Genomic DNA, 143,260 nt, shown 5'->3' with positions numbered 1-143,260 from the left:
AATGTGACCCAGAGGTTCCCAGGTGTCTAAGATGGAAAGGAATTACTGGTACAAAAGTGCCTTAAGAAACACATCCTATCCATCTTGGGTTTGTAAGTTTTTGTCACCAGGGAAGTGTGGACGTGCAAAGAGAAAAGATGGTCACTTTTGAAACTGCACTAAAGACGACTCCAAAGAGCTCCCCACCCCCGCCCCAATGTTTACTCTGTCAAATAGCTATTTATAGCTCTAATAATCTGTGTGGAGATAAAACATTTGTGGGCCCAAATGCTTTCCATCTCTGGGGAATTTCATTCCACAACTATATCCCAGCTACTTCCCAAAGAAAACTCCCTCCCACACTGCTTAACCAGATTTTTTTAAAAAATTGTGTGTCTAAGATGATGATGATGATTATTATTATTATTGTCACCTAATACAAGCAGTCTCTAGGCAACTTATTATTACCAATAGTATTATTAATTTGATTTTGAAGACTATAAAGGAGAGAACTTTTAACATTTATCTGCCACAAAACATGTTTCTCAAATTTCAGTGTTCATCATTCGTATCTGGAAGATATGACACTGAATTGTGTTTGTTCTGAAAAAAATTGTTCTACTTGATTTCACTTCACACTTTAAAATCAAAGACCCCATAAAGCACGTTGGTATAACATTTGCTGTAATAGCACAACTGTAAGGCGATATATTTTTTATGTGCTCTTTTTATGTTTTGTCTTAATATCTCACCCAATGGTGTTGAGCACTGGATAATATCCTTTTGCTTTTAAAATAAAACATGAAATAATAATTCCGAAATATACACTATTCGGTACTGATAGAGTCACAGAACTGTGGGGTTGGAAGGGATCCAACCTTCTGCAATGCAGGCTCACTGCATATTTTACTAGCCAGGGCTTGTATTCAATGCTACTAGTGTTGAGATCAGCATCTTAAAAAGCAGAGACATCACCTTGCCAACAAAGGTCCGGGTAGTTAAAGCTATGGTTTTCCCAGTAGTGATGTATGGAAGTGAGAGCTGGACCATAAAGAAGCTAAATATAAATGGTTCACAGAAATATAGCAAGAGGGCAGTAGAAATTAGGCGGATCTAGGTAAAATAGATCTAGGTAAAATAGTTTGAAAAGCAATGACAAACTTAGACAGCATCTTAAAAAGTAGAGACATCACCCTGCCAACAAAGGTCCGTATAGTAAAAGCTATGGTTTTCCCAGTAGTGATGTATGGAAGTGAAAGCTGGACCATAAAGAAGGCTGATTGCCAAAGAATTGATGCTTTTGAATTATGGTGCTGGAGGAGACTCTTGAGAGTCCCATGGACTGCAAGAAGATCAAACCTATCCAGGAAATCAGCCCTGAGTGCTCACTGGAAGGACAGATCGTGAAGCTGAGGCTCCAATACTTTGGCCACCTCATGAGAAGAGAAGACTCCCTGGAAAAGACCCTGATGTTGGGAAAGATGGAGGGCACAAGGAGAAGGGGACGACAGAGGACGAGATGGTTGGACAGTGTTCTCGAAGCTACCAGCATGAGTTTGACCAAACTGCAGGAGGCAGTGGAAGACAGGAGTGCCTGGCGTGCTCTGGTCCATGGGGTCACGAAGAGTCGGACACGACTAAACAACTAAACAACAACAACAACAACTGAACTTATTTAAAAATCATGTGTAATGCTGATTACCGAGTGGAATAACTTACCTCTGATATTTTTAAATCTTAATTAAATGACGTAAAACAGTGTTGGAACACTTACATTTCACATACTTTTTTAGTTGGCTGTGCTAAAAACACACCTACTCTCGTCAAACACCAACGGCTAACCAGCAGGCTGTGCAGTCGCAACCGTTGTACTCACACATGTATAGACACATGTCAGAGCTGCCTCCAGGTCCCAGCTCACAGAGGACCAACGCTAGGCTGTAGTTATGTACAAAAGTCTTTATTGAGGTTCAGTTTCCATTTTAAAGCCGCAGTGCGCAGCTCTACGTCTCGACCTTAGACCGGCGAAGTCCCGTCTGAGTCTCCGCCCCTTCCACACCAGTTTAAGACTCTCGCTTTGCTCCACCTCTTCCTAAGTTCCTTTCTCCTCTGGGCCCTCCTGCCCGCTAGGGTTTCATCCTTCCTGGACTCCTCTGACGCTGACCCTGATGATTCTTCCCCCTCCTTCCGGCGGGCTTTAGGACCTGGTTCCCTATCTGGGCTACCTTCTGTGCCGCTCGCCTGTACATTTGAACTTGGCGCGCGCGCCCAGCCTGCAACTTTCCTCTTGACCGTTCCCTCGCTCTCCGATGGAGGCGTGGCCAACCCTGACTCATCTTCTCTCGCTGGTGGTGCATATGTGGGCTCTGATACCTGGGACTCCTCCCCCCCACTACGCTCTGGTGGGGAAGCTGGTCCTGATTTCCAACTGCTGCTCTGGGAGTCCCCGCTGGCCCCTTGCTTCTGGGGTGTCCCCCTTGGGTCCCCCCTTGCCCTGCCCATCGGCGCCCCCTTCTGTGAATCTTCCGATTCGCTGGAGAGGCTCATGGAATCTATCGGGCTGCTGTCATCTTCTCCTACGCTGGCCTCGGATTGCTCCCCCTCGCTCTCCATCTCCTCTCCTCCCTGCGCTCCCGCTGAGTCCCTGACAACACATTTTAGGGATGTCGCAACACGAATAACATTTATCGATATTGAAATATTGTTGGTGTATCAATGTGCCCCGTGCATCAATGTGCCCCGCTTCCCCCTTACCTCCAGTATCTGGTTGGGTCTCCTGTTCTTGCAGTGGCCAACCAGGTGTCTATGGGAAGCCCAGAAGAAGGCCCAGCAACACTCTCCCACGGTTGTTCCCCAATGACTGGTGTTCAGGGCATCCTGTCTATTCACTCAGTTTGGAGAGATCCTGCCAGAGTGCCTCGCAATCATTTTTTCTTTTCACTACCCTGAACAGTCTGGTGTTATCAGCAAACTTGGGATTCAGCTATACAGCTGCAAATAAAGCATTTTAAGTGCAATATACAATGTGACTCTAGATGGCAATGGTGAGCCTTGTGGAAAATTCAATGTATTTTTAAAAAACGCTTTTAAAAAAGCATTTTCAGAATGGTTATTATATGTGTGTAGATTCCACCTATGTCATCTTGAGGCATCTAATCATAAGCCTGCATTTTTATCAAAGCTTATATTTTTGATTAAGGCCTGTATCTTAAAAAGAGCTTAAAGATTTTCAAATGTTTATGCCAGGCAGAAGACCAGCTGCCTAAGAACCTTGGCAATGTTTATTCTCCTGGACAAGGGGCCCCCCTGATTTATAGCAGAAAACAATTCTCAAAGTCGTAAAAAGGGAATTACAGGCTGAGAGCGAGGACACTGACCTTGCATGTTGCAAAGTACAATTAAGCTGTAAGAGTGGTTAAATTAAGAGTTGGTAAATAGTAAAATAAAACCATGTGCCTCCCATTAAACTTGAGCCATATTTTCCTAAGGTTAAAAGGCCAAGAGCATCTGGCTGGCAGAAAGGAAGAGAGTATTTTGGGAAGTCTTTTTCTAAAGTTGTTTCTTTCTTAAACTGAGATCCTTTTAAGATTTCTTTTCCTTTTAAAAGGTTATTTATGTTATGTATTAAATATATTGGCTTAAATGTAATTATGCAAAGGATTTAGAAACTAAGAAATGTTAAATCCTTATGCTAGATTCTTATTTCATATAGTTGAAAGAGATCACAGGGGCCATCAGCCATCAGCCCAGCCCCCCTGCCAAGCGCAGGAAACATCATTAGAGCACACATATGGTTGTCAGGCCTTTGTTTAAAGACCTCCAAGAGAAGGAGATCTTTCAATGATGATGTGAACTCAAGAGCCTTGACATCTGTTTAAGATAAAAATTTAAGATTAACCATTTGTTTTGGAGGGCAATAGGGCAAGGAGGGCAAGAGGTGAGCTGGTAATTAAGGTTCCTTGTTGAGACACGTGTAAGATATATTACTACTTATTTGTCATTTATAGATAGAAGAATATATAGCTTTTTGTTTCCCATAAAAGGGCAAAAGGAAATGGGTGTATCTTTTGTGATTGGTTCTAGCAAACAGCCAATAGGAATTTCAACCAGGCTGATTGGACAGAGGCAGCCACAGGAGGAGCAAGGGGGCTGGATTAAGGAAATATAAGTGCTGGCCAGAATGGCAGGAGGGCAGGCCAGAGCTTGGTAACCATATACCACTGTGCCTCTCATTTATTTGTCTGACAAATAAATTATTATTTTAATTTCTCTATTGCTGCGTTGAATATTTCATTCCAGCTAAGCGTTAACCACAAGCAGGGTGCTACAATCTCATTATTCATTTCTAGCTCCAGTTCATTCAACATGAACAAGTTAAAAAGCACATGGCCAAATACAGAGCTTCCAGGCTGAGTGGGGATTTGAATCCTCTCACTAACCACTACGTGGAATTGGCAAGTAGTAACAGTGACAAGATACATAAAACAGATCCACAAGCTGAAATGCAGACATGAGCCAGTCTGAATTTTTCTGCAGTGTACTTAGAAGCATTTCTGGAACTTTTGGCTTGGAACCAAGCCAGTTTTGGGTAAACAAGCCCAACCGCAAGAGAAATACTTCATGTTGATATTGTGGTCAGGAATGTTTGACTGCTAAATTGTTCTGGATTTAGGTTTTGATTTTAATCACTAAGTAAGAGGGATAAGAGAGTAGAGGGCGAGGAATGAGAGAGTCCCCAGATGTTGTTGAACTACAACTCCCATCATCCCTAACTAGCAAGGCCAGAGCTCAGGGATGATGGGAGTTGTAGTCCGACAACATATGGGGACCCAAAGTTGAGAAACACCAAGTTAAATGATTCCCCCTCATCTTAACAAAGTTAACAAATTTAGCAAAAATCATGGGAAGAGATGTGACTCCTAAGGAGAGCATGTGAAACTATTTCATGGGGGCGGGGGGGAGAAGCATCCTCTTTGCAAAAATATAAACAACTCAAAGAAGTGCTGCATATTAAGTGCTTCCAAACATTCCTTCAAAAATCTGGAATCTAAAATGTCAGTTGTGATGCCGAGGACAGCGTACATGATTAAATTATTTACAGGGGCAGGGTGACTATTAACTGTTTAATTGGTTCTGTTTGGAAAGATTAGAGCGATCTGAAAAGCAAATGAAAGACCAGCATTGTCAAAGATAAAATGGCCATTGTACTGTAGTTATTTAAAACCCGATGCTAGTTCTACGTTTGTTGTAAACTGGCATAAGTGCAGCCCATGTCATGTATTGCCTCTACACATACATATTACTTAAGTGGCGATGCAAAATTTGGAGAATTTTGAAAGATGGCTTTGTTTTAATTCTTCTATTGTTTCACAAAGTATGAACTAGTTTTTAAATGTGAAATGAATTGAATTTTCCTTCTGTCGCTAATTAGGATTCTCATGAAAGAGTTTTGAATATACCGTGCTTTAATTAGGGTTGCCATATTTCTAGAAGGAAACACAAAAGTTTTTGAGCTTTTTGGCAGGAAATCACCTAAAACGTTGTTGAGATGGTTATTTTTAAAATATCCCCCGGATACTATTTTCACCATTTGAATCTTAGGACGTATGGCAACCCTATTTTAATGCAAAAAGATATTATGAACGAATATAGATCTAAAAGCACTAACAGGAGGAATTTCAAAGCTTTGATTTTTGCATCTTCCCTTCATTCTACAATTGACTGTGGATTGGAGCTCAGTTCATTCTGTCGAATAGGAATTCCTGTCTGACAAGCTATTTATCACAGGCTTCGTAGATTGGGATAACCTTCTGGCATATTCTGGTTCTTTTCCCACAACAGTCAGAAAGCTGATTTCACCCTTATCTCTTTTCAAACACGTGCAGCTGGAGATGATGCAGAACAGAAGCAGGATGCCTTGTGTTGTTGGGAAAGAGCCATTAGAAGGTTCTCTGATGATGTTATCTTTGGAGGCATTTCCTCCAAGCAATTGACAGAACAGCTCTTTCACCTTTCCAAGCATGCTGTTCATCAGGACTAAGGTGGAAATCTTATGCACACTTCTCTGGAAGTAAGCTCCATTGAACACATTAATACTTACTGTACTGTAATTTGATAACCATAGTATCTACCATTTAGCTAGGACATGAGTGAACTTCATATCAAATCATATCTGATTGCATTTATTAAACCATTTGGATTTTTTTCTTTTTCTTTATGAATCCATGTCACTTTGTTATGAAAATCCCAGCCCATACTTCTTTTTAATATTTCATTTGGATTTTTTCCTCACTACAGAAAATGCAGTAAGTAAAAATAACCCATTTTCTATCAGTAGTCACTGCTGGGTGGAAGCTCTTTAGATGTCAAGGCAATAAACAACTATTTTGTTTTTAAAAGACAACTGTAGGCAGCCCTCTTTAGGGAAGTTTTTAATGTCTGGTGCTGTATTGTTTTTAATATTCAGTTTGAAGCCGCCCAGAGTGGCTGGGGAAACCCAGCCAGATGGGCGGGGTATAAATAATAAATTGTTGTTGTTGTTGTTAGTGCTCTATGAATGTGCGGTTTTTCACATGTCAGTGGGTGGCCTCTTAACACCATTCGTCTACTTCCCACTTTTTAAAAGAATAGGACTTTTTGTGGTTTGCAAAGTGATGGGAAAATGCACCGGAAAGCGTGGGATGAACAAATGGCTAATGGTAAGCGAATAATTGTTATATAGCTGCCTCACAAATGATTCAGAACGAATGTTCAATAGAGACTGGATATAATCTAACCTGCATAGGCTTTGTGCAAGCAAATCAGGATGAATGCTCAATAACCAGGTCATCTGGAGGGACCCTAAACACCAGTTGATGGGGAGCACAAATGGGAAACAGTGCTTTCGCACCCAGGTCCTAATTTCTGGGCTTCCCAGAGGCATGTGGTTAGTCACTGTGGTAACAGGATGCTGGACTAGATGGGCCTTAATAGATAGATCATTCAAGGTGTTTCTTATGACTGCAAATAGTTTAACGAAAGCAACAATGAACACCCCCCTTTTCTAAAGCAGGTTGCATGATACGAAGGGTGTTTAAGGGAGAAAAGAAGAGTGGATTTTTGTCTTAAACGCCATTCTGGGGCTGAAAACTATTTTCTCAGCTTGAACATGTTCTTTAGAGGCACACTGTTCTTTAACTGGGTATCCCCCATACACCATGAGCCACTATTTAGCATCTGGCAGGGATGGTTGGATCTCAGGACTCTCAACATATTATGTACAAGCAATAACAGAAAGGAGATTGTAACTAAGGAGTGTAACCACACACAAAAAAGTGTTGACTTCCTTTTGGTCTAAGATCTTTAACAGTACTGGAGACCTACAGGACCAATTCTCCTGATATGTCCCACGGAGGACCTTATGTGCTTGCAAATAACAACATCTGAAGATTCCGGATCCCAGGGAGATTAGACTGGCCTCGATCAGAGCCAGGGCCTTTTCGGCCGTGGCCCCAGCCTGGTGGAACGCTCTCTCACAAGAGACCAGGGCCCTGCGAAATTTGACATCCTTCTGCAGGGACTGCACGACGGAGCTGTTCCGCCAGGCCTTTGGTCAGGGTTCAGTCTGACTCATTTTCTCTTTGTATAAGAACAAGCACGAAGGAGGTTTCTCAGCCCGCTCACAGGTCCTTATAATATGAGTGGAAACAGTTGGTCCTGGCGAGTATTAATTGTTATGTATTGAAGTTCTGACCCTGGCCACCAGGAGCATCGTGCATATAGTTTTTACTCAAGTCCACATCAGTTACTTTAGGTGGGAAACCCTGGGTTGTTGTTGCTACAATGGTGACAGCCAGCTGCCTATAAAAGCAGGCTGGCTGAGCTGCTTGCTGTTCAGTTCAGTTCAGTTCTGTCCTGTGAATAAACAAGAGCTGTTTGAAGAATCGCTGTGTCATCTGATATGTTCACCCATAACTTAACATTAATCACTTTCAATTTTAACCTGAGGATTGTCATTTGTCCCGTTTTAACTTTAACTTTAATTTATTTTGTGGGACGCAGGTGGCGCTGTGGGTTAAAGCCTCAGCGCCTAGGGCTTGCCGATCGAAAGGTCGGCGGTTCGAATCCCTGCGGCGGGGTGCGCTCCCGCTGTTCGGTCCCAGCGCCTGCCAACCTAGCAGTTCGAAAGCACCACTCTGAGCCCAGCTCCGGCTGAGGAGGGAAGGGTACAAATAAATTATTATTATTATTATTATTATTATTATTATTATTATTATTATTACTGAGCTGCACATATTTCTGAATTACATTCCAGTCATATGGCAGGTATCTGGTGAACAGTACAAATGGCTGCTGCAAGCTTATGATGGCATAAAGGGTACTTACTGGCAAATGAATGTTTATTATGGAATCGCCACTGTTCCTGCATGTAAAGGTGTTTGTTTGTTTGTTTGTTTGTTTGTTGCAGCACCCACACGTTTTGCTAGCCCAAACTTCTCCAACCAGATTGAATCCGGATTTACCATTTCTGTGGGAAATCCAAAAAGGAAAACTGTTGCCAGAGACCAGCATGCAATATCTTAACAAACTGCTTGCAAATTGAGGCCACTATTTTAGTGGCTTATGAAACATTTGACAACACAAACACACTTTTATATCATAAAAGTTGTTAACAAATTTTGGACACACTTTGGGCGGAGATCAGTTCAAAGGTTTCTGTACCTCCAGGGGAACAAGCCACCGGGCGTCGCATTACAAGTGAGCAGAAATGTGAAAGCAACTTTTTATCTATCTATCTATCTATTTTAAATTTTATTTATTTGGTTTTCCAGATTAAAATTTTACTTTGCTTTTGAGCAACACTGGCTGAAGCTAAGGAGCAACTGCAGAAATAACATTAAGCCTTGTTAACAGAGAAATCTGAGGGCTCCATTGGACAAAAAACAAGGCACCAGCCAGGAATACCAGAGCAAAACAGCAGCCAGTAGGCTTGGTCTTTATTGAAGACTATCATGACAGGACTCCCACCTGCCACAAGGTGGAACAAGATGGAAGCCCCGAACAAAAGAGCACCCAAACTCTATTGGCTGCTAATCCCCATATTACACCCCCCCAAACTACATCATGGTTACATCTTGAAAGGAGAGGTCTGGTGGCAGTAATCTGAGCATCCTGGACCCTGCCCCAGGGTTCTCCTTGCCCTCCACCAAGCACCCATCAAGTGTAACAAAAGAGATATTTACATTTCCCTGTTTCCCAGCCAAGTTAATCACACCCTTTTGTCTTCATCTGGGTTTGTTATTTCTGGAATGGCTACCTGTCTGGCACTCAAGTATCAGGATGCCAGGAATTATCCCTCAGGCAGAGGGGCTGCTGAGTAGCTGAGCTCACATGTCTATATGAATTTCTGAGGTTTTCCCAGTGAGCCAGTACATAGATACATTCATCAGTGAATTCTTGCATTTAGTATTGTGCAGCAAAGGCCCTTTGAGTAGATAGGAAGAAACTGTGATGAAGTGTTTTGTGGGGACAAATCACAAGTCACAAAAGTGATTGTGCTGATTTTTGTAGCATGTGCATGATATCTGCTGGAGGGGCAGCCCCCCCCCCATTCATAAATTCCTGCAACAGTCTGCAGAGCAAGGCAGATGCCTGGTCCTGGGTAACGCCATCCTTCAGGCGCAGCCCATCCACCAAGCAAGCTCTAAAGAGGCTGTTGCCAAGGGAACCGTTCCAACCAACGACGGCTAGTCCCATTGAAGATAGGCGAGGGGGGAAGGACCCTTCTCCTCCGTCCCACCCCCTCGAAGAGACCAAGATCTCTAATAGGCCAACCGCTGACAATAAACGCTTGTCCTTTAAAAAACCTTATAGCCAATCAGCGTCGCTCATGGTCACTGCGTCACCGCCAACCCTGCTGCACATCCCTCCTCTCTTGTTTTTTCTTTTCTGTTTCTGTTTTTTTCCCTTTTCCGGCCTCGCGACAGGCTTGGCCTCGCCTCTCCATTGGTCGGCTGCTCAGACCCCACCCCCGATGATCGGGCCTGCGGCGCCCGGCCAATCAGCGCGGCCCGGAAGGGTGGCGGCGGCGGCGACCACAGAGCCAACAACAACAACGGCGGCGGCGGCGGCGGGCGGCAGAAGGGGCTGAGGCGGCACCAGGCCCGGGGAGGAAGGCGACGGAGTGAGGCGGAAGCGTCCACGCGGGGGGAAGCAGAGAGCGGAGGGGCTGCGTTGCCGCCATGGGGGCCGTGCTAGGGGTTTGTTCCTTGGCCAGCTGGGTAAGTACCTGAGGGGAGAAGGTCGGGTAGGCCCCGCCGGGAGGCGGCTTCCGGACTGAGGGAAGTAGGCCGCGTCGTTCCCCATCCCCTGTTTCCGAGCTCCAGTGGGTGTCGGGGTTGCCGCCGTTTCCCACAGAGGCTGAGGGGGCGGCCTCGACAGACGTTCCCAGGTGCCTTTTGCGGCTCTGGGGTTCAAAGCGAAACCTCCATGTCTAGGAACACTATATCTCTATAAATACCGCGACAAATAACTCGTTGTCCAGGTTTGGGGCCTTGCAAGAGCCCTTGCCTGATGGCTGCTGGACCTAAACGGACCTTGATGCCACATTCCGAAGCCCGTTTTACTCGCGAGTAAGCCCACTCAAGCTCACCGAGGCTTGCTTCTGTGTAGATATGCTTTCGTTTCGCCCGAACCAGGCCAATCCAGTTTCGTTTGTATAATCGTGCCTTTCTTCGCTTCAGATTTATTTATTTGAATTTGTATACCACTCTTGCTCCAAAGGGATGCGGGTGGCGCTGTGAGTTAAACCACAGAGCCTAGGACTTGCCGACCTTTTGGCGGTTCGAATCCCCACGACGGGGTGAGGTCCCGTTGCTCGGTCCTTGCTCCTGCCAACCTAGCAGTTCAAAAGCACGTCAAGGTGCAAGTAGATAAATAGGTACCACTCCGGTGGGAAGGTGAACGGCGTTTCCGTGTGCTGCTCTGGTTCGCCAGAAGCGGCTTAGTCATGCTGGCCACATGACCTGGAAGTTGTCTGTGGACAAACGCCGGCTCCCCCGGCCAATAAAGCAAGATGAGCGCCGCAACCCCAGAGTTGTCCGCGACTGGACCTAATGGTCAGGGGTCCCTTTACCTTTAAGCCCCACTCAAGCTCACTGAGTCTTGCTTCTGTGTAGATATGCTTTCGTTTCTCCCTGTTAGGACGATCCAGTTTCGTTTGTATAATCATTCCTTTCTTCACTTCAGGTTTATTTATTTATTTGGATTTGTATACCACTCTTCCTCCAAAGATGGTAGTTCGCAACATAAAGATACAAAGTTCAGCACACAAAATACATAATAATAAGAAAAACAAACCAGTAACACTTCCCCCTCCCACCAACACATTTATAAGGCCATGTAGAATGTTGGTCAGCCTAAAGATATCGTGAAGGCGCCAGACAAGCCTCCCTTCAGAGAGTATTCCATAAAGGGAGGGGGGAGCCATCCTATTCTTATATTGCCACGCTCCAGAACTCTTGTGGTGAAAAAAGGCCTCAGATGATGATCACAGGATCCAGGGCGTTTTGCAATACTGGGCTTCCCCAGTATTACAAAAATGAATGAAAACTAGTAATGGCAGGTTAACATCAAATTGGAAACAGGATGGGGTATTTGGATCTTCACTCTTGTAATATGGCAGTGGTTCTCAAACTTCTTTTTTGTGGGATACTTTAGAATTGCTTTTTTGGCATATGTTTAATATTTCTTATCTATAGCTTTAAAAAGAATAATTCTGGAAGTGGTTGCTGTCCTAAACATCTGATTTTTTTGGGGGGGGCTGTGTTTTTTAAAATTATTTTTGCCTACTGTTTGTCTTTATGGCAAGGAAGGAGAGTTCATTTGGACTGTGGTTCTCTTTCCTCTCTTCGCCAAGTCCTGTGATTTCATCTCTAGGAATGATGTTAGTTCCTAATCCAGGAAGTGCTGGCTGAGTCATAGCCTTCTCAGCACATTGACAGCTAACATTTATCCATGAGCTTTTTCCTGTGTAAGCAGGTATTACAAATCCAGTATTAGGTGACTGTCCTTTTTTTATCAACTTTCTTGGTCTGGCCCCATTTGGCTGTTTTGGATGGGTTTAGTAGATCAGCCTAAATTTTTATTAGTTTTTTTGGGGGGGAAACTAGGATCTCTACAAGCACAACTGTGGTATGTTCGAATACAGAAGGTGTGTTCATCTGCAGTAGCACTGAGGCAATTAGAATAAGCAAGCTTAATTCAGATTAAGTGATGGTAAATAGGCAGCATCTCTTTAAATAAGGGAGAGCTGTCATAGCAAATTGAACAAGGGATGATTTCATATTTTTTGTCATTAGAGAGGGCATGAAGCTTAACATTGCAGCTATAACTCCCTCCAAAGTGCATCCAAATATTAAGACTTTTTATTACATAAAAGTAAGCTTTTTTGTGCTGCCAAGTTATCAAACGTTTCATAATTCACTGAAATGATGGCATCCATTTGCAAAGCAGTTCCTTGCGCTTGAAAGAACAGAAAGTTGTATGGAGATATTCCTCTCAGAGTAGTGTAGAAATGAGTTACCCTCGCCACCACCAGTTTGAGTTGCCTATTTTTCTTTTTCCAGTAGTAGTTTGGAGTTAGTCCCTATCAAGAGAGAGTAATGTGCATATGTGCAAGGTATTGTGTTCCTTTGTTTTCAGGCATGAGTAAATGGAGTGTGCAGTGTGTGTGTGCATGAACCTGAGGCATGAGTCGTGGGCATGTGCAACTAACAATAAACATGCAGTACAATAGTTTTACAGCATCCACTTCATTGATTCTTAAAGTGGCTGCTGGGATATTCCAATGTACCTGTGAGAACTGATAACATGCCACTAGAAATAAGTTTACTCAAAAGCTGCTGTAAGACGAAGGCACTCATCTGTTCAGGTAGCAACCCATAGTGTATCTGCATGGTTCACTGGTCTGCCTTTGCTTATTTCCAGCCAGCTTTCCACTAGGAGTAGAATTAGCAATAAAATATACGTTAAGCAGCACATTCAAGAATAAAACAAGATGGATAAACTATAATCAACAATTTAAATTGGAACTAGCTGTTGCTTTTTTCCTCTTAAATCAGCCAAAAAGGCTGCCAGACATTGACTGTTCTTTTTACGAAACATGAGGCTTAAAGCGCTTGTTTGTGGATGTACCAGTTTGAGTTTTCTTTATTTTCTTGTGACTGCACAGATATATAACTTGTTATAAAATATTTTAAAATATTTCAATTTTATTTTTGTATGGCTCTAAGTTTTCTACAAATCATCTAGTTAGGGGTGCTCCTTGATCCAGTGTGCAGATGGGGTCAGTAGCAAAGGGCACCATTTTTTTAGCTCTGGCTGGTTCCCCAACTACAACGCTATCTGACAAAGCTACAGTTTGAAAAGCCATTTTAAATTTAGAGAATCGTTTATCCGTAGAGAAATAGCACAAACCATTCTGAAAATCTGTCAGCCATTAAGGAACATGTTGTGGTTTATGATTATTTTACGTACACAATTTGGACATAGTGCTAAACCATATACTCTTTCTCTTTCTAAAAACTAACTAGACTGGTTTATAAGGTGGTGATAGATTCATGGTATTGATAGATTTAGTGGGACGCAGGTGGCTCTGTGGTCTAAACCACCAAACCTCTTGGACTTAGGATCGGAAAGTCGGCAGTTCAAATCCCCATGACAGGGTGAACTACCTTTGCTCTGTCCCAGCTCCTGCCAACCTAGCAGTTTGAAAGCACTTCAGTGCAAGTATATAAATAGGTACCACTGTGGTGGGAAGGTAAGTGGCATTTCCGTTGCGCCAGAAGCGGTTTCGTCATGCTAGCCACATGACCCGGAAAGCTGTCTGTGGTCAAACACCGGCTCCCTGGGCCTGAAAGCAAGATGAGGGCCACAACCCCATAGTTGCCTTTAACTGGGCTTAACTGTCCATGGGTCCTTTACCTTTTAGATTCATGTGACTCTATACACAGTATGTACTTCATATGTAGGAGTTAATACTTAAGATAATATTTTCATTTCCATTCTACAGATACCATGTTTGTGCAGCGGTGCATCATGTTTGCTGTGTCGCTGTTGTCCCAACAGCAAGAACTCCACGGTGACTCGACTTATTTATGCCTTCTTGCTTCTACTAAGTACTATTGTTGCCTGTATCATGCTGGCACCAGGAATGGAAATGCAGCTGAAAAAGGTACTGAGACTTTTTGTGGTGTGTGTTTGTAACACAAGTCATGGTGCACAGATTCACCTACATATCATATGGCATGCAACAGAGACTGAAATAAGAGATGATAGTATTTTCATTAGACTCTTGCTGTAAGAAGGGAAGGGCAAGTGGATTGTTTGACTGGACTCATATTCCAGTGTCCTATCTCAGCTAATATCGGAAGAATGTTCCATGTATAAGCTGAAGATCTTTAGATTTATTTTGCTAAGCTTCAGTTAGCCGCCTTATGCAATCTCTCTTCAAATGCTATTTCACTAGGATTCTCTGGTTTGCTGCAATAGTAGTCTTTCCCTGCTTAGGTGTGTACCTCTTTTGCATGTTGGTGGTTGGGGCTCTGGGGCCTTCAGCTGATCCTACTTTATTCTGTTCAATTAAAGATGAGTTTGTGTTATGTCACTGCATTAAAATCATACGAGTTGGAATGGTCACCTAGTCCAACACCTTGCAATGCAGGAATCCCAACTAAAGCATCCATGACTTATGGACATCCAACCTCTGCTTTAAAACCTTCAATGAAGGAGAGTCCACAACCTCCTGAGGGGTTATGAAACTTCTAGTCTGTCTGCCATAACACAGGGTGATTTAAGTATAGTTTGTGGGCTTTATGAAGCCCCAAAATACTATAAAGTGGGCCACCCATTTGGTAGTGCAAAGAGAACATCAGCTTTCATTTTTCATCAGCATTTCAAATCTTGTTGAGCAATGGAAGCATATGCCAAAAGTTCAGTAAAATGGTGTGTTGTTATTATTTTGTAAGGTGCCTTCAAGGTCTGCTTCAGCTGAGAAAAATCTTGGGATTTGTTGCTCTCTTCTTTCAGGTGCCTGGATTTTGTGATAAGGTGGTTCACTGTGAAGAATTGGTTGGATACAGAGCAGTCTACCGAGTCAGTTTTGCCATGGCGGTGTTTTTCTTTCTCTTCTCACTAATCATGATACAAGTGAAATCAAGTAAAGATCCAAGGGCTTCTGTACATAATGGGTAGGTTGGGAATGTGGACTTGTCTCTTCTTTCCTCTGCCCAGAGCATTAAACTCATAAGCACAGAAAATGGCCAAGTGAATATGTTCATGTTTTACTGAGTGGGAGCTAGTGCCCCCGTGAGGCAAAATAGAGGTATAACCAGTAGCTTCTACTTTAAAAAAAAGATACTCATAGACTAACAGCAAAGTCCAGTTAAATATATTCTAGCATTTGTGGGGCAGGGTGGGCTTTATGTTCACTGGATACTAGGCATTAAGTGGGCAGCTTTGATGGGGCTTCCCTTTGAGATGTTAACCTAACACTTCCATTTGGGGCTCATCAGTCCTTGGCTCCTGGGTGCTTCCCCATTCTCTTGTGAGATGGAGCAGGCAGGCCTTGGTTCTCACCCCTAGGTTAGGGTCTCTAGGAAGGGATCACCAGGGGGTTATTTACCAGGAGCAGGTGAAACGTACAGTGTCTAAAAAGACAATATGTCATGAATATCTTGAAGTAGACATGGGGCTTCCTTTTAGCTAAGTGAGATTAAGATTGCAACCCAAGTAACTATGCAGGCATATACGTGACCACCTATCTTTATAATACTTTGGCACACCCCTTAAAGGTGCTTGACTTTGTTAGCTTAAGAGAAATTATTCTAATCAGTGTTCTGTTTTTTAAAAAACAGGTTTTGGTTCTTCAAAATAGCTGCCATTGTTGGCATCATGGTTGGAGCATTTTACATTCCAGAAGGACCTTTCACAACAGGCAAGCATTGATGGATGAGGAAATAGAATTTCCCTTAGCTGTTGCTATTAAGTGAAGCATTTGGTATTCAATAAAGTGTCTTATTAAGTGTTGATTCAGTTGTGCTCATGCCTCGGGGGGGGAGGGGTGACATATGAATTCCTTAGAGTAGTCGCAACTATGGTGGCAGCTCGTATTTTACTGAACTGTTCTTTTTAAAAGAATTGGATTCATGAAGAGCTGGAGCTTATTAAATGCAAAAGTTTTTAGGAGCATATACGTTTGCCCACTCACTTAGCAGATAAAGGGCTGGATTCACCTAATGAGCTCTGTAAGCCGAAGTTTACACAACAGGACTTTCCTCCTTTTGCCCTGTGTACCCCTGTTACCCAAAAGTGACTCGGGGGGGGGGGGGGGTCAGGAGAACACCAAGAATAGTGTACAGAGGACAGAAAGCGGGGATGGTTCTGTCTGGTAAGCTGAAATGCTTGTGGGGAGGAAACATTCATCATAGCAAGATGCGAATTCCACCCAAAGGCTCTATAACTTCCTTTAAATATATTTAGCCAGAGGTTGTCAAAAGTTAAGAGGCTGATTATAACATTCTCCTTTTCTTTCTAGCATTGTTTGCTATTGGCACTTGTGGCGCCTTCTGCTTCATTTTAATCCAGCTGGTACTGCTTGTTGATTTTGCGCACTCTTGGAATGAATCCTGGGTTGAACGAATGGAAGAAGGAAACTCAAAATGCTGGTATGCTGGTAAGTGCCGTTTAACTAGTGAGTAGCAAAAATCAGCAAGAGGCAAGAAGTTTAGTATGAAACTGTGTTTATTGGCCAGCGTGTCAGCATTGTTGATAAAAGAATTTCGGGCCCAGTGAAAGAAATGGGATCCACACAACATCTGCTAAACATTGTTGCTTAAATGCTATCACTGTAGCAAGGTGTGTGTTGGGTGTTGCATAAGAAGTTGTGACATTCGGAATGAAGGATATGTCATTTAAATCTTAACTTTGCCAACGTCTTGCCTGCCTCTGAGCAAATAAGGTAACTGCTCTTCTTTCATTATGGAGGAAATATGTGAGATGTTGGTGTGATTGTATAGCACTTTTGAATACTAAATGTGTTGTGAAGGCAGCCATATAAGCTAAGAAAATGCTTTATAACTAATTTGTGGTATTATATTATGCAAGCCCTGCGGAATGTCAGTATTTCCCATGGAGGAGAGGGATAATATTTTCCTATTTGAAACAGAGTCTTAATCGGTGTTCTGATAATCTTTTGAAAAACTGCATTGTAATTTAACAATTGAACATTGAAATGTGCTTTTCCTTTAGCTCTGTTGGCATGTACTGGCCTTTTCTACACCCTGTCCTTTATTGCCGTTGTGCTCTTCTATGTCTTCTACACAAAACCTGATGCCTGTACTGAGAACAAGTTTTTCATCAGTTTTAATATGCTTGTCTGCATTGCTGTGTCAATCACATCAGTTCTTCCAAAAGTCCAGGTATGATGAATTCTGCATTGGATTATTCTGAGGGATATAGGTTAGGATGACTTATTCGGGCTTGTATAAATATCCTTAGTTAGATGTGGTTTTTATCTTGCAAACACTCAGGAGGAGTAGGTGAGTGTGTGGAGCAAAACAGACTATAAACCCTTTGGTAAAGCTGTATAACACTTGCTGATATTGCTGGAGGGAATGGTGGTCATGTAATGTACTCTTTTGGTGCCACTGAACTACAACTAGTTGAGGATCAGTATAATGTTTAGCTGATTGCATTGAGACGCAACATGACAGCAGACATTTTATTCGAGGGCTGGGGAACACAACTAGCAAGATTGCATAGTCATTCATAGAAGAGTTGCTTGCAAGAAGCAGTTTTGGATATTGAAAGAATAGTCTGGAGGCTGTACTAAAATACATGAAATAATATATGTGGGTAGGGGTGGCATGAGAAAAGTAACTCTTGCCCATGGAAACTGAAATATTTCTCATCAGTTTCCCAAGTAGTTCTTGTGCCTCTACTCATGCTTCATATTCCCCTCTGTACAGAAGCCTTAAGTTGTAGTGAAAGTGAAATCTTTCCAGTCAAGGCTAACCAACATGGAGTTAAACAAAAAAGCGATCTACATGGTTCAGGTACAGTTCAGTTATATAAAATTTGCTTGTCTCAAACAGGAACACCAGCCTCGTTCTGGCCTTCTCCAGTCTTCTATCATTACTCTCTACACGATGTACCTCACTTGGTCAGCCATGTCCAATGAACCTGGTAAGCTTTCATAAGTGCAGATAATTGTGCCTTCAAAACAATAATGGTAGTGGAGACAGTTGCGAAGGAATAAAAATATACTGAATCTTTGAGTGTATTAGGAATTGGAACCCTGCAGGCTTCTAAGAGATGCACAGTTTGGTTAAGTATGAAGGCAATAAATAATCTCTTGTCCGGCTACTTCACATCTGGAAATTTTATATACTTTGTGAGTTCATGATGGGGGAAGAATTAGATCGAATTCCAAGTTTTTTGTAGAGCATTTTCACTATGACAGGCAAAGAGATTCTGGGTTTATTACCAGGCTATAAACTCTCCTGAGAGTGAGCACTATTTTATAAATCTGTGGAATTTATTTTCCAGAACGCATCTGTAACCCAAGTCTTCTGAACATCATCAGCCAGATAGCTGCTCCTACTTCCATCCCAGCAAATGTAACTGCTGTTGTACCTGTTGTTCCTACACCTGGACCACAAAAGCTGCAGTGGTGGGATGCACAGAGCGTTGTTGGACTTACAGTCTTCGTACTTTGTCTCTTGTATTCCAGGTAACATTTGATCTCTGTAGTTTCAAAACTTCAGGCAGATTTTTGAGAATCGCATCTTAGGTTTAGGCGTAATGAACAGGTAGCTGCTGTGTTTTGAATCAAGGTAAACATTAACTAGACTTCAACTGTAACGGAATTCCATGAATTTTTATCTCTTCCCAGCATGGCTGGTGGTCAAGAAAGTTGGGAGTTGTAGTCCATCCATTTCTAAAGGGCCATAGTTTTCCCACCTGTTCTAAGGATTTTTAATGTATTTTTTACACTTGTAATTCATTCCTCCTCCCAGAGTTGAAAGCAGCGGTCTCGTTTCCAATCAGCTTACGTAGCCAGGTCTACTTAGCATCTGCGGTAGAATTGCATTACATACTTATAGACTCAGGTGTTCTTGGGCTAAACAATTTACTGGTAGATTTCAATTTTCTTATTCAATCTGAAACATTGAACACCCTCTTCCTTGAACTGTTTTGCAGTATCCGATCTTCCAACAATAGTCAAGTGAACAAACTGACTCTGTCGACAAGTGACAGCGTCATTTTGGATGATACTACCGGAACTGGTAGCGATGTAGAAGATGGAGAAATTCGCCGGGTCCCGGATAATGAAAAGGATGGTGTCCAGTACAGTTATGCCTTCTTCCACTTCATGCTGTTCCTTGCCTCCCTGTATATCATGATGACTCTTACTAATTGGTACAGGTAAGAATAGCCTAGTGGAGATTTAATCAGATAGTATAATATTTTTGCTGACAAGTACAGTGAGATTACCATAATCTCAAATATTAACTACTATTTTTAAATTTACTTTCTTAAAAAATGGGAACCTAGGAATCTGCCTTATACCAAGTTGGACATTAGTCCATGTTGCTCAGTATTGTGCACACTGACTGGCAGCATCTTGCCAGGCTTTCAGATTGTCTTTCCCAGCCTTGCCTAGAGATGCAAGGGAAACTCTCTGATCTTCCACAATTACTGAATAATAGTATTCTTTGACTGCTTTAATGCCGAGAGCTTTACATGCATTCTCTGTAATCTTGCGACAGCTTTATAATGAAAGTCAGTTACTTCCATGTGTGTCTGGCTTACCTAAAGTCACCCTGTGAGTAAAGCCAGAAGCTTCCAGCTCTCAATGTGATTTAATATGCTGCTCCTAATTATGTATCAAAATTGTAGGACTTGCGTCTCTATAAAGTAGGATGGGTACTTGGTGTATCTGAGCCCTTTTTATTGTTCATAGTTAAAGATGGTTATCTGACTGTAATGAATTCTTACGTATCTAATGAAGTATATTAGTAGTCTCGTTTCCCAGCCTTGCTGATTGAATTAAAAGAATTATCACTGTCTCTAGAATGCCTGAGTGTACAATAAATATGCGCATAGCCAAATTAAGTTTGAAATCAAGGTAGTGGCATAGTACCTGCTTCAGTCTGTATGACATATCGTCATACAGCTGAATCTCTTTTTGTTTTTCCTGTTAATATTCCAGCTCTATTAACTCATTAAGCCAGATAGTTCTCTTATGCTTCAAACTGCATGACATCTCATCAACTGCTATCCCACTCGGGCATTGACAGGAAGAAACAGTTGCTTTCATGGGACTTACTTCTGAGTAGACATTGTTACAATGCTCCTGTTAGTCACCCTAACCCCTAGTTTCTTGCATGAATAAAATAGGCTCTAAGTTATGGCTTAATTCATTTTTACCATTTATTCATTCCACAGCCCTGATGCCGAATTCAAAACTCTGACAAGCAAGTGGCCAGCTGTCTGGGTGAAGATCTCCTCCAGCTGGGTTTGTCTCCTCCTCTATCTGTGGACCTTAGTGGCACCTCTTGTCCTTCCTAATCGGGACTTCAATTAAACGATAATTTCTCTGAAAGCATAGAAACATGAAGTTCCTCTCTGCTGAAAGCCAAATGGTCTGTATTGCTTCTTGGAGCCAAGGCTCCAGCCATTTCTCCTGCAACATATACAGATGAATAGAAAGCTGCTAACTTGTATAATGCTTGATACAAAAAGCTAAGCTCTGTACATTTTGATATGTTTAAATGAAAGCTAGCTTTACCATTAGTCTACTACAGCTGTGCTGTTCGATACCGTAAAAAAGCCAGTAGTATAAACAACCGAGTTGAAAGAAAAATTGCTTGAGCTTAAAGTAATATATTTTAAAGTTATTCTAATGCTTCAATATATGGAAGTGAAAGCCATACTGCAGGTGTACATTCCACTTCAAGAAAACATGTTTAAATGGCATTTTAACATACAGAATCTGTTTTTCTCAATGGAGCAGCATGCTATGTAGTATGGGAAGTTCAAATAAGCAATTTTTGGATCACTGTAGAAGACCAATTTTATAGAAAAGTTCTACTGAACTTTAGTATTTGTCAGTTAATTCCAAATGAAGTATCTACTGTGCTTTAATTAAATTATATTAAAATAATTTGAAGTGCTTTTTTCTCTAATATTTGTGATGTGAGTAAAAGCCAGTGCATCATTTTGTCAATCTTGGCATTTGCACTATAAACATGTTTGATTAAAATTACCTGTTCAGTGTCTCTTTATTTTGGGCAGAGGTATGAAAAATCCTGTGTATCTTTGCAAACCACAGTTCAGAGAAATCAATTCATGTCTGGAAATTGGGGTAATGAGCACCACAGAATGGAAGATCAGTTGTTCTCTCCCTGAGCCGCTTTTTAAAAAATTAATCCAAACCTCCCCCCCCCCCCCACTTCACATACCTTGATGGCTTTAGAAGGCAGTCAAATCCCATTGTGTTACTGATACACTTGGAATTTACAATGGACTTAACAAGGAAGCAAATATTGTCTTGAAATAATGATGAAAATAATGAAATATTGTCTTAAGGTAGATGGTTTAATATCCACTCATGCATAAAGTTACAATTAAACTATTCCTTTTATAAAATGCAATATAAAAATAAATTCTCACAGGTGTATACTGTAACCAAACACCTGACTTCTACATACAGCAAAAGGCAAAACAAATACTGAAACAATTTACTTAGCAAAATGCCAAAACTGGCTGACGGAACAGTAGAAATAAAGCACCTCAACTACTATTCTGGAAAAAACCTCAAAAATTTTAATAGTGCCTGTCAAGCCCACTGTATAAATTCAAGTATCTTTCATTTTCTGTTAGACTTAAAGGCAATTTGACAGTTGTGGTAGGTTACCAATGTCTCTTTCTTAAGGCCTGGTACTGTTTCAATACAACCAAATAATTTATTAAATAATGGTCGAGGATACATTAGATATATTAGCTGCTAATATCTCTACTTGAAAAATTAGTGCATTAGTATAAACATAATACCTGAACTTTCTGTAACACTATACTAGCTGTTTAATTTGCCCCAAACTTAGAGGGACAGTTTAAATTAAAAGATGAGTTTAGATCTTTTTCTGCACAATAATGAACTTCATCATTCAGTATCACATGTTTTCACACTTCTTACATGCACAGGAGCTACCTGTGACTGCCAGAAGAAATATTTACATCTAGTATATCCATTTCAGAACACTTGTAAAAAGCCTTGAGTAATAATAATAAAACCTGTTTCAAATGCCTATGATGGCCTATTTTGATAACATACCACATAGTATAATCAATGGGGCCTCTAGTTCAAGCACACAAAATTGCTTCATCTTTTGGCAATACAGAGGCAGATGGTTATGCCTTTTTTTTTTTTTTAATGTGAGGGGAAATACAAGTTTGGCACTGACAATACAAAAAGTCCACCAGCTGAAAACCTTATATTTACAATCAGCACCAGTTTCTGGTCTGTAGTTGGCACTTAGTAAAAGCCTCCGCAAATAGCTCCAACCATCTAGTTGAAAGTGCTAAAAGATGAGGTGGTAATAAGTGTTGACCTGCCTCCCTCTAAACATGAAACAGTCAATTCAATCTCTACAAAGGTTTCAGGCTGAAGTGCTGGATGTCACAAATATCTAAGTTAATCCACAACTCAAGACTATGAAAGAAGAGGAAGTTGCGTACATAACTCCAAGACCAAACACACACGAGATAAGCCACGAATAAAAGGAAGACATAAAGCACTAATGCACATTAACAAGGACAACCATGAAGGACGGACGGAAAGTGACCTTTGTAAAAGGAAGCCAATTTAGCACTGAGGTCCAACTGATAACATCCCCCCCCTCCACACACACACTGAACGGAAAATAGTTACATTTACAAAACAGAAATTGTGCTTGTAAAATACCCTGTCCATTTGGTTTACAGAGACTCGGAAATAAACACGTCTAAACACGCACCCTTGCTTTGCTGAACAGACATCTACAACTATGACAGTTTCTGTATTACACCCCCCCAAGACCTATGGTAATAGAATTCTATAACTAAGGCAGGGTATTAACTGGCAGCTAAGCTAATAAGCAGAATTACCTGTCCCTTTCAGTTGGTCCTGGTACAAATTCAAGTATGGGCATAAAAACGGTGTACAGATTCTTTAATGCTTTCTATTAGGCAGAGTGAACATGTGCTTTCATTGATTTCAGTGGTTTTAAGGATACCCACTGCATTTGCAAACCCTGTCTGCAAGATTCAAGTCTAAGGTTTGCATCTCAGTGGCAACACACCCCCTACAAGAGAAGAGAATATGTTTATATGTGGAAATAACTGAATAACGACAGCGATAATCAGAGCATGTCAAACCAAAGTGTATCAGAATGGCAGCCCGACATTTACTCCTAGAAACTAGCCTGCCGTAAAACAACTACCATTATATCACACAACCAATATAATTTCTTGCTTCTCTAGGGAAAGTCAGTATAATGCATTATGACACTTCCGCTTTGTCAAAACTGTTGGCCATTTTAGCTCTTTTCAGCCTGAGAAAGTCTAGCACTTTGACCCTAAACTTGCTCATTTGGAAGCAGGTCTCATTAATTTCAGAGCAGCTTACTTCCAAATAATTGTGCTTAAAACCTTGGCATTGGCAACGTTCCTTAAGTCACATGACACATTTAATCGTAGGAGATGCGGCTGTTTGCAAAGGGTCAAGAAACCACAACGTTTACGGTGCCTCAAAACTGCACCCTTCTCCTGGATTGCGGTAGAACTTCACCTAGCTCCATAGCTTCCCCTTTTTAATTTGCTTTGGTTCCAATGTAAAATGCCTCCCTCAGCTGTCTCTACCCCTAGGCTACAGTCTACCTAAGAACAAGGCAGAGTTCAGAATCCCTTTGTAAACAGGAAGGTGACCTTTTGGAAGCTTTAACTGCTATGTTAATAGCAGGAATAGAGTTGCGTTTTCAAGCTTCGCAAAGAGTCATCACATTGCTTCTCATCAATCTCCCCAGTCAATAGTGGGTCAAGAGGAGAAGAGTCATTGGAGGGAGCCAGAAGAGAAGCATCATACAGGAAGTCATCCTCTGAGGCCAGCAGCAGCTCATTCCAGGCAGAGATATCCAGTTTCCCTGCAGTGCCCCCATATTCTTCAGGTAGGATCCATGGTGGAAGGTTGTGGTGAAGAGAGCGCAAGTCTGACCCATGAAGAAAAAACTGAAAAAGAAAAACCCAGAAGTTTCAACAATACGGGTTCACTATTCTTGAAATAATAATGTAACACTCTGATATAGTATTCTTGAAATAATAATGTGATACCTCAATTTCAAGAAATTCAGAGTATAATTCACATTGTGTATCCAAATAACTGTGGCAACAAGAGACCAGGCTGATCCTAATATTAAATTGTGACCCACCCTGCTGGTGAATGGCAGGAAACAAATTTACCATATTGAGCTCCCGTTACTCAGTCCCTGCTCCTGCCCACCTAGCAGTTTGAAAGCCCGTCAAAGTGCAAGTAGATAAATAGGTACTGCTCCGGTGGGAAGGTAAATGGTGTTTCTCTGGTGCGTAACCCCAGAGTCGTCCACGACTGGACCTAACAGTCAGGGGTACCTTTACCTTTACCCACCTGGTTGCAACAGCCACTACTCCTCTGCCATTGTAAGCTGTGCAAGGTGGGAGAAGATAAGAGGAGGCCCCTTCCAGCTATGCCAAGTAGAATTCCATTGGTCACAATTACACTACAGATATATGCAACTTGCTAGTCTGACCTCTATGAATGAACAACAGCCTGTCTGCAACATTAGCCACTTTCGTTGCGTCTTTTGGACTGTAAGCCTTTGGGGCAAGGGTTGTCTTGTGTTTACTGATGTTATGTAAGCTGCTCTGGCAGCATTTTCAGCTGACAAGCAAGATTAAAATGCTTTAAATGAATGAATGAATAAAAATAGCCACTTACCCGATTTGCTATTTTCTCTTTCAGAAAGGGTTTGATGATGGCAAAAATGCCCTTGAATATTCGAGGTTCATTTATAATATTGACAGCTTTTATTCTAATAGGAAAGCCATCCTAAAAAAACAACAACACAATACCAGTCAGGTTTATAAATACTGGTTACTTTATGAATAGCTTTTACCAGTTTTCAAAAACACACACTTAATTTACTGATGTATGAACTCACAATGGAACAAAAATAGCTCCTTACAAAAGATCTGTAGGCAGCAGGCACATTTGTGAAGATTCAATTTTTTTATTTTTATATATCTTTGTGAAGATTATAGAACAAATGTGTGCTGTTCATTCTTCCCACCACAAGGTAACACTTTAAAGTACACACACGTCTTATCCAAGGTGAAATATAATATTTTAAGATAAGATACCGATTACTCGAACCTTCATAAGGATCTCTTATAATTAAAATCCAGGTTTCTTTCAATTGAAAATGAAGACTGTTTCAAAGCTAAACTATGCTCACAAAGATATTCCACTCCTTTGTTGAAACCCACCCATTTCCATAAGCACCTGTGTCAAATGAAATGGCTTTTAATATTTGTTGGTTATATAATTATTTTTTCCCCTTTATAGATTCAGATCTTACCTGAAGAATTCCGATCACTTTTTTGCCTATAAATGGACCAAAATGAGATGCCTTAGACAAGCTGACTCCTTTGTAGTCTGCAAGGATAACAATTCCATTCACCTGGGTCTCTTCAGACTGAATGAGCTTTTCTAATGTTAAGTATATGGCACGAATATTTTCAGTAATTGGGTAGTTACTTGGGATCCATCTGTCTATGGTTATAAGACAGAGATGATAAGTTGCAAAGCTGAATAAACCAACAGTACATTTCAAAACTGAATTTTCTATTTGTCTTATAATGGTTAATCATCCTTTAAAAGTCTCTGTCCTAATTCACATTAGTTCTTCATTAAATAAAACCTGCAGATGCTTCAAGAAGCTGATCTTTTTGTATGCTTTGTGCTTGGACTTCTGGAGCAAAACAGGACATATATTTAAGGACAGGTGATGTTCATTTTCCTTGGGGGAAAATGATGTATTATTCAGTATGGGGAAAGGTAGAACAGTATGGGTAGAACAAAATCTCAAGGATGTGTAACAATAAAGATTTTAATGCTCCAACCTATTTCAAAATACAGTTGTTGATTATTCAGTTGGTTATACAGCAGCCTCAAGAACAAAACTTTGCGCTTTTTTAAGTGCCTCTCTTAAAGAACTGTGTTTCAAAACACCATGTGATAATAAAATATTTATGTTTGTGTATCCTCATGATTTCATCTCTCTCCCACCCACCCAATTACCATTAATGGTATTTTTTGATTTCTCAAATTCCATGCAAACAATTTTAAAATAAAAATGTAATACTGAGTGAATATAGATACTGGAGCAAGACAAACTTAATATATATATACCCACTACTAACTTTTGTTGATATCTAATTATATCCCTCTCAGTACTAAAGGAGAAAGGTGAGTTTGAGCCATGAGGCAAGGGGGTAGGACATTTTATTATTTATATCATTTGTTTATTGCATAAAGTTTATACACAGCTTGCGTGTAAAAAAACCAAAAAACCTCAAAACAGTTTACAAAAGGATAAATCAATAAAATCAAGAACAATTCACAACAATAATTTAAAACATACCAAAGTTAAAATACTTAAACAGATTAAAATTATTTCACCTAGCTAGGTTTATCAAAACAATAATGCTTTTTTGCAGGCACCCAAAAGAGCACAGTGATCTCAACAAGCCGGGAGTTCCAAAATTGCTTGCCTGGTTTTCTCTCTCTGGGCTGTCACCATGCATGGTGTTGGCCAAAGGTCAGGACAAGATGACTGGAGGTTTAAATTACTAAGAGGCCAAATTGTCAGCCTCGATCCATAAAACTGTCGCCACCACATCTTTTCTCCAATGTCAATGAATTGGACCCAAAACATAACAGCAGTAGATTAACCAATCAGGGACAAATAAATCCCAGCTACTTTCTTCAGCAGTACACTGTCCAAACCATTCCATTAGAGATCAAAAATATCATACTCCTTTATGGTCTGTTTAAGGCAGGCCTACTCAAAATCGAGTTTCTTTCAAAGATATGTCTGCACCAGTGTTTTAGCTCACAACTGTAATTTGAAATATTTTTGGTGATTTCCTCAATGATAATATATGCCTGAAAATACTATATGTATGTATTGAGGGTGTTTGTTTTTGTTAGCTGATATATTATGTTACAACATACTATATTAGCATTGAAAACATATTCTGTCTCCTATGTACAATTCAGATTTAAGTAACAATTTAAAGTGTTATTTTAAAAGACTGGTGTAACAAGAAGAAAAAGTAAATATTTATGGAAAGCCAGGAAGGAACAAAAGGAAATGTAGGATTTTAGCCTTCTAGAAATTATATAAGTACAACAAATAACAACAACAACATCCCATCTCCTCATACAGAAATTACAGATTAAAAAATGTGTTCTGAAAACTGAACTCCCTGAAGTACGTGAATTAATGATACAGTTCTCAAGTCATTAACTGCATTTCACTGGATTATGCAGTAATATTAGTAATAGGGGAAAGAAAGCATAAGCATCAAATGAAATATTTGTATCTTTTTTAAAAATACTAATTTGGTAGCAAGTCACAAGAAGCAATCCTAAACAGTTAACCAAAGGCAGGGGGGAGAAGTATTAAAAAAAATACCTGGGCGAATGCAAACAACATGGCGTCCTTCAGTATCTAAGTGAGAAAGCACAGTGACAAAACCAGACTCTAAGGCAGGCTTTATAGCAGACGGTTTCAGGTTAGTAAAAACCTCAGGCCAACTCCTCCTACAGCAGTGATAGTTCACAAGGAGCTGAAGTGCCCGATCATAATCAAACTTCCGGGCTCTAAGGAACCTGAGCAAGAAAGCGTCGTCTAAACATGTTCCCAGGTTAGGATAGTCTTTGCACACCATGTCTCTGAGGGCTTGAACATCTCGAAGCCGCCACTCAGGTTTTTCCTGCAGCTCTTCACGTGCCTTGGCGACAAGCTCAGCGGACAATGAGCACACATACTTTGGCTGATCTGGCAGGACCTCAATCTCTGACAGAGATCCCACAGAGGGACTTGGAATGGTGCCATCACCATTTCCTGACATTGGTTTCCTGCAAGGAAGATAAAAAACAACAAGACAATACTATGAACAAACAGCATCTAGGAAAAGTGGTCAGAAGCGTCTACCTAGTCTTCCATATAAGTCTTAAGAATTCCAAAATAAAACACCTATTTATTGGTTCTATTTGGGCTTAAGAATCACTCTGAAAGATTCTTTATAGTCAGCTCTGATTCAGAGCAATGTTTGTACAGGAATAGCTCCACCTACCCCATTGCTTATTACAAGATACTGTTAGATATCACCTACCACTTAAATTTGCATATAAGATTTCATTTCAACTTCAAGGGGAAGGGTGCTTTTCCACTAAGAAATGCAATATTCAGAAAGAGATGCAAAACTCAATTTGCACGAATGGTAAGCCAAACTACTGCTTAATGCAAACACATGAGAATGTGAACTCTTGGAGAGGAGACTGTGGCCTCAAGTCTCTTCCTCAAGAGTGTTATAGGAACCTAAGCTCATAGTTTGTCTCGTTCAGACAAAGGATGAACTGTAATCTTGTTCTTGGTTTACAATTTATAAGAACACAAGAAGAGCCTGCTGGATGAGGCCATCTAGTCCTGTTTTCACAGTAACCGACCAGATGCCTATGGGAAGCCCACAAGGAGGACCTGAGCACAGCATAACAGCATTCTTCTCATGGTTCATCTGGAGCGAGACAAAATATGAGCCTGGGTTTAGACAACACATTAAACCAAACATCCCTGATGCAAGAGAGAAAGGGAAAGCATGTGCTATTTAAGAGCAGTATCCAATGGCTACCTATGAGTATCATGCCAAAATTTATGGACAAATCTATTGTTATTGTGCTGGGGATCAAAGCTGTAACTATTCCTTGATAATGTGAAGTGTTAAAACTTGTCAAACCTAAGGTTATGAGCTGACAGGGTGGGAGGAAGACAGGTGAGGACAAAGGCAGAATTACAACTGCATGTTACAACAGTCCCTCATAAAAACACAAGACAAGCCCTGCCGGACGAAACCAAAGGTCCATGAAGTCCATTATCCGGTTTTTCATAGTAGCCAATCAGACATTTCCTGGAAGCCCACAAGCAAGGGCATGCAGGCAGCGACCCTCCAACACTGAATCCCAGAATCCAGGAGTCAAACAGAGCTATGCTTCCGCCGAGCATTTAGGTGCCATATACCTACCATAACTCACAGCCAATGACAGGTGTTTTCCTGCCCATTAATCTGACTAGCCACATATATCTAAAGAACTTGCACCTTAAAGAATCTGGGAACTGTAGCTCTCTGAGGGGTAAAAAACTACAGCCCCCGATATTCTTTTTCTTGGGGTGGGTAGGTGTTGCTGCTTTAGATGCATGGCACATCACTCCTCCCAATTTCGTACACATCAGGATAGAACCAGACCAGGGCCAGATTTAGGTTTGATGAGGCCCTAAGCTATTGAAGGTAATGGGGCCCTTTATATGTCCAGCTGTCCTTTGTCAACAACAAATTATTGTGGTTTTTTTGTGTTGAATATATGTTATATGGTAATTTATGGACCTAATAGGTCCATACACAACACAAAACACTGTTGCTGTATGTAGGTTTTACTTTGTTTTTTATCTTCTATTTTGGAAATGTACATCCAGGTTTTTCCCCTTTAATTTTTTTGGGGGCCCCCAAGAGAGTGGAGCCCTAAGCTATAGCTTGTTTAGCTTGTATGTAAATCCCGCACTGTTTAGATGTACGACGTGCCCACCGCCACCTTCTCTGAAAGCACATCTCTCCTCGCAATTTCGTACACATCAGGCTGGATCCAGGCCATGCCAGCCGCACTTCCAACCCCACCGAAGGCAAAATGAAGCGAAGAGCGACTCCCAAGCCCCATATGCATAGCTGTCAATGTTTCTCTTTTTTAAAGGGAAAATCCCTTATTCCGTTTCCCACCCCCCAATACATTTTATTGCTTTTTTGTAAAAACAACAAATAAAATAAATACTCTTACATTAAAAAAATTTTACGTCTTCTTATTTACCCTGCGCCTTATTGCGCCCGGACTTCCTTCCATCCCTTCAACGGTTTTCATGTCTCAAATCTTTTCTTACAGTTTATTTACACTCCATCCACATCACAAGATTTCCATTAATCCTGCTACAGTTTTTAAATTCTTACAATTACTCCGTATACATTCAACAAATTTACTCCAATCCTTTCGGAACTTTGCTTCTTTTTGGCTCCGAATCTTAGAAGTCAATTTCGCCAATTCTATGTATTCAAACATTTTTGTCTGCCACTCCATTAAAGTTGGGATTTCTTGGAAAATCCCTTATTCCGAACAGGATTCCGCGCAAGAAAAGGGAGAAGTTGGCACCTATGCCCATATGTTTTAATGGAACTAACGAACGTGACCCAGGTAATTGGCTGAATCGGGGCTAGTTACTCGTCTTGAATCGCCTGCCAGTTTCGTAGAGCGGCCCTTTCCCCGCTCCCACCCGAGGGAAGAAAAACTCTCCCTCCTCGCGAGTAGCCTTTGGAAGCCTCCAGTTCCCTGACGTCCAGGAGGCAGCCCAAGTCCTCGGCTGGAGCCCCGCCACCGCCCGCCAGGCCTCCCCGGGCTCCCACCTCAGGAGGGGCAGCCGGAAAGCAGACGCCGACACCTCCCTCCCTCCCGCCCTCCGGTCTCCCCGTCCCCTCACCGCAGCTCCAGCTCCACTGGAAACTGAAGGGACACTTTCCAGGAAGAAAACCCGCTCGCGACCCGGAAGCACTCGCGTGACGTCACAAACCTCGGCCCGCCTTGAATGAACCTAAGAACGCGCGGGTGGGCGGAGGGTAAATTAGGTGTGTGACTGGGCATGCGCGGAATTCCTGGAAGGCGGCGCAGTTGCGGAGCAAAGGGCCGCAGTCTGTTGGTTCGGAGCCGTAATTCCGGTTCCCGATGTATGTCAGGGCTTAGAATCCACCTTGCGCGGGGTCAGGGAGGGTAGAGGAAAGGACGGGAATCCAAGCTCTAATAAGGTAGAGTTAAAGAAGAGGTAGGGTTTTGTCTTTTTTTTTAAAAAAAGGATCGCAATTGCTTTGAAATGACCCTGCTTTCTATCTATTTATCATTTTATTTTATTTATTTTTATTTTATTCATTCTTATTTATTTTTATTTTTAAAAAAGCAGAAAAAGAAACTGGCCAAAGGGCAATTCAGGAAAGACTCCTCCAGGGCACTTTTAGTGTGTTTGCTCGTCTTTGTACTTCGCACCTTTAAAAAGTTAATTTAAGGGCAGGGTTGGATATGTTGTCCGGATTCTGCCGCAGGGCTTTGAAACATGACCTAAGGCTTTTATGTAACCGTGCAATATGCTTGGACTCAATAGGTGTTATGCAAAAGGAAGCTTCTCTTGTTACATTAAGGCTCAGTGCTTGTTTTCATTACCCCTTAAAGCATTTTTCTCCACCCCAGTTGTTTTGGACCACAACTCCAGAACATCTGGTCCATCAGATTGTGGGGTGAAACATCTGAAGTCAGTGGAAGACCTACAATTTTGGGTCCCTGAAGCTTGGGCGTAGCCAGTATTTATGTTGGGGTGGGGGCAGAACCTCAATTAGTTAAGTATTTTTATTTATTTATTTACTTGACCCACTTGGCAACGCCCATGCCCTGAAGCTTGAACTGTTATGGGGGGGGGGGCCCTTCGCAACCAGCAACAAGGTCTGAGTAGCCACTACAAAATAAAAAAATTCCTTCCAGTAGCACCTTAAAGACCAACTAAGTTAGTTCTTGGTATGAGCTTTCGTGTGCATGCACACTTCTTCAGATACACTGAAACAGAAGTCACCAGACCCTTCTATATAGTGAGAAAGTGGGGAGGGGTATTACTCAGAAGGGTGGTGGGATTCTTCAATGGGGCCGCCCCATGTCAGGTCACCACAATTTATTTCTTTTTTAAATTAACTACTACATTTCAGATTGTATTGGATTACCTCATATTACATGAAGCACATTTTAGAAAATACTCTTTTTCTGGTTTTTCCTAGCAACATATTCAAGTACAGTTTCATCATATGAGAGCTTTCCTGTGATGTCATTTTCTAGAGACAATATACATAAAGAATTTAAGCACTCTTTAGCAGAACAGCCAACTTACCGTGACATCCCACCTTTGCAACATCTGTGCTACTGACTCTCAAACGTCGGGGTTGTTGAATTATATACAACCAAAAAATAATCAGTTTGATTTTGTTAAGTGATGTGGACAGTGGATTAAGGGCCTTGAAGCTTAAGCTTCCTTAGATAGGGCTGCCATGCATCCGAAATTTCCCGGACATAGATGGTATTTTGCTGCCGGAAACAGTGTCTGGGCGGAAATTGTAGAAAATGTCTGGGAAAATCCAGACGTGTTGTAAGTGTAGAATTTGCTCTCCCGCTCCCCCCCCCAAAAGAAGAAGCAGCTCAACAATTCCCCCCCCCAAAGGGGGAAAAAATCTCAACAACTTTTGTATCTGGGTTTTCACTTTTTGAAATATGGCAATCCTACCATATAGTCATACCTTGGGTTGCTAATGTGATCCATGCAGGAGGCATGTTCGCAACCCGCAGTGTTCAAAACCTGCACTGCTGCATCTGCTCATGTGCATGACGCAATTCGGCACTTCTGCACATGCGCGTGACGTCATTTTGTGTTTCTGCGCATGCTCGAGCGCTGAAACCCAAAAGTAACCCATTCTGATACTTCCAGGTTTGGCGTGGTCCTCAACCCAAAAATGCGCAACCTGCAGCGTTTGCAGTCCGAGGTATGATGGTAGTAGATTCAGCCCTGTCTGGAGAGCATCATGGGTGGCAACGCTAGCTGTAATCTGTTCCAGTTAGTTCACTTAAAACATTTGACCAGCAGAGGGTGCCAAATGCATGTCACAAATTGAAGCAGAGCTGCAAATGTGTACAATTCTCATACAGTATACAGTGGTACCTCAGGTTAAGTACTTAATTTGTTCCGGAGGTCCGTTCTTAACCTGAAACTGTTCTTAACCTGAAGCACCACTTTAGCTAATGGGGCCTCCTGCTGCCACCACACGATTTCTATTCTCATCCTGAAGCAAAGTTCTTAATCCAAGGTACTATTTCTGGGTTAGCGGAGTCTGTAACCTGAAGCATATGCAACCTGAAGCGTATGTAACCCGAGGTACCACTGTAGACTTACTTCTTCCTGTAGGATAGATTTAAATTCGCTTTTAGGCTCATCCCAAAATACTGAATGAATGACACCATAATGGCAGGCCTAGAAGTAACCTAGAGGCCTGAAGAGCATAACGTAAAAATGGTGTTTAGTAGAGCTGGCCGATCCTCCGTTTCATTGTCTGTAACCGGTATGGCGTTCACATCACGATAACCGGTTTCAGACTTTTTGAGCTGCCGATACATTGCGGCTCCCCAGCTGCTGCCAGCTCAGCTCACTTCCTTCTCGCTGCCTGCGCTGTGATGGCGGCAGGCAGGGAGCTGCAATGTATCGGCAGCTCAATTCACCTTCGTCCAAGCAGGCAGGCTGCATCTTTCCTCTTGGGGCAGTCGGCCACTCCAGGAGGAAAGAAGCAGCCCACCAAACAGATGCATGGAGAACATGCTTTTCAGGCTCTGTGGCTTGACTGTCGCCTGCTTGCCTTCACCCGGGAGGAAAGACTGCATCTTTCCGCCCAGAGCACCTGAAAGTTGAAGCCTGCCTGCTTAGGCAAAGGCAGACACCTTTGAGGGAGGCCTAATGCATTTCCAGCTGGACGGGCGTCAAAGCATCCTTGAAACACTCAGCTGAGGAGAGGGAAGCCTCTCGCCCCCCAGCTGAGCGAAGTTCTGGTGCTGTGCTCCCCTGCATTCACTGTGGCAGGGAATCATAGAATGGCAGAACTGGAAAGGACCACGAGAGCAATTTAGTCCAACAATGCAGGAATATTTTTTTGCTCAGTGTGGGGCTCGAACCCAGAACCATGAGAATAAGAGCCCTGTGCTCTACCAGCTGAGCTATAGAAGATATTTGATGGGAGGGGGAAAACTGGCGAGATCCAGATTGATTGTTGTGGGGGTACTTTGTGGTTTTTAAAAGGAGGACTCTCAGATACACACAAACACACACATGCACTTTGCGAGGCATGCTACAGGAGAGGGGTCTTAACTGTGTTTGATGAATGCAGTGGTTACGGAATACAGCGGTACCTCAGGTTACATATACTTAAGGTAACAGACTCCGCTAACCCAGAAATAGTGCTTCAGGTTAAGAACTTTGCTTCAGGATGAGAACAGAAATTGTGCTCCAGTGGCGCGGCGACAGCAGGAGGCCTCATTAGCTAAAGTGGTGCTTCAGGTTAAGAACAATTTCAGGTTAAGTACGGACCTCCAGAATGAATTAAGTACTTAACCTGAGGTACCACTATATAGAGGGCAGAAATGCGATTGTGTGTATGTGATGGCAAACTTTTTTTTGTGGCAGCAGGTCAGCAGCACTGAGCGCTGGGGGACAGAGTCCTTTTTGGGAGTTCTCCTGATGTTCCCCGAAGGAGCAATGTGCATGATGGTCGTCTGCTAATCACACATTGACTTGTGGACCTTCTGAGTCAGCAGCCAGCAGCTCTGCTTAGTGTGGTGTGGCAAATGGTGTCCTTGAGGTCTTCTGATGCTGCCCTGGAAACCAGACAGGATCCTAAACGTTTCCAAAACATGGCAGCAGCACTCTGCAGTTTCAGACTCCTTCACTGACCGCCAAAAAGTAATCATAAACACCAGGACAGAACTGAAGCCTGACTCCGCAGAAGCGCCACCGCCTCCTCTTAAATAAACAGGAGCATTAATGGGGTTTGGCTGAGTTGCTTTGATTAATTTTTGAACTCAGGCAGACGATTTGGACTTTTTCCTTGGGTGAAATTTTATCACCAAGGTCAGCTTTCTTATATATAAAAAAACCCCTCAAAATATACTTGTAAATACATTCAAATGATCTTCTGTCTGGTTCCAAAGTAATCACATTTCATTCCATCAGTAAAGACATCCTGTTAAAACATCCATAAAACGTTCAATTACTTTAAACAGATTTGTTTTCTTTTTCCCTGCCACCAAGGTAAATTCAAGCATCTGAACACAATCCATTTAAATCCATGGGGCTTGAAAACCTGGGTGTGCACATTTTAGGAGAGGCAAGCCAGTCGTTGGTGTGTTCAGCATCATAATTTGCATACCTGATACCCACAAATCACATACAGAATGTGCCAGTCCCCTTGCCAGTTCCCATTTATTGATTATTAACATTAAATCTGCTGTCAGTCCTTTCACCTACAGCTCTCAGGTCAGCTTACAACAATTTAAAATTCAGAATCAAAAAGCATTTAAAACAGATTAGTCACAGAAATGGAGTGGCCCTTTTTATTTATCATGGTTGTTTATTTCATTTATGGATTGCCTGCAATAAGGCATCCCAAAGTGATTTACGATACAATAAAAGTGTGCAGGTCACAATTGCACGTACAAAACCGCTGGGCAATCTCCAATGCACTTGTGCCGTTCGCTTGAGGATTTATACTTGTGCAACAGAACTTCCCCTCACCACTCTCCTCCCTTTGTGCCTGCCCCAAATCTGCTCTGGAGGAGGGGGGAAGCCCAGAACAGATTTATGGGATGTATCGTATGTGGAGACCAGGGAAAGCTCCTGTGAGCAAGCGTGACTTCTTCCACTAACAGAAAGAATAATAGATTTAAAGTCTCGTGCTCTACCAATTGAGCTATTCCAACTGACCAAGGGTTACCTAGCGCTCCATTGTTTACAACCCAATTAGAATATTTGCATAAATAAGTGTCTGTGTGTGTATCTGTAGCGCATTTACAACACCACCACACATATAAAATCAATTTAGTTCCAATACAAATGACGACTAGAACAATTCCTAGTTTCTTTTATTGGGCTAAGAATTGGCTATTTCTCTCTCTCATTCCATCTGACAAAGTTTCATGAATTCAAAAGTCCATGTGCCACTTCATTTACCTGAGCCACCAGGCAGTACCATCCTATGGATGCTATGATGATCTTAAATACAGAGCAAGGCTATAGACACGCCACATGTTTAAAGTGCATTCTTCCACCCAAAGTATCATGGGAAATGTCATTTGTTAAGGGTGTTTGGAATTGTAGCTCTGTGGGTAAACTACAGTTTCCAGGATTTAGGGAGGTGCCTCAAAAGTATGGAATATTCAATACGAAATATTATAACGAGAATTATCTTAGTTACAGAAAACCCTGGAAGGCTGCCACCAAACTCAAGCCAATTCTGAGCCTCGACCTGCCCACCTTAGGAAACAAGAATTCAGGATTGGCCCCTTCGCTCTCTGCAATGCATGCTGATTATCTTTATTGCTGGACTTGTTATGTTTGTTCAGTTTTGAGATTAAATATCTTCCCCAGGCTTTCTCTGTTTGAAGATATGCCCAGCTTTCAAATCAACCACCTCCCTATGGTCGTAAAAGGTTTTATTGCTAATGGTGGAGAAGCTTTTGTTTTGTTTTTTAATGAAGAAATGAAAACCGAAGATAGTTTTCCCAGGCTGAGAACCTGACGTGAGTCAAGAAGTGAAGACCATTACATGGAGCCCATTAAATATAAACCAACTCTGGCTGCCCTTCGTTTACAGCGCCATTCATCCATATGTCCCAGGGCTGATGTACAGCTCAGAATGGTGAGCTATATTTTATAAAGGCCTGGCAACAGAACATGAGCGGGAAAGATTTAGAGTGGGAAGCTCCCAGAATCACATCCATCCTGGCAGGTCATAAAACAGTGCTTTCAGCCCTAGCAAATGAATTTGGCACAACTGGAAAGATGGTTGTAGCTCAGTGGTGGAGCACAAGTTCTGCATCCAAAAGGTCCTGGGGTTCAGTCCCTGGTCTTTCCATTTGAGGCTGGGGGAAATGGATGCCTGAAATGGAGGTAAGCCATTGCAAGTGAGTGTCAACAATGCTCGGACTTGCTTTGCACACCAAGTGATCCATGCAGGGTGCAAGTGCCGGGAACTATAAAGGCCCATAGACAAAGGGGCTATAATGAGCCATAGACAAGAGCATGGATTAAATAAGGCCACAACTTTATTGGTAACAGGTTAGGTGTGGCCCAGAGCAAGGATCCATCAATCAGGCGATTCGCCTGGTGGGATAACTGGAGGAATTGGCAGCACCTTCTGGGGCTGAAAACGAAGTGTCCATCAACAGTAGCACTTCAGTTGGGTGTACACGAAACGTTGCCTGTGTTTCCTGCAGTCTGAAGCAGTGCTAGATATGAAAGCTAGGAGCTAAATCAATGGCACCTTAAACCTAAGTTATGGGTGCAGCAATGGAATGTCTAGGCACGCTTTTTTATATATAGCAAGAATTCAAAGCTGAAAATGAATAAACTGCAGCTAAAATATTATGTCTATTTTTTACATGGTCTAGTCCAGGGCCGGATTTAGGTTTGATGAGTCCCAAGCTACTGAAGGTAATGGGGCCCTTTATATGTCCAGCTGTCTTTTGTCAACAAAAAAGTGTTGCTGTTTTTTGTGTGTTGAATATATGGTAATTTATGGACCTAATAGGTATCTAAAGCCATTTACATGTAACAAAATAATGTATTTTATCAAAATAATTGTAGAACTGAAATACAATTAAGAAGGAAGTATATTAATAGTGGAAAATTTTGGGGGCCCCCAAGAGAGTGGCACCCTAAACTATAGCTTGTTTAGCTTATATGTAAATCCGGCACTGGACCTACCCCTGCCCACCTCCCAAATATTTTAAGAGGGTCTCTTGTCCAGTCTCCAGAGAGTAGCTGGAAGTGGGGAGGCAGAAAAAAGGCCCTCCTTTCCTTCCACTCTGCAGTTTTAATCTGAAATTTTTGGCGCAGGACTGTGCCCAGAGCTCAGAAATTGCTCGCACTAACGAATTTCCCTGTCGCAAAATGCGCCTAGAACAATGGGAGTTTCGAACACTGGACTGAAGTGATACAATTTCTTCTACCTCATTCTGTTCCATTCTGTTCCACAGCCACAGTAAGGCTGTGTAGACACAATACATTTAAAACACATTCAAAGTACACACACACACACAAAAAATTCCTGGGAACCAGTTTACCCCTCAGAGCTACAATCCCCAGCACCCTTAACAATCTGCACTTCCTAGGATTCTTTGTGCTCATGGGGTGGGGAGGGGAATGTCCTCTGAATGTGCTTTAAAGGTATGGCATGTCCACAGTGCAATTTTTCTAGAAAAAGAGGTGCCGGAACTCACCACGAACGCCTCCTCTGTTCTCTTATAATGGCAAAGGTGCCCACCTGAGAGGTGCCGGAACTGAGTTCCGGTGAGTTCCGCCTGGAAAAAAGCCCTCTATATAAACAGGTTTCAGATATGGAAGTATACTGGAGCTGGATTCATGGGTGCAGAGGTGGCCCATCCTTTGCAAATGATAGTTTTGGCCAGCAGCTTTAAACAAATCTAATCCACAAGCTGCTTGGCATGAAGAGCCCATTTTAGTTCTCCAATATTTTATGGCCTACTGCTGTAGCATCAGAGACCAAAACGCAGAGTGTAGGAAAACATCTAGTGAAAGACGCCACAAACACAGCGTTGACAGTTCTGCAGCCCAAAGGCCTCCACAGGCAAACCTAAACACTGCCAGCCTCTATTTTTACAGTGTTGTCTTGCAATCACATTAATGTTTGGCTTCTTCTCCAAAAGGCAGCACATTATTATTTTTTGCACTCTGCAAAAAACTAGACCTAACAAAACACATCTGGTGAGGGAATGTGCTGTTGAGCTAATGACTTTCCTTCTGCAGTAATTTGCAGAGTGTCAGTTAACTTGTTCCCAAAGTTTCCTGGAAGGATTATTAGTTAAAAGGTTTTAGGTGTGTGTGTTAAGTTGAACCAAAATGAACGTGTCTTCACTGTCAGCAAAAACGTGTTCCAGTTCTCTTTTCTTTCCTTGGTGTCATTTCCAAGAAGCAGTTAAACAGTTGTAATTCAGAAAATGCCTCCTAGCTTCAAATATTTAGGTCCAGTCGCGGATGATTCTGGGTTTGCGGCGCTCATCTCACTTTATTGGCCAAGGGAGCCGGTGTACAGCTTCCGGGTCATGTGGCCAGCATGACTAAGCCGCTTCTGGCGAACCAGAGCAGTGCATGGAAACCCCATTTACCTTCCCGCCAGAGCGGTACCTATTTATCTACTTGCACTTTGACGTGCTTTCGAACTGCTAGGTTGGCAGGAGCAGTGACTGAACAACGGGAGCTCACCCGTCGCAGGGATTCGAACTGTCAACCTTCTGATCGGCAAGTCCTAGGCTCTGTGGTTTAACCCACAGCGCCACCTGCGTCTTCAAATATTTAGTGTCGCATAAATAAAGTTGTTTAGGACAAAGGGATCCTTCTTCACAAAATACATCATCCTGAAACTAGGTATCAGAATCATCATGTTGTACATATGGACACTCACAGATCTTACAGATGGAACTGAAATGTATCAAAAGACCTTTGTTGACATGGAGCTCTTAGGACTTGTCAGTTAGGGGATGTCAGATAATTCCGACAGAAACGGGGGTGGAAATTGCTGCTGTTTGTTCTTAATCCAGAATTGAGGACACAACCCAATTTGCATGGCATTTCCGTTGCACTGAAATGAATGGTAAGGGATAACATAATAATGCAACTAATTAACTAATTCATTCGCGGAAATTCTTCCCACAGCGGACAGCAAGGCAAATAATGTTGTTTTGTCGGAAGCCGAACTGCAGCAGAATGGAAACAGCACTGCATGCCACAAAGATGAGCTGGAATGGAAATCAGTACCCTTCTGCCTTCTTATTGTCAGCCAATCTCCATTTCTTTAAGACAACAGTGAGGAAAGGTAGGTCAGGATCTTCTGGTAGATATCTGGGTAATCGAAAGTAGATTGGCAGGAAATTCAGACTCCAATTATTTTCAAGTGGCAACAGCAAAATGACTCCCCTGCCCTAAATCTTTTACACTGTTGAAATTAAAAGAGTTTGGAAGGTGGGATTGGGTTTTACATGAAAGGTTAGTTTGGTTCTGATGGTCAAAACAAATTCCCGGGTCCAGAATCCTTTAGTTTTAAGTGTATGTCTTTTGCACCTCGCTCTGACTGATGGATCTTAAAGGTTCTGTTAAAAAAAGAAAGTAGATCTTGCAAGCAGGAGGTCTGCCCACATCTGATATACGGCAGACTGGGGATCTCCAGCTGGGGATACTAGCAGCCTGACACAACCACCTCCCTTTCGACATCACTTAACATAAAAGGAAGCCAATGGGGGCTACTTGAGAGCATCCACAGTACCTAATAAGAGCCCTTCTAGCTCGGACCAAAGGCCCATGTGGTCCAGCATCCTGTTCTCACAGTGGCCAACCAGATGCCTGTGGGAAGTCTGCAAGAAGGACCACAGCACTCTGCTTTGTGAGTCTCAGCAACTGGTATTTCGAGGCTAGCTGTCTCTTGACAGCGGAGGTAAAAAGGTAAAGGGACCCCTCACCATTAGGTCCAGTCGTAGCCGACTCTGGGGTTGCGGCGCTCATCTCGCTTTATTGGCCGAGGGAGCCGGCGTACAGCTTCCGGGTCATGTGGCGAGCATGACTAAGCCGCTTCTGGCAAACCAGAGCAGCACACGGAAATGCTGTTTACCTTCCCGCCGGAGCAGTACCTATTTATCTACTTGCACTTTGACGTGCTTTCGAACTGCTAGGTTGGCAGGAGCTGGGACCAAACAACGGGAGCTCACCGCGTCGTGGGGATTCAAACCGCCGACCTTCTGATCGGCAAGTCCTAGGCTCTGTGGTTTAACCCACAGTGCCACCCATGTCCTAATAGCGGAGGTAGAACACAGCTATTGTGATTAGAAGTCACAAATAGCCTTATGTACATTTCATCATAGCTGTAAGCTTTAAGTAAATTCTGTGGTGTTCTATGTGCACTCACCCTTAGGTTCAGAAAGTAGCCATGCCCTATCACTCTTGTAGAACTCTGGCGGGTCCTTTGTGTTAAGTTCACTACATAACACTTTGCATCTCCCAAGGAATCCTGGGAACTGTAGTTTGGTCAGCCAACGTGAAAGATCTCTAACCCCAGGGTACTGATTTGTCAGTGTCGATATGCCCTATAAATAAGGTCTGTGATTTAACAGAAGTCAGCGCTATTATATATGATGGTGCTGCTGCTGCTGCTTGCAGCGTACACACCCACAACAAAGCTGGGAATCTTGTGCTGTGATTTTATGGGCCTGAGTTTTGATTTGCAGTTCTAGCCAGTGTTTACCCTTGAAGGTGAGTCTCGCCTTTCCATAAAATATGAGTTAGACAGGAGCTCCAAAACTCATGCACAGAACTTCCTCCTTAGCGTGGTTCCTCGGAAAGGACAGGACACCCCCCTTTTCTTCTCTTTTTTACAGAAGGCAGCCCATTGTCACCAAACGAACTGTACAAAAATTGAACTGAATTCAACCTTGAAGGAACTGAGCAGGCTGGCCCACGTAAATGCCTGTCTCAGCACTGCCACGTCTCTGGGCTGTCCCCAAAGCCTCTCAGTTTTATGGCCATCAGGCCTTGGAATAGGTGTGGGTTTTTATAGCAGTAATAGCTGGTGGATTTTTTAAAAAAGCATAATATATGGGGCTATAAAATGCTCTCAGCAGGACCTTTTTTCCTGGGACAATTCGGATATAAACCAACTACTCGTGAGTAGGTGAAGTTAATCGATTTTGAGACTAAATTTCTGGAAATTTGGCACTGAAGCGGGAGATGCAACCAGGAAGTCCGTCTCCCGGTTTTGTATATAGATTTTAAGCAGAGACTTTTAACTTTCTAATTGCCGTTGAACTATTTTTCTGAATAGTATCTTTCCAAGCATCAACTGGCTCTAATTTATTATGCTTGTGGACTATACCCTATACCTGTGGATATATCTTTCTTTTTTTATGGATTTATAAATTCTTTGAGAGACAGTGACTGCAGCGGACTGCCAGATTGGTAGAGCTACTAAATTGCCAGAGCTGCCAGTCTGTTGGAACTGTTACAGTGGATTGCTACATGGAGTTGTTACACTAGAAACTTGCACTCTTTGAGACATTGTAAGGAATTAAGGCTTGGCTCTGCAAAAATTAAGAACCTCAGAAGGTCTTTGGAAGTTTGGGGCTGTTAGACATTGTTATTGAACTTTCTAGAGACTTTGAATTTTGGCATATTGCAAATTGTTGTTCCTTTGTGAAGAAACAGCCAGTCTTCCCCTAGTGGATTATTGAAAACTTGCAACGGCTGGGGGGGATTTTCCATCCAAGGGCTTGTGGATTCCCATGGGAACTGTTAATCATAAGACTGACCTTGGCGCCTAGACAGTGGTGGGATGAGTGGGAAGACAAGATCAGCAAAAGCCAAAACACAACAAACTACGATAACTTCACAGCTGCGCAGATCATCGGTTCCTACAGTCTCCGTGACTCCACAGGAAGATTTAGAGCCAGCAAGGCCTGCAGGAATGGCCACAGGTGGAGACACATCAGTAACAGTATTGGATAAAATCCTTGGGAAACTAGATGATCTGTGTAAGCAAGTGAATGAACACTCATCTAAACTAGATCAGAACACTGCTAGTGTAAATAATTTGACACAACAAGTCGGCTTAAATGCACAGGCAATTGGGAAACTCTTAGAAACCACCACTGAAAATCGTAAAATTGCAGAGGAGGCTCAACGGAAAGTGGAAGCCGTGGAACAGGAAATAAAACCTATGCGTAAACAGATTGGTGACCATCAGGCATATCTTTCCATGGTGGATCTGAAAAGTAAAGAAAATAATTTGAGGCTGAGGTCAGTCCCAGAACTTGAAAAAAGAAGACTTGAAGGAGTATCTGACAAAAGAATTTGCAGAACTTTGGTCTTTGGAAGAAGATAAGGATTTTAAAATAACAACTGCATTCAGGCTTGGAAGAGGAGGGAGGAAAGACAAGTCTAGAGACTGTCTGATCTCCCTCAGATCGAAAGAAGAAAGAGACAAGATACTGAATGCACACTATCAAAAGACCTTAACTATCCAGGATACCAACGTGGAAATCTACAAGGACATCCCGAAATATTTATTAGATCTTAGAGCTGATTACAAAGATTTGGTGACACTATTGAAAGGAAACAGCATCATTTTTAGATGGGAGTTCCCCCAGGGACTATCTTTCACTTTTAGAGGGAAGAAGGTTAAAATCAAATCAGGTGAAGACAGGGAAAAATTCCTGAGCCACTACGGAGAAGACCTTCAGAAAGGGATTGAAGTGGAACAAGGAGCCTTAGGATCTGGACTACTAAGCTCTGTTCCCACACCTTTGGGATCTGTGGACCAGAAGTAAGTGACACCACCCAAAAGGAACAAGAAGGCTCCAGCATGGCCCTGCAACTAGTAACTTGGAATATTCATGGCTGTAATTGTCCGAAGAAAAGGAAGAGGATATTTCACATATTAAAAAAGGAGCAATTAGACTTAATTGCAGGAAACACATGTGACTAGGCTTCATAGGAAAGTTTTGATTAATAAGAGATTGGGTCAAGAATTTATTTCATCTGACAGAGTGAAGAAGAGAGGAGTTGTTATATATGCAAAAGAAAGCCTGTCACCGAAATTTCTTTTTAAAGATGAACAAGGAAGGATTGTGGCAATTGAAATTCAAGTACAAGGAGAAAAAAATTTGATTTTAGGAATATATGCACCAAATGAGGGAAAGTCGGAATTTTATAAGAAGTTGCATGAGAAAATGCTGGAGCACATTGACTACAACAACATCATTTTGATGGGAGATATGAACGGAGTGGTGTCCACGAACATGGACAAAGCACAAAGTCATAATATAACAAAAGAGGGCAGACTACCTAAGACTTTCTTTGAACTAACTGACAATATGGATCTGATTGATATTTGGAGAACTAAAAACCCCCTAGGAAGAGAAGGGACTTTCTTTTCTGAAGCTAAATTGACATGGACAAGAATTGACCAAATATGGATAACTAGAGGACTGGCACCAAAGACTAGAAAAGTGGAAATCTGCCCAAAAACATGCTCCGACCACAACGCCGTCAAGATGGAAATGAGATTAACTACAACTGGTTCCTTTAGATGGAGGATGAATGACACCTTATTAAGAGATCAAGAGATTGTTAAGAAGGCCCAAAAAAACTTGAAGGATTACTTTGAAGTTAATTTGAACACTACAGTGGAAAAAAGAATAATCTGGGACGCAAGTAAAGCAGTTATGAGCGGTTTTCTGATACAGCAGAATGCAATAAAGAGGAGAACCCAAAATGAGAAAAAAGACAAAATTTTGGAAAAAATAAAAGAAGGGGAAAAAAGGTTAAGATCGAAACCCAAGTCGCAGGAGATTTTGAGAGAAATTAAACTCTACCAAGTACAATATATGAAATTAGTAAATAAAGAAGTTGAATGGAAAATTAAACAAATGAAGCAGAAAACTTTTGAATCGGCAAATAAATGTGGAAAGTTGCTAGCATGGCAGCTGAAAAAAAGACAGAAGTTGAATACGGTAACCAACCTTGAGATAGAGGGGAGAAATATACAGAAACCTGAAGAGATTAGAAAGTGTTTCCAGAGATATTTTAAACAACTTTACACGCAGGGGCTGCAAAAAGAGTTTGACATAGACCAATTTTTAAAGACTAACGGATTACAAGAGCTATCTCAAGAAAATAAGATGATATTGAATTATGAAATAACAGAACAGGAGATTGAAGGTGCTATTCGGAATATGCAATTGGGCAAATCTCCAGGGCCGGACGGGTTAACCTCCAAATATTACAAGATGTTGAAAGACTATTTAATTCAACCACTAAAGGAGGTGTGTAATGAGATAATGGAGGGGAAGAAGGCACCAGATTCGTGGAAAGAAGCTTTCATCACGCTAATACCAAAATCCGAAGCTGAAAAGGCACAAATTAAAAACTACCGTCCCATATCCCTGTTAAATGTGGATTATAAAATCTTTGCAGACATTTTGGCAAATAGACTGAAAAGAGTGTTAAATGAAGTAATACATAAGGACCAAGCAGGCTTTCTCCCTGGAAGGCATCTCTCTGACAATACAAGAAACATCATTGACATATTAGAGTTATTGCAGACGAATATAAATACAAAAGCAGTGTTAATTTTTATTGATGCGGAGAAGGCCTTTGACAACATTTCTTGGAGTTTTATGAAAAAAAATCTTAAGGGAATGGGTGTGGGACGAGGGTTCGAAAATAGCATAGAAGCAATATATTCGGAACAAAAAGCAAAATTGATAGTTAACAATGTGGTGTCAGAAGAGATTAAAATTGAAAAAGGAACGCGACAGGGGTGCCCTATCTCTCCATTGCTATTTATTTCGGTCCTGGAAGTGCTCCTGAATCTGATTAGGAGGGACCAGTTGATTAAAGGGGTTCAGGTCGGAGCTAAACAATATAAACTTAAAGCCTTTGCAGATGACTTGGTCTTAACGTTACAGGAGCCAGAATCTAGTACGAAAAGAGTCTTAGAACTGATTCAGGAGTTTGGTCAGGTAAAAGGTAAAGGTAAAGGTACCCCTGCCCGTACGGGCCAGTCTTGACAGACTCTGGGGTTGTGCGCCCATCTCACTTAAGAGGCCAGGGGCCAGCGCTGTCCGGAGACACTTCCGGGTCACGTGGCCAGCGTGACATCGCTGCTCTGGCCAGAGCCAGAGCCAGAGCCGCACACGGAAACGCCGTTTACCTTCCCGCTGGTAAGCAGTCCCTATTTATCTACTTGCACCCGGAGGTGCTTTCGAACTGCTAGGTTGGCAGGCGCTGGGACCGAGCAGCGGGAGCGCACCCCGCCGCAGGGATTCGAACCGCCGACCTTTCGATCGGCAAGCAGGATTCAAATTAAATAAACAAAAAACTAAAGTATTGGAGAAAAATATGACTTCAATGGAAATAGAAAAGCTTCAGAAAGAGACAGATTTAAATGTGGTGAAGAAAGTGAAATACCTAGGGATAAATATGACAGCTAAAAACCTGAATTTATTTAAGGACAATTATGAAAAATGTTGGTCAGAGGTAAAGAAAGATTTAGAAACATGGTCAAACTTGAAACTCTCCTTGTTGGGCCGAATTGCCGCTATAAAGATGAATGTTTTGCAGAAAATGTTGTTTTTGTTTCAGACTTTGCAGATTGTGGACAGAATGGATTGTTTCAAGAGGTGGCAGCGAGATATTTCTAAATTTGTCTGGCAGGGCAAAAAGCCCAGAATAAAATTTAAAATATTAACCGATGCTAAAGAAAGAGGGGGGTTTGCCCTGCCAGACATGAAGCTTTACTATGAATCAGCAGCTTTCTGCTGGATTAAGGACTGGCTACTTCTTGAAAACACTGACATTCTAGACCTGGAAGGGTTTAATAATGCGTTTGGATGGCATGCATACTTGTGGTACGACAAGGTAAGGGTTCATAAAGTATTTAAGAACCATATTGTCAGGAGAGCAGTTTTTAATGTCTGGATAAGATATAAAGATTTGCTAGAAAATAAGACCCCAATAAGGTGGTTGTCACCTATGGAGGCTAAGGTTCTGAAAAAGCTCAATATGGAGGCCAAATGGCCGAAATATTGGGAGATATTAAAACAGGAAGGAAACACATGGAAATTGCAGAGCTTCGAGAAGCTAAAAGATAGAGTGCGAGATTGGCTACATTATTACCAAATTAGAGAGGCTTTTAACGTGGACAAGAAACTAGGTTTCCAGGTGGAAAAATTGAAACTAGAAACGGAATTGTTAGAACCTAAAACTAAGACATTGTCAAGAATGTATAATTTGCTGTTAAAATGGAATACTCAGGATGAAATGGTTAAATCAGCTATGATTAAGTGGGCACAAGACATTGGTTATAATATTATGTTTGCGGACTGGGAACGGTTATGGACCACTGGTATGAAATTTACGGCATGTAATGCCTTGAAAGAAAATATTATGAAAATGATTTATAGGTGGTACATGACACCAGTCAAGCTTGCAAAGATATACCATTTGCCCGATAATAAATGTTGGAAATGTAAGGAAACTGAGGGAACATTCTTTCACCTCTGGTGGACATGCCCAAGGGTAAAGGCATTCTGGGAAATGATATATAATGAGTTGAAAAAGGTATTTAGGTATACCTTCTTGAAGAAACCAGAGGCCTTCCTTCTGGGCATTGTCGATCAGAAGGTGTTAAAGAAGGATAGAACTTTTTTTATGTACGCAACAACAGCAGCAAGAATACTCATCACAAAGTATTGGAAGACACAAGATTTGCCCACTCTGGAAGAATGGCAGATGCAATTGATGGACTATATGGACCTAGCAGAAATGACTGGCAGAATCCGAGATACAGGAGAAGAACAAATAGAAGAAGAATGGAAGAAATTCAAAGATTATCTGCAAAAACATTGTAAACTGTATGAATGTTAATATGATGCAGGATATTGAGACAATGTGGCATTAGTGACAAAGCTGAAGGAATGTGCAAAGATGTTTCATTAGTAACAAATAAGAGAATCACAGTTTAGTTAACCTAAGGATGGAAGATAAAAAGATGGGTTAGCAGCAGGAATGGTTAACTTTAAAAGAAATTAAGACATATTAATCTGGTTAAAATAGGGGAAAAATCTGCTGAAACTAAATTGGAAATTTGAAAACAGAAAAGGGAGATGTGAGGAAGTCCGGAAAGAAAGCTACATGAAACCAATAATTGAACCTTTTAATTTTGTTTGATTTTTGTTTTGTATTGTTTGTTTGTATTGTTGTTGTGATGTTTTGCTTTTTGTGTTACTATAAAATTTGTTGAAACTTTAATAAAAATTTATTAAAAAAAAAATGCTCTCAGCAGCACCATATTCCACGAAGAAGTTTTAAACGATCATAGAAGTGGTGGAGAAAGTTCTGAAGCCTTTTAGAGGAGCTCACTCAGGAATACTTAAGGGAGAAAAGGAAGAAACACTGTTCACGTCACAGTAGTGTATAATCCTAAACACCATGAGTGCAATCTAGTTGAAATATTGCAACTCATAAATTTCAATGCAGGGTTCCCCGATTTCCCACTGAAATCAGAGAGACTTAAGTGCTTAACTTGACCTGTGCTGTGCCTCATTTTCTCTGATAGGGAATTTTTATGGATTGCTGTATATATATGATTAGGGACGCGGGTGGCGCTGTGGGTTAAACCACAGAGCCTAGGACTTGCCGATCAGAAGGTTGGCGGTTCAAATCCCTGCGACAGGGTGAGCTCCCATTGCTTGGTCCCAGCTCCTGCCAACCTAGCAGTTCAAAAGCACGTCAAAGTGCAAATAGATAAATAGGTACCGCTCCGGCGGGAAGGTAAATGGCGTTTCTGTGTGCTGCTCTGGTTTGCCAGAAGCGGCTTAGTCATGCTCACCACATGACCCGGAAGCTGTACGCCGGCTCCCTCAGCCAATAAAGCGAGATGAACGCCGCAACCCCAGAGTTGGCCACGACTTGACCTAATGGTCAGGGGTCCCTTTACCTTTTTATATATATATGATTGCTATTCAAAGAAGCTAAAGGACAAATGATATCAAATGGCAGTGGTCCTTTTAGAGAAAGAAATGTTATCCCTGGTAAATGGAAGCGGAGAGATGAGAGTGGGGATCCTTAAAATGTACTTGAACGCTTCAGGGGTGTGGGTGGGTGGGTGGAGCCACTGAGGGGGACAACTTGGAGCCAGGAATTATGGGAAGGGCTACGGTCTCCCTCTTTGCCCGCTGCTTCTCCATTCCTGATTGCACACATACCTGAAAGTGGCTTGTCTTCTTCAAGAATGGTTATGGTCACGTCCACACCAGACATTTAAAGTACCATGATTCCACTTTAAACGGTAATGGATTTCTCCTAGAGAATTCTGGGAGTTTGTGAAGTGTACTGAGAGTTGTTAGGAGGCTCTTACTCCCCACAAAGAGCTACAGGTTTCCTATGAAGAGGGATGGAGTGTTAAAACACTCTGCAGTTCTGGGAGGGGAATAGGGAGTCTCCTTACGCCTGTCAGCACCTCTAAGGGACCACAGTTCCCCAAAGAAGTACTTTTAAATCTCTGTCCTGAATCTTCCAACATTAATCTTCATTGGATGGATGGTCACCAATTCTAGTGAGAGGAAAACTCTTCTCTGTCTACTTGATAGTTTCATCAACTTCACCTCTTACCTTTCTCTTAACTAAGAAGTCACAAACAAATGCTGTAGCCTTTCCCCCAGAAGGGAGTTGCTTCACTCGCTTGATCATTCTGGACCTAAGTTGAAAATGGACCCCCACCACCCCATTTGCATGCCGCTTCACTGGGGTGCCCCTATTCCTTAATGCTTTAGCCCTCATGCTGAGGCTAAGGGATCATTCCGTTTCTTGAAGGGTTCATCCTTCCAACCACCATGCCCAGAAAGATGTCCAACTCCACATGTAGCCCCTCTGTTCCTTTTCAGACATCTCCAGTGAAATTGTAGTCAGTCACTGTTGGATCCTACTGGAGCACCAATGGCTGCTAGTTTCTCATGGGCAAACTCCCAGTAGCAGTAGGACCATGCTGGTCAGTGATGCTTTGTCCTTGTGAGTTTGCTCCCTTAACCACCACGTCTGCATCTCTCTTCTGTGGTTCAGTGCACATGTTTTGCCATGTCCGACCGATGGCACACAGAGGTCTTGTGATTGGCGAGGAGGGGGTGAAAACTGTTTACAACCTTTCCTAATCTTCCGTGTGTTTCTTCACTTTTACAACCGGTAACAAATTAACTTTCACTTTATCTTCCTTTTGTGCTTTGTTGGCTCTATCCTGCCTTGGCGTCATCCACTTAACCCAACGAGCTATGCGAAGGATTAAGGCAGGCACAAAACCTACTTGGCTCGGGTTAGTGGTCCCACAGGACGGGTGCTTCTGTCTCAGCCATGGAAGAACAGACGTCCTTGGAAAGGGACACTATCTCATCACTTTTATATCCCACTTCTCTTCAAGCGAGCTGAAGGTGGCATGCTAGGCGATCTGATCCAGGCCCAGGCCGTCTGCCGAGCCCAGTCAATGCTTTTAGACCATTCCCTGGTGCCTCAAAGGTAGAACCCACCAGTGTGTTCCAGGATCTCAGCTTTAAGTGAAGAATAAAAATACAGTGGTACCTCAGGTTATGAACTTAATTCGTTCTGGAGGTCTGTTCTTAACCTGAAACTGTTCTTAACCTGAGGTACCACTTTAGCTAATGGAGGTTCCTGCTGCTGCTGCACCACCGCAGTGTGATTTCTGTTCTCATCCTGAGGTAAAGTTCTTAATCCGAGATACTACTTCCTTGTTAGCCATGTCTGTAACCCGAAGTGTTTGTAACCCGAGGTGTTTGTAACCTGAGGTACCACTGTATCTTGTCACACCAAGAACCCTCCTAGGTTGCCCCGTTCTAAGAAACAACAGAGGCGAGGCTGGCCCTACCATTAAACAGCGTGAGGAGGCTGCCTCAGGTGGCAGACACTGGGGCGTGGCCGCAAAGTGTTGGGCGGAGGCAGCTGTGTGTGCCGTGCATGGCCCTTGCCTGCTGCCCTTGGGTGCAGTGGAGGATGCTGTCCTGATGCAACATACAGAAGAGCTGCCATCTAGCGCTTTGTCTCAAGCAGGCAAATGCCTGAGGAAATGCATGATCGATCTATGTCTGGGTTGGTCTGTAGCACCCGTGGCTGAATGTACTTCCATGCAAAATTGTGGGGGGGGGGAGAAGGAGGTGTACTCTTTCCTGGCCTTCTCTCTGATATAAACAGTTGGGGGATAGTCAGTCATATGGGGTCCACCACCCAACGTGGTGCAGTTCACATCCAAGTTGACTGCCTCTACTGCTGATTTTGAGAGCCAGGCCACAGAAAAAGCATTCCCATTTCCATGAAAGGAAGAGAAAAGGGAAATGTCCCTTCTAAGATGACATCTACTGGCTATGGTTTATGGAGGTGTATTCAAGAGGGTTTTTTTTTTTTGGGGGGGGGAACTGTTCCCTCATTTAATTGTGGGAGCACCGCTTTCTTCAGAACCAATAAATCTGCCTATAATTTTTGTGCACTTATCCTGAAAACCTCTGAGCTCACGGGATGCACCTCTGGTATTTTGTAGCCTTTTAGCAACACTGCATCCTTACACATACGGATTGACCTGGGAACAAGGCCTGTTGAACAAAATGGAACTTGCTTCTGAGTAGACAGGTATAGGATTGTGTGTTAAAGATCTGTTTGTCTGTCTATCAATAGCTACATGTCTCTTGTCTTTCTGGTCTAAATCCACTGATTTACTCAGACCTTCCAAGTGTCTTTATTTTCCAGGGGGAATCCCGGATTTACAGAAGCTGTCCTGGTTTCTAATTTGATCCTGGAACGGCTTGCTTTTCCTTAGGCTGTCCCTGTTTTCATCACAGAAATGTTGGAGGGTATGGTGTTATGCAACCCTCTAGCCAAGGAGATAAGTAACTACAAATTTAGAAGACATCTGAAGGCAGCCCTGTATAGGGAAGTGTTTTTTTAATGATTAATGTTTTATAATGTTTCTATATATATTGGAAGCCGCTCAGAGTGGCCGGGGCAACCCATTCAGATGGGTGGGGTATAAATATATTTTTTAAAATAAATCTTATTATTATTATTATTATTATTATTATTATTATTATTATTATTAAATAGGATTTCCCTATTTTCATTGGAGAAATGTTGAGGATATGTTTACTTACTGCACTCCATTGGCTCACAATTTTTTTTGGGGGGAGGGGCGTGGGAGAGGCAGGGAATCAATGTACAAAGTTTCATGTTACGACACCTATCTGTGAAAGGTTAGAAAACATTTTGTATTTATTTTTCTTTAAAACACTAATAAAAGAAATACAGCTCTCTCTTTTCCATTGGAAGGCAGTAGTCAACAAACATTAATGTACCATACTAAAAGATTTCTGGCATGTAGTAAATCTACACCCCAAATACCTTCTTCCAACGATCCCTACGTATAGGAAATGTTGCTGCAGCTGGAAAAACAATCCTGTAATTTACACTATTCACATTCAATTTCGCAATTACACATAATCAATATGATTTACACAATAATTTAGGGGGGGATGATTTGACCCATCATTACAATAAATTACATAGCATAACACAGTCGTGTCTGGCAAACATTAGAATACTTTGACACCCGAGGTCTGCTGGCAGGATGTTTATTTTTGCATATGAAGTAAAGGGACTAATCCCTAAGCAGGTGTAAATGAGATGACCTCAGTTAATATCCACTGGTCCGTTTATTCCAGTCAAGGATCCTGACTGAGGTCTCTTTTTTTGGCAGTTGGAACTATTCTTACAAGGAGACAACTCCACAGAATTTGCAAAACAGCTAATATTTTCCCCGAACTATAATTCCAGTTCTTGAATTCAAAGGGATGGCACTCGCTTATTATCTACCTTCTACAGCAGTGTCTTTACAACTCTTCCAAGGAACCCCATGATACTTTCACACAAAAATATGCAGTGATGAACATAACTTCCACGAAAGAGGGATGGCACCTTTGGTCATAGCTCAGTGGCTTGGGCCCATGCTATGCAATCACACAGAGAGGTCTCAACTTCAATCTTTGGCACTGTCATCTTAAAGAATCTCAGAAGCAGCTGCAGCAGAAAAGCAACGTCATTAGTTCACCCCTTCTGATCTTTCCCTGTCCTGCACATCAGGGGTGGATATAGGTCATGTTCTCAATTCACATAGGGTGATAGGCACAGTAAGGTCTAGTCTGTGGTGAGGAATCTCCAATTTGCAGGGCAGTATTAGACCTCCATGGGACGCAGGTGGCGCTGTGGGTTAAAGCCTCAGCGCCTAGGGCTTGCCGATCGAAAGGTCGGCGGTTCGAATCCCTGCGGCGGGGTGCGCTCCCGCTGCTCGGTCCCAGCGCCTGCCAACCTAGCAGTTCGAAAGCACCTCCAGGTGCAAGTAGATAAATAGGGACCGCTTACCAGCGGGAAGGTAAACGGCGTTTCCGTGTGCGGCTCTGGCTCGCCAGAGCAGCTTCGTCACGCTGGCCACGTGACCCGGAAGTGTCTCCGGACAGCGCCGGCCCCTGGCCTCTTAAGTGAGATGGGCGCACAACCCCAGAGTCTGTCAAGACTGGCCCGTACGGGCAGGGGTACCTTTACCTTTACCTTATTGGACCTCCAGGAATTAAACTTTGGTCTGTGAGACTATTTTTAAAAAACCACACCCACCTGCCAATCAGCTGGCATCACTCTGACGAGGGGTAAAACCCAGGGCTTTTTTCAGCCGAACTCAGTTCCAGCACCTCTCAGGTGGGTGCCATTGCCATGATAAGAGAACAAGGGAGGGGTTCATGGTGAGTTCCAGCACCTCTTTTCTAGAAAAATAGCACTGGTGAAATCAGCTAGAACGTACAGGGGGTGTTGGTTTTAGGAACTGGAACAAGACTGAAATCCTGCTCAGTTTGGTTGCCTGCAAACCAGAGGTTCAAAGAGCAGCACAGGCTGTTTGCAAAAAGGCTTTCAAATAGCCTCAAACAGTGCTTTAAAGCCCCAACAGTTCAGGCTATTTGATCTCAGTTTGCACCCTAGGGCCTCATTCTTCAAACCCTCTGCAATACACAGGGATTCAGTGGCAGATGTACAGAGAGTTCCTTAGCAGAAGGGGTTCCCCAAAGACAGAAAATCTGAAATCCACCAGTGAGTATATATCACAAACAGTTCTATTTCCCAGTCAGTGCCCTTTTTGGAAAGTTGGTCTTTCTTTTCTCAGCCATGGCATGTGATAATGAAGCAGATGATCAGCAGAGAGCGCTGTGCTCATCCTTCCAAGGGAACAGAGGAAGATAACCTTTAATTATTATTATTATTATTAATAATAAATTATTATTTATACCCTGCCCATCTGGCTGGGCTTCCCCAGCCACTCTGGGCGGCTTCGAACAAAATATTAAAATACCATAATGCATCAAACATTAAAAGCTTCCCTAAACAGGGCTGCCTTCAGATGTCTTCTAAAAGTTTGAATAATAATAATAATAATTTATTGAGTTCAGGTCACTGGTCAATCTGCTTCAGTATTGTCTACACTTACTGACAGCCGTTCTCCAAGCTTTCAGATATGTATTATTTCCATGTCTACCTGGGGAAGTTATGAATGTGCTCTCCCACTGAGCTACATACCTTCAGCCCCAACATGTGAAGATTGTTATGGTCTGTCTACATTCTGGACACATTAAATTGGATGTTTCTTCTGTAAAATTAAGGCACATGTCAGTATCTATTAGGGTTTCAGCAAGAGAAAGCAGATAAGCACAGGACATCATTGGATAATGAATATTGAATTTGGACTCTGGGAAAGATTCTGGTTTACACTTCAGAATATCTGTACACTCAGGCCTTTTTCTCAGCTGGAACTTGCAGGAACTCAGTTCCGGCACCTCTCAGGTGGGCGCCATTGCCATTATAAGAGAAAAGGGGGGTGTTCATGGTGAGTTCCAGCACCTCTTTTTCTAGAATAATAGCACTCTGTACACGTTTGGAGATGGTTATCCCAAGATAAACTTAACTCTGGTCTGCATGTACTCCAAGGAATCCAAATAAATTTCAGATACCCTTCCTTGCTAGCTTCCTTGGCTCCTAGCCTTGAGGGGCATCATATCTGGTGCTGCAGAACGAGACTTTAATTATTCTGTTTCCATTAACTTTCTCTGGCTGGAACAGTTTACAGCTGAGGACTCAGGACAGACAAGGACACGGAGTGCAGTCTATTCCCTGGTGCACCATGAGAGATGGGGAGAAAATGGAGGCTCTGGCACTGATATGTAGCCACACAGAACAGAAGTCAGAAAAACAGCTGAAGGAAGAAACTAGATCCTGGATGTTGAGAATAAGGCATTCAATAGAGGAGGCTCTGTTATCTGCATGGCAGGCAGAAGTTCAACTGGTGAACTCCATACCACATACAATGGTAAGGCAAAGAGCCTTCTCTGTGGTGGCACCTTCCTCACCTTGGAGATTAGGCAGGTACCAAGTGTCAGATGCTTCCAGCATGTTTTTAAAAGTCATTGATTTGCTCAGGCATTTCCAGACTATTATTGCCAGTTTTTAGATTTTAGCACCTTGTTCGTCAAACTCACAGATGACACCAAACTGAGAGGGGTAGCTAATGCTGCAGAAGACACAATCATAATTCAAAATAACCTTAACAGATTGGAGAACTGGGCTCAAGCTAACAAAATGAATTCCAATAGGGATCAATGTAAGGTTCTGCACTTAGGCAGGAAGAACCAGATATAGGATGGGGGACACCTGGCTTACTAGCAGTACGTGTGAAAAGGACCTAGGGGTCTCGGTGGACCACAAGCTTAACATGAGTCAACAGTGGGATGCAGCAGCAAAAAAACCTAATGCTATTCTAGGTTGCGTCAACAGAAGTATAGTGTCCAGATTAAGGGAAGTAATATTCTGCCTTGGTCAGACCACACCTGGAATTCAGTGTCCAATTCTGGGCACAATTTAAGAAGGATGTTGACAATCTGGAACGTGTGCAGAGGAGGGCAACCAAGATGATCAAGGGTCTGGAAACCAAGCCTTATGAGGAGCGCTTGAAGGAGCTAGGTATGTTTAGGTTAAGAGGAGACTGAGAGGAGATATGATAGCCAACTTCAAATATCTTAAGAGCTGTCACATGGAAGAGGGAACAAGCTTGTTTTCTCCTGCTCTGGGGGGTAGGACTCGAACCAATGGCTTCAAGTTACAAGAAAGGATATTCCAACTAAACACCAGGAAGAACTTTCTGGCAGTAAGAGCTGTTCAGCAGTGGAATGGTCTCCCCTGGGAAGCTGTGGACTCTCCATCCTTGGAGGTTTTCAAGCAGAGGTTGGATGGCCATGTGTCTTGGATACTTTAGGTGAGATTCATGCATTGCAGGGGGTTGGACTAGATGACCCTTGGGGTCCCTTCCAACTCTACAATTCTATGATATTATTTGACTGAAATATTTTATTATTTATTGCTATGTTATTTTTTGTGGTTGTCAATTGCTTTGGTACTCTCTGGAGTGAAATACCATGAAGAAATAGTTCTATAAAATAAATAGTATTTTCAGCAGCCACCCCGGGCCATTTCACATGAGTGTTTCTGAGATGGAACAACCACCACGAGCCACCAATGTGGTATCTGCATGTACTAGCATGTCCACCAGAACTTCCTATGGTGTTTTTGGAAGGCCTCAGTGAATAGCCCCTCAAAAATCCAGGACACAAAGGTCCGTTTGCTCTTCCTGCCTCTCCTGCATCAAACACATACCTTTAAACATGGCCACATTTCATTGGATGCCGGGACTAGTCACCCACCCTCCCACTTGTTTGAAATTTAAGAGACTGCAGAGGACTTCCCTCTGTGACCGAGTGTGGCAATGGCAGATGGAAGTGCATTTTTTCCATTGATGGGGCAGGGACAACATCACATTACTTTGTGGCTCTGCCTCTTTTTCTGCTCTTTTAGCTGTGGATGCCACTTTGTGTGACATGTCACACCCTTGTGAATTTTGCAATTGGGACCCACAGCGCTTTCTCAAAATTCCCAGTGTGCTCACCAAAGCACCAAAAGGCCGGCAACTCTTAAGTTTCCTTTACAGAATTTGTAATTTCACCCTATAATTTTCTGGGCAGGGGAAGTCACCTCATAGGGATTCTTGCATCTCTGAAATTGTCTTATGGATGAGGCCTGCCTTCTCCAAGAAACAGGTAATTTTACTCATCAGAGAAGAATTCAACTATTGTTATGCTTATCCTGAGATAAAAGAGGCAAATCACGAGCCCCTGATCTTTTCAGTAGCCTTTGATTCTCTTTCAACTTCAGTTTCTTACTTACTCCTTGAATGTGCTAAATAAATCAGTTTGAGGAAAAATCAGGGCTTCTTAACTGAGAATAACTGATGGTGTAAACATGCCCCCAGGGTGTGGTTCAGAGTGCAGATAATGGCATTTCTCAGCTGTGTTTTAAATACAAAGGAAATTCCACAGTAGTCAACATACAGTGATACCTCTGGTTAAGAACTTAATTCGTTCTAGAGGTCCATTCTTAACCTGAAACTGTTCTTAACCTGAGGTACCACTTTAGCTAATGGGGCCTCCTGCTGCGCCACTGCCGCACGATTTCTGTTCTCATCCTGAAGCAAAGTTCTTAACCCAAGGTACTATTTCTGGGTTAGCGGAGTCTGTAACCCGAAGTGTCTATAACCTGAAGCATCTGTAACCTGAGGTACCACTGTATATCACATGTGGTGTCGGCGTGACTTTGGCCTAACTGCTTAGGTTGAATTAAAAAATTATCCTCACACAGAACAAGTCCAAGCCCTCATGCTTGCTGAGGTAAAATTTTAAAATGGGAAAGTAAGTTAATTTCCTTTTGACATCTCATCGGATCTAGGGCATTTTTAAAAGATTGTCAGCTGTATATTCATTGGAATGAGGTCCCCAATTCTTGTATTTAGGGGAGGATCGATGACTCAGTGGCAGAGCACATGCCTTGCATTCAGAGGGTCTCAGGTCCAATTCCCAACATCTCTAATTAAAAGGGACTCTAGCTGTGGGATTGGGAAAGATGTCTGCATCAGGCTTGCAGCATAATACTAGGCTGGAGAGGCCGATGGTCTGACTCTGTATATGGCAGTCTATGTTGCGTTCCTATGAGCTGCCACACACAGTGGGTGCATCAAGATGGCTGCCACTCACAACTGGGAATACTACCCAAGGGGCACGGCAGCAAGGGCTTAAGATCAGGTAGAAACTTTGCATCTAGAGGAGATGGTTTGCATCACAGTGCAGTCAGAGTGAATTCTGGCAAAAAGTGCACTTGGTTCATGCTGACCTGGCTTATCAACCTCCTTGGCAGCGCCTAGGCCTAGGAGAAAGGTTCGCTGGTGCCAGCCCTGAACCTGCGTCACCTTCAGATCTTCCCCTCATTTGTTCTCTATAATTCCCAACAACGTAGCACCTGGAATCATTATGAATAGGGACGAGAAATGGACGAGACCAGTAGTGGGTCGCTTGATTAGGAGATTCACTGAAGCAGAGGAATCTGGCATCATTAATGCAACTGAATTATCTCTTGAATGAAGGATGACATTGAAATCGACATTTGTGTAGCACTTCCACATACAGGCATCCCCTCAAATAAAGGGATCCTTGGCTCTGTTGCAGCAAGAAGGCAAATCTTATAGTCTCAACAAGGCCTAGACAAATTCAAGGAGGACTACTTTATCAGACATGGGACCTCCATGTGCAGAGACAATGCGCATGAGTAGCAAGTGAGGAAAAGAAGAGCATAGCCAAGAGAAGACCATCCACTTTCATGCGTCACTTGTGAGTCCAAGAGGCATCTGGCTGACTGCTGTTTGAAGGAGAGAATGCTGGACTGGATGGATCTTGGTCTGATCCAGCAAGCCAATGCTTTGTTCAAACAAGCTGCTACTTCCTCATAGAAATCACCAGTCACCAGGTGGAAAAAGCACCACCACTTTGGCCACTGAATTTTGTTTATTTCTGAATATCACTGGAAGCATCTAGTCCTGGCTCCTGCTTCTGTTCCTGCCCCAAGGCAGTGGAACTGTGGAGAAGGCAATAAGGAGGCTGTACTTCTGCAACATCCGGGTCAAACCTTCTGCCTCTTCCTTAGTGTGGACCATCATGTCTGCTTGCGAGTGTCACGAGAGGGCTTGTAGCTATTTAGAGATCTTGCAGTGAAGGTGTTCACCCCACCCTTTCATTCAGATGCCTTTTTTTAAATAAAAAAAGTTAAGATTTGAAGTGAAATAAACACAATAACATTGTGTAACTCAGTGGCAGTGATGAAACAAGCATGTCAGTGCAATAGTCAGCTACGGATCTGAAATTTGGGATCTGGCTCTATAGGATAAAGACTTCCACCAAGGCTAGTTCATTCATTCTGCAATGCTTGGGTGCAGATGTTCTCCACAGCCACATGAAGAGTCAGCTTTGGGAAGATGGCTTTCTCCCCATCCAATTTCCAAATAACAATTTGATGCGTTTGTGCCCTGGGATGCCTCTGTGAATAGTCAGCCTCCAGAGTGATCAAAACGGGAATGAGAAAGGGTTTGTCTCCCTCATCATGGTCTTTGTGGCATCTGATACATTCATTTGGCTGGATGCTAGATGACCTCTTGCTTCGTGATGGCAGGTTGAGGGATTGAACTAGGCTGCTTGGCCACAGTTGCAATGGCCCCAGGAAGCAGTTTGTATTGTTCAGCTCCTGAGCCAGCGGGTGGGGAAGGCTGGGGAGTTTCGGGAGTGGCTGTTGAAAGAAAAAATTGATGTTTTATATTATATATAAAAGGCATTGTACAGGATCAGTTAGAGTATAAAGGATCACATCAAAAGAAGGTTAACAGTGCAACCCAATGCATGTTTGCTTAGAGGTAAATTCTACCAGGTTCAATAGCATTTTCAAAAGTCTTTTCTTTACTTTTGATTAGATGTACATGCCAAATGTTGTTATGTACTTGTGCACTCAGGTAGCCTCTTTAAAAGTGGGGAAATAAAACATTACTCCCTTCTGCTCTTGTCCGATCAATATTAGAATGCTTTCCTTTTAAATATTTCTTCTTCTTCGAAGGCTGTGTGTTCTCCCTCTTCATGTACTCATGTAATCATGTATACCATCCTATGGGGTTTTATTGTGTTTTCTAAAAAGTCTGACTGAGGCTCCTTCCTCTTCCTTTCCTACTGGTGTTAGGGAGAGCAGAGCATTATGGGAGATGTTGCTCCCATTACTCCAGCAAACTGACAAATCTGCATACTAGCTCCACTTACTCAGAACACACACTAGAGAGCTGGTTCTCTTGTGCAGGAATACTCACACAGCTGCCCATTGTGCATCTGAGCAGGCATTGTGTTGGCCACAATCACATTTGTCCCCAGGTTCTCCGGGATCAGGTGCGGGTGAAGAGCATGGTGATGAGTGTGAGGAGTGTCACTCGATGACCCTAAATTATATATATTATTCTAAGTATTGCATAATATATGGATATAGTTCTTCTTTTTTAAAAAATAAAAATGCAGTAAAATGGTTACATGCAAAATTCGATGAAACAGAGAATGCAGCACAAAGCAATACATAGTGTAACGATACCAGTTCCAAAGCGGCTCAAAAAACCAACAATCCAGCCAGTTTAATTGATTAAAAACCTGAGAAAATAATATAGATGTGTTTTTTTTAACCACCTGACTACAGTGGTACCTCAGGTTAAGAACTTAATTCATTCTGGAGGTCTGTTGTTAACCTGAAACTGTTCTTAACCTGAGACACCACTTTAGCTAATGGGGCCTCCTGCTGAAGCCTGTTCTCATCCTGAAGCAAAGTTCTTAACCCAAGCTACTTTTTCTCAGTTAGCAGAGTCTGTAACCTGAAGCGTTTGTAACCTGAAGCGTCTGTAACCTGAAGCGTCTGTAACCTGAGGTACCACTGTATATTATATGAAGCAGGCACCAGGCAAATGTCACTTTACATCCTGTAAAAACAATGGCAGCCTGTATAGGTTCTCCACAGCCAGGTCTGTGAGACTGGTGGGAGAGCTTTGATTTGGTGGGAGATTGTGACCTCTGAATTGGAGACTCAGCAGATGAGGGTTGCTTAACCTGTTTATCCCCTCTACTGCTATTCCCCTGCAACTCCTCGCCCACTTTGTTTTGAATCATGTCCACCCTCAGCGGTTTGGCAGACCCAGTTCCCTACAGTACATCCAGCTTGTTCCCAACTGAGTTAAATGCACAGGATCCCTGTCCTAAATGGAATTGGGCAACACAAAATGCTTGGATTTTCCAAAGAGTCTGAAGCCTGTTAAGAAGAGGTCCAGTAAGTATATCAGGAAGAATGTTTGTTGTCATATAACGGCCTCATAAATCGATCGTGACCAATGCTCCATAAAAACCGGATGTATAACCACCGTGTAAGTTTTGTGTATGCTAATCAGGATAGATGCTGAATAAGATGGTCATCTGGAGGAGCCCCCGAAATTCAATAGCCAAAAGACCCCGCTTCCTGTAGGGTCAACACTCACCTCCTAGCAGCATCTCCTGCAGAAGGTTGTCGATCTTGGCCATGCCAAAGAGCTTGACAAACTGGATCTGCTCAATCATCTGCCAAGTGATGCTCTGGAGGGTGGGCAGGAGGAGGAGGAGTTCCCCAAAGCGTCCCCGTGAATCATACTGCCGGTCATTGATGTAGTCCTCCAGGCTGACCTGAACTTGGTACCGCATTCGCTTGATCTTGATGGGGTCGCTCAGCCCTTTAGCATCTGGGGGAAACCGTAAGAAATTACGGACTATGGCATTTCTCAAGAAAGATGCAGTTTCAAGTGGGCCAGTCTGGGTGGTCTCCTGAAGTTCCTTACTTTGCTCAAACTCCTTTGGCAGGCACTGGGGAAGGTGTGCCGGTTTCATTCCTCATCCTGCACTAACACAGACTTTGCATGAGTTCCGATTGTGTAAGAGCAAATAGAGGGATGCTGCGACAACTCCGGCTTATGAAACAGGGTGAACAAATGCAACACAGGACACCTGTGCCTCAACTAGTTATCTATCATCCTTACCTAGTCCCATTTTAGAGCCATCCAAGATGGCAGCCATCACTACATATTCCAGATTTTAACTATATGTTGTGTGAAGAATTATTTCCTTTTGCCTGTCCTGAACTTCTCCCATTCAGCTTCGCCAGATGTTCTGTGTTCTAGGAGAAAAACACACACCTCTCTATTCCCTTTCTCTACTTCCCTCACCTGCACTCATGTTGTTGGGAACCTTACTGAATGGTTCTTATTCGTGATTAAACATTATAGGAGGAACTTGGCCACGAGGAAGGGCATTGCTAGACAATACAGTCCTATATTCTGCGGAACCTTCATTTAAATTTTGTTCCCCACACATTGTAGAAAAGCAATTCCCCAGCCGTGTTAAAGGGGTTGGGGCATGGAAGCAGCCTTAAATGCCTCTTCCAAGGTCCTGAAAAATTCGGCACCTACCTGGATCAAAGAAGATGATGGCTTTCAAACATGCATATTCATTTTCGTCAATCTGCAGCTCTTGGAACGTGAGCACTAGCTCATCCAGGATGCGTACAGCCACACGGCTGATCTCCAGCAACTCCGGACAATTACGGGGGATTATGTGGTCATTTCCTGCAGGAGAATTGTTTGTTTTAATTAAAACCCAATTCTATCAAAAATCGTCACTGTTCACTATTTGTAATCCACAACCCATTCTTCTTCTTCTTCTTCTTCTTCTTCTTCTTCTTCTTCTTCTTCTTCTTCTTCTTCTTCTTCTTCTTCTTCTTTTGATTTATATCCTACCCTTCCTCCCAAAGGAGCCTTGGGTGGCATACATAGCAATAATAAAACATTTTTTAAAAAACCAACCAAAAGAAATTTCAAAACATTCTAAAAACACTTTAAAACATTCTCAGCCAGCATCTCAGGGTTTCCAGGAACAGTGTATTTCAGCCATCAAGTGCCTGGGTAAATAAAATATCTCACTAGAGAGGGTTTTGCACAAACGGAACCACCACTGAAAAGGCCCCACACAGGTCACTGCCAATTAGTGGCGGCAACATCTACAAGGCCTTGCCTGCCAATTGTACCATCCAAGATGTCTGTAATTGGAGAAGGAATTTGTTGGGCTATGACATTTTTGTACTGCACCACTATTTTCTTTCAGAGGACAAAGAAGCAGAAGTAGACAATTGGTTCCCCAGTCCACAAAAAGGGTGCTCAGATTCAAAGAGGGCAGGACTTCTGCACCTTTGACAGTAGTGTAGAAAAGGGAGCTTCAACAGATGTAACTGGCATGATACTGAACTTCTGCACTGTTTCTGAAAATACAGGAGCCCTGACTTCTTTTGTATTCGGCCATCCTGATTTTTGCTTCCTCTCCCACTGCCCAAAAATGACTCAGTGATATACTTAGAAGGAATAGCAGCATGTTTTAAGTCTAAACTGGATCCTAAACATGTTTCTCATCAGCAATTCCACTCTATAAATGGCTTGCATTGAGCAAATGGATTTTCTACTTCCAAAACCCACCAAAAACATTTTTTTAAAGTTGGATGGGGCCTGTGGTGGTGGGGAGAGTCAGTTTTCAGCCAGTTCAGTCATTGTAAAGTCCCACTGCTGCAACGCTGTGTTGCTTTGTGGGGGTAGCTCAGGCTGGAGACAGAGGGGAGATGGTTCTCTATTTTCCAGAGCTGAAGGCAGGAGAAAGGAACTCCAACTCAAAATGTCTACCTATGTCCCACTTTTACCTCTGGTGAAAAGTTCTTACAAAGTTGGACAAAGGAGTGATGCCTTTTGCAACACACATTCAGCTCTTAAATCACCCTGCCTAAATATACCCTCATGTTATAATGTTTGCTTACAGAACTGTAGAGATAACTGAAAGCCATCAAATCAAGCGTTGGGAACCTTTTTGCACTCGAGGGCCACGCTCCCTTTTAGGGGGCCGCGTCCCAGTGTTGGGTGGGGTCAGAGGCAACAGTGGGCAAAGCAACAAATGTGCCCCTTACACCTTTGTGTACAGTAGGGTAGTTTCCACACACACACACACACACACCCACACACACACACCCAAGCAAGCAAGTAGCATTATCAGAGTTCAATGACACATTCCAGCCTGGCAAAAACATCCAAGGGGGCGGTACAAAGCAAGGCTGGTGAGGGGTGTGACTCAGGAGGGTGTATGGCCTGGGAAAGGTCCCAAGGGCCAAACAGAGAGGGCATTTGGCCCCTGAAACTGAGGTTTCCCACCCCTGCGGTAGGTGACAAAGAAACCTAACAGATTACAATATTTTTCTGTGTATAAGACTATATTTTTTCCCTAAATTTTTGAAGTTTAAAATAAGGGGCCGTCTTATACACAGACAGTGCATTTTCTTAATTTTGAGTCCCAAAACTCAAATAGGGGGCGTCTTATACACGGGGGCATGTTATACATGGAAAAATACAGTACACTGCCTGCTTCCTTCCAACCCCCCCCCCCAGGCTGAAAAAAAGCAATACAATACAGTATTTTTAACAGGAGGAGATGGGAGGCATGTTGTTATACGAGGCACTTTTACCTAGGAGTAAGATGTCTTTGTACACCATCGACCTCTTGGCGGCTCCCAGTAGCAGGTGCTCCCCTGCATGGGCCCGTAGCAAAGCCACCTGGGGGAACAAAGGCCTATTATTAGAGGGCTGATGCAAGAGGAGGACAGATGGCAGGGCAGGGGGAGACAGAGAGATGTTCACCTACAGAAGAAGAGCGCAGAAATTGCAGCTTGCTGAACTAATCTTTTGAAGACCACATGATTGAAAGGATCACAATATAAGCTGGGCATCTAATGTCATGACCCATATGGAAATTTGTATTCTGTGAGCGGGAACACGACATGGAGGAATAGCAATTCCTGTAGAACTTGCTTGTTAGAGCACATGCACAGTTCCCCCCACAGAAGGGGATCAATGAAGTCTTCTTAGCTCCTTCCCCTTTCTCTGCTGATGTTTGCCTACACAAGCATCCCAGGCATCACTTACAACAGTAGGCTGGTGAGCACTTCCTATAAATTCCCATATGGGAAGTACTCACCCTTCTGTTTTTCAGGAACTGGCACAGTATGTCTCATGTTCAACAGGATATGGGGGGGGGGGAGCTCTAAATTGCTCGGTAACGTGGCCTGATCTTTCATCAGCTTCTGGGGACTAGTTGTTGGCACCTGTCTGTCTCAAGAGACAATGGAGTGCACCTCAAGGGGTGAAGTCAATCTGCTGCATTAGCAGCACTGAAGTGCCCTCCCCTGGGCATAAGCCTGGGCAGTGTGTATGGAGATCCTAGGCTGCCCAGATGACAAGAGACCCCCCACCTCACTGATATGGTCCAAAGGAAAGCAGAGCAATACGTTTGGAACCAGCTTGGCTGCAGGAGTTGCCGGAAGGAGGCGTACAAGGCGCCATCCAACTGTCTTACGGACTCTACTCCGGATTTGTGTAGGGCTTACTCCTTAGCCTTTTCTGCCCGCAAAGCTGTAGAGGTTGAAGACTAACATAACAATGATAGATAGCCACCTTGCTCACTCAGTGCTAGGATGTTTGGGGACCAGAGTTCTCAGAGCAGGAATAACTGGTTGGAACAAAGGCCCCCGGAACAGAGCAGCAGGCAGATGCGTAAGTGAGAGGTGCTCAACCACCCCCTTTGCAAGCTTGTTCCCAGGGTCCAGTTGCAGAGGGGGAAAGAATGCTCTGTTGAGCCCTACGCTGATCCTCTCCTGAGGGCACACATTGCAAAGGTGAAGGTGGATTGCCCCTAGTTCGTAAACAAGTAAAATAATGCTGGCCATCCAATCCAGAGGTTGGGATCCAGCGACATTAGGGCTCTCTTAGGGAGCCATAGGGACGTGGGTGGCGCTGTGGGTTAAACAACAGAGCCTAGGACTTGCCGATCAGAAGGTCGGCGGTTCGAATCCCCGCGACGGGGTGAGCTCCCGTTGCTCGGTCCCTGCTCCTGCCCACCTAGCAGTTCGAAAGCACCTCAAAGTGCAAGTAGGTACCTTCCGGTGGGAAGGTAGGTAAGTAGGTACCTTCCGGTGGGAAGGTAAACGACGTTTCCGTGTGCTGCTCTGGTTCGCCAGAAGTGGCTTAGTCATGCTGGCCACATGACCCAGAAGCTGTACGCCGGCTCCCTCGGCCAATAAAGCGAGATGAGCGCTGCAACCCCAAAGTCGGTTATGACTGGACCTAATGGTCAGGGGTCCCTTTACCTTTTAAGGGAGCCATAAGGTTGCTCAAATGGCCACATGTTGGACTACTTTCCCCAAGTCTAGCATTGTAATTAATTTCTCTGCTGACTGTGGACATCTTGCTGTGATGAGCAACCCGTGGTTGTTGTTTTTCTCTTAAACCCTCTACTCTTGCTCTGTTGTTAATGATTGCATTCTGTCACTTTATGCCCTTCAGTGATCCTCAAGAATGTTCTGCATCTCCTGTCCCACTTCTGTTTTTTAAAAGAAGAAATCTGTGGAAACTAAGGTTAATACTAAGACGCAGCGTGGCATGGATGCTTCTTAATGTCCAACCGGGATTTCAACTGTGCAGCAAACAACCACTAAACATTAACCAAAGGATTTGGGAAAGGGTGTCTTTATAGGGATGGGCCCATCTGTATACACTGAACAAACATGAAGAAATATCTTGCGATGAAAGAGCTGAAGGAAAGAGGGGACAGCATTATTTTCCAGAGGTTTAGATCTCACCACTGGGAGGGAACGAACTTAAGGAAAGGAAATCTGTCCAAACAGAGTTCTGATTTAAAGGTACCCTGATGTTAAAGGCACACAGCTTTCAAAACAAAATGGGGGGCCCTATCAACCCACTTTGCTCTGCTGTGCAACTGTAAATGCAGGCACTGCCGGCAGTAAGGAAGAAATCCTTGCGGGCCAAATCCTCGACAATGTCTGCTTGCCTCACAGCTTGTTTGCATCAGTCATTTTCAAGGGCTGGTTCTGCATTAGTTCAGCTTTGATGTGCATGCAGACCCCGTGAGTCATAGTTCATAAGTATTTTATCAACTTAGGTTGTACAATAGCTGCACCCTTTCCTGGACACGGATAACTCCGCCACAGTCATTCACAATGGGCCTTGCACTGAATTATTAGAAATGGAACAGGAAAACCAACGTTTAGTTTCAGCTAGGATAAATAGGACTCCCAATAACCGGCTCACCTGATCATCCAGAGGAAGCTCACAGAAGGCCGGGATGTACTTTGCCCACTCCACTAGCACTAGCAGCTGCTGCTTCATGGACTCACAGACGTCTGCAATATTCGCGATCTTCTTCCCTCTGATATCACCATTGATCACTGAAATTGGTGACGATGATATCTGCAGGGGGGAGAAAGAGGTTTTACCTAACATTCCTCAGAGGGAGAGGTAAGCTGTAAGGAAGCTGCACAAACGACATCATCATCATAATCAAAATCTGTGCGGCAGATTTATGTGAGAAACTGTAAAACCTTTCTTTTTTGCTGTAGAGTTTGCTATGTTTTTGCTGCAGAATTGCAAAAGCTCTTGCCCTCTAAAAGGTAAAGGTAAAGGTACCCCTGCCCGTACGGGCCAGTCTTGACAGACTCTGGGGTTGTGCGCCCATCTCACTTAAGAGGCCAGGGGCCAGCGCTGTCCGGAGACACTTCCGGGTCACATGGCCAGCGTGACATCGCTGCTCTGGCGAGCCAGAGCCGCACACGGAAACGCCGTTTACCTTCCCGCTGGTAAGCGGTCCCTATTTATCTACTTGCACCCGGAGGTGCTTTCGAACTGCTAGGTTGGCAGGCGCTGGGACCGAGCAGCAGGAGCGCACCCCGCCGCAGGGATTCGAACCGCCGACCTTTCGATCGGCAAGTCCTAGGCACTGAGGCTTTAACCCACAGCGCCACCTGCGTCCCTGATCTTGCCCTCTAACCAAGGTCAAATCTGTTCTCCACCAAATACCATGATCCACAAACAAGCTAGGTTTTAGATTTCCTCTCCCCCATCTCCCTATTTCTTCAAAATACTCTGCTAGCTAGCCTTGTGGCCAGCAAATAAGAGATGGAATGGTGGGATGAGGAAGCCGTGGCCTGCATGGCCAATGATGACAGGTGGTTGAAGTTGAAGTCTAGCCAATATCTGGTAGGTCACATCACTGCTCTAATACTAAACCCATTTAAACTGTTTGGGATTTGGCTCCGGTTGCAACATCTTAAAGCCAAATGTTCTTGGAGCACTTCTAGATGGTCCTAAAGGGAAGTTCACACAGAAATGTTTCTCAGTTGATGAGAACAGCACAGCATCCAGTGATTATGTGTGTTGTGTTTGTGAAATGGCTGCTGAAGATTGCAGACAGAGCCTGCATAACATTTGTTTGCATCACTGAAACACAATGCTTCCCAGAAGAGGCAGTTCACATTCAGCAGGGAACTAGTTGAGCCATAACTGCTACAGTGATGAGCTATAAAGTCATGCACATGATGTACAGATCTGCTTTTATGATGGGAACCAGAAGTGCAATTCAAGTTCTAGACGGATGCTTTGGGCTATGCTTCCTCCCTCTTGGGTGCCTTCCAATCCTGGCTAGTCCTGAGCAGCAAATATCCAGATACGAGCCAATATAGTTCAGTATTTAGAGTAGGGGTGGGTAGAATTCAGGATTGCACAATCGGCTTTGGTTTTCCCTAGAGCCCTGAGATTCATCAGCCAATGAGAGAAAGAAGGGAGTTGAGTGACAGAGAAAGCACTGTGCAAAGTGGCCATCAGGGGAGTGTGAACGTGCCTCTTCTGACAGATACATTAAAAAGTGCTAAGTATCAATCTCGGTGAAGAAGAATGCCCTTTTTCAATGTGTCTGTTTGCAACAAAGAAGTCTGCCTGCATGCATGGTTTGCAACCCCTGCAAAACACACTGAAATCCAAGCCATCCTCCCCAGGCAACTGTTCTCTTCCTGTCAGCTATTTCATTTGCTTGTTCTCTCCTCCTTCCTTGCTCTCCCAAGACCATATTTGTGCTATTCCTTCTCCCATGTTAATGCAAAGTTCCCAGTTCCGTTTGGAAAAAAAATGTGGCTCTGAAACGACCTAGAAAGCAACCCCCAGCACCACCTTAATCTTTCCCAAGCAGTTTTATCTGCTGCAATCTTGGCAACTCTAGAAATGTCATCAAATAAGCAATGCTTTACGTTGCGATGCGATACGATAATCTTTATTGTCATTGTCCCATACAGAACAACGAAACTGAAAAATCTACACCAGACATTCAAAAAACCAACAAGCCTGCTATCCCAGCCTGGTTAGCCCCCTCAAAACTCTGATACCCCATAATTAATACAATATACTCCCACAGAGACTACCTTACACTGCGTTTAAAACCAAAATCGCATTTGAATAGAAACTATTTCTCAGGCGGCTATACCTAGTCTTTATAACCCTGTACTTTCTTCCAGAAGGCTGAAAGAGATCATTTCTGGGGTGTGCACTGTCCTGCACTATTTCTGCAGCTTTCTTATGGCACCTGGAAGCATAGATTTGATCCAAGGTGGGAAGAGTGCACCCAATTATTCTCTCTTACAGTCTTTACAACAAACAAAAACCTGGCTGTTTAGTATAGTGAACCTGCAAGATTTAATACAATAATACTGATCCTGGATGACCCCGGGCCAATGGGGAAGAAGTCCCTCATCGGTATCTGCCCAGTTTGGGGGCCTTTCCCAGAGTTCATATTTTCGGTGCAGTCAATGCACAGTTGTTATTTGTTTCACACGAGCTAAGCACCTTCCTTCTCTTGAGGCGGCACTTCTGTTACATTTTCTCGGACTCCACAGGGCAGCATTTCGCACCTTGGAAGCTGCTGACAGCATATGCGATGCTATGACTGAGATGGGAAACGTGGTTGTACGAGTACTGTGTTGATCTGTTGGGTATTCCCTCTGTCATCTGCAATCCATCAAACTGGAAGCTGTCCGGCAGAGACTAAACTGTGCAACTCAATACTTTTTTATTAAGAAGTAAACTCAACTGCAGGCATAGGCAAACCTGGCCCTCCAGATGTTTTGAGACTACAATTCCCATCATCCCTGACCACTGGTCCTGCTAGCTCGGGATTATGGGAGTTGTAGTCCCAAAACATCTGGAGGGCCTAGTTTGCCTATGCCTGCTCAACTGTATGCAGTGGTGCTTACCGTATTTTTTGCCCTATAGGACGCACCGTCCCATAAGGCGCACCTAGTTTTTTTGGGGGGAAATAAAGGGAAAAAAATGATCTCCCCCCCCCCCAGGTGCAGGGCTGGGGCGGGGGAGGCCCGAGCTTCCCCCGCCTCAGCCCCCAAACAGGCAGCTCTCTGCAAGCCGTGGGAGCCCAGGGCTGGCTCCCGCTGCTTGCGGAGAGGTCCGCGAAGCCTGGACGCGCTGAGCTCAGCGCGCGCAGGCTTCTGCATGCAAGCAACTCTCCGCAAGCAGCGGGAGCGCTCCCACCGCTTGCGGAGAGGTCCGCGAAGCCTGGACGCGCTGAGCTCAGCGCGCGCAGGCTTCAGCATGCAGGCAACTCTCCGCAAGCAGCGGGAGCGCTCCCGCTGCTTGCGGAGAGGTCCGCGAAGCCTGCAGAGCGAGAGGGGTCGGTGCGCACCGACCCCTCTCGCTCTCCAGGCTTCAGCGAAAGCCTGCATTCGCCCCATAGGATGCACACACATTTCCCCTTCATTTTTGGAGGGGGAAAAGTGCGTCTTATAGGGCGAAAAATACGGTATTCCCAAATAAATGTACACAGTACTGCAGCCCAAGAGACTTATGATACCTGAAAGTGGCTTTCAATTTACAGGTTGTTGAAGAGACCACAGGCTCCTCCAGACAACCTCTTTATTCAGCATTCATCCAGATTTGCTTGCACAAAGCTTACATCAGGCTTTCTCAGCACTCCAGATGTTTTGAGACTACAATTCCCATCATCCCTGACCACTGGTCCTGCTGGGAGTTGTAGGCCAAAAACATCTGGAGGGCTGAGTTTGAGGAAGCCTGGCTTACATGGTGACTAGACTACATCTGGCCTTTATAGAGCACTCATTCCAATTGGTTTTACAGGGACGTTATATAACAATGAGCATTCATTCGGATTTGTTTGCAGGGTGTTTTTACATCTTGCCATTAATCATTCATTCATCCCTCAGTTTCCCATGTATTTCCACTCCACTTTCCCAACCAAGAAAAGTCTCATTTTTGAAAGCAGGTTTGTTCTGCTGCGGCAACAGAGCCCTTTAATCCACTTTAACTGTGTGAAACTAACATCTGGGTATGTGTTTGAATCCGTCCCACAAAATACTGGTGGTCTGGAGGCACCCCCGAGCTGGAAAGAAGACTAAAATGATTATTATTTCGCTACATTCTAAAATAAAAGACATACCTGTTGTGAGAGAACTTCTGCTTGCAGTAAAACGTTAATGGACGGCAAGCTGCTGTCTTCGTAGCTGGATCTCCGAGTACTGATTCGGTCGCGTTCGTTCTGTACAGCTGCAAAACCAAAACAAACAAAAAACGATCCCAAAAATGAAAATGCAAAACACTTCGAATTACTATCAGAAGCACAAGACAAAGCAAGAAGCTGTCATCACCTCATACATTTTTGTCATTGCTTTTATACAACATAATAACATTTTAATACAACATAATAACATAATATGGGATAGCTCAATTGGTAGAGCATCAGGCTCTTCATCTCAGGGTTGAGTCCCACATTAAGCAAAAGATTCCTGCATTGAAGAGGGTTGGACTAGATGATCATGGTGGTCCCTTCCAACTCTACAATTCCATGATTCTAGATTTTAATTTCTGTAGTTTGGAAAAGTACAAAGGAAACGCAGGGGGTGATGGTGGCGATGCCATCATCTGCCCTATCCCAAGAGCGATTTAAAGTGGGCAAAAGTAAAAGAATGGAATATATGTATGAAACATCCAGATAAATGCATGCCCTTATTCTAAGGAAGTCAACTCAATGGGAATTGTCTTCAGATATTTGAGTTCTTAGTTTAAAAGAGCTCTCTTCATACTGCACGCTATGTTATAAACTTCTGCCATCTCCAGGCTACGGTCAATTTCAAGCCATGCATTTAATCCACATGGTACCCCAACCAAAGAATCGTGGGGACCATAGTTTACCCCTCACAGAGCTACATCGCCCTTAAGAAACTGCAGTTCCCAGGATTCTTTGGGGAAAGCCATGTTCTTTAAATGTGGATGTGACCATAGTCGCCTTTCTTTCCTAAATCAACAAACTCCAAGCACCACTTCCTTTGTAAGTGTTCCAAAATGTTTTGATCATTTTAAGCGCACCAGGGAACTGTGTTCTACGATCTTTTAAGACACGTAGTCCACTTGCGACTTCCTGGGAGGTTAGCCAAGTTTGCCGAGTCATGGAGTTGCCTAAACTATCACCTATGATAACTCCACAATTAATGGAGATACCAAACAATATCTGATTGTTACTGTTACACCTGTGCCTCTCCAGATTTATTTCCTAGTCATATCATTCTGCTTGATAATACGGCTATAATGAGGCTGTGCTGAAATTAAAACCCTGCAGTCAGCGGCTGTTAACAGAGGCGCTCAAGGTTACGCCATGCGTTATCGGGATCCACGCAGCTCTGTCACGGCATGATGTATTCTGAATGTTTACTCAGTATTTAGCTGGTCACGGACCTCATGTAACTTCTATTGAATATTAACAGGCAAATACAAGTTGAGTAGGCACTCCAGAGAGAAAAGAGAAAATTCTCCAGTCCTTTGCACAAACCACAGTAATGCTCGAACCCACTGATGCAACTATAATAACTAATGTTGTGGAAGGAACATGAATCTCCAGAGTTTGGGGTTAATGACATTAGTCTGTTGCAGCAAAAGTGACAAGAGAGCCTCCTGGCACCTTTAAGACAAGACAGATTTATTCCGGCCTAACCATTTTATGGACTGGGGCCCAATCTAAAGCACAAAAACCGTGCCAAAAAAAAGTACCTTGTGGCTTGTGAAAGAACTAACGTATTTATTACGGCATACGCTTTTGCAAGACAGAGCCCCCTTTATCAGGTGCGTTTGGACCAGAATCATAACAAAATAAAAAGAGCCCTGTTGGGGCAATCCGAAGACTAACTAGTTCAGCATCCTGTTTCTTGTAGCGGGCAACCAAATGTCTTTGGTGAGGCCACAAGGAGGACATGCGAGGAACAGCAGTCTCCTACTATTGCTCCACAATGGTAACGGGTAAAGGGACCCCTGACCATTAGGTCCAGTCGTGGACAACTCTGGGGTTGCAGCGCTCATCTCGCTTTACTGGCCGAGGGAGCCGGCGTACAGCTTCCGGGTCATGTGGCCAGCATGACTAAGCCGCTTCTGCCGAACCAGAGCAGCACACGGAAACACCGTTTACCTTCCCACCGGAGCGGTACCTATTTATCTACTTGCACTTTGACATGCTTTCGAACTGCTAGGTTGGCAGGAGCAGGGACCGAGCAATGGGAGCTCACCCCGTCGCGGGGATTCGAACCGCCGACCTTCTGATCGGCAAGTCCTAGGCTCTGTCCCCAGGTAGAAGCATAGAGCTGTCCTTTTAAAGCATCTAAGATGGACTTCATTGCATTTCGTGGGAGCAAATTCTACATCTGAACTATGCACTGTGTGAAGAAGTAGTTTCTTTCTTCCATTCCTAATCCTGAATACCTTGTGAACCGCGCTGTGATCTTCAGATGAAGGGCAGCATTAAAAATTTAATAAATAATGAAAAATTATACTTGGAACTTTTTATATAGTAGATATCAAATGTTCAAACCACTTCGTCTGCACCATATTAGTAATTCCCACAATAGTCCACTTCCTCTCGAGAATCAAGTTGATATATATCCCAAAATATTGCATGCTCCCCACCCCGCATCCTCAGAAGTTGACAAAGGTTGAAACAGTGATTTGGGGAGCTTCTATTGGAATTGCATAATAATCCCTTCAGGTGCGAACTGGCATGGATGTTATTGTCTCAGTTGGTTTGGAGGCTCAGTTTGTAATATGCTGGATGATGGTTGTGAGCAGGGAAATAGGTTTCCCCACCCCTAAAGAAAACTATTCATTTGCTGATCAATAGTTGTTGAATAGGTCAAATGCTAGTGTAGCATCAAGGAGAACAACTGATATCTTGCCTTCAGGTTTTGTTGAAAACTGAGCAGCAGCTGGCACAGCAAATGGTCTGAGAACCTGGTGCTGCAGCACTGCAGAAGTTAAGCAGGTGTGGGACTGCAAAGACATGTAGGGAAAGGAGTAGGCATTTGTTTCATAACCCAGTGACCTACATGACTGGTTTACAGACTACGCTGCCTGCACTTTGGGCACACAATAAGAGGGAAGCTACAGTCAGTGACACACAAAAAGACCTCACCTTCTTTCTTCATTCCTGCTCGAAAACATTTCTTTAGCCTGCAGTATCGACATTGGTTTCTTTTGTCCTTGTCTACAACACACTGCCTGTTAAACCTGGCAGGGGTGGGGGGGGGGAGAGGAAGGAGATAGAATCATGAGTTTAAAAGGGAAACACCATTCAGAGACTTAAGAGGGTGACTTCAATTAGGCGCTATAATCGCCCTAGGACTGATCAGCACCCCAAGGAATGAATAAGCAGGAAAACGATAGTAACTCTGGGCTCATCTACACTTTGGCTTGAACTGAATTTTGATCATACTCTGTACTGATTAATTCCCCTGGAGCTGAGAACTTTTCTCATTGTTCCGTGGCTGTGCCTTGCTAAAATCAGATATTGCGTGCCCAGCTGTAGAGGGCATGCCCCCCACACTCACAGCAAAAAAGGGAGGGATAAAATAAATGGACAAGACAACCGTCTGGGATTTAAAATGGCCATAACTTTATTGATTTCAGATGTAGGGAGTCTTGGCATAGGGACTGGGTGTGTATCCCTCTAAACCCCCGGCTGCTGGGTCTGAGACATGACAGGGTCTATTTGCAAAACGCAAATTTAAGTGGATGGGCCCCAAATGCTGAGGGAAGCTCTATGGCTCACTAGCCCTATGCAACAGAGACTTCCCTCCAGACCCCTCTAACGGCGTACCCTGTTATCGTCGCCACAAGGAAAAAAGGGAAGTGCAGGAGAAATTCCTTCCTGACCCCAAATATGAAGACCGTCAAAAGACCACAGCGAAGCCCTCCTAGCTGAAAAGGAATTGGTTAAAGCACCAAACAACTGGAATGAAGGGAGGGAGAAGGGTGGGTGACACTCCTGGCTGACTGGATGAGGAGGGCAGGGTCGGCCAGGAATTACAGTTGCCGAGCAGACCTGAGTGAAGACTGCCTCCCTCAGGTCTGTTCATCAAGCCACACGTCCCCTAAGGCCACTGCAGTTTTGCTCATTTGAATCAGCGGGTTTGGCGGGAACCTGTGAGCCTCCAATGGTGGCTGAGGGGGACGTGCAGCATTCAAAATGGCGCGTCAGCATCCGAGCCACAAGCACCGGTCACCGAGGAAGTATGGTAAGTGGCCATTACCCGCTGAATTGGATCTTATCACATGTGCAAAAACCCCGAGACAGTCCCTGCTCCAAAGCATGAAACTTACTAGACCAAGAGTTACCAGGACTTAGGAATCACCCACTCGTCTGCTTTCCCTTCTGCTTCCCCCCTGGGGAAAACTGCTGTTTACCAAGGAATCAATTAACTGGGTTTTCTCCTGATTGATACTTGCTCCGATTTAGCGCTAAAAAGAAGGTTTTCTGGGAGAGAACGGCAGGGTGAAGGCAAAACTGCTTGGACCCAGGCCTAGAAAGCACAGGAAAAGCAGAAGTGTGGGCAAGCCCTGACTCTGAAGCGATTCCTCCACTGCAATTTTGTGGAGTGCTCAACACATGTACAAAAAGCAGCATATTAATACGACATAAAAGGGTAACTGGAATGATAGGGGACAGGCAGGGAGAAAAAACAGTAAGGTCAAGTAGGACAGGTTACAACCTAAGGAATGAGCCTGTCCCTTTAAATGTTTGGATAAAGTGAGAGGTAATGTAGATCCAGCTGCTACTGCCTCTATTCTTCACCAGTCCTTTCAGCCATCTTCCTCTTTTTTCTCCTGCCCTAATGAGCAGGACTCCACTGCCTTCTACTGCAAAGAAGAGAGAAGTGGGAATAAAGGACAGAGGGGGGAACTGGGCATGAACACCAGGAATTAAGGCTGCAGTGCTGCATCCACACATACTGACAGGTCTCTGCTTTACTGTCTGGTCGATTTTTTTGCCCTGACACTTTACCCGTGAAAACCTGCTCTTTAACACTGAATCGGAACAAATGGCAATTCGAGTGTCTGTAGATTTCTGTCTGCTCCAGTTCAGCAGTAGAGAGTGTTTTTTCACAGGGAAAGCGCAATGGCAAAAAACAAGAACACTAGGACACAGTGCTTTAAAGCACCTAGAAATACACTACAAAAAGAAGTCTGGATGAGCCCTTTTTTCCAAGGAAACGTGTGGGATTGCTCTGTCTCTTGCCTTCCAGATCCTTGTAGCACTTATAGATAAATTCTCATTCCCTAGGTTATAACCTGTCAACCCAAGCTGGGCTGTCTCACATATTTTAAGGATCTATCCGGTAACATCCCGCTGCCCCCATCTTCCCCCCTTTACCTGCAGGAATACATGTGATTCTTTCTGACGCTTCTCCTGAAAAACCCTTTGCAGCCGTCACAGCTGGAGGCCCCATAGTGTTTCCCCGTTGCACGATCTCCGCAAATGGCACACAACGCACTGGCCCCGATGCTGTTGGACGCATTGAGGTTTGCTGCTTCAGAAGGGGAGGTGTCTGTTCAAAGGGGAGACAGGGAGGGCAACTGTGAAACAATTGGGAATGGGGTCAGATCGAAGCAGGAAATTACAAGGGCAGGCCCTACAAAGCATTATTATCCCAATTGGGCAGGCGGTTCAGGGCTGACAGAGCAACTTGCCTTGGGCTGCTTGATGAGCTCCGGCAGAGGTGACATCTTAATCCAAGTTCAATCTTTGCAGCCCGCTTTTCCTTCCAAAGGGAAGCCCATAGCATACCAAAATAAATACAACAATACCAAAAATCAATACGATAATATCAGGCAGCAAACCAAACGAAAAGCAATGCTGTAACAACGCATAAGTAAAATTTCAATTCAGTATCCATGGCAGTGGTTCTCAAACTTTTTTTTTCTCTGGGCCACACTTTCAGAATAAAAATTTGCTTGCGCCGCACGTAATTTTTAATTGATGAGAAATGCATTGGAAAACAAAAAGAATCAACTCCTAGCAGCGTTTGATTTATAACATAGAATGCAACTACTTTATAAAATGATCATGGGACATCCAGAAAATACAAAGCAATGCTGCTACGTAAGTACATGAATCATTCCCAAAATATAATACTGATTGTCTTCACTCTTCCTGCCGCACATGCCATCCGCTCTTGCCACACCAGTGTGGCACAACACACCCTTTGAGAGCCACTGATCTATGGGAACAAATCAAGGAATCAGATCAACTGAATCCCTGCAATATGGACATTTCATATTAGTCCTCTTATCTTTGCCTCTGTCCTTCTTCCCTTCCCCTAATTGTCTCTCTCACTGTCAAAACCTATGACTGTAAGGTCCTTGGGGCAGGGCCCTTTTATTTTTATTCAGCACTGAAAAACACCACATATACTGGTGGTGCTAGATACACGAGTGCCAATACTCCCAATAATTTACTCCTTCTGGGACCAATACTTCTCACTAGCTTTGAGTTGGCAGTTGCATTATGATGGCTAACCCAACACTAACTCCTTTCTGTACAGATTTGTTATGGCATATTGGGCTCTTCCAGAAGATTCAAAACCCATTCATCTTCCCTTGACTACTGTTCTTGAGCTCCTGCTGATCTAGTATCAAAAGGTTGTGATGCCATCCATCCCTGTGGCATGGAAAGGGGAGGCGGCCCTAGCTGCTTGTGTGTGTGTGGGGGGGGGATATTTGCCTGTCTCCCCACCCACAACAGCTCATGCAATTTTACACCTGTTTACCAATAAGCATCAGGATGGTGAAGATGCAATTGAAGACGGCAGGCAACAGAGGAAGTTAGGGTTTAGCTGGCAAAACTGAAATCCTGATAGCCAGCTCCATTACATCTGAACTCTTTAATCTAGAAATTAAGCAACTGATTGCACCAAGTAATCTAATAATACAGTACTGGTACCTTTACCTTTTTACCAGGAAAATACAGAAAGATAAAGAGGTTTGTATAATAAATCATAACATTTCCTCTATTTCCAAGACACTACCCCACAAAACAAAAACGCACAGCTTTGTGCCATTTTATTATTTTGCTAGCATATAATGCATGTTGTATTTATTTGTATGAAACATAATATTTAAAAATATGATATCTAAATGTTAAATAAACATGTCTTCTAGGTGATAGGAAGCTGCACATTTTGAAATTAAAGTTTTTTACAATCTCGCCAGTCCATGGCAATCTACGGGAAAAGTTATGTCTTCATGTAATGCATAACAACCAGGGTCCTTATTTTTATCCGACAAACATTGCAGGGGTCAAAGGAGGCTCTGAAATGGTTCAAATGATTTCTGTTACTGGACCAACATTTCTGATAGGGAAGCAAGCTGGCGAGGGCCACAAAACTAACTTCTCGCCTGAACAGCAGCTTTGTACAACTTGAGAGCTTGCTGCCATAACAATATCATTTGCCCTTTGTGATGCGTTGTATGAATTAGTTGAGATACTTGGTACTGTGGCAATTCCACCCCCCACCTCCAAAAAAACCCCTTCTCTCAAAGAATTTACAACGAGGCTTAGTTTTCTAGCCTGAAAGAGGTTAAGATATGAGCTGTTTGCTGATGGGAAGTTTTCAGGCTTCTGCCGGATAAGTTAAGCCAGGAAAAGACAGGCTTCAGTCTAGTGGGACTTAGAGCCCCTGAGTAGTCCCTGAGCAAAGGATTTGTGGTAAGTACTGGAACTAAGCTGACCTCACACAAAAACCCATTCCTAGTTACCCCAAGCTTTGTTCATCCCAGCAGCCTAATTTAGAGTGTGCGCATCATTTTGTTATTGTTACAATTGGGACTGACTGACAGAAATTCCTGCCAGCCTGCTGCAAACTACCTGGAGATCAAATTGTAGATCCCAATATATCTTCTGCCCACCCTGACTTAGGCTGTTCTTGGAAAATCATTTCTGAAGCATGTTGGGAGCCACTTTCCTCAAGGCTTGGGTCTTGATCCAGCCTTGCTAGCTTGATCAGAGCTGTTTTATTATTTATATTTCTAAGATGTTACTGGAGTCTTCCTTACAAAGTCTAGAGAAATATGGCTTGTAGTGCCACATGAAGCAGGCAGAACATCCCCAGAAGATTTAAGAGTGCAAGGAGATTCATATTTCTTCACTGCAGGGGATTGGACTAGATGACCCTCAGGATCCCTTCCAACTCGACAATTCTAAGATTCGTTTATTCTATGATACGAGAGCAGGTGGTCCCCAAACCAATGAAGAGGGAGCACCATCTGCATGTGTCAGGAAGAAAAGGAGGCCTATTCATTTTCATGAATAGTGCTCACTGGAAGTGCTCACTGGAAGGACAGATCGTGAAGCTGAGGCTCCAATACTTTGGCCACCTCATGAGAAGAGAAGACTCCCTGGAAAAGACCCTGATGTTGGGAAAGATGGAGGGCACAAGGAGAAGGGGACAACAGAGGACGAGATGGTTGGACACTGTTCTCGAAGCTACCAGCATGAGTCTGACCAAACTGCAGGAGGCAGTGGAAGACATGAGTGCCTGGCGTGCTCTGGTCCATGGGGTCACAAAGAGTCGGACACGACTAAACAACAACAACAACAACAAATTCATTTTCATCCTAATTCTTAATTCCAGCCTGCAATGAATCCGAACAGCGCTTGCGGCCGTTGCTGTTGCGACTGGAAACCGTATTAATCTTGTTTTAGAGCTCCAACATACTCAAACACACATGCACACTTCTCTTCGTGCTTCTAATGAAGCGGATCTCACAGTCCTCAAAAGTTTATGTCACAGTAAATCTGCTTGTCGATGTCACAAGGTACTTTGTTGCTTCTAATTACATCAGTTTCCTGGGGGTGGGGAATGCACATAACTGAGAGTGATGGCAGAGGGGTGGGGTGGGGAGGTCGAAAATAACTAGAATCAAGTTCACTTCTGAAAGAAAGTTCAGAAACAAACAAGTGAGCAAGCTCCCTGGCTGTTAGTGCATTACTGCGAGAAAGAGAAGGATTGTGCTGCACTGCTTTCCTATTCTTAAAAACACAATTTCATAGAAGTTTGGAATTGGGAAGGGACCTTGGATGCCACCTAATCCAGCTGATCAGTGCAGGAATCTTGGAAGCACAGCAGCAGCTGTAACAACAACTAGCTCCATGGTGGGTGGAGGTCTGTTGGTGAGGAGAGGACTGATTTCTTTACCGTAGCCACCTTGCAAAAGCGGCCTCTGACAGTCACACCCAAATGCCAAAATGTATTTTGGAGAAACCTGCAAAAGTTTAACCAGAGACCATGCTCTTGTGCTTCATGCTTCCTGGGGGTGGGAAATGAACATACATAATTGAAGCTCACTGCATGACTGCTTTGAGTTGTCTGAAAAGCTAGTCTGCACACAGTCCTTAAAACACAGTTTTTTCCTTACTCATCTCTACGGATGGACAAGTCTGTCAAGTTCAGTTTCTCTCACTTGTTGCAAATTGTTTTTTTTTCTCTCAAAACTCCTGTACACATTTCTCTAAATACACCCGTCTTTGCAATATTTTTTCCACAATGTAATGCATTTTAGTATGTTATTTTAACTAAGATATGCTTTCCCCTTATATATGCAATTCTGTACACACAGAGGACTGCATCTCAAAACACAAAACAGTGTGAATTTCAAAGGTAGGTTTGCAGAAAACCAAGTTTCTCCCCCATCCTTACTGGTTGTACACCATTAGCTTGTAATATGACAATAAGGACAAGGATTAGGAATACAGAATTTTGGAAAATATAAGAATGTTGAAAATTAGGAGTATAGGACAAGAAAAGAAAATTTAGTATTTAATTTAAAAGAGAGTGCAAAGCTCTGTTGTTGTTTTTAAAGGATGGAAGGCATGTCTTTGCCTACATTGGAATTTTGCTAGGATTGCATAAGCTTTCTCTGCTGGGTTTTAGAGGGAGCATTTAGAAATGGCTAAGACACCCAAACTAAGAAAACCCTGTTGGTTATCGCTGAGTGGAAACTGCAGGACAGTAATTTTCTGTGAAACATAAAAATACGTTGTTTGTATATGATGCCTTTAAAATGCATTGTAAACTGCTTGGAGGTTCTCCCACCCCCTAAAATATAAGTGATATATATGATATTGTCTAAGTAAGGAAGTATTTTGAGAAACTTCCTAACCGGCAGACGTGGTTGGCAGTGAAACAGCCTCAGGCAGTGGTGCACTGTCTGTTTAATCAGAGGCTAGACGGACACCTGTCAGGGACACCATAGTTGCATCCTGCATTGTAGTTCTTGCACTGAATGGGGGTTTGCCTTAATGAGCTCTGTGGTCCCTTTCAACTCTGATCCTGCAACAGGGGTGAGGAACAAATAGGAAGTGTGAGGATCAAGATCCCAGTAAGGGGATAGGCAGGGCTGGCACAGGGAGTCTGCACTGCTTGTTATGCCACTGCCACACCACCCAGGGCCGGATTTAGGTTTGATGAGGCCCTCAGCTACTGAAGGTAATGGGGCCCTTTATATGTCCAGCTGTCCTTTGTCAACAACAAATAGTCGCTGTTTTTTGTGTTGAATATATGCTATATGATAATTTATGGACCTAATAGGTATCTAATTGGGACGCAGGTGGCGCTGTGGGTTAAAGCCTCAGCGCCTAGGGCTTGCCGATCGAAAGGTCGGCGGTTCGAATCCCTGCGGCGGGGTGCGCTCCCGCTGCTCGGTCCCAGCGCCTGCCAACCTAGCAGCTCGAAAGCACCTCCGGGTGCAAGTAGATAAATAGGGACCGCTTACCAGCGGGAAGGTAAACGGCGTTTCCGTGTGCGGCTCTGGCTCGCCAGAGCAGCGATGTCACGCTGGCCACGTGACCCGGAAGTGTCTCCGGACAGCGCTGGCCCCTGGCCTCTTGAGTGAGATGGGCGCACAACCCCAGAGTCTGTCAAGACTGGCCCGTACGGGCAGGGGTACCTTTACCTTTTTAATAGGTATCTAAAGCCATTTGCACATATCAAATAGGAGCCTATACAACACAAAACACTGTTGCTGTGTGTAGGTTTTATTTTATTTGTTTTTTATCTTATATTTTGGAACTGTACATCCAGTTTCTTTTCCCTTTATTTTTTTTTGGGGGGGGCCCAAGAGAGTGGGACCCTAAGCTATAGCTTGTTTAGCTTATATGTAAATCCGGCACTGCACCCACCCACTTCCTCCTCTTCTTCTCCCCCACTAACAACAACGCTCCTTCTCCCCCCTCTCTTTTTCTCTCCTTCCCTCCACCCGCAGCTTTCTTCTCCTTCTGCCATTGGTTTAACACAGGTGTGAAGATCCCGTGACCCTTCAGGTGCTGCTAAACTACAACTCCCATCATCCCAGACCATTCGTCATGCTGGCTGGGGCTGATGGGAGTTGGAGTCCAGCAAGCTCTGGAGAGGCACAAGTAGCTCATCCCATTTTACAATATCCCACAGTATTATGTACAGGTTTGAATTGGCTCATGGCAATTAAATTTCACACAGCAACTGGGGGGAAAGATGCTCCAGTATAATGTTGTTGTCCCAAACAGGGTTGGGTTATATTCCAAGGCTATGATATATTATTGTACATTTCAAATATTTATATTCCACCCTCAGAAGTAAAAATAAAAAATAAAATAAAAAATCCATGATAATATTGCCACCTTCCCAGTGTTAAGGCAATCAAAAATAAAGTGTTAAAAAAAAACCAGACAACCAGGCAAATATTCAATGCACGCACTATAGAGGAGACCTGTATGCATATTCAGAGAATTGGTATTGTGCTTATTAAATAATGACAAGTGCGAAGTATGAAACCCTTTCTCCTTGTAAAATCACTCAGTAAAGACCTAATAGGTGTCAGTATTAAGAAAATTTGAGAGGAGAAGATATCTTTCTGAATTTCAGAATTAATGTAAGGCATGCTTCTGAATTACACTCAGATTAGCCATTAGCCTGTTCAGAGAATCCACGGGTAAACATGCCAAAACACAAATCTTGGATCTTGTGAACAAAAACAAATCCCCAGACGTTTTAGGAGTGGAATAAGCTAATGACTCCTATGGGCTAAAGCAGCTGAAAGAAGCAGAAATGTCAGCCTGCAGTACTTCTTCATTCCTTGCTATAAAACATGCTGAAGCTGTTTGCAGTTTGAAAAGCTGCAAGGCTATTATTTTGGCCTCACAGTCTATGCACACACTGGCATAAGGCAGGATGTCATTTTCCACCGTGAAATGTGACTGGCAAAACACCCCAAAAGGCTACATACACACTTGACAAGGTAATCCAGGAATTTGTGAGGTATCTTACACATTTGATCTGTGAGGAAGGAAGTTTCTGGATCAAATTTGGCCTCGGTCACAAATTCATTAGGTGCACTTCAGCCAGACAATGTTTATTAGCTTCAGCCCTGCTACCTGCAATATGGGAATAATCTGGATGAGCTCTTTGGCCTCTCAAAAAGCGCTGGATATAAACAGCAAATATTATTATGTGAAATAAGCACACAGTGGCCCATCTCTATAGCACAATTCTGTGTAAATGTACTTGCAATTAAGTTCTAATGTGTTCTATGGGGCTTACTCCCCGGTTTGTGTGCATAGGATTGAAGTAGCAGATCTTTTCCAATCCTTCCTGAATTCTGAACCAGTATCCCTCTAAGTCAGTGGTTCCCAACCTTTTTTTGGCCATGCCCCACCTAAGCATCTCTAAAATCCTGGTGCCCCCTCCCCCCGGGACATTTTATTCAAAAAGTGAACACCTATTCATGTGGAGGAAGCCTAAAAGGCCATTACCTATTAATAACTCACTCTCAAATCCCCCCCCCCATTCAAATTGCCCCCCTGCACTGGCAACATGAAGAAATGTATTTGGCATAAAGACAAATTCTGTTCCTAATGAATCCTTGTACCGCAGAAGTGCCTCTAGGCAGGGAAAACTATACTGTATTATCTAATCACATCCCTTCGAAGCCAATCCCTTCAGGAGACAATCACAGACACGAGTTGGAAGGGATGCCGATGCAGGAGCCCCGCTGCCAAGTTCTTTCCGATTCTAAATTATATATTTTCTTAGAATTTAAACCTCTTGGTTTGGGTTCTACACTCCGGAGCAATGACCTAGCTCTCTGCTTTGTTCCCTTCCCTCTATATGCTCACTATTCATGCAACCTTCTGGGGTTCTTTCTATGCCTTCCTCTGACAGATATGTCATGTGGGAGAAAACCCGTAATACTCTACAAGATTTCTACGCCGCACCCATCCCTGGAAAAGTCACCCGGTTCGAGCTAAGCGGAGCACTGGTCAAACAAAATCTTGCCATAAACAGGCAGGGAGCCTGGAGAAGAGCCTCCGCCAACAGGGAAGGTTTTCCTTCGGACAACAAGGAAACAGACATGCAGTGAAGCCTCCACACCATCTGGCCGCCGCTGCCTGTTTGCAAATGCGCCTCTGAAGGTCAGCTGTCCCTTGCCCAAAATTTAACAGAGAAGAGCAAAGTTCCGAGTCGGACTTACCGTTGCCTATTGCCAAGACTTGCATGTTCTCAAACTCCAGAGTCGTGTATGCCGGGTCTAAAGCCGCACTATAATCTGCCATCTCCATGTCTATCAGGGCTTTGGAAAGGCGCATTATCATCAGCAAACACAGGCCAGATTGCAGTGATTCCGCAGCCAGAGGTTATTGGCCCCTCAACCTCTGCAACTGATTTTGCCGGCGTCCCCTATCTGTTGGCCTTTATTTCAAATATTTCTCTGAAAGGATCTGCTGAGCTTCAAGGCCTATACAACCCAGAGGGGTGGAGGCAGGAGGCAAGGGGGGTTAATCTTTAATCATCTCACTGGTGCAGACTGCTCTGCTCAGCTCCTTCTGTCTTCCTCTCTCACTTCAATTTTGTTTATTATTTCTTATTAGTCAACGGCACAATGCTGTTCAGGTTTGAGACAGGTGTAATAGGTATGCAAGTGATCTATGCCAACCTTTCTCAGGGTCTTCTGTACCTCATGCCCAGCTGTTAGGATTACCCAGTGCTATTTTTCTAGAAAAAGAGGTGCTAGAATTCGCCATGAACACCTCTCTTGTTCTTTTATAGTGCCAGAACTGAGTTCCGGCTGGGGAAAAAGCCCAGGGATTACCTTACTTGTAGTTAACGTGCCAAAGAATTGGACGAACGGATCTGGAATATTAAAAAAGCACCGATTTCTCTATTCCTAGCTTGCCGCCATTTCACCAATCTAACTCTTTCTTCTCTCACGCCCTGTTGTCTCTCTGTTTGGTGAAGGTCGGCAGAATTGTAATTCCTGCTCTGTCGTACACGGGCCTTTCGTTTTACTTCCCTATAAAACGACGTTTTACAGGCTGTGACTTCACTGTAAACAACTCCCTCCCCATGGCATTTTTTTACCACACATCTTTCAGGGCCAAGCGAGCCCTGAAATGTCAAAGTGGGCCCTCTCCATATTCCATCATGTGATGATACTTCGCTTTGACAAGTAAGATCTCCCTTGTGGTCCCCTCCCACAGGTACTGTTTAGCATTTGGGCCAAATGGCATGTGACACTCAAAATCTACGATTGGATTGCCCACTGCCTTTTTTAGAAGCTTGGAAGCTCCTGCGAGAGGCCTGGAGCAGCAATGCTGGGGAGGGGGCTCTGCTTAGCCCTTCCCCCTGTGCCATTTTCCTGATTGAAATTCTATCCACCCTCCTCAACCTGACTGCTAATAGCCTTGGCAGGTACAGTGCAGACACCTGCACTTTTACTCCAACCAATTAACAGCTGATTCAGATTCCAATAAATATGCACAGAAGTTGAGTTGTCTACATACGAACATGTGTTTTCTATCATGCAGGGAAACACAGGTTTTGAATATTGGGGTGGGGGGCAGGTTATGCCAAAAGAAACTAGAAAGCCCATGCAGTGCGGTATTGGACTAGGACGATCTGGATGCAAATAATTGTTCTCTAATATTACCTAGGGACGCAGGTGGCGCTGTGGGTTAAAGCCTCAGCGCCTAGGGCTTGCCGATCGAAAGGTCGGCGGTTCGAATCCCTGCGGCGGGGTGCGCTCCCGCTGCTCGGTCCCAGCGCCTGCCAACCTAGCAGTTCGAAAGCACCTCCGGGTGCAAGTAGATAAATAGGGACCGCTTACCAGCGGGAAGGTAAACGGCGTTTCCATGTGCGGCTCTGGCTCGCCAGAGCAGCGATGTCACGCTGGCCACGTGACCCGGAAGTGTCTTCGGACAGCGCTGGCCCCTGGTCTCTTAAGTGAGATGGGCGCACAACCCCAGAGTCTGTCAAGACTGGCCCGTACGGGCAGGGGTACCTTTACCTTTACCTTTAATATTACCTATCTGCACCATTGCTCACTTCAGAAGCATAATCACTGCATTGATTGTGAAAAGCAAATGAATAAGACCTTTGGCTATTTGGCTTGATCACTATCAAACCATGAACCTCTTCTGCAATTGTACCAAAAGTAGCCTTTACAGACCCTCCAAGTGCCCCTGTTTTAGAGAGAAGTCCCTGTTTTAGAGAAGTCGTCCTGGTTTCTGATTTGATTCCGGAATGTCCCACTTTTCCTTAGGATGTCCCTGTTTTCATTAAAAAAATGTTGGAGGGTATAATGTCATCCAACCCCTGAGCCATCTGAAGGCAAACCTGTATAGGGTAGGTTGTTTTTTTTAATGTTTAATGTTTTATTATGTTTTTATATATGTTGGAAGCCGCCCAAAGTGGCTGGGACTACCCAGTAAGATGTGTGGGGTATAAATAGTAATATTATCCTTATGGAATGGGATGTCCCTATTTTCATTGGAGAAATGTTGGAGGGTATGCCTTTATTCCCCATTTAATGTTTGTGAATATTATGCTGCCTATGCATCATTGATTTGACATTCAAGTGCTTATTCCTGCATTTGGGGCAGAATCAACAACTACTAGATTTGTACATGTTCTTTCTCAGACTCATAAGACGAGACCCTGTATTACATGTTTGGATCGTCTATATTTATGCTTTATTTGCTTTTATGTGTTTTTATACGGTTTTTCTGTTTTAGTTGTGCTTTTTAAATATTTTAATTATTATGGGCTGGATTTAACTAACTGATGCCACTAGGACCTCCACTAGTGCAACAGGATTCCCCTTGCACTGACAGAGCAATCTCCTTTGCACTACGTTAAATTCCTATCATATTGTTTGTTTTTTAGACAGTACACAATGTAGAGATGTTGTCCTAACCCAAAAAATAATAATTAAGTGGTATATAAATGATTTTAAATAAATAAAATTTCTCTCAGAGTCTGCACCACTCAAATCAATCTACCGTACATTCCCATGTATAAGACAAGGTTTGTTTCCTTAAAAATCATTCAAAAAAGTGGGGGCCGTCTTATACATGGGTAGTGCATAGGGTAGACGTTTGATTGGTTGCTGCTGCGGCTGTCAGCAACTATTGTGTGTGTTATTGGTTGCGGCGTCAATGAGTGGTGTTGATTGGCCGACACTGTGGCAATTGGTCGGGCCGACGAGGGGACAGATGGGAGACAGATTTTGTAATGTGTGCGGGTGAGCGATTTTCGGCATTCCCCACCCTAAAAAAAGCAACCCTCGGTAATACCCCCCCCAAAAAAAAGCTCAACAACTCTGAGCAATCCTCCACAAAAAAAGCGCAACTAACCGTATTTTTCGCCCCATAGTACGCATCTAGTTTTTTTTTTGGGGGGGAATTTATTTCCCCCCCAGGCGTGGGGCTGGGGCGGGGGATGCCCGAGCTTCCCCCTACCCCAGCCCCCAGAACAGGCTGCTATCTGCAAGCCTAGGGAGCCCGGTGGGAAGTTGCGCCGGTCTCCCCAGGCTTGCGGATATCTGTCCCCCGAGCTTGTGGGGCTGGCGCTGGGGAGAAGCGGGCTTCTCCCAGCGCCAGCCTCCAAACCAGGCCGGGGAACAGCGGGATGGCGGCGCTCCGCCTCCCCGCTGTCCCCCGAGCTTGTGGGGCTGCCCGATATCTGCACAAAGCCCGGGGTGCGCTGTGCAGTGCGCCCCAGGCTTCGGGATGCAGGCTGCTATCCGCAAGCCTTGGGAGCCTGATGGGAAACTCCCGCGGAGCTCCCAAGGCTTGCGGAGAGCTTCCTGAAGCCTGGAGAGCGAGAGGGGTCGGTGCGCACTGATGCCTCTCGCTCTCCAGGCTTCAGCGAAAGCAAAAGCCTGCATTCGCCCCATAGGACGCATACACATTTCCCCTTCATTTTAGTTTGTTTTTTTAAATAATATTTATTAAGATTTTACAAAATCAAAAATAAAAACATGCATAATAAGACAAGAAACAGAAAAAACTCTCAAACAAAAACACCAAATACAAAAAACAAGAAAAGTGAAAAAAATAGAAAATTAAAACCACTCCATTTTTGATAATTTTGAGCTCATTCACTTGTTTCTTTGACTTCCTCACACCTCCCCTTTTTGTATTCCCATTAAAGTATTCAAATCAGCAAATCCTTATCCTCTTTCATTTATCTTAACTCTAAATCTTAACATATTAAAGGTAAAGGTAAAGGTACCCCTGCCCGTACGGGCCAGTCTTGACAGACTCTGGGGTTGTGCGCCCATCTCACTCAAGAGGCCAGGGGCCAGCGCTGTCCGGAGACACTTCCGGGTCACGTGGCCAGCGTGACAAAGCTGCATCTGGCGAGCCAGAGCCGCACACGGAAACGCTGTTTACCTTCCCGCTGGTAAGCAGTCCCTATTTATCTATTTGCACCCGGAGGTGCTTTCGAACTGCTAGGTTGGCAGGCGCTGGGACCGAGCAGCGGGAGCGCACCCCGCCGCAGGGATTCGAACCGCCGACCTTTCGATCGGCAAGTCCTAGGCGCTGAGGCTTTAACCCACAGCGCCACCTGCGTCCCATATTATAACATATTATAACCCTATAATTATAACATATTATAACCCTATAATTTCATTTACATTTCCCCTTCATTTTTGGAGGGGGAAAAGTGCATCCTATAGGGCGAAAAATACAGTACTGTTTTCCATCACCCCTTATTTTCCGAAATTTCAGTCCCCCAAAATAGGAAGCGTCTTATACATGGGGGCATCTTATAGATGGAAAAGTACAGTACATATATTTTAGTTAGAGCTATCCAAAGTCCCATTAAAGGCATTCACAGTTTCTTCACACAGCTGACTGGCCTTGTGCACAAGTTTCTGATTAGCAAGTATGGAGGGACCCCCAAAATTAATTGCCCTTTCTCTGCTACTTGTTTTCATCTCAAGCTTGGAGAGATATCATTATATGCAGTGAGTTGGTTTTCAGTGGCCTCAACTGGGGAGGACTTTTATGACCCACTGGAAATTCTGTTGTGTAACCACCACAGATTAATAACTGTAAATCAATTTATTGTTTAACAGCATCAGCTGAATTGCACTGAAAAGCCAGTAATAATTAATGATTATGGCAGTTTTGTTTATTTTTTTGCAACCATTTTTATGATTTAGTTTCCATGGAATAAATTAATGACCCTGAACTAGTTTTCAGCAACTCTTTGCTAGGTAAACCAGCCACTGATTTAAATCCTTTGATAAATCTGGTTTCCCAAGGGGTATTCTCCAACCTAACAGCCCCCCAGTTACCAACACAGACTCAAATGAAGAACATGGCAGGACAAGTGGCAGTGGCCATAAGATTGGGGAGGGGGCAGTGAAAGAATCTGAAAAAGCAGCCATATACTAAATGGAGAGATTCTACCACCTACATCTGTTTGAAATACAAGTTGGTTGGTCTGGGACTGTGACACATATTTAGGGAACAAAGCCCCACCTAGAAATCTGGTGGGGTCAGGTCTGAGACATTATGCTGCAAACCTCTACCTATTCTCAACCTCTATCTATGTGTAAGGTAAACCATATATTGTATTGGCCCGAATATAAGCCACACCTGCAAATAAATTGCCCCTTTACAATTGAAGGGTAAAAGAAAAAAAGACAATACCCAGGCTGCTTCCGGGGGGGGGGGGGGGAGCTGTGCCGCTTTTCCAGTAGCATAAGGTCTCGAATACACAGTAAGCCGCACTTTAACTTTTCAGGGTCTGAATTTGGAGGGGGGGGGAAGTGTGGCTTATATTTGGGCCAATAAGGTAACACAACATGCCAGTGGCTCTCCAGTAAAAAGGTAAAGGACCCTTGACTGTTAGGTCCAGTCGCGGACAACTCTGGGGTTGCGGCACTCATCTCACTTTACTGGCCGAGGGAGCCGGCGTACAGCTTCTGGGTCATGTGGCCAAAGGAAACCAAGCCTAGGTAGGCCTCGAACCCTGAAAACGTTTCACCATTTGAAGAAAATGTGTTTGCATAGCACTTGTGTGTAGTGATATATTGGTTGCATCCAAACTAAGTGAGTTGCTTTCAGTTAGCCACAACTGAGATCGATGCGACAGGTTAATCAAGACTTAGGTCCTGTTGATTTCAGTGAGAACTATGGGCAACTAACGTAATCTGGATCCAAACCATGGGCTGGATGAAGCAGATCATGGTTTTCAATGAGAACAGGAAGCCTATAATTCAAGGTGAGGGTGCTCCCACACCCAGACATGCTTTTTATTGGGCATTCAAGAATACTTCTGCTCATGGTGCCATTTGGAAGGTTCTAGGCCAGGGGCTGTCAACCTGGTCCCTACCGCCCACTAGTGGGCGTTTCAGGAATCTAGGTGGGCGGTAGGGGGTTGTAAGGCGCAAGCTGAATCCTCCTTCCATCAAGCACTGTTGTGCGGTAAGGAAATTTTACCATCCAGAAAGGTGCATTAGTGGGCGGTAGGTATAAAAAGGTTGACTACCCCTGTCTAAGGGACACGGGTGGCACTGTGGGTTAAACCACAGAGCCTAGGACTTGCCGTTCAGAAGGTCGGCGGTTCGAATCCCCGCAACAGGGTGAGCTCCTGTTGCTTGGTCCCTGCTCCTGCCAACCTAGCAGTTCGAAAGCACGTCGAAGTGCAAGTAGATAAATAGGTACCGCTCTGGAGGGAAGGTAAACAGCGTTTCCGTGCGCTGCTCTGGTTCGCTAGAAGCTGCATAGTCATGCTGGCCACATGACCCGGAAGCTGTACCCCGGCTCCCCCAGCCAATAAAGCGAAATGAGCGCCGCAACCCCAGAGTCTGTCACGACTGGACCTAATGGTCAGGGGTCCCTTTACCTTTACCTTTACCCCTGTTCTAGGCAAACCTACTTCCAACACTGTTTATGCACAAAAGTACCACAAGGGATAAGCAGCTTGGTTTCCAACCAGTGCATGTTCCATAACTTCACATAAATGTTCTGTTATTATCCGCGCCCCACATTTTCGTTGCGCTATAGTGCAAGAGTGCCCCTCCAGACAGCAACAATGCAGAAACATTAAGAACATAAGAAGAGCCTGCTGGATCAGACCAATGGCCCATCTAGTCCAGCATCCTATTCTCACAGTGGCCAACCAGATGCCTGTGGGGAACCAGTGAGCAAGATTCAAGCACAAGAGCACTCTCTGCTCCTGTGGTTTTCGACAGCTGGTTTTCGAAAGCATTGCTTCCCCCAACTGTGGATGAGGCAGAGCACAGCCATAAATAGCCCTCTCCTCCATGAATTTGTCTCAGCTTCTTTTAAAGCCATCCAGGATGTGGTCATCATCACTGTGTCCTGGGGAACTGAGTTCCATTGTATATGCACTACCTGGAAAAGTGCTTTCTTTTCCCTGTCCTGAATCTTCTAACATTCATCTCTGTTGGATGCCCATGAGTTCTAGTGTTATGAGAGAGGGAGGAAAAACTTCCCCACGTCCAGTTTCTCCATGCCACACAAACTTTTCTAAAGTTCTGTCATGTCACCTTACCTTTTCTCCAAATGAAAATGTCCCAAACACTGCAACCTGTCTTCATAAGGGAGTCACTGCACTCCCTTGATCATTGGGGGAGCATCACAAAACCACCAATAAAGCAGAATGATGTGTTGACGGTCTAGTATAAATCCACCACGAATGCACTACTATTGTGACAATGGCATGTTGCAGAATACGCCAGCAAAGGAAACAAACAAACAATGGAGCGCAGACTGCCCATGGGAACCACAAACAAAGCACAAACATAAGCTACACTCTTACCACGGTCACATATTTCTTGAATGTAGTTCCTAAACTAAAAGCAGCAATACTGAGAGGCCTGGTTGAGAATTACTATCTTCCTCGTGGGGGAAATTAAACAGAATAGCACTGCATGGCCCCTGAGAATGCAGGTCATTTGGAACAAACTAATGCTTTCCGATGGCTATTTACATGGATCATTTTAATACCACGCACTCTATGTGCACCTAATGAGTATGCAAGACTATTGGGCATGGTCGGCCAATTGGTGCCAAAGAAGGATATAACTTTCTTTATCTATGCAACAACAGCAGCAAGAATACTCATTGTGAAGTATTGGAAGACACAAGATCTACCCACCCGGGAAGAATGGCAGATGAAGGTGATGGAGTACATGGAACTGGCGGAAATGACTGGCAGAATCCGAGACCAGGGAGAAGAGTCAGTAGAAGAAGATTGGAAGAAATTTAAAGTCTATTTACAGAAACACTGTAAAATTAAGGAATGTTAGAGGGAGGTTGGAATGAAGCTAAGTGGTTTTAGCAATAATGTGGTTAAGGGGTATGTAAAATTGGATTGTTAACATGTAAAAATGTAAAGTTATAATATACGATAAAGTATCAAGATAAATGCAAAAAGGGTAAGGACTTGCTGAAACAACTATTGAACTAGAATACAAAAGAGGGAGGTGTGAGGAGGTCAGTGAAATAAGTAAATGAAAGACAAGACATGGAAAGATTGAAATGTTTTTAATTGCTTTTTTTTGTATTTTGTATTTTTTGTTTTCTTTTTCTTTTTTCATTTTTGTAACTCTTTTGAAACTTTAATAAATATTTTTTTTTTAAAAAAAAAAAGACTATTGCACAGTTAGGAAGTTCCTGTGTTCGTGTGTTCCACCCATCCATGTGACCTCACTGAGAAGATAAGAGCCTTGCTGGATCAGACTAAGGCTAGGGCTCCTTCCTACTTCTTCTCTCCAGGAGCTGATATTCAGGGGCATATACTGTCTCTAGAAGTTCACAACAACAACAACAACAACAACAACTTTATTATTTATATGCCACCCATCTGACTGGGTTGCCCCAGCCACTCTGGGGGACTTCCAGAAAAATATAAAAACACCACAAAACATCGAACTTTAAAAACTTCCCTATACAGGACTGCCTTCAGATGTACAGTGGTACCTCGGGTTACAGACGCTTCAGGTTACAGACACTTCAGGTTACAGACTCCGCTAACCCAGAAATAGTACCTCGGGTTAATAGTACCTCTGCTTCAGGTTGAGAACAGAAGTCGTGCGGTGGTGGCATGGCAGCAGTGGGAGGCTCCATTAGCTAAAGTGGTGCTTCAGGTTAAGAACAGTTTCAGGCTAACAACGGACCTCTGGAATGAATTAAGTTCTTAACCCGAGGTACCACTGTATTCTAAAGGTTTATCTCTTTGACATCTGGTGGGAGGGCGTTCCACAGGGAGGCGCTAATACCGAGAAGGCCCTCTGCCTGGTTCCTTGTAACCTCACTTCACTCAGTGAGAGAACTGCTAGAAGGCCCTCTGACCTGGCCCACCTGGCCACTGTGGTTGGTGCAATTGCAGCGCACCTTGGTTGCACAAATCATGACTTCTGCCTCTCTGTTGGTGATGGCATCTGGTGGGTGACTATCAAGGACAGAAAGGTTGCTCCTTGAAATAACACGGCCAGGTTATTTCCCCTTCAGCTAGGAGCCTGCTAAGCCAATAATTCATTTGCTTGATAGAAAGAAACAATGGAGTACGAGATGGTCAGGGAAGTGGAGAAAGAGCTTTAGTAGCCCCATTGAGGGATCTTCCACCTCAATCTGGGCTCGGAAAGAGTGATCCCTATGATTAGATAAACGCGTACAGACATCAAGTTAAATATGTGCAGGATTTGCCGTAGTGTCTAGTACAATATCGTAAACCTCCGGCCTATTTTGCTCCGTTCAGCAAAACAAGCCTTTTGCTCAAATAAACTCCTTACGAAGGAAAGCAAAAATAGCTTCTTCGCCCCTACAAGGTCTGCAGGAACCAGCTCCGGAAGGATTAAGGATACTAGAAATAGCAAACGAAAGAAGTGTATGCACAAGGGTATCGGGGTGGGGAGTTTCTTAAGGGGAACAGAACGATTAAATACCTGGAAATTGCCCAAGGGCCATATTTAGCCTTTCTCCTTTAGTGCTGATGACTCAGATGTATTATTGCTAGTGTTTTCAGCCTAGCTTCCAGGGAACAGGCAACTTTCCAGAAGTGGAGGCTGCTGGATTAGTGGGAAGGGGGCACAGTGTCCACCAACCTCAGATTGTCCTCAGTGACCCCCCTCCCCATCCACCTTCTTACTTAGAACCAGTCCATTGGGGGGCAAAGCCTGCCAGCTTCCCCTTCCTTAGTTGTTGCTCTTGTAGAGCTCAGCAGGGAGGGAGACAAAACTAGAACTGGTTGGCTCTGACACCACCTACTGTTGATCTCCCTGCCTTCCACACTACCAGGTGCAGGGGGGCACCAGCCAGTTAACTTTTCTCAGCACTATGTTTGATGCAGGAACATGATCCTCTGCTCCCATACTATGGAAGGGAGCACATAGCTGTACCTTTGTTCTCCACTCAAAACAATAACAACAGGGGAGACATGCACTGTCTCTAACCTAGATGGAAATGTGTACAATGCATTTCTACAGAGTGGGTAAATGGCTGCTGATCTATAGCCTTGCCTGTGTTTAGCTGTGGTGTGTGCAGTGACATTACAAGTTCTGGTACCAAATAGAGACAGGACAGGAACATGGCTTAGGTCACCTCCCAGAAAGAATCTTGGGAACTGCAGCTTGTTAAGAGGGCTGTGGTTCTGGTGGTAGTAAACTACAGTTCCCAGGGTTCTTAGGGGAAGTCGTGTGCTTTAAAGGTATGGCGTGAATGTGACCTCGGAAGAAGTTCACAGTTCAGTAGGAAGACAGTGAGCAAAGCTGTTTCCGGAGGCCCTGCGCTCTCCTCAAGCTTTTGAAATTTTAACTACCATATACAGTGGTACCTCAAGTTACATATGCTTCAGGTTACAGACTCCGCTAACCCAGAAATATTACCTCGGGTTAAGAACTTTGCTTCAGGATGAGAACAGAAATCGTGCTCCAGCGGTGCTGCGGCAGCAGGAGGCCCCATTAGCTAAAGTGGTGCTTCAGGTTAAGAACAGTTTCAGGTTAAGAACAGACTTCTGGAACAAATTAAGTTCTTAACCTGAGGTACCACTGTATGCAGTTTCCAGACACAGTTTTTAACTGATAGGAAATGGCAGGTCCCCCAACTGGGGGTGGGGGACACAGGAAGCATCCTTGGGAGAAGAAAGAAGCATTGTGGGCTTCTTGGAGGCACTTGGTTCACCATTATGGAAAGCAGGAATATTGCATTACATAGACATTTGGTTTGACCCAGCAGGGATCTTTTAATGTTCTAATGCAGGGGTAGCCAACTTGGTGCCCTCTGGATGTTGTTAGACTACACCTTCCATCCTCCCTGACCATTAGCTATGCTGGCTAGGACTGACTGGAGTCCAACAACCTCTTGAGGATGCCACGTTGGCTAACCCATTTCTGATGGAAGTCTTGCCATGCAAACTACATGGGCAATGTGAAAGTGAGGGAACTGACCCTTTTCACTAAGGTGGGTGGTGGAGGCGTTTGGGAGAAGTTCGTGTCTCTCCTGATGTTCCATAAAGAGGCCTTCCTTGCATTTAAAATCATTTGGATTTTCTCTTGCTTCTGTAGAGATGAATGTTTAAGTGTACATGTGCAAAAGCTGCCTATTTGAGGCCATTCAGTCTTCTGTTTACTAGCCCATGTGGTAAGCCAGTTTGGGCAGGAGTACCTGAGTTACAAGAATCACGCCAGCACAATCATCTCAAACCGTCCCTTCTGCTTTTTCACACACACACCCCCTTTGAAATTTCAAATTCCAGTTTGTGGACAAAGTCCTATCTATCTGAGAATATAGATCTCCGACCACTGACCAAACTCCATTCCAAGCAACTACCTAGTTATGCTTCTCCCCAGGCTCTGACATTCAGTGCTTGGAGCTGCAGGAAAGGTTTGCGAACCAGCTATTCATGCCTGAGCAGCTGTGCACCTTTGAAGAGTGGATCTGGGGGCCCATTTTTTGTGGCTATGGAAGAGGATAACCTTCTGATCACCAGTAACCAACCAGGTAGGAAGATCCTTGTCGCCTGTAGTTCCAAAAAGCCTCTAATTCAAAGGAAAGAGCCGAAAGCGTCTATTGTGCTTGAAGTATTCATTTTGGGCCACTGGTTAAGATTAAAAAAGGAAAACAATGTAGAAGGGTTTGGCTACTGAAAGCCAAAGAGATAGGAAGGAAGGAACTCCAGTTGGAGACATTTGATGTAGTTAACAGATAACTCTCCAGAACAGCTTTCTCGCTCTCATCCCTTCTGATTCTCCCCAGATTAGTTCAAACTTACTTTTGTGCTAATCATTTCTCGGCCTGTTTATCTTACATTAAAAAATTAACAGAGAATAGTTTACTGCATGACTTGCTAACAACTGCAAGAAATGGCACACAAAGCTGCCAGGCTGAATTCTGAGCCCTTGTGCAAGATCTTGCTTTGGATCTAGGCACCTAAGTTTTCCAAAGTTTTTAAAAAGAATGATTATTCCCACCCCTCTAAAGTCAATATTTTGTTCCTGCCCCTTTTCCATGACCTGAGTATATATTTGCTCTCCGGCTGTTTCCAAATGAAGCAGATAAAGCCCGCAAAGGCTTGTATTTTGTCAGACATTAGTAAACAGGGATCTTCTTTCCACACCATCAAATCCCGTTTGCCTTTTGCCTGAATTCATGTCTTAAATGATTACAGAGCAGTTCCCCCCCTTCCCCCACGTGTTAATAACCACCCCTGTGGAATTCAGCTGAATCAGAAGGATGAAGCACATTTATGGATTACTAGCCAACTGGAAGAAAAGGAAAAAGCAGCAGATATAGGTATCCGGGGGGTACATCCATGCTGCAGTTCAGAAAGGGGCCAGGTATGCAACTGGTGCAGAACCCGGGCAAACAGTTCAGGCAAACAGAGGCTTCAACCGCACTGGTTTTTCACATGACAGACAAGCAGCGCCAGCACAGCAGAACAAGTTCACTCACCTCAGGCAGCTGCTCTTCAGTGTTATGAAAGGGCAGCAAATCGTTAGTTGTTGGATTCATTTTATTGCATTTTTACTCCCAGGGTGCTAAAACAACTTGATTAGCCTTGGGTGACATGCACCATGACTATGACACTTCCTGTTTTGTTCCCGGCAGCAAAATATCTTTGGCTTGTCTTACAGATATGAGACACTGCAAGGCCAGTGTAGACTCCTCTACAATTTTTATGCCTGGCTTCCAAATGCTAGTGAAAATGCATGTAGAAAATATAGGTCCACCTTTCCTGGTGATGTTCTGGGTTAGCACTCCCAAAGCTGAACCAAGAACTCGGGAATCTGTTTTATTGATGTGCCTAAAATCAGAGAGCACACACAGGAGGTCCCTTTGCACCCCCAAAATATTTGAGGGGTCCGGGAGTCCCCAAATTTGATGGGCATTGCCATTTAAATGGTGTGTGCGTGCCACGTTATGCAATCGATTATGTGGGGCGGGGCTTACCTGCCCTCCCCCAGTTTTATTAAAATTGGCACCCCTGCGCACACACACCCCACACACCCCGCCAATGCATTTCCTGCATAGACCTTCCTCTATCAGAAACAAGCAAGGCTGCCAACTTTTTATCTAGCAGGGCTCCTGTGACTAAAACAACTGCATGACAAGCAGGAAATCAGCAAGCAAAGCTCTCCCTTTCACTGCAGGGTTGCCTCCAGGCTGTCAGCATTTTGCGGGGGGGGGGGGGAGTGAAATGAATACTGGCAATTTAGGTTTGCACAATTCAAGTAGATTCAATCTGTCGCCCTAGTGCAACAAATCCCCTTAGAAATAAATGATGGAAATAAATGATGGGGATATGCACTGAAAAAATTGGGAGGGGGGAATCAATGATTAATAAGTCAGGATGCATGTTCATTGTCAAATAACCTCCCTGCAAACAAACAAATCAGAATGAATGCTCAAGAAAGACTGGACATAATCTAACCTCTGCATAAGCTTTGTGCAAGCAAATCAGGATTGAATGCTCACTCAGTAGGTCATCTGGAGGAACCCTGTTAGAAAAAAGCTTCACCAAGTAAATGTTGTGCTTGTCATGTAGTTGTTGAAGAGCAGCCCTGCTAGATAAAAAAAAGAAAACAGCTGGCAGCCATGAGATGGAATCCCCTCCCCTTCTACACTCCATTTCAATGCAAGGTCAACTCGAAAAAGTAAGGAAATATTTAAGTGTAAATGCATTTCTGATACATGGGACATTAGTTGGTTGCTGGAAACTTGTGGGGAATCCACAGTCAATTATCCTGATGTGGAATTGGATTTGCATAGCCATTTGACTATGTACACAAACAGCAAAATCATCATACTTTACTCATAGGGTCATTTTCTATGGGAAGGATGAAATCACTATTCACAGTCTGCCCCAACAGCTGAGTTGCTGCTGCTTAGCAGGAGGGAGAGTGGCGAGTTCAGTGTGGCGCAAACGGAGCGCTCCTGCTGGTGTGTTTTCACTATGCTGACCTCCCACTAAGCAGCGACTCAACTGTCAGGATGTCAAGTGAGCATTGCTACCTCACAAAACCATCTGTTACTGAGTGTGGCGGCTATGGGGGCTTCCATGCTGTTTCTAGCTGGGATTCTGATGCAAAATTAGCATTTGTTCTATTTGTTCTTTAGATGTCTGTTTGCACTCTACCTGCTCTGTTTTTATGGTGATAAATATTACAAAAGACATGGTAAATCTACAATGCTCATTTCATCCAAAAGAACCCTCTGCTTGAGGAAGACGAATATTTTGGAAGCTTAAGGCATGGCCACATGCATCATCTAACTACAATAACTAGGTAAAGGTAAAGGGACCCCTGACCATTAGGTCCAGTTGTGGCCGACTCTGGGGTTGCAGCGCTCATCTCGCTTTATTGGCCGAGGGAGCCGGCGTACAGCTTCCAGGTCATGTGGCCAGCAAGACTAAGCCGCTTCTGGCGAACCAGAGCAGCGCACCGAAACGCTGTTTACCTTCCCGCCAGAGCGGTACCTATTTATCTACTTGCACTCTGACGTGCTTTCGAACTGCTAGGTTGGCAGGAGCAGGGACCGAGCAACGGGAGCTCACCCCATCGCGGGGATTTGAACCGCTGACCTTCCGATTGGCAAGTCCTAGGCTCTGTGGTTTAACCCACAGCGCCACCTGCGTCCCTAACTACAATAATATAATATAAAAGGCAGGAGTGAGGAGCCTGTTTGGCTTGGCGGACCAGAGCTTTATCTCGCCACCCACACTGATGACATCAGGTGATTGATAGGTAGGCTCACCTGTCATTGTCGACTCACGGGGTGGAGGGAGGGACCTGATTTGCCACTTTGTTCCACATAGGGAACATGCTGGGAAAGCAGCTCCTAACAGGATCAAACTCTTGGGTTGTCAGTTGATGAATGAAGACTTCCACCCTGCTTCTGCAGGGGTAGGGTTGCCGTATTTCAAAAAGTAAAAACCAGGACACCCCAAAAGTTGACTTGCCTAAGTTCCAGAACAAAGCACCATCAATTCCACCTTTGAAATCCCAGTAACGTCCAGAAAAACCTGGGCGTATGGCAGCCCAATGCAGGTGACAGTTTTGCCAGCACCAAGTGGAAGGTGCATCATTCTATTATTACCCTGCATTTTAGATGGAGGTGAGAGAGACCGGCTTGATGAAGGCATATCCCTTCCCTGCAACATTTCAAGAGGGAAAATTGGGGCAACCCCCCAACACTGTTGCTCACCCACTTCCTCCTCTCCTTCCCCCCTCCTATCATTGTCCTCTGGCCTTCACCGTTGCCGCCTCAGGAGATGCTGTGCTGGTCCGCACAGCCTAGGGGAAGGCACAGCCGTCGTCTCTGCTGCTGGCCCCAGCTTCCAGAAGTGCCGCAACAGAAGGAGGAAGAAAAGTAGCAGGGGCAAGTTTATTCCCCCCCCCCCCGCTTTTTTCAGTGTTAACTCACTGACTCGTGCCACAGTGTGGAACCAAAAACCACCTGTCTTTTGGCCCTTCGTTCTGGCGTGGCCAGAGGACAGGAGCCAAAACAGGACATCCCCAGATTGGAATTAGAAGCTGCTAGGGCAGCTTTTATAAATTTGGGGTGTCCCGCTTGGAGGGCATAGCGTAGTGAGTTCATGGCAAATGAGAGATTTGAATCTGACGCTTCCCGATTTGTAGCTCAGCCTCTTAGCCATTACATTACATGCCAGCTCTTACCTCAGTTGTATTAAGGCTTGAATAAATGAAAATCCTTGGGTAAATTAAATTAAACATCACCCATCTTCTTCAAATAGATGAAAATGGTGTTGTGGTAAGGAGAGAGACCACACTGAACCAATTAATCAGTTTGGTAATTGGCCCGGGCAGTGTATTCGGGAATGGAGCACTGACTCCTTGTGTGATAGTGATTTCCCCCCACCCTTCAGGTCATATGACTGGTCACTATCCTCTGACATAGTTGTTTGTTCCAGTGTTGAGTTCCTGTGCATTATCTGCTGATCTAGCCTTGGCTGTCTAGACCAATTCTTTCTAGGAGATTCCTGTTTACCTGAAGAGATGTGGTGTTTGCATCTCTTATAAGCAGGTGACCAAGGAAGTGTCAGTGCTACCACAATGACCTTAGCACTGTTTCTTGCAGAGGTTACAACGGCATTGCAAACTTAAACCAGTTTTATGCCTCTTTGACCATCACTGCTTGCTGAAAGTAGGGCTGCCAACTTGTGATTTCATCCTTGTTTTCTAAAATACTGATGATGACTTCTCTGGGCTCCTTCAGAGCACAATGCAAATTGAAATATTAATAATAGTAATAATGTCTGCAGGGTCTGGGTTTCTGTAAATGGTTCTCTAATTTTGATGACAGTCTGGTTTTTTCCTTAGAGACCATAATGCTCAGCTGCCATTAGTTATAACTAAAAAAACCCAAAACCATGCATAGAAAGACCAAGAGTAATTTTAGGTTTTAGCTGAAAGCCATGTGTGGAGAACCTGAATTCTGTCACCAAATATACAGTCTTTCCCCATAAAAATTGATTTATAGGCCTTTTATAAATCTCAACTGAATCCTTTCTTTCTTGAACTGTTCTGTTTGGAAGTCGAACTAAACACACAAAAGATGCCCTCTTTGGGTGTTCATGACATTATCAGAATCAACCTACGGAAGGGAACTAAAACATCCTCAAAGTGCTAGGTGTAATCAAAGGCCCAATAATAAACAAACACTACCTGAGAAAGGAGAAAGAACGGGAAGTGTCAACCTTGAAAAATATAGGCCTAACCCCATTCACACATCACTGTAAGCCATTGTTAATTCTTAATGGTTTATCATGGAAATGCACAGTGCTATTTTCTAGAAAAAGATGTGCCAGAACTCACCACGCACACCTCCCTTGTTCTCTTACAATGGCAATGGCCCCACCTGAGAGCTGCTGGAACTGAGTTCCAGTGATTTCCAGCTGAAAAAAAGCCCTGGAAATGCAGATGGCTTCTGATCTCCTCACCTTTAGCCAGCAGGAGCAACAAACCACAACTGATGACTTAGCATTTCGTCTGAACCAGAGATTGTGGTTTGCTTTACTCAGACAAACCATGATCAGGAAGCCAAGATGAAACGTTGGCTTTGCATCATGGTTTGCTTGCAGCGAAACAAACCAGAACCCGTGGTTCAGTCATAACGGTATTCAGGAGTGGGGCATTGTTCATGCTGCTTAGAGGGAGATGAACAAAGTGGGAGCCATCCTTGGTTCTATGGGAAACCATCAACTATGGTTTACTGCAGGGCAGGAGAAGCTCACCTAGTGGGGCAGAGCTTACAGCAATAGCCTCCTGGCAGCAGCAGTAGCATTGCTGTCATTTCTCAGCAGGAGTGAGGCGGCAGCAAAGTTGGGGTTCCACTGGCAGAAGTTCCAGATTGGCTCTGCCAGAGCATTGAAGAGCCCCCAACCTCACTGCCTCCTTGGTGCCCCCTCTCCCAGTAATCAGCAGCAATGCTGCTGCTAGGAGATTACTGCTGCAGCTTCACCCCACTGGGGAAGCATCTCTTGCACTAGGGTAGCCAACATGGTGCCTTCCACATATTTTGGAACTGAACCCCCATCATCCCGTCCTGGGATGTTGCCTGGTCTCCTTTGTACTGCCCAGGACTCCTGGGAAGAAGGGCAGGATAGAGATCTAATAAGATGAATCTCAAATCCTTGGCCATGCTAACTGGGGCTGATGGAAGTTGTGGTCCACATTGGCTATCCCTGGTTTACCATGAGATAAGGTGGTCACTGTGAACAAGCTGAGTAGCAAACCATCTTTTACAATGGATACACCTTTTCAACACTGCCTTCCAAACAGCTTATTAATGCTCCATTACAGAATTTTGTAATAACGATTACAGAAGTATCTTTGATATGGCTACCTTCTTGCTCAGTTACAAGAAGATTTAAATATTCTCTGGTGGCACGTAAATAATAATACTCCTGGTTCCCCCCCCCCGCACTGAAAAAGTGAAACTGCCAGGCTGATTGCAGCTAATGTCACCCAAACCTTTATTTCCAGGGACAGAAGGCCAATGTTGAAATCCCTGTGTTCAGATATTTCATCCAAGCAATTCATTCCTCTCTTAGCCTATCCACCCAATAAAGTTTTGGTAGGGGAAAAGAGGAAGGGGATTTGAGGGGTCATGGAGTGTGGACAGATATAGTGTGGGTTAGGCCACAGAAAAACAGAGGATCAAGTACAGGCACCCAAAAAACAGCCAATACACCCCACAAAAAAGGCAGCTCCACAGACTGATACAATCCCCAATGCATTTCAACAGAACCCTTTGTCAACAGAAAATTTCTGTATAAACAAGAACAAAACGACGCTTCCCGGTTTTGGGGGAAATGGCCGTGGCATATTTCCAATCCAAATCTGACAGGAGCCAAGTTGTGGGCCGTGGGCAGGAGCCACCCCTCACTAACTGCAGTGCATCTGTGAAAGGGCCAGTGTGATTACAAATCATTTTGGAACTCTATGAAATTGTTAGCCCTGGGCCGAAGTAAGCCTGCGGGACTTCAACCATCATTAACCTCCAATGAGGAAGAATAGGAAATAATTATATGTTTATTTCACTGAAGACAGCCTCTTCCTCTGAAGCATTGGCATATGCTGTGAAGTTGTTTAATCTACTTATTTTTCTGGTTTTCTTTCCAGGGTTGCATGGAGGCCAGGATGGTAGATTAAAACCTTCTACCTCTTCTAACTACCGGTAATCACGCAGGTGTGAATGAGCTACCCAAACAACTTGCGGGGGTGGGGGGGGTGGAGCCCATGTAACCCAAAGCTGCTGAGCCATCTTGAATGAAAGAGCATGCTAGTAGCATAGTATTTTGATCATTCACCACTTGGTTCTCCCAGAAACCATCCTTAGTTAATGTCCCGTTCTGCCATAAAATAATTAAATTATATTACAACCATAAAGTGCATAATTTAAGTCAACCAAGCATTTCAACAAATTGGAATATGGTGGCAAGCTGAAGCCATGAACCTTTATAAATCAATCATCAACTGATAAATGCAGCAATGATTAACTCCCAGAACTGGTGTCCCCAAAGCTGGTTTATTGAAAACATGCTGAGGGCGGATGATATTGGGTAAGTTAATTGCGGGAGGGGGAACGTTGGCGGGGCATAAAACTAGCATGTGTTTGACGTGATCTGGCGGGGGGGGGGCCTAGTGTGAACTGTCCAGAGATCTCCAGTGTTTTTCCTTCTTCTTGCATGAGAATAGTGACTATTACTTGGCACCTCTTACACAGCCTTCCCTGACATTACTCAGCAGTGCAGAAGCTACAACATCAGCACAGTTCCTTCCTGTACAACTAGGGTGCCATCAAAACCTCTGGATCATGTGGAAAGTGCAAATCCAAAAACTGGAGCACCATTCCCATAGGAAACCGACTCCCTCGTGGTGGTCCGGAGCTTCTAAACAGTGTGGGAAGCAGTCATGCCGTCGCAGTGGCTCCCTCTACCCTCAGGGAATTGCTGTTGCTCAGTAGTAGAGCATCTCAAATTCAATTAGAGCTGATTCAATGGTGCTGATAATGCAAAAGTTGTAGGTTCAGTCCCCGTAAGGGACAGCTGTATATTTCTGCATTGCAGAGGGTTGGACTAAATGATCCTCAGGGTCCCTTACAACTCTGCAGTTCTATTATTCTACTTGGAACACTAGCACAACAGGCAGAGGTTTAGGTTCAGCTAGACTTATTACCCCTGGGGTCTCTGTTTTTAAACTGCAGGAATGAAACATAAGAGATTATTTAAATATGTAGCCTGAAGCAACTATACCATACGAATATTCTAAATGTGTTTCTCTTCCCTTAGGGCATGCCAGCACATGATTCATTCTGAGGATGATGTGCTAGAATGAAATCCTTACACTCTGTAGGTACGAAAGGTAATTATTACCAGATTGTTACAGGATGCGCAGCTGATGTAGGCCACAGAATTTGGATCCTGAGTCATAAGAGCAAAGGATTACCTGATCTTTCTAGGGATGTGCCCTGTATTTTTGGATTGTACGCTATACCAAAAGCACTAAAGAGCAGGAAGGCATCAACAAGAGATATGTCATGGAATCAGACCATGGAAAGGAAATTCATTTAAAGAGACAGCAACATAGGGGGTTTTTTTTTGTTATTTAAATGAACGCTCTGGTTCTAAATTTGCAATGCAGTATTTGGGGTGCATGGGTGGATAACACATTTGCCCTGAGGACTCACTCATGAAGCCTTTCGGCAGCCTTGCACAAAAGCTGCTGCCATGGGAATACCTCTTACAGAAGAGGTAAGTTTAGATCTACTCCCATGTGGTTTGGGTTCTCGTCCCCCTCAACTGAAACTTTCTAAAAGCTGAGAATTCAGCCACATCCATTATACAAGCAATGGTAGCTTAATAACTTTAGGGCAAAGAGAAGATGCTTGTTTCAGTGAGCAGTTCCAAGGGGGTTCTGGGAGATAGAGACAAAATGGGTGAGTAGCTTCTCCACAGTTCCAGGAACCTCAAACATCTGGAAGAATCTGAAGGCCAAATGGGTTATTGTGATATGTTGGCTTCAGAGAATGTTTGCCCAGAAATTACCGGACAATAAAGGAGCAAAGAAAACTTCCTGCTAATCAGGTTTGAAAACTCAAGAGTACTAATCCTCACAAAAAAAGCACCAGGCTTGACTCTTCTTTGATAAGTTTAAAGCTGTTAACATTTTTTCAAAGACAATGAATCTGGGTGCTGTTTTCTCCTATGGGAACCCCTCCAGTTGTTTCCACATGTAGCATTAAAATGCAAAACATTCCCATGCACTAAATATTTGGGGGCATGTGTGAATGTTGCTGATGTGGGTGGAGAATAAATTTTAAAAATGAAGGTACATTCTAACCAATCAAATTTTTACTTTCACATTTCAGATTCTGGGAGCTTTTCAGTGACACGCACAGAAGTTATATGTACAACTTAAGGAAACCATTTGCTCAATTTGCTTGGTTAAACTCTGGCAACACTTGAAGGAGGGAAAAACACCCAGTAATACTTTTTCATCCCCAAACAGGCTGATGGTCAAAATTAAAGTCCTAGTAGGACCCAGTACCTGGTGTTTCCTGAAGGAAATCATAGCCATTCATGTTCCAGATGGACCTGATGGTTCTCCAAAGAGAGAGAGAGAGAGAGAGCTAGAGGAGCCTCACACCCAGAGAGGGACTTCTGCCCAGCAAGCAGCATAGGGGTTCTGAGCAGGGAGCCATGTTCTGTCTGACTAAGCAAAAGAGAAGCCAGCTGGAGTGTGGGCTGCAGGGCTAAGATAATCCCCTTAATGCCAGTCACAATGAGATTTGATTGGAGGCAGGAGTTCATGCTGTGGAGTTTAAAGAGTGCTGCTGAGTGCTGGAACAGGTTTCGTAAGGTAGCCCCAAGAGCTGTGCTACTGTGGCCATGTCCCATGACCATCCTGTGCTGAACAGACCACGTTTCCAAAATGGCTGCTGCTGAATATGCACTCGCGTCTGCATGTGATTCGTGTGGAGTCAAAGAATTTAAGTGTAATAAATACATAGCATGTCTGCAGCACTTTATCTCAGAGAACAGCCACACCAAACGTTTAAAGCATAGGATTTCTCCCAACGAATTTGGGTCTGTTAAGGGTGCTGGGAAGGTTAGCTCTGTGAGAGGTAAACTTCAGTTCCCAAGATTCTTGCAGGGGGAGGCATGTGATTTAAATGTCTGGAGTGGATGTGGCCAGTTATATTTACATACCTTCCAATATTTCTCTGATGAAAATAGGGATGTCCTATTCAACAAAACCAAGAAGTTTATTATTTATACCCCACCCATCTGGCTGGGTTGCTCCAGCCACTCTGGGCAGTTTCCAATATATATAAAAACATGCTAAAACATTAAACTTTTTTTTAAAAAAAATAACTTCCCTATACAGGGCTGCCTCCAGATGTCTTCTAAAGGTTGTATCTGCTTGGCTCAGGGGTTGCATAACTCCATACCCTCCAACCTTTCTCCAATGACAATAGGGACATCCTAAGGAAAAGTGGGATGTTCTGGGATCAAATCAGAAACCAGGATGGCTTCTGTAAATCTGGGACTGGAAAATAGGGACACGTGGAAGGTCTGATACTGCTGTTTGCATGTTCAGTAGGTGTGCAAAGCCACTCTGTTGTTTGCACATAAAGGCTTCTCACATGCTGGCAGAATGAGTCGCAGGTGAGGGAGCTAGACTGTGCAGCTGAATTGCACTGATGCAGAAGGATGCTCTGTTGTGAAAATGGCTTAACTGGTGTGTTTTTAAGGGTTGGGCTGAATTCAAACCAGCCCTTTATCCACATCCCTAGGGTTTCCCAGGGCCCACTGCAACCAGTTTCTAGTTGTTCCTAGTTTCCCATCCCAAATGCTTTTTGACAAGGGGAAGAATTTGACTTGTGTGTCTAGGGCATCAGCACTTCCAGTTTTTGATGATATACAACAATACCGAGAGCAGATAAGGCAGTTCCTTTCTCACTTACTGGAAAGCTTTCTGCTGGCATGGAGATGGAGATATGCCACCCAAGCCAAACACTTCTTTGCAGGTGTACATGCAGGTGGGGGTGCCATGGAGGTTTTTAAGCAAAGGCTGGATGGCCATCAGCCATGGATGCTTTAGTTTAGTTGCTATTCCCGCATTGCAGGGGGTTGGACTAGATGACCTATGGAGTCCCTTCCAACTCTACAATTTCTTGATTCTATGAACCCTCTTTTTGCACAAGCAAGCTGCAGTCTGCAGAAAGGGGAAATGAATGCTGTTGGAGTATAATGATTTGGAAATGAATAAAATGCGGCTTCTGTGCAAGGGGATGAATTGATACTCCAGAAGGTGTGAAAAAGGAATTATTCGACTGAAGACACCAACAGTGCAAACTTATGTGCACCTAGTCAAAAGTCAATCCAATTGAGTTCAATGGGGCATGCTCCCAGCAGGTATATGGGTCTATGAAAGCAGCCCAACACCACAGTTCTTTAAATCCCTATTCAACAGTAAGTCTCACTGAATTCAGTGGGGCTGCTCCCAGGTAGATATATGCACATTCCATGAAGCCACATTGCACTAAATGGGACTTACTTCCCAGTAGGCATGCATAGGATTTTGCCGTAAGGCTGCAGTGCTTTGCACACTTACCCAGGAGTAAGCCCTATTAAACACACTCAACTCACTTACAAAGAGGTAAATGCCACTGAACACAACATGGCTTCCTTCTGAGTAAACACATTTAGAATTGCAGACAGAAAACTCTTCTGATTCCAGTATGAGCTACGTAACTATGCAAATGCAATTACATTATTAAATTTAGAATTACTATTTTGCAGTTACCCATGAGTGTGCTTTATTGTATTGTGATTTTATGCTTTACTGTTGCAGAAAGATGGGATAGACATTTTAATAAATAAGGAGTGCAGAAATCCATGGATATTAGTAGGCATGGTCCTTGCCAAATGTTCGCAAACATTCCTTTAACGTGCTTATTGGCAGGAATATGTTTTAAGTTAAATGCTGCTAAAAAGCAGCTGCTAGGGTTCCTCTCTCAGTTTCCTTTTGTTGACTTCTCATCGCCCCCTAGTGACAAGTCATTGAATCCAAGTAACTTTCCCTTTTCCATGAAAGGCGACTTCAAAATGCAGGTACAGTACTAAACTCAGGGGTGTACAAAATATGCACAAGGCATGTCAGATGTGAAGACGGTCTGCAAGCATGTGAGACTCAATATAGCCCTGAGTCTTTCCTGCTTGTTGCTCACATTTCAATGGCGAACATAGCAGGTTTTTAAAAAGTAAATCCTTAATAGCATGTGTGTTATAAGTGTGTGTTTTTCCACCGGATGCCCGTGCACAGAAAGTATAAACAAGCTGCTCTCAAGTCCTGCTTATTAGTGTTAGAAAGCAGTCATGAATCTCTGTTGTATCACATTTGCAACTGTAAAGCCTCTTACACTCGTTGTCTTGAGCTGCTGTGATGTCATGGAATGTTCACAAGTATTTAAAGGGCTCAGGAAACAATCTATTGGAATATTCATTGTCCATTTTGAGGAAGGAAAGGGAATGCCAGTTTTGTCTGGAGAGATTATTTGTGGGCCATGAGGAGGATAGCAAAGAGCCCCCAGAAAGTAAGGAATCTAAAAAGTCATTGAGTGGTGCTGAATATTACATATACATTTTAACTTGCCAGCCAATTCTTTGGCTACAGACTGGTACAACATATTTAGTACTGCTGTTAATTAAGTTTAGTTCTTTTCTGTGAGCGCAGGAGGCTGCCAGTGCGCTTTTTCACATGTAACTCTAAGCCAAAGCATGGCTCAGCGAATGTTCAGGCTCCCACAGAGGAGATTGTGGCTGCTTTACTCCTCCTCTGGTCATTCTGCTTCTGCACTGAACTCAGCCATGCTTTGGCTTAGCGTGTTGTCTAAACTTGGCTCTCAGACAAACCACAAACTATAAGCCAGGGGGAGGCAACCTAAGGCACATAGGCCACAAGCGGCCCACGGGGGTCGTTTAACCAGCCCACAAGCCACCCCTGAACCGAGCTGCCCACTCAGTGAGTCCCTGCGCGCTCCACTAAACTGGCGCATTGTGGCATGGGGACTCGCTTCTGCAGACGCTGGAAATCGTGGGTGCGCGCACTCACGCGTGTGAGCAATCTCACCCACTGAGGTAGTGGTGTAGCGTGGGTTGTCAGCACCCGGGGCAAGGCAAGTAATTTGCGCCCCCTAACCCATGGATTTTAGTAGGGGCAGAGAGCTGCGAGTGTGAGCGCGCGCCCCCAGATGTTGCGCCCGGTGCGGCCGTCCCCCCTGCACCCCCCACGCTACGCCACTGCACTGTAGACTGGAGTGAACCGGTCCAGGCGAGGTAAACCTTGCCGACCCCTGCTATAAGTGATAAGACATGCCTTGTTTATGGCTTGCGGTTTGTCTGGCGAGAGTTAAACCACAAACCACAAACCAGGGTTCAGATGCCAAACCATGGCTTCACTCAGTGCAGCACAGCAGCAGAGCCACTAGAGAGGAGCGAAACAACCATCATTTCCTCTCTGGGAATCCACATGTTTGCTCATTCACATTAAGCTATGGTTTGGATTTGTGTTACCCCTAAACTGGGCCAAATAATGTCAACTCTGCCTGATAGTGACACATGGATTTTGAAATAAGTTAGAACAGATCTACTTGCCTTAATCTTAAATGATCACCAATATTGAAAAGGTGAGCAGATACAACTGCTCTCAAATCACCCTGGGAATAATGTCTTTTCCTACACAGGTGACTGCTTTTTCCTGTATATATTTTTTTACAGCTGTGATCTCTCTCTCTCTCTCTCTCTCTCTCTCTCTCTCTCTCTCTCTCTCTCTCTCGGTGTACCGTCTGCTGTTATGACTCTCAAATGCTCAAGAGAATCAATGCCGTCACCAACAAAGCCAGCCCCACCTATGAGGCAGGGTGAGGTAGCCGCCTCATGAGGTGGAAGCTTAAAGGGGGTGCTCCTGCGGGAGCCCCACCTGCCCTGCCAACTTTGCTGCCAGCAGAGAAGTGGAAGATAGCGCTGGATGGCTCCATCATTGGTGCTGCTCTGCTCTGCAGGCACCATTGCACAACCCAGGTAAGGAGGGCTGCAGAAGGGCTGCATGTTCCCATGTTGGCAGAACAGGACACACTGCACCCTGTTCACCAAGAAAGGAGAAGTTCAGGTTTGACCTGAACTTAACCTGGTGAAACTTCCATCATCATCATCATCATCATCATCATCATCATCATCATTATTATTATTATTATTATGGTCTTTGTCTAAAGATCTCAGGGCAGTGTTCAACACATTATGAAACATCCATAATAAAAACCTGTCCATTAGTCTGGAGTCCCAATGGATAATGGAAGTTTAAAAGGTAAAGGGACCCCTGACCATTAGGTCCAGTCGTGACTGACTCTGGGGTTGCGGCGCTCAACTCACTTTATTGGCCAAGGGAGCTGGCGTACAGTTTCCGGGTCATGTGGCCAGCATGACTAAGCAGCTTCTGATGAACCAGAGCAGCGCACGGAAACGCTGTTTACCTTCCCGCCGGAGCGGTACCTATTTATCTACTTGCACTTTGACGTGCTTTCGAACTGCTAGGTTGGCAGGAGCTGGGCCTGAACAACGGGAGCTCACCCTGTCATGGGGATTCGAACCGCCAAACTTCTGATCGGCAAGTCCTAGGCTCTGTGGTTTAACCCACAGCGCCACCCGTGTCCCTATTGGAGGTTTACTGCTCTGAAAAAATTTATTCCCCCAGCAAGCCGAAGTAAAATCAATTATGCAAACACACTCACACAAAAACAACAACCCGCAAATAAGCTGAACACTTCATTTAGATCACAGAGATGGGCTTTTCTTGGTAAAGAATTTTGGTTTTCCCTCGCCACACATCACTGAATAGGTCCAAACTGCCATTTTCTCTTACATCCTCTGCATCCCAATTCAGGAAAGCAGTTTTGAAAGCGGTCCAAGGAAGAAAGGGGATTTACGGACCATGAGACTATTCACCTCAGGGTCATGGGTTCGAGTTCCACGTCGGGCAAAAGATTCCTGCATTGCGGGGAGCTGGACTAGATGACCCTCGTGTTCCCTTCCAACTCTGCAATTCTACGATTCTATGGGACATCATTCCTCCTCTTTAATTGGCCTTGCCTTTTCAAAGTGTATTCCAACTGACAACCACTGCCATGGAGTATATTTGCTGTGGGAAGAGATTGCAGCTACACCCAGCGAGACATGCAAGGCACTCAGACATGACACGTGCTTACAAATCTCTTGTCATGGAGGTATAATTTTCCAAAGACTGTAAGCAGAAGTTGGTGACTGATTAGCAAATGCACATGGAGTCAGTCTTGGGAGGAAGGAGGCCGGTAGGTCCCAGCCGAATGTCTCCATTAGGAGCTTGGGGCTTTGAGCCATAAACCCGGTGAACCAATCTGTGGCGGGTGTCATTTATGCGTCGGCAAACACTCTTAGCGAGGTCTAGTTATTGATTTGGACAGTATAAAAAGGCTGTTGTGCCACTTGTTCAGGTTTGCGCAGGTTTTATGACTCTTGTTCTGAGGAGTGTCAATCTGTTTGGTTTTGCCTTATTCCCTCAGGTCTCTTGTTGACATTGGCTGAGCTAAGTGGTGTGTATCCACGCCACTCCAGGAAGCCAAATGTTTGGCTGCCTTGTGCTCTGCCTCTGCTTCTCCATCCTCCTAATTCCTTGGAGGTTACCTACTGTGTGACACACCCAATCCCCAACCACAGGTTTTCTGGGCGGAAGGTGGGTGAAAGGTACATTTTTCTTCAGAGTATGAAATGGTTACTCATTCTAGGCATTCAATCAATGATAACTGATCAATGGAAGTAACAGAGGCTTTATTAGACCCGGGTCATGGAACATCAGGATGGCAAAATCCTGGGAGAGAAGCAAGGTCAGCAGCAGCTGTGAGCCAAAGAAGCAAGGCAAGGCAGAGATTAGAGAGGGGAGCATTTACTCACAGATTTTTCCAACCTGTGAATAGCATGACTACTTTTTAGTAGTTTCTGAGAATTTGAGCGTCTGTGAGCACGGTAAAATATTCACCCATTTGGAGAGATGGCAGAGGGCATTGCCCTCACTCTGAACTGGACTCATGGTGTTATAAAGTCAAATCTGTTTGATTCAAGTAGGTAGCCGTGTTGGTCTGCCGTAATAAATTAAAACAATTCTTTTAGAAGGTAGTTAAAAAGACTCTTCTTAAAAACCTAAAAACTCCCTTAAAAGAATCAAGTCTTCAAAAAAGTTATATGATCTAAGAAAGTCTTTAAAAGAAGCCTTCCAACAGAGTTTTAAAATTATAATGTAGCACCTTAGAGACCAACTGAGTAGTTTTAGGTATGAGCTTTCGTGTGTATGCTGAAGAGTCTTTTTAACTATCTTCTAAAAGAATTGTTTTAATCAAATCTGTTTGGTTATGTGATGTCGCTACAGCAAAAGAACTGCACTGATTGGTAAACAAAGAGACAAAGAGTGAAGAGAGGTGAAAAAGGAAAAAGGGAGGGGATGAGAAGGTGCCGTCAAGGCATATTTTGGAACCCCTGAGAACCCACATTTTCACATGTGAACATACAGTACGGTCCTAGCAGAGACTGAGTAAAGAGAAAACAGGTGGTGGACAGGACCAGGATCAGCAAAAGCATCTCCTCATTACTCAGAGACAAGACAGCAACCCTGATGTGAACACTTTTTGTTGATGCTAGACCTTGCAAGATGACCTGCTATGGTCTGCTGATACTGCACAAGAGGCTTCTTTTACTGGTCTGACTAGCTATCCTGCACAACTTGGCGGAGGGGCACTGCACAGAGTGACTTCTTCCCTGGCCTTCCTCCAGTTTCACGTTAAAGTGATTCAAACCCGAACAGAATGGCTGTTTTGCTGGGAATCTTAGGTGAGATACCGATATAGTGGAAGTTGCCCCCAGTTCCAGTCACCACACAGAGGCAGCTTAAGTTCCCAAATCGTTTACTGCTGCAGAAGAACAGGCTTCAGTATTCCAGTTCTGGATGTTGATATATACAAACAGCTGGTAGGCTTTGGAGATACAGATATATGTATATACAAGTACAAAACATTCCATAGAATCTTAGAGTTGGAAGGAACACCAAGGGTCATCTAGTCTAGGGGTTCTCAACCTAAGGCCCATGGGCCGGAAGCAGCCCACAGAGGTCATTTGACCAGCCCACGAGCCACCCCCAAATCAAGCTGCCCGCTCTCGCGCAGTGCTAAACTGGCGCAGCGTGGGGACCCGCTTCTACGGCACCGAAAATCGCATCTGTGCAGGCGCAGGCGCCAAAAGCTGCGTCTGCGTCTGCGTATGCTCAGACACTGACAATCACAGGCGGGCGGGCGCCCGGCCCTTGGAGGGATCTCCGTGGGACCAATCCGGTCCAGGCAAGATAAATCCCTGATCTAGTCCAACCCCTGCATTGCAGGAATCTCAGCTAAAGCCCCCACGACAGAAGGCCATCCAACCTCTGTTTAAAAACCTCTAAGCAAGGAGAGTCCACCACCTCTCGTGGGAGTCTGTTCCACTGCCAAACAGCTCTTACTGTCAGAAAGTTTTTCCGAATGTTTAGTCGGAATCTCCTTTCTTGTAACTTGAAGCCATTGGTTCGAGTCCTACCCTCCAGAGCAGGAGAAAACAAGCTTGTTCCCTCTCCCACGTGACAGCCCTTAAGATATTTGAAGATGGCTATCATATCTCTTCTCAGTTTACTGTTTTCCAAGCTAAACATACCCAGCTCCTTCAAGCGTTCCTCATAAGGCTTCGTTTCCAGACCCTTGATCATCTGGCTTGCCCTCCTCTCCACACGTTCCAGTTTGTCAACATCCATCTTAAATTGTGGTGCCCAGAACTGGACACAGTATTCCAATTGTGGTCTGACTATGGCAGAATACAGTGGTACTATTACTCTATTACTTCCCTTGATCCTGGACACTATACTTCTGTTGATGCAGCCTAAAGCAGCCTTACCTTTTTTTTTTTTTTTTTTCTTTGCTGCTGCTGCATCACACTGTTGACTCATGTTAAGCTTGTGGTCCACCAAGACCCCTAGATCCTTTTCACATATACTGCTAGTAAGTCAGTTGGAAGGGACCCTATTGCTCTAGCAATTCAAGACGCAATGCACACTTCAACTCATGGATTGACCCTAACACATAGGCTAAGAACCGGGCACACTAATGAGCTGAAGTGCCTTCGTCACTTATATAGAAGGCACTGGCTGTTGCCCCATAGCAACTGGCTTGGCTCACATGCACCTGTTGGCTCCTCTCATGCATGGGACCATTTGTGCTCATGAAGGAAATTAACCCTTTCCTCCAGGTCCAGTTCCTCCAGGGGCCAGCAAACCTTTTCAGCAGGGGGACGGTCCAGTGTCCCTCAGACCTTCTGAGGGGGGCCGGACTATATTTTGAAAAAAAGAAGAAGTACAAATTCCTATGCCCCACAAATAACCCAGAGATGCATTTTAAATAAAAGGACACATTCTACTCATGTAAAAACACACTGATTCCCGAACTGTCCCACGGGCCAGATTTAGAAGGCGTTTGGACCGGATTCGGCCCCCGGGCCTTAGTTTGCCTACCCATGTTACAGTCTATTTGACAACCCTTAGTGGTTTTTGCAGTTATACAGATGAGCTCTTTCAACTGTTGATAAAGGGGACCTTTCTATGCCAGCTTCATTACTGTGCACCCAATTAGTTGCTCAAAAGACTTGGTATCTTGGATTAGGCTGGAGGTCCATGAAAACTCAGTGCCAGACAAGTTTGCAAGCAGGACAGGACAGATATAGCCATCTCCCATTATTGTCACCAGCATCTCACACTCTGAGAAACAAGTTGGACCTGCGACAATTTGCTGTGGTGTTCAATTCTTTGTTCATTGTGCCAACCCATCAGCCACGCCATCTTCAGGCTACTCCGTTCTTTCCACCCTCCCTTCTAGCTATTCAACACTACTCAGTAAGCATTTGTTGGCCACGGAGCATGCTTAGTCCTCATTGACCTTTTGGGGGCCAGCCCATCCTTTAAGGTTTCCCCGAAGCCTGCTGATACCTCTCTCTTGTGCTTGGATGGTGCTGTTTGGGCGACCTAAGGATCTGTATATGGAGATGAGTTTGCTATTAGCCTAAATCTTGATACTATTTCTGAAGATGAGAGGCTCACTTGTAGTGGTCAAGACTTTGATAGGCATATCCTCTTTGAATTTGTCTCATCTGAGAGAATGACATCCACAGCAATGGCCACAACATCATCCCATGTCCCACCAAAACTACATCAAACAGGGAGATTTTGACATGAGGGAAGTGTTTTGAAACAAACTACATCCCATGTGGATTCTGATGTGGTACAGTCCTGTGAAAGGATTGTACCATGTGCACCACCACATATTTGAATGAGCAGAAATAGAAGTGAAATAATAAATGGGAGGGGGGACTGCAAAGAGAATTAACTACACAGTAAATACAAGGTTTCTGATATATGCCTCTCTCACTAAACATAGTACCTTAAAACTGCAGCAGCTCTTATAATTTCTTCAAGATACTGATCTTGCACACTTTATCGCTACACCAAGCTCTCTGTGCATGGCAGATGCATTGTTGCTGCACTGATAAACATCTGCAATTAAGGATCAATTGTATCACTGGTTTTCAAAAGGACCCTTCCTAACAGGGTCACCATTTGTTTTGAAGTTCCCAAAATTACTGAGTACTATAAAGGAGCTATCCTTCCTGTGCCATTTGTGTATGTACCTGTGGATTAACCTGCAGCAGGCACTGTATAAGGACTTTATTGACAATCGCTGTGGGATTAGCAGCGTTTACCCAGCGCTTGGGTTGTGGCAAGTGGGAAGGACATGTCTAATCCCCATCTCCTTGTGTTGCTTGCTCTCTTTCCCTGAAGCATGCAGATTACTGCTGAAAACCACACTGTGTGAGAGACGCTGAACACAACATGGTGGGATTTGTCCTCATTGTTTATGTCCCCCTCCACCCAAAGCATTTGAATAGCTTGCAAATCCTGTGATAGCCTTGCAAAATCCACAATGCCACCGCCAAGCAGCGACACACACCCCACAACAACAAAAAGTTACTAGGCCAAGAACATTTACTTTAGGATTTGCTCCTGGCAAACGAGCCAGGCAACTCTTTTGCCGCAAACAAACCAGCATCTCTCCTGGGTAGGGCAGTCATTTGATTACACGATTGCTTCCCCACACATCCATTTGAAAGTCAACTCACACTTGTTACTCTGCAGCAAAGCGTGTTGAGCAATAAATGTGGTTTGAGTTGTGAGCTGGACACATGGCAAATGCATCCTTTGACCCCTTTCATAATGGATCCAGTCCATCCATGATCCCAGAATACCAACGTAGTTGTGTGAATTAGCTGGGGATTGAGAGTAAGAAAGGCAAAAGTGATGAACATATGCTTCTGCCTTCAGAATATGAGAAGAGCTGAATCAGACCAAGGATGTATCTAGACCAACATCTGTTTTCTCATCGCAGCCAATTAGATGCCTGTGAGAAGCTCACTTGCCCTCTTCCACTGTTCTCCCCAGCAACAGGTAGTCTAAATCATACCCTCCTTGTCCATCAAGCTTGGTATTGCCATCTCCTCTGACTTGCAGTGACTCTTTGGGTTCATCTGAGATTCTTTCAGCTGGAGTTGCTGAGGACTGAATTTGGGAGCTTCTTGGTGAAAAACACGTGCTCTGCCACTGAGTTATTGCTCTTCTTCATATGGGTTTATGGTGTTAACGTGGGTTTTATGGTCTGTTGCTGCTGCTGCTTTGCATCCTGGGGCAATTAGCAATGTCTGTCTTGCAGCTGCTCAGAAATTGGTTCCTCAATAGCATTCTGAAGAGTTCAGCCTGACATTAGCTCATGCAGAACAGAGAGGTTCCTTAATCCTTTTCCAAATTCCGCTTGGCTTTAGGACTTATGGAGTCCCTGAATCCATCCTCTGTTTTCCTTCGTCTTATGTTTGGATAACTTTGTAACCTAGCTATTTAGAAGGACTGCCCTTCCCTCTGCCAACAGTCGGTTGCTCTTCTGCATTTGCTCCCATTTCCTCTTTGTTGTTTCCTCCCTCTAAATCTTTAGACTCTGCTAGACTTGGCAGGCTTTTTCTCGTAGCCAACATTTAAACAAGAAAAGTTTGGGGAGGAGAGCGCACCCTTTGTTTAATCACTTAAAACAGATGGGGAAGACGTGGCTGGCTGGTGGCGCGCAAAGCAGTCGTTCTTCCCCAATCCAGCAGATAGAAATGACAGCTGCTGCCTGAAGAGAGCATGTTTCCATCTGGGGTGGCAGCTAGATTCAGAACATGCACCTTAAACATACCCTCCAAGTATCCTGATTTTCCAGGGACAGTCCCGGAATTACGAAAGCCATCCTGGCTTCTGATTTTACCCTGGAATGTCCCTATTTCCCCTGCCAGGGCTGCCACCGCCAAACTCATGGAGGAAGATGTGCTTGTTCTGAACGGCAGCAGCAGTGAAGGAGCATCCCATTGCCTCTCCATGGTTGCTGCTGCTGCTTCCGGTCTCCTCACTTGGGCAGCTTTTAGCACCTGCTGGAGCACAGGTGAGGAGGAGAAGAGGCTGCCACAGCCATTGCCCAGTCCTGTGTGCCGTGCCAGCTCTGAAGGGCAGACAGAGGTCAAGGTCGCCCAGGGCGGGAAGAAAGTGAGAGCAGAGTGGAGTGCAAGGAGTTTTTTTTAATGCTTTGTGCATCCCTTTCTAAAATTTATTTTATGGTGTGTGCTTTTCTTTTCGTAAACCAAAGAATAAAATTAAATAAAATTGGGATTGAGGGATTTTCTCAGGACAGTGGAAGGTATATGTGGTGTGTCCCATTGGTGAAGTGGTGGTAGAAATGCCCAGGGGAAGGGGACAAAAAATGGGGGTGGGGTCGAGGAGCATCAGTTGGGTGGGGGGAATGAGAAATATTCCTATTTTCATTTGAGGAATTTTGGAGGGTATGACTTAAAGAGAGGTGCAGAATGCACGACTACAGCAGGTGCAATTTCCTCCCCCATGCAGTGCACTGGGTGAAAAATCCACGTGTGCAAAACCTTTCCCTTCCACGCACCCCCTAAAGCTACAGTAACTCAGCCCGACATTGAGCCAGCTCTTTGCTCCATGGGCCACCCCTTTCCTCTCCTGCAATCCAGGTTTAGAGCCAGTTCGGAAACCTTAATTAATGGTGCTTCAGCCCCAGGAAATCATTTTTATGTTGGAAGCTGGTGGACAGCTGCTTCCTTTAATTCAAAGAGAAGTGGACATAGTGGCCTGACCATAAATTATTTCACAGATCATTCAGGTGTTTGCAGCAGCCACTGCCAAATGGACTTAAAAACAAGGCTGGTGCTCATTGTCAAAATGTGTCTATAACTGAGGATCCATTCCACTCATATAAAATGCATGCAATGTTAAAGTCCGCAGGCCCTGACACGTTCAGTTGACAGAGACTTCCTGCTACTTGATGTAAAATTTCTCTGCCTGGTCACCTAGATGCAATTAACCGCTCCTGTATTGGAGTCTGGTCTGTTAACCCCTTATGTCTTAACATCCTAATCTGAGGGAATCAACAGTAGCATATAGCTGACATCCAGTTGCTTCTGCTTTGTTTTATTGGTAGTTTTATTGCTTTTGCTAATTTAGTGAATGTTGCTCTAGCTTAACTTAAGCCTATTAATTTTGATGGGTCAACTGTGAGTAGAATTTAGATGGAGATTTGGTTTCTGTGCTGGGCAGGGAAGAAGGGGTTCCTCCTTCCGTCACTAGGGATGGATAAATTTGTCAGTTTTGGTTTCTCCCAATTTTTCATTTTTCCACTATTCAGTTCTTCACATTTCCACATCATGATGCAAGTTTTAAACAATTATCCTGAAAATTAATCAGCTTTTTAGTGCACGCTTCTTTCAATATTCACTTTTTTAATGAAATGGTTCCTAATGCACATATTTTTGCCAGCATTTCCCTCTAATATACTACATTTTTAATGTTATTTTTCATTGTTGTTATATGTGCTTTTATGCAGTTTCCTTTAATCCGTGCATTTTTGTAAACATATGGTTGGAGAACTGCATTGAAAAATTCAAAAAGGTATGAATTTTGAAGGAAAGATGCATTCCTGTTCACATATTGTTTGGGGACGTGCAAATTAGGTAGATTTCCATAGAAATGTGAACCAAACCTAATTTCTCTCCCAACCAGCATAAAAGAGCAGTGGAGTAGCAGAGGATGGACAGAATATTCCATCGCTCTTCCAACCAACCACTCAACTCACCTAAATGAAATTCATCTGGTGATCAGCCGAGTGGTTTAAAATAAGACCGACTCCTTATAGGCATCTTAACAGGCTGAATAAAGCAGTATTGCAAATAAAAAATTCACAATTCAAACCTATGCTGAGTGATCAATGCAAGCTTTCGTCATAGCTAAGTATAACTGAAGATAAAATGCTTATGCATTAACAAAACATGGGGTTTATAGCACTAAATATCAGGAAGTCTCTCTGTATAGTACAGTGGTACCTCTGGATGCGAATGGGATCCATTCTGGAGCCCCGTTTGCATCCTGAGCAGAATGCAACCCACGTCTGCACACGTGCGCGGGTTGCGATTTGCCGCTTCTGCACATGCGCGTGACATCATTTTGAACGTATGCGCGAGCTGCAAAACCTGGAAGTAACCCATTCCATTACTTCCAGGTCGCTGCAAAACGCAACCTGAAAACGCTCAACCTGAAGCTACTTTAACCCGAGGTATGACTGTATATGCATTCACAAAATGCTGGGAATGACTTTGCCTGCAGGTTTGCCAGAACCTTTAACGTCTTTGAGTCCCTACACCTCTGTAACAAACCTGTTGAGATCTACAACAGACAATCTACAGCAGACATGACCTTTTGAACCCATGGGAGGTGTGACTTTTTAATCTGCCTATGCTAACTTCCACCTGCGTTGCGCCAGACTGAGTTGGTTGTGTACATGTCATTGCTGATACCATCCTCTGAATTTGGTGGAAGTCAGATTTGGGTGCTGGGTTGCAGCCGTAGCTTTTCCAAGTGGTTGCAATCTGGTGTCAAAACTGAATCTGTGCTCTTAAGCATGCAATAAGCATGCGTATGATGACCAGCTTAACCTATGGCAGCATGAGTGAAAGCGAGGGCTGGCTAACAAAACAAAACAAAAAACCACAGCTGTTGCAGGAAAGCACGATCAAATTCAATAGGCAATGCCTATTGAAGTAAGGTGTTTTTGTTTTTTGTTTTTTTGTTTTGCATTGCACAGAACTCAGCCTGCAGCTGGAAGTCTGGATTCTTTAACTGTGGTCTGCTTACTCTACTGTTATGGTGAATTCAAAATAACACTCCATCCATGTTGAATCTTGTGTATATTTCTTTTAGCTCATCACAACAATCACCCTTAAATCCTCAGAAAATGATTTTTAAAACTTTGGGAGCCAGTATGGCGTCCTGGAGAGTGCTGGACCAGAATTGGGGCAACCCAGGATCAAATCCATACCCACAAAGCTGGGTGACATTAATCCCATCACTGTAGCTCATCATAATTTACTTCATAAAGTTGCTGTGGAAATTAAAAGGGAGAGGGAAAAGAATCATGCATACTACCTTGACCTCCTTGAAGGAAAGATCATTACCAGCTTGTCATTATAAGAACTAGTGTGTAACTTTAAAAAAAGTGCCTGGGTTTGCTTGTTTCCTCTTCCCTTCTCATCCTTTTTCCTTTTGTGTGGTGTCTTTTAGATTGTAAAACTTGTAAGCAGTAACTATTTTGTTTTCATTGATCTTATGTTAAGGTCACTACTCTGGGTGCTCTGTGGTTGAAACGTTTCTATACTCAAGCCTGAAAATAAAGAAAAGTGTGCATCTGTGGGGAAAACATGCAAGAGTCAATTTTGAAATACCTAGAGTTTTTTTCTGCACTTTCCCTTAAGAGATATTCTGTGTTAGGGGTAGCCTGGCCAGGCGTCAGAGGCTTAGTTTCTCAGGCCCTCAAGTTTCAGGACCCAATGAGCCAACTGCTCATTTGCGTGTGTTGAATTTTTCAACTATCAAATTCCCCAAATGAGGGGTGCTAAAAAGTTGTAGCATGACTTGGGAATTCAAAAGATAATTTGGTTAAATTAATGTAGTTTAGATATATTAAAATTTGACTAAAATTGCATAGAAATCGTTAAAAATGATTGTGAAGTACTCGCAGTTGTATTAGATTTTATTTCCTTATTTCTTTAGCATTACCTGACATTTTCAGAAGGTAAAACTAAAATTCTTTGTTTTCCGAAAGTAGCTTATGCGCTTCTTCATCAAACCTAGACTTTCCAAGCTAAATGCTGTCCAGCTACAAAAATAACATCAGATTTGAATTCCTCACACCCAAACCGTATTTTTAAGACCAGTTTCAATCCATCTGATAAAAGGGATCTTCACCTAGATTACGGTGTGGTATGAGCTGCAAACACAGGATGGTGTCTGCAGACATAGGAAAATATGCTGAGAGAATATTATGCATGTGTTGTATTTGAAACAAACCCATCTAGCTCATGGATATATGACTGATCCATAGATGGGTGTTTATATTTTACCACCACTAAACATATTTTCCATGCATACAAATATGGGGATCACCAACTCGGTTCTGCAAAATGCAATTTGGGAGGGTGGGGACTTTGACCCGAGGCCCTGAGAACACTTCATGCTCCTCCAGAAAGTATCCTTAACTGAAGATATCTACTGAAAGGTTTCTACCTTTATGCTGACAGAACTTACAAAGGAGTCTTAGAGCTATCTCACTAGATCCCTCCCAAAACCCAGCTGCCTCCCATTCATGGACTAAACTTGCGTCAACTAAAATATCTCTTGGCTTTACTATGTTTAGCCACTTTGCAAAGCTTTGTGAGTGATGGGTCTGGGTCAAGTCCTTCTGTTTAGTATCAATTTCAACTCTTCTCTTGGAAACCTCATTTCTCTCTCACGCATCAGACTGCACAAAGAACGAGGAAAGAGCCTCCTTTTCCGATTTGCACGTTAAAGGCTCCCCCAGGCCAGCCGTTTGAATCAGGACATTTCAGCCTGAAAGCTTTTGCTCACACACATAATCAAAAAGAGAGAGAGAGGTTGTTTTCTTTTTTTTAGGAAGGCTAACTTCTGACTGAAGATGACACAATAACCTGGGGGGAAGCACGTTACAATGAAACACACCGCGTGGTTAAAGCGTTTAGGGGAGGGGGGAATAAGGCTCCCCAGATCGACAGTGTGTGACTGGCATGCCCTCACCATACACAACGCTGCCCATAATCTCTCCGCTTCTCTTAAGGCTCTCTCTCATCAGCAACAAGGAAAGGAGATGGTAACCTGCGTACTCACCATATGGCGCCTCCATCTTAGCACTTAGCTGTGTGATTACATTGACCATTTCTCATCAGTATAATTCTGTAGAAAACGGAGAAAGTGTAAAATTACAAGAAAAGCTGGGTGAAGGAGGCGGGCGGAAGGGTGAGCAAACCTGCCTCCTCTGTTATCTTATTGATTCGCTTAATCAGGCCTAATGTGGGTGGAGATGTTAAATAGTAACCAAGCTCATATGGAAGCCAACCTGCAAGGTGCCGTCTGCCACGGTAGCTATAGTAACTGCTTCCAAGCTTGAAACTCAAACATGACTTTATGGCACACTTTTGGGACTCCTACCGACACCTAGTTTCAGGCCTTGGGTGACCCCATTGCGGGGCGATTACTTTCCTTCTTATTCCTCCAAGACAAGAGGCTAAAGGGAAGTAGCCCCGGAGCCTGGCAAGGCAGAGAACTCTCCTTTGGGAGCTGTGAACTAGGTCAGTTTCACAGCTGCAGAGACACGGGGCATTTATTGCCCTCACCAAGCAAACACAGAGAACAAAGGCTTTGTGTCTGTGCGTGTACACGCTTGAGGCCCTGCACGCCATCATTGTTGATGTGCTGTGCGTACATACCCAGGTGTACATTTGATTATATGTAAAAGCATAGAGGGTTGTGTATTAATTCATGGCAGCATACATGTACATTGTAAACAGAGAGATCTGGGTGTGTAGTAAATGTGTGTGGTTGAGGATAGACATTTCTAAGGACCGGGGCTTATGTGTAGGTGTGTGTACATTCTATATATATTTATTTTAAAGTATATAGTGACCTTTACTCAGGCTCCCGAGGGAGTTTGCATCAAAACATTTAAAAAATGCAAATGACACACATGTACCAAATAATAATAATAATACCCCCCCCCCCTTAGTAAACTATAGCAGCAGGGGAAATAATTTAAACGCGAGAATAAAAATGTCTTTGTGTGGTGCCGAAATGATAGCAATGTTGGTGCCAAGCAAATAAAACAAAAGTTAAATCCCAAAGGAATGCCAAATGGTTAGGGCAGTCACAACTGTGGATTAGCTAAGACCTGGGGATGCTTTTGCACTGACAGTTATACACAGATTTACTGGTGGAACTCTGGATACACTCTTATTGTTGTATATTCCATACTTGACAAGTCGTGTTCCTGGTGTTAAATTATTCCCAGTGGAAGATTCACTTTCAGTATACTGCTTTTATTTTGGGGGGTGCAAGAAAAATACGGCATAGATGACAATTTGTTCTCTCCCATAGGGCAAACAAGTTTGGGTAAAGGTGGCCATTTAGTGTGTCACCAAAAAAGAGGAAATGCATCACCCCTCCCCCCCCAAAAAATGTCAAAGATTTACATAAAATTTGTATATGCTGATCTATAAAATGTGTATATAATAGTGGGGAGTGCCTGGCACTGCCTAGGAATGACTAGAAACCAAAAAATATTGTGATTTTTAAATGGATATGGCAATTTATGAGTTTGAACCCATCATGCCAAGCATTGGGCAAAGTCATGCCGAAGTCATGTTTCGGTTCACCATCTTGATTCAAAATGGTGCCTGACATCCAAACATCAACGGAGACAGCTGTCCGCACCTCAGGAACCCTTCTGCTGAGTTAAACTTTTGCAAATAATTACCATTCTCATACAATTGACACTTTGTATCAAAGTGCCCTGTCCAATGTATCAAAGTGCCCCGTAGGTGGGGCAGAATGATACCAAACACTTTTTTTTTAACTGAAGTTCATTATATTCTCATTATCTTCTAACTTTAATGGTTCTTTTGATTGCTATTATAATATTGATTAGTTATGGCATGCATCAAGCCAAAAATTTTATTATTTGACTCATTTTTGTTACATAAAATATGAGATTGAATTTTTCTGCATCAATCTGCCCCACTTCCCCCTATGTGAATGTGATGTGTGAAAGGAAACCGGTAGATATTTTTGAATAGATGACACCTGTGGAAGTTTGCAGGCTGAAGTTAGTGGCTGATGTTGCCAGGAAGAAGCTGGTGGAGGTAACTGGGTGATGCTGTCAGATAACCCTCATTTTGTGTTTGGAGATGTCTGAAGTCAGTGAAGCTTTCTCAAGACCACACATAAAAACACTGAAGAGAACCACAGGGCTTCCTGAAGTGAGATGGGCTGTCATTCTTCTAAGTACATCTACCTGTACTGTCCATTCTTCAAGAACAGATAATGGAAGGTCAAATATATGAGTTTATGGGCTGACCCCCCTAACGGCTGAGGTGCCCCCACAATTGTCAGGCCTAGGGAGGCTGTGCTGATGCCTCCCCAACTGATGCCATTAGCAACAGACTTCCTCTGATGTCACAAAAGGACATGGCAGCTGAGGAGAAAGGCAGTTATTAGGCAAAGCAGGAAGGATGGCAAGAGCCCCAGTAGAAGGGAAATCAGGGTTGGCTCCTTCCTGTCTACTTGAGTGGCCAACTTTTTGCTCTCTCTGGACTCCTGTGCCTGTCACACCTACATAACTGTAAAAAATCAAACAAACCCTAATTTTTGTCACTGAGAATGCCCCCTATCCCAAATAAACATCTTAGGACCCCATGGGTTTTAAAAGTTATATTTTAGTCGAAAGAAGCCTGCTGGGTCTTGTAAGGTGTTCGCTTCAGGATCAATGTGAACTTTTATTTATGTATTTAATATCATAATCTAATACATATCTGGTTTGTAGAGCCAAAAAATGTTCACACAAACACCGACAATTGGTTCCACAGTCAAACTGCTCTCAACATCAACAAGTTTCTCCTAATGTTGAACCCAAATCTATCCTCCTGTAACTAAAGCCCATTAGGTCTAGTCCCACTTTCTGTGTTGTATCTTGTCTATGCGACATCTCTTTGGGGATTTAAAGAATGCAATTAAGTCCACCACTCCACATAGGACTTACTTTTTAAATACCCCTGACTATCATCATTGCCATCCTCTGAACGCTTTCCATTTTGTCCATATCATTTTTGAAATACATTGCCCAGAACTGAATGAGAGTACTCCAGAAGAAGTCTGACCAGTGCAGACTGAATTGGGACTATTATTTCTCCTGACTTGGAAACTATGGCTCCATTAGCAAAGCCTGCAATCCATTAGTCTTTTCCTTGCAGCCTCATTGCACTGCTGACTCATGTTCAGCTTGTGATCATATGTCTTATGAATGAAGGTACCTGCTTGCAGTTGGTGTATAGGATTATTGAGCTACATTTTCAAATAAAGAAGAAATACGCAAGTGCTTTGGGAACCAAAGAATTTATTGCAGTCTTGTGAAGAAGAAGAAGAAGAAGAAGAAGAAGAAGAAGAAGAAGAGGAAGAAGAAGAAGAGGCCTACTTATGGAAGAATGAATGGGATGTTTACAGTAGAGATTTGAACATACAGAGAGATTTGAGCACCCTGATTCCTTAACCATCCCCACAAAGTGGGGCTAGAGTTATGCCAGCCCCACAGTTTTTATAGTAATGCCATCCCACTGATCGCTTTATGAGTTGTTTAACAGAATAACCAAAGAAAGAGGCTTTAGTCAACATTTGCTAAAGAAACTTTGACTATAGTAAAAGCTTTGGGAGAAGGCAATAATCAAATTTAACAATTATGATGGTTACATAGACAGGGAAGATTTAATCAGGTATGAAAATATGCTAACAGGAGGAGGAATAAATTATGAGAGCCTCACACTTGCTTTAGAACTAGTCAGGAAACTGGATGAGGGACGCTGTGAAAATGGTTCATGTCGTGCCTAAATCAGGGTGGAGGACCTGTGGCCCTCCTGATGTTGGACTAGCATTCCTGACCATTGGCCATTTGGGCTGGGGATGATGGGAGTTTGATAACATGGAGGGTGTGTGTGCTACAGGACCTAGATAGTGGTGAGTTGGGGTCAAAAACCACCTATTTTACCTAGTGTTAGAAACTGAAATATGAAAGCTAGGAGCTAAATGGCACCTTAAACCTAGGTTATGGGTGCAACAATGGAATGTCTAGGCGCACTTTTTTATAACGAGAATACAAAGCTGAAAATGAATGAACTGCAGCTAAAATATTATGTCCATTTTTCACATGGTCTAGTCCTCATCTGAAGACTGCAAAAAGAAAAGAAAGAAAGAAAGAAAGAAAGAAAGAAAGAAAGAAAGAAAGAAAGAAAGAAAGAAGCCATACTTCCAGTCTTCTGAGAGTGGCTGGAAGTGGGGAGGCAGAAAAAGATCCTCCTTTCATTCCACTCTGCAGTTTTAATCTGAAATCTTAGGCGCAGTACTGTGCACTAATGAAATTCCCTGTCACAAAATGTGCCTAGAACAGTGGGAGTTTCCAACACTGCTTTTACCTTGAAAATGTGCTGATTTGTTTTCTAGCTGCAAGGAACACCGAGAGAAGCAGCACCAGAGCAATTATGTTTTGACATAAACAAAAACTGAGAAGCCCTTGAAATGGGCTTCCATGTGGTGGCTACAATGTAAAAAATATATTGTAAGAACACACAAATACAGCAAAGTTTAAGAACCTCTTCCCTATAGAAAACTATTGCAAATGCAGACCCTTTATATATATATATATAGATATACCTGTATATAGTCATGAGAAGAAATATACTTGAAACTTTATTAATCTATGGGAGAGGTTCCAAATGAAAGGGAAAGAGCAGCAGCCAAAGACTTCATGTGCATAAATAATCAACTTATTTTACAATTTGCTGTACACTGTGCCACGCTTCTGCACTTCTGCCATTTCCAGAGGATCTATGCTGGCACTCAGAGCCCATATGCCTGGTTCAGAACCAGCTCACTTTATTGGATTTGAGTCCTGAGTAACACATGTTGTTGCTGCAGGTTCCTCCGTAACTAGGTGGGCAGGCTGAGCAAGGTCTCCCCATTTTGTAAGGTGCTTCTCCTACCCAGTTTCCCCTGGAAAGAGAAAAAGAGGCATGAGGCTTGTTTGTTTCATTGCTGGACACTTGGATGTCACACGTCACTCTTAGCACACCCTTCCAAAGGGCTCCCTACCCACCATACACCCGGCTATCTATTATGTTCTTATGCTTGTTTCATTATTCAGTTGAATAAGACAGTGTTTCCCAACCTTGGGCCTCCAGCTGTTTTTGGACTACAACTCCCATCATCCCTAGCTAGCAAGACCAGTGGTCAGGGATGATGGGGATTGTAGTTCAAAAACAGCTGGAGGCTCAAGGTTGGGAAACACTGGAATAAGAGTTACCTGATCTCTGAGGAGTCCACCTGCAGCTCATAAGAAGAGCCCTAATAGACCAGACCAAAAGTTCTCCTCGTCCAGCATTCTGTTTCTACAATGGCCAAGCAGATGCCTCTAGGGACCCAAGCACCAAAGTGTTGAGGCTCCAGCCCTTTTCGTTTGTTGATGCCCACATTTAAAGAGGTAAACTGCCTATGATTTTGGAGGTAGCATATAGCCATCATAACTAGTAGCCACTCAATGTTAATTTGTCCTATCTCCTTTTAAAGCCCTCTAACACAGCTACTACGGTAAGTTCCATAAATGAATTATGTTTCTGCATGAATCACTGATCTGCGCATGCCTAGAAGAGCAAGCCTAGACTAATAACTGAAGCAACAGAGAGTCATGTCTGGAGGTAACTGAACCTGCTGCATTTAGATAGGTAGCCATGTTGGCCTGACGCAGTCAAAATAAATAAATAAATAAATAAATAAATTGTCCAGTCGCACCAACTAAGTTTGTTCTGGGTATAAGCTTTCGTGTGCACGCACACTTCTTCAGATACAGTCATACCTCAGGTTACAGACGCTTCAGGTTGTGTGTTTTTGGGTTGTGCACCGCGCCAAACCCAGAAGTACTGGAACAGGTTACTTCTGGGTCTTGGTGCATGTGCAGAAGCATGGGTTGCGAACATGCCTCCCGCACGGATCACGTTCGCAACCCGAGCATCCACTGTACACTGAAACAGAAGTCACCAGACCCTTATATATAGTGGGAGGGTGGGGTGGGGTTTTTCTCAGAAGGGTAGTAGGTGATGGGCAATGGACTCAATGGGTATGGTAAACCTGTTGACGACTATTAACGACCGCAATTAGTCCTACAGGAAAAAGCAAGGGATAGTATGCAGATGACCAAGATCAGGGGTCGGCAAGGTTTACCTCGCCTGGGCCGGTTCAATCCAGTGAAGATCCCTCCGTGGGCCAAATCGTGAGCGCGCACGACCACTATTTCCGGCACCGCAGAAGTGAGTCCCCATGCCGCGCTGTGCCAGTTTAGCGCAGCGTACGGGGACTCATCGAGTGGGCGGCTTGGTTCGGGGAGGCTTAGGGGCCAGTTAAACAACCCCCGTGGGCCGCTTGTGGCCCATGGGCCTTAGGTTGCCTACCCCTGACCAAGATGAACCTGTTGCATGTCTGTATCAGGAATGGTGCAGACACACAGTAGCATTTACCCATGCGCAAGAGAGATTGACTTGAAGGAAGCACAGCAATAAATCAGGCAGAGATACTGTGATCAGCCAACTTTGGGAAAGGCTGCATTATCTAATTTCCTGTATCTGGTGCACAATTTGGAAATTTGGGCTTTAGGGTAAATTAATGTGTGCGGACATCTACCCAGCTATACCAAAGAACATACTACATATCCCTCCTTGTATTGAAAGAATATCTCAATGGCTATCTCTTTCTCCTCTGGCCAGCTCTTCCTATCCAATATTGCACCTCAGAAATGACCGGCAGAATCCGCGACCAAGAGAAAGAGACTGTGGAAGAAGACTGGAAGAAGTTTAAAATATATCTTAAGAGTTACTATAAAATTGAGGAGTGCTAAAATGCTAAGGGAGAGGAAGACGTAGAATTACAGCGGTAAATTTTGTTTGATTTAGGGTGAAATTGAAAAGGAGAATGAATTTATATTTAATTGGCTAAAAGGGTTGCTGAATAATTGTTAAAAATAAAAGGATGCAAAAAGGGGAAGGTATGGGGAAGTCCGAGAAAAGAGGCTTATGGAAATAAGGTTAAGAAATTATGAATTTATGTGTTTATTTGTATGTTGTTTTTGTTGTGTTTGTTTAAAATTGGAAAATTAATAAAAATTTATTAAAATATATATATATATTGCACCTCACAAATTGCTTCTACACATACCTCCCACCCCACCATTGGAACTCTCATGTGAAGTTTCAGTTTCTCCATACCAGAGATGGGGAGACTGTAGCCCTCCAGTTGTTGCTGGACCAGAACTCCCATCATCTGTGACCAATGACCATGAGGGCTGGGACTGTTGAGAGTTGGAGTCCAACAACATCTGGAGAGCAGCGCATTTGCCAGCCCTGCACTAGACAATTCATCAGAAAATGGCCCACAGTCCACCAGTGGGCTGCAGTCTGCATTCTGCTCTTTACTGTACTAAACAGCTTTCTGTACTAGGTAGCTTTCCACCTCTACTCTGCCCCAAAGTTACTGTCTTTTCCAGGATGAAACTGCACCCCCCCCCCCCAGTTTACTTACTTGATGGCATAATTGCACACTAAGTAGATTGCTCGGGGCCACGTGCTGCCCCACACATTGATGTTGGTGCACGCATGGAGGGCACAGCCAATTCGGTTGCTAGAAGCCCACACCATCTGTTTGAGACACATTAAACCAGTTATTATAAGAAAATGGCAATCCTGAAACCAGAATATTTGTCCTTGTTAGGACACACCCATGACTATGGGATTTTGCCTTAAATATATGAAGGCATGGTCTATCAATGGCTAAAAAAATTAAGTGTCAGAGCTGCATGTGTGTCGCTTAGACTTCACTAGCCTGGTGCCTTCCATATGTTTTAGCCTACAGCTCCCATAGTAAAGGTAAAGGGACCCCTGACCATTAGGTCCAGTCGTGACCGTCTCTGGGGTTGCGGTTGTCATCTCACTTTATTGGCCAAGGGAGCCGGCGTACAGCTTCCGGGTCATGTAGCCAGCATGACTAAGCTGCTTCTGGCGAACCAGAGCAGGGCACAGAAACGCTCTTTACCTTCCCGCCAGAGCGGTACCTATTTATCTACTTGCACTTCGTGCTTTATAACTGCTTGGCTGGAAGGAGCAGGGACTGAGCAACGGGAGCTCACCCCATCGTGGGGATTCGAACTGCCGACCTTCTGATCGGCAAGTCCTAGGCTCTGTGGTTTAACCCACAGCACCAGCCGCGTCACAGCTCTCATAAGCCCCAAGCAAAGCATCTGGAGCATGCAAAGGCTTGTGTAGTTGGACAGTCTGTAGCAGACTGCATTAAGAGAGAAAGAGTTAAAGACCAACCCAACCCAGGGTCCCAAGGCTCCCCTGCATCTGCAGGTTTCTTTTTGAAAGCCACTCACAAAATTGCTAATTGCATGAATGTACATATAAAGCTGCCTTATACTGAATCAAAACATCGGTCCATCCAGCTAAGTATTGTCCACACTGACAGCAGATCTCTAGGGTTTCAGACAGGGAATCCTTCCCAGCCCCAAAGCAGATGTGCTACCCCTGATCAGCTGGAAATAATTCTTAATTTTTAAGAAGCAGGTGTTCTTTTTTCCCTTCTTCCTCTTCTTTCTAGTCTGCCTCCTGTCTCTTCACTGCCATTTCTCCAGACACAACACACTGGAAATGAGACAGATCAACCTTCAGGAAAATGGGGAAAAAGGTGTCTAGGAACCAGACAGACACCCAGACAAATATGTGGGGCTGGATATTTCCAGAGACAAGAGCAGAATATTCTGCAGCTGTGAGGAACACTGTTCATTATGGGTTGGAAATGCTTTGCCACAGACTAGGTGGGAGAAGACGGTTTTCCACCTTGGGCTGGCCACTCATACTTGGGGATGAGCAAATGAAGGGGATGTATTCACCGAGGTGCCAGATGTTTCAGAAACATCTTGTCACCACAGAGATGACTCACTGCGAAGGAGGCAGGAAAGGGCTTTCCCTTTCCTTGAGGTGCTGTTTGTTCAACACCAGCTACTCTGTGAGAAGGATCAGGAGAATCAGGCAGGAGATCTCAGAGCCCCAGGTGGACCATTCTCTCCATCACCCAGGGCCAACTGATATTCAGGGCCCCTCCAGACTGAAGGAAGTTTGCCTTCCCGGGTGTATTCTGCAACATGTCATTGACACAATAAAAAGTACATTTAGTGGTGGATTTACATATACTGTACTGTCTACGGATCATTCTGCTTTAGCAGTAGTTCTGTAGCATTTTTTACAGTGTTATCACATTATTGTGATCTGGAGGAGCACTCTTGTACACGGGCAGACCTACAATTGGGTGTCTCCTCTGCAACCAGCAAAAGGTCTAGGTAACCACTGTTATCCTCTTCAGTGGGGTTGTTCAGTTGTGACAGATTGTCACAATTTTAAATATAAATTTCAGATTTTTAATAAAATTGCTGTACTGGATTATTTCACATGTCAAAGTCAGTGGTGTGAACAAAAACTTCCTATGCCTTATAGTTTTCAAGTTATGGAATGGAAATCTCCAGCATGGAACCACTGAACTATCAAGAAGTTCAGTTCTATCACTTGCAACCTGCCTCAAGTTAACATGTTTTTATGTTACTGTATGTTAATTAACTTTTAAGAGGCCAGGGCGTTTGTGACATCATCACCACTGGTTTGTGAATGGTCACTGTAATTACTTTATATCCATTTAAACTTTAACACAATCGCCACAGTCTGTATTCTTGCATTCCATTTCCCTCGCTGCTAACATTTTCATGTTTATATAACTGCAAACTTAGGATGGAAGTCCAGGCATCTGATGAAGTGGATTCCAGACCATGAAAACTTATGCTACAACAAATCTGTTTGGCTACAGTTTGCCCAGACTATATTTTGCCCTTTGCGGAAAGGATTCAGGCACAGGCCAGAAATTTAGGTTTGCACAATTGAAGTGGATTAATTTGGAAAGTGTGAGGTGAAAAAATGATCAATGGGGAGACTATATGCAACCTGGGATAAATTCTCAGTCAGGACCAGACATAGTCTAACCTCCGCATAAACTTTGTGCAAGCAAACCAGAATAAATGCTCAATAAAACCCAAAGGAAGCCCTATATGGTGCAAATATGTTTATATTCATATTGGGGTTTTTTTTAAAAAAAACCAAACACAAAAAAACCTTGCAGATACTTGTGGTTTGTTAGGCCGCCACAGGGAATGACAGAGGCCATGAGATGTTAAGTAGGATGTTCCTGAGTCATGAAGAGAAGCTGTTTGTCTAAGTAACAGATCCTCATCATAGTGACTTAAAACATTCCATGTCCCTGTGTGGACAATTTCTTTTTCTTCTTCCAGCCATCTAGCTGAGCTGGAACTGAAAGCCTTTCCTGTGCTGGATGGGACAATGGAAAAAACAGACAATGCTTTCAGAAAAGAAGTCGAGGTTTAGACAGTGCATTTGGATTGTTTGCAGACAGTGGCAATATAAAGGACCAGGGTTGGCAACGATGGAGGTAGAAATACTTCGCTTTAGTATGAACCAGCAGCCCTAGAACAGGGTTGGGGAACCTGTGACTCAGCTTCAACTCCCATCAGCCCCAGCAAGCATAGCCAGTGTCTAGGGATTGTGGGAGTTGTGGTTTAACACCATCTGGAGGGCCAAAGGTTCACCACACCTGCCCTAGAGCATGGCTGAAGAGGATCTCTTGGGAAGCTTCCTGGTTCCTGAACCTCTGCCCCATCCCTCTTGCTGAGATATGCACCGTTATGTTGGTGCAGCATCACAGTTAAAAGCAGGGACTATTGTCCCTGATCCACATCTAATCTCTCCCACCAACTTTCTTGGTCCGCCTCAGGCAAAACCTCATACTTCATTCTCAGCTCACAAACCTTCAGTATTGGGGGAGGTGAAGATTGTTGGCCTCGTTTAGGTTTGTTGTAGTGATTCTTGAAACAAGGGATATGGAGCATCTAAGGAAAGTGCTATTAAAAACAAATACGATTTGCTACCCAAGCAACAACCGCTGTTTCTTTGTTTTTTACAGGACTATACTGTACCTGGGTATAATGGCTGCAGACAGGGCCGCTGCATTTGGAAGGGAAGGAGTAATGGTGCTTCTCATAATACCAAGATTTCACAAGGTCCAAAGCTGAACGGTACCTATAGAGGGTCACACACAATGCAAATGTGAAGAAACCTGCCTATCCAAGCACAGATGCCCCAGGCACAAACTATGTGATGCAGGAAGGTGAGGAGATGCCTCCAACCATCAAGGCTTCCCACCTCTTCCTGGTAAGCACAGAGTTGAAAAGGATGCATGACTGACCTGCTGGGAGCCTGAAGGGCCCTGCCTTGCCCCTCTCCACCTGGCTTGGGGCGGGGCCTGCCAGGCACCATAGAGGAGTGCTTCTACGGCTGCTGGGCAGAGAGGGCTCCGTTTTTGTTTTTAAATTGCTTTTACAGTGGTACCTCGGGTTACATACGCTTCAGGTTACATACGCTTCAGGTTACAGACTCCTCTAACCCAGAAATAGCGCTTCAGGTTAAGAACTTTGCTTCAGGATGAGAACAGAAATTGTGCTCCGGCGGTGCGGCAGCAGCAGGAGGCCCCATTAGTTAAAGTGGTGCTTCAGGTTAAGAACAGTTTCAGGTTAAGAACAGACCTCCGGAACGAATTAAGTACTTAACCTGAGGTACCACTGTATTTTTTCTATATGTCCTTTTAAATTGTGGCTGATATTAATGCTGTATTCTTAGTTTTAGATTTTATGATTTATGTGGAAATTGTTTTCCATTTGGCTGTGTACTTTTTTGATGTGTTTTATTTATTGTTTATGACTTTTGTCATGTTGGTAATTATGTAAATCTTGTCATGTTGTAAGCTGCCTTGAGCATTGTTTTAGCTATGGAAAGGCGGCAGACAAATAAAGTGATGATGAATGAATGATGAATGACACAGAAAAATAGAAGTGTTGAGTTGGAAGGGACCCCAAGGGCCATCTAGTCTAACCCCCTACAATGTCTTTGTGTTAGTGTCTCCCCCCTCATTGCAAGAGGCAGCCACTGAAGTGGGGGGAAAGGGCAGAGGAAACCTAGGCATTGATATTATATGACATGTCTTTATCAAAAACACAGGTGGACACACAACACACTGGTGTGTCTAGGCATCTCTGGTAACATGTACCTTGGACCTAAATGACTTTTTTTTTTACCATGGCTGTGATAAAACAGCACTTCAATATGTATAATCAAAGTTAAGGGAAACTAGTGCAAAAAGCGGTTCCTCAAACTTGCCTTCCTCTACACACTCCCCATGCCTCCCTCAAATCCACTCTAGCAGGAGGAGAGGGGAGATCATTCTGTCAGGCAAGTAGAAATTATTTCACAGATGCAGCAACCTCCTTAGTGCTACACTGAATTCCACCCATAATATTGGAGTGAGATGGAGGCAACACTGAGGTTGATAGCAGGCTTGCTTCCTTTGCAGTACACATGCCTATTTTTTACATTGTGCACTGTTTAAGGTAAAGATAAAGGGACCCCTGACCATTAGGTCCAGTTGTGGCCGACTCTGGGGTTGCGGCGCTCGTCTCACTTTATTGGCCGAGGGAGCCAGCGTACAGCTTCCAGGTCATGTGGCCAGCATGACTAAGCCGCTTCTGGCGAACCAAAGCAGCACACGGAAACGCCATTTACCTTCCCGCCGGAGAGGTACCTATTTATCTACTTGCCCTTTGACGTGCTTTTGAACTGCTAGGTTGGCAGGAGCAGGGACCGAGCAACAGGAGCTCACCCCGTCGCGGGGATTCGAACCGCCGACCTTCTGATCAGCAAGTCCTAGGCTCTGTGGTTTAACCCACAGCGCCACCCGTGTCTGTGGTGCACTGTTTAGAAATCCCTTAGAACAAATATAGCCCACTTGATCCATGAAAAGAAGGGCAGGACAAAAGACTCTCTCAGCTGCTTAGAGGTATACTTGCAGTGGTGTTCATTTGCACAATCAGTGCAACATCTTTAATGAAACATCTATAGACCTAGCATTCCCAGAAGACACTGCTTACCTGCCCGAGTGAATGGCAAGGTTTTGACCAATGAATTTCATCAGTTGTGGAGGTCCATGGTCCCAAATACACTGTTTTGCCCAGGCTTCTGCAGATCTGGCAAGCCTCTCATCCCACACCTAGTCGATATGAGGCAGGGGGGTGGGAGGGAGAAAGAACACACAACAGACAGTGAGTTACTGCTGCTCAAGGTAAAACAAAGTGTTCAGTCAATCTCTCAAACACTTAACAAGATATATGCCATACAAGCAAGGGAAATATCATAAGCATAAATGTTTTTCCTTGGAAGATATAGTGTCATAGGCTAGTAGATTCAGAAATAGCAAGTCAAACAGCCCAGCTTCATTTCAGACTAGGAAAGTACCTGCCTAATAGTACTTCATCTGAAAATCTTCCAGCACTTGGAAATCTAGCATGTCAGTCTGACATGCCCAACTTTCTGCCTGATATGCTCACTTTCCATGCACAGGTGGTCTTCTCACATGGGGGAGCATTCAAACATGCTTAGCCTCTGTAAGTATTGTTGTTGTTTTAATTTATGCACTTTCATAGATGTTCAAGGTAATTTGCAACCAGACAATGAAAACGAGTCAAAATAGGGTTTAAAAGAATACAAATAAACACCCATGGCGAACTGTCTGAAGTCGTACAATGCTATTTGTGCACACATCAGTTCTTAAGCGCTGCTTGAGTTGTCAGGTGGTCTGTTTAAATCAGCCCAATGAGGATATGGCAAAGGGGTCACGACTACAAGCTACACCCCCTGGCCATGCATGCCTGTGGCAGCAATACCGAGAAAGAGAGGCTATGCACAGAGATATCCTGGACAGCAAGGGTTTAGTAATCCGGGGTTGCAGGAAATCGTAGTCCCATTAGTTTGGGGGAAGGAGGGTTCCAGCAGGGTCCCCATGCAGAGGCATACCTAGGAATGCTGAAACTGTCTCCAGAAATCTGTCTCCAGTTATCTGTGCAAAGCAGTGAGCTTAGACAAGTGCAGGGGGATGAGAGCAAGGAGAAATGGGAAGGTGGTGTGAAGGTAGATCGCTAGAGACCATGGAGTTGTGACGTATATGTCTGTGATGACGTGCCACTGCTGTCACAGCAAGATCAAATGTGGGAGAAGCTTCCCGTCTTTCTTGTACTGCAGGAAAAGGGGTGCATTTTCTCCACCCTTCCTTCTCTCCTTGCCCTCACTCCAGACACTTTAATTACTTGAGAAGCATGAAAGGGAGTAATTTCTAATGTGGCTATTGCTGGGGCAGCTCCTTGCCAAGGCTCCCTAGATACGCCTCTGCCGCTATATCAGCGTCCTATGTCCCTTCTCATGCATTAATTAGATTCAAGCATGCTAGAGTTACATGGAGTTTATTTTTATTTATTTATTTTACTGCATTTATTTAACACCTTTGTCTTCCAAGGATTCCTAAGGTGTTGTACATGGCTCTCCTCCTCGCAACAACCCTGTGAGGTAGGTTAGACTACGAGATGGTGACTGGCCCAAGGTCACCCAGTGAGCTTCATGGCTGAGTGGGGATTCGAACCCCGCTCTCCCAGCTCCTAGTCAAACATTCTAACCATTACGCCACACTGGGACCCTACACTGTGAACCCGGCTCCCAATAAGTGGTGATATGCAAGTAGCTAAAGAACGAGCCTAATGTGGAATTAGAGGGATGCGGGTGGCGTTGTGTGTTAAACCATAGAGCCTAGGACTTGCTGATCAGAAAGTTGGCGGTTCAAATCCCCGTTGACGGGGTGAGCTCCCGTTGCTTGGTTCCTGCTCCTGCCCACCTAGCAGTTTGAAAGCACGTCAAAGTGCAAGTAGATAAATAGGTACCACTCTGGCGGGAAGGTAAACGGCGTTTCCGTGTGCTGCTCTGGTTCTCCAGAAGCGGCTTAGTCATGCTGGCCACATGACCCGGAAGCTGTACACCGGCTCCCTCGGCCAGTAAAGTGAGATGAGCGCCGCAACCCCAGAGTCGGCCACGACTGGACCTAATGGTCAGGGGTCCCTTTATCTTTTTTAATGTGGAATTATCTAAAACACTGAAGATTTTTCCCTTAAGCAGTATTGCAATTTTGTTCCAGAACTGTTGCTAAGGGCATTGCCAAGGACACTCTGGGCTATCTGAAGACTCTGCTCTATGCTGCCTCCTTCCCTCCCCCTCCTTTTTCCAGAGAAGAGCTTGAAACGGGCTTCATTGAAAGGTAACCTGCTCTTACTTCAGTAAGGACCTTGATATTTTGAAACTGTGGGCTTTTCATTTCATTTCTCCGTGTTTATGTCTCCACCCTGTAACTTTAAAAAAGAATGCCATTTGTGGGCTGCATTATTGAAATGAGGGATGACTTACTGTGCTCTGTAAAAACAACAACACCTTTTTCTCTGAGTGTGTGTGCCTTGCTCTCATCTCTCAGCGAGCTGTACTCTCTGCAAATAAACCTTTTGCTTTCTCTATTGTTGTCTTTAGGTGCTTGAACCTCAGAAAGACATAACCTCATCCTACATTCGCCGCTCAGCAGAACACCAAACAAAACACAATCATTAAATCTAGTGTGCCGCTTTAAACAAATCCCTGTGGAAAAATTGCTCTGCTTGAGGTACGTTCTTCACAAATGCTTAGCTGCAAGGCAGCCCAACCACACTGCTTCTCTGACACTGTTGCTCCTTTCCGCCTCCTTCAAAGTATATGTGGTAGATTTTCAGAAATATGAATGACAAAGAAAAGGCCTTAGTTCATTGGTAGGGCATCTGATATGAATGCAGAAGATCTGAAACACTGGAGAACCATTGACAGTTGGGGTAGACAGTACTGAGGTAGATGGACTAACTGTTTGAAGAAGATCAAACCTATCCATTCTTAAGGAAATCAGCCCTGAGTGCTCACTGGAAGGACAGATCCTGAAGCTGAGGCTCCAATACTTTGGCCACCTCATGAAAAGAGAAGACTCCCTGGAAAAGACCCTGATGTTGGGAAAGATGGAGGGCACAAGGAGAAGAGGACGACAGAGGATGAGATGGTTGGATAGTGTTCTCGAAGCTACCAGCATGAGTTTGACCAAACTGCAGGAGGCAGTGGAAGACAAGAGTGCCTAGCGTGCTCTGGTCCATGGGGTCATGAAGAGTCAGCAGTGGCGTAGTGTGGGTTGTCAGCACCCGGGGCAAGGCAAGTAATTTGCGCCCCCTAACCCGTGGCTTTGCACCCCCTAACCCCCAGATGTTGCGCCCGGTGCGGCCGGCACCCCCTGCACCCCCCACGCTACGCCACTGAGAGTCAGACACGACTAAACAACTAAACAACAACAACAAATAGCAGCTTTGTATGTTCCTGGAGCATTGAGGTGCCAATGGATGTATAAGCATCAAAGGAACCAAACACGTGCCATATTTACTTTGCATAACATCTCAGTGGTCATTGTTCCTTCCCACCCACCATCAGAAGCAAGCACAAAGGAAACTCACCATATATTCCATATTAGACGCTGGTGGAGACACTTGTGCCCGCACTTGGTTGTGGTAGTCCAAAAGCATGCTCATATCCCGGGGGGAAATATAACGTTTCCTGCGAGTCCTTGGTACACCCAGGCCTGATGTATGGCCTGCCTCAGTGCTACCAGTTGGGTAAAGGACCTCAGTAGTATTGGGCAGCATGTAGGAGCTGGATTTCTGCATTATCCAGAAGACTGAACCAGTAAAATATAAGTGCACATGCAAGAGAGTCATTTTACGATTTGCACACTTTTTCCTTCTGAGTCTCTAATTTTGATTTCAAAGGGCAATCAATATGGCAAATATTTTTCCTTCCAGCTTCTGTGTGTATACAAAGAAAAGAAAGAGACTCGGTTTTATTTGTTGCCTTTCCTTGGGGGTGGGGAGGAATGTCATCAGAGATGGAAAAGGCGATTAGAAAGACACCCAGAGAAAACTTTACTCAGAGCAGGAGTGAATGAGTTTAGCTAGGCTGCATTTATAAAGAGCTAAATTTCTAAGACCAGCTGTGAAATCTCCAGAGGTATTTTATTTATTGTTGGTGTTCTAGAAAAGAAAAGTCCCCCCCCCATCTCTGCAGTAAAAATATCCCATTCCAAACATATGCAGGGACCTGTCAGAGGGGTGCTAATTAGTACCATTATGGTGCTAATTAGTACCATTATGGTAGCTTCACCAACTTCCCACAGTTTTTGCAGATATTCAGTCCATCAGGCAAAGTTATTGCAAGAAGAAACCGGTAATACATTAAAATAAAAAGTTGATTAAGGAAATCAAAAGGCTAAAGGATTATTTTCCATTTGATTCATTTCTGTTCAGAAAGAGGACAAAAATAAAAATAGCAAAGACTTTTTATTCTCTTTTTTTAGTCCTAGAAAAGCCTTCTAAGATAGTCCTTAGAGAAGCTGAGATGACATTTCCCAGACTACATACCTTGAAGGCTTAGCCAAGAACAGCTGAGAAATGTTAGTTGCCGCTGCAGCAGTAAACTCAGAGACTGACCTTTGCAAGCAACCTGCGTTCAGGGACATGTGGCAGAGAGATTTAACACAACCAAGCCCAAGGAGTCTTTGATGGCAATCTGACGCAGAAATCCGCATCTGATCTCTTCCCTTCGGGAACGTCCTCAAGTTTGAAAAGGGTCCAGCTGAGCAATTTATGGCCTTTCCCCTGTGTACACATGGCTCCGTCTCTCCCGAGTGTCTCTGCTTGTTGTGAACTTTGGGGTAGGGGAAGCTGCAAAGAGCAAGTAAATGGAAGCCTATAACCTGAAAGTTGAGAGCAGTTTTTCTCCAGGGGCAGCATGCATTTAATTTAGGATGATTTCTGCACTTTGGGGAAGGGATAAGGCTCATTCGGTGACAGAGTCTGCGAGCAAAAGGTCCTGGGTCCAGTCTCAAGCATCTTCAGGTAGAGTTGGGTGAGAACCCTGCCTGTAACGGCATTGCCATTCAGGTAGAGTTGGGTGAGAACCCTGCCTGTAACGGCATTGCCATTCACTGCTGAGAATACTGAGCTAAATGGACCAATAGTATGACTCATAGTATGTCCCTAGGGTTGTTTTCAGACCTAAAGCAGGAGAACGTGCATGAAATATACTCAGAGTCGCAAAGTGATTTCATGCTCTTTATTCAGCTCATAGTGGTGAGGAGGAATGAATGAATGTCCCCTCAAAGTATCTGCTTTATATACATTATTTACACAATGGGCTGCACATGATTGGCTAATTCTGGAATTCTACTGTAAGCCAATCAGGTTGTGGATTCGCTTCTATCTGGAGAATGATTGGGTGGTTCCTGCCAACCAATCATACTGCTGCATTGTTCTAGGACCAATCAGACTGCTGCATTCTGAATCCTATTGTTCTAGGACCAATCAGACTGCTGCGTTTTGGATCCTATTGTTCTAGGACCAATCAGACTGCTGCAGTTTGGATCCTATTCAACTCAGTACATAACAGTGCATGTCTCCAGCAGTGGCAGGTAACACAGGACACCTGGTGTCTCAAATTTCAGAGGTGCCATGTGCGGCGCCAAAATCTGGCACCCCTCCACCTTCCATTGGACTTCACAGTTGAGGCACCTGTTGCAGCACTCTAGAAGCTCCACGACTGAACTAATTGCTTTCCTCTAGGTCTGCACTTGGTCATCCCAGCAGTAGAGGTATTGCATTTCCTGGGACGGGGAAAGGCACTGCTGCGGATCTTACCCTTCCTTCAAATGCTGCTGTTGCCACCATGCACATTGTCAGGACTCCTGCAGAGACATCCTTTTCATTGCACTATGATGATCTGTGCTCAGGGTGATTGTGGGGTGGTCATGTTGGTCCCGCTTTTCAATACAGTTTCTGCTTGGAAGGAAGGAAGGAAGGAAGGAAGGAAGGAAGGGAGGAAGTGAGGGGAGGGAGGGAAACAAAGGCAACATCTTTTGTTTCATTTTGGTAGGATTTTATTGGATACATTTAAAAGCAGAAACTTTGCCTTTGTCTCTTCCATAAGACTCTCAATAAATTTGGTATAAAAGGTAAAGAGACCCCTGACCATTAGGTCCAGTCGTGGCCGATTCTCAGCTCACTTTATTGGCCATGGGAGCCGGCGTACAGCTTCCGGGTCTGTGGCCAGCATAACTAAGCTGCTTCTGGTGAACCAGAGCAGCACACAGAAACGCCGTTTACCTTCCCACCAGAGCGGTACCTATTTATCTACTTGCACATTGACATGCTTTCGAACTGCAGGAGCAGGGACCGAGCAACGGGAGCTCACTTTGTCATGGGGATTCGAACCGCCGACCTTCTGATTGGCAAGTCCTAGGCTCTGTGGTTTAACCCAAGTAACATCTAATCAGTTGAAAAAATTTCTCGGCGTAATGTGGGGGCTTTTATTCTTCGTACTCCTTGTGCCTCTGATGGTTTCGGTTATAGGTCTATGTATCTGTATATATTGCAAGTCATGTGCGCCACACCTCTTTCTCTCTCGTTTCTTATGATTGTACCCTCCACTCACCTGCCTGTATCTTATCGCAAATATCTTAGGAACCAAATATATAATTTATTCTTGTGAATGTAACATCCCATGCCAGCCTCGGTTTGGTTCAGTTCAGTTTTTATGTGTTTGTCTCATGGAATTCTATTTTGTTATTTGGGTTATATGGATAAAATAAAATAAAAAATACTTCCAAAAAATTATTTGATTTTCACAGCCTTCTTGGACACCGCTTTTGATTTTTATAACTCTCTTGGACAGGCACCATTTTGGACTTGTCTGCTAGCCCTCTCTCCTGCATTTTATACATTTTGTGAACCTCTGTTTTAGTTCTTTTAAATAACCTCCAAACTTCCTGAAGGGAGTGGGCTCTCTAACTGTATTTAATGATTTATAGTCTCTCCTGGAAGGAGACAAAATGAAGCCCAGCACATGTCGCCACTGAAGCCTGCAATATCACAATGTTATGTCCATTTAACCTTCCAAACACATTACGTTTGAGAAGAGACTTTTGGTTTCTGTTTGACAGCCTGAGTGGTCTGGATCCACTGGGCCCCAGCTGTGGATGTCAGCCACTGCCATAAAGCAAGCTAACTTGAAAGCATCTTATTATGGGGCTTTGTCTTGGGCGCAGATTGAAAGGCCTGCTTAATCAGCACCCTGCCAGACAATCTACATTCCAGGAACTGGTAGGTTTTGTATCCCTGCCAGGTGTAATATCCTGCAGCCCAGACTGTCCTGTTTGCCAAAGCACACGGTATCTGCAGAGAGCGCTTTGCGATGAGCCAAAAAGCACACACAGTTTGACTGGAGTCAGCAGCCGTCCCCAACCAATTTTCTTTTTTAATGACCGGAGAAAGAGAGAAAGAAAGGAAGAGGAGATAAATCTTCAAACTGGCTAACCATGCCCCTTTCACATTGGCCAGTCACCACAC

The 143,260-nt window shown here is 43.9% G+C and overlaps 4 protein-coding genes and 2 long non-coding RNA genes across 13 annotated transcripts; 3 read left to right on the top strand and 3 right to left on the bottom strand.

Moving 5' to 3' along the window:
- The first annotated feature begins 10,038 nt into the window (after positions 1-10,038).
- Positions 10,039-21,283, top strand: SERINC3 (serine incorporator 3). 3 transcript variants are annotated; one of them, XM_079979613.1, is made up of 11 exons: positions 10,040-10,238; positions 12,588-12,637; positions 14,030-14,191; positions 15,046-15,206; positions 15,873-15,952; positions 16,553-16,690; positions 17,266-17,435; positions 18,111-18,201; positions 18,565-18,748; positions 19,219-19,443; positions 20,467-21,283. In XM_079979613.1, the coding sequence occupies exons 2-11, from the start codon at positions 12,629-12,631 to the stop codon at positions 20,603-20,605; spliced, it is 1,359 nt and encodes a 452-aa protein (XP_079835739.1). In that variant the 5' UTR covers positions 10,040-10,238; positions 12,588-12,628; the 3' UTR covers positions 20,606-21,283. The 3 variants fall into 3 exon arrangements, with proteins under 3 accessions (XP_079835737.1, XP_079835739.1, XP_079835738.1); XM_079979612.1 differs by having other exon boundaries at positions 12,585-12,637; XM_079979611.1 differs by lacking the exon at positions 12,588-12,637 and having other exon boundaries at positions 10,039-10,238.
- Positions 21,284-21,597: 314 nt separating this feature from the next.
- On the bottom strand, positions 21,598-28,254 carry TTPAL (alpha tocopherol transfer protein like). The gene is made up of 4 exons (XM_079979813.1): positions 27,792-28,254; positions 25,671-25,864; positions 25,031-25,141; positions 21,598-24,285 (listed from the first exon to the last, which is right to left on the bottom strand). The coding sequence occupies exons 1-4, from the start codon at positions 28,228-28,230 to the stop codon at positions 24,010-24,012; spliced, it is 1,020 nt and encodes a 339-aa protein (XP_079835939.1). The 5' UTR covers positions 28,231-28,254; the 3' UTR covers positions 21,598-24,009.
- A 23,812-nt stretch (positions 28,255-52,066) lies between these two features.
- HNF4A (hepatocyte nuclear factor 4 alpha) lies at positions 52,067-122,975 on the bottom strand. 6 transcript variants are annotated; one of them, XM_079979590.1, is made up of 12 exons: positions 84,607-84,841; positions 76,475-76,649; positions 74,237-74,331; positions 71,225-71,331; positions 67,024-67,182; positions 64,386-64,473; positions 62,299-62,454; positions 61,339-61,575; positions 60,139-60,264; positions 58,131-59,573; positions 54,438-54,507; positions 52,067-52,895 (listed from the first exon to the last, which is right to left on the bottom strand). In XM_079979590.1, the coding sequence occupies exons 1-10, from the start codon at positions 84,725-84,727 to the stop codon at positions 59,431-59,433; spliced, it is 1,407 nt and encodes a 468-aa protein (XP_079835716.1). In that variant the 5' UTR covers positions 84,728-84,841; the 3' UTR covers positions 52,067-52,895; positions 54,438-54,507; positions 58,131-59,430. The 6 variants fall into 6 exon arrangements, with proteins under 6 accessions (XP_079835716.1, XP_079835717.1, XP_079835718.1 ...); XM_079979591.1 differs by having other exon boundaries at positions 58,207-59,573; XM_079979592.1 differs by having other exon boundaries at positions 58,257-59,573.
- Positions 96,221-111,849, top strand: LOC307218044. Its single transcript, XR_013839691.1, has 4 exons — positions 96,221-96,394; positions 104,706-104,778; positions 110,295-110,501; positions 111,361-111,849. It is a non-coding gene; the product is annotated as an uncharacterized lncRNA (long non-coding RNA).
- A 4,015-nt stretch (positions 122,976-126,990) lies between the features above and the next one.
- R3HDML (R3H domain containing like) lies at positions 126,991-140,353 on the bottom strand. Its single transcript, XM_079979977.1, has 6 exons — positions 140,279-140,353; positions 139,319-139,666; positions 135,857-135,975; positions 133,853-133,955; positions 130,342-130,457; positions 126,991-127,767 (listed from the first exon to the last, which is right to left on the bottom strand). The coding sequence occupies exons 2-6, from the start codon at positions 139,577-139,579 to the stop codon at positions 127,635-127,637; spliced, it is 732 nt and encodes a 243-aa protein (XP_079836103.1). The 5' UTR covers positions 139,580-139,666; positions 140,279-140,353; the 3' UTR covers positions 126,991-127,634.
- On the top strand, positions 131,050-140,885 carry LOC307218069. Its single transcript, XR_013839736.1, has 6 exons — positions 131,050-131,632; positions 132,596-132,732; positions 133,840-134,087; positions 138,327-138,456; positions 140,215-140,755; positions 140,801-140,885. It is a non-coding gene; the product is annotated as an uncharacterized lncRNA (long non-coding RNA).
- Positions 140,886-143,260: the final 2,375 nt, after the last annotated feature.

The sequence above is a fragment of the Podarcis cretensis genome (assembly GCF_951804945.1).
Source record: "Podarcis cretensis genome assembly, chromosome: 6".
In the NCBI taxonomy this organism is placed as follows: domain Eukaryota; kingdom Metazoa; phylum Chordata; class Lepidosauria; order Squamata; family Lacertidae; genus Podarcis; species Podarcis cretensis.
The sequence above is the reverse complement of the archived record's forward strand: the minus strand, read 5'-3'. Positions and strand labels throughout refer to the sequence as shown.

Coding starts and splice junctions, on each gene's coding strand:
- SERINC3 (XM_079979611.1), top strand. CDS start 10,200: ATGGGGGCCGTGCTAGGGGTTTGTTCCTTGGCCAGCTGG. Junction 10,239..14,029: donor TTTGTTCCTTGGCCAGCTGG/GTAAGTACCTGA, acceptor TCCATTCTACAG/ATACCATGTTTGTGCAGCGG. Junction 14,192..15,045: donor TGGAAATGCAGCTGAAAAAG/GTACTGAGACTT, acceptor CTCTTCTTTCAG/GTGCCTGGATTTTGTGATAA.
- TTPAL (XM_079979813.1), bottom strand. CDS start 28,230: ATGTCAGGAAATGGTGATGGCACCATTCCAAGTCCCTCTGTGGGATCT. Junction 25,865..27,791: donor TGTTGTTTGCATTCGCCCAG/GTATTTTTTTTA, acceptor TTATAACCATAG/ACAGATGGATCCCAAGTAAC. Junction 25,142..25,670: donor AAGTGATCGGAATTCTTCAG/GTAAGATCTGAA, acceptor TTGTTTTTTTAG/GATGGCTTTCCTATTAGAAT.
- HNF4A (XM_079979589.1), bottom strand. CDS start 84,727: ATGATAATGCGCCTTTCCAAAGCCCTGATAGACATGGAGATGGCAGAT. Junction 74,332..76,474: donor AATCACATGTATTCCTGCAG/GTAAAGGGGGGA, acceptor CACCCCTGCCAG/GTTTAACAGGCAGTGTGTTG. Junction 60,265..61,338: donor GCAGGAGATGCTGCTAGGAG/GTGAGTGTTGAC, acceptor TATATAATTTAG/GGTCATCGAGTGACACTCCT.
- R3HDML (XM_079979977.1), bottom strand. CDS start 139,579: ATGACTCTCTTGCATGTGCACTTATATTTTACTGGTTCAGTCTTCTGG. Junction 133,956..135,856: donor CTTGCCATTCACTCGGGCAG/GTAAGCAGTGTC, acceptor GACCCTCTATAG/GTACCGTTCAGCTTTGGACC. Junction 130,458..133,852: donor TCTGCAGCCATTATACCCAG/GTACAGTATAGT, acceptor TGTCTCAAACAG/ATGGTGTGGGCTTCTAGCAA.